The sequence below is a fragment of the Hemiscyllium ocellatum genome, chromosome 3 (genome assembly GCF_020745735.1).
Source record: "Hemiscyllium ocellatum isolate sHemOce1 chromosome 3, sHemOce1.pat.X.cur, whole genome shotgun sequence".
NCBI lineage: Eukaryota > Metazoa > Chordata > Chondrichthyes > Orectolobiformes > Hemiscylliidae > Hemiscyllium > Hemiscyllium ocellatum.
This window is the reverse complement of record NC_083403.1, coordinates 51,044,219-51,188,397: the sequence shown is the minus strand read 5'-3', so window position 1 is coordinate 51,188,397 and position 144,179 is coordinate 51,044,219. Positions and strand designations below refer to the sequence as shown.

At 41.8% G+C, this 144,179-nt stretch overlaps 1 protein-coding gene across 1 annotated transcript; it reads left to right on the top strand.

Moving 5' to 3' along the window:
* Window positions 1-64,084: 64,084 nt before the first annotated feature.
* ifngr1l (interferon gamma receptor 1-like) lies at window positions 64,085-128,037 on the top strand. The gene is made up of 7 exons (XM_060820625.1): window positions 64,085-64,544; window positions 113,318-113,447; window positions 113,548-113,729; window positions 114,919-115,082; window positions 117,107-117,263; window positions 124,504-124,613; window positions 127,577-128,037. The coding sequence occupies exons 1-7, from the start codon at window positions 64,433-64,435 to the stop codon at window positions 127,808-127,810; spliced, it is 1,089 nt and encodes a 362-aa protein (XP_060676608.1). The 5' UTR covers window positions 64,085-64,432; the 3' UTR covers window positions 127,811-128,037.
* Window positions 128,038-144,179: the final 16,142 nt, after the last annotated feature.

Here is a 144,179-nt window from a genome sequence, read left to right as displayed (position 1 = left end):
ATCAGTAGACAAATCAAAGGTTACAGAATAAAAAGTGGATATGAGGAATGTCAGATCAACCACAATCCTATTAAATGGCGGAGCAACCAAATGGCATACTCCCTTTCCTATATTTTGTGGTCTTATGTCCTGGGGATGAGATGACAGACCTCCAACAACCACAGCCATTTTCCTATGTGCCAGCTATGACTCCAATCAGCGGAGAGTTTTCCCCCAATATCTATTGACTCCAGTTTTGCAAGGGTTTCATAATGCCACACTTGGTCAACTGCAGCCTCTATGTCAAGGGCTATCAGTCTCATCTCACCTCTGGAATTCAGCTGTTTTGTCCATGTTTGAACCAAGGTTTTAATGAGGTCAGGAGCTGAGTTGCCCTGGTGGAACCTAAACTGGGCATTACTGAGCAGGTCATTGCTGAACAAGTGATGCTCGAGTGGCACTTGATAGCACTTCTGATGACACCTTCCATCATTTTACCGACGTGCTCCAGAACCTGCCACACCCATAGTTGAGCTACTCCAATATAGCTACAACACTGGCAACTACCCAACAATGTAGAAACTGTCCAGATGCATCTTACACTCAAAGAGCAGGACAAATCCAACCCAGTTAATTACGATTCCCTATAAGTCTACTTTCGATTTTATTTTAAGTAACAGATGAATGAACTGGATAGAGGATACAAAAACATCCCTTTCCATGTGCTGACGCCCTGTGCTGCAGAAATAATTGCATTTCTAGTCAAGCTGTTCCAGTACAGCTACACCGCTAGCATTTACCCATAAGGTTGGAATATTAGGTCTATCTGTCGACAAAAAGCAAGACAAATCCATTCTGGCCAATTACCACCCATCAGTCTACACTTGACCACATGTAAAGTAATGGAAAACGTCATTGACAGTGACATCACGAGATACTAGTTCACCAACAAATTTACTGATACTCAATTTTGATTGTTCCAGGGCTGCTTTGTTCCAGATTGCATTACAACTGTCATCCAAAAATGGAAAAAAAGCACTGAATTTTGGCAATGAAGTGACAATGACTGTTCTGATGACTAATACAATGTTTGACTGACTGTAGAATCAATGAGCCCTTGTAAAATTGAACACAGCTGAGAATGGAGTGAAAACTCACCACTGGTTGGCATAATCCCTAGTGCAAAGGAAGATAGTTGTGTTTGTTGGATGCCAGTTTCTCAGCTCAGAATATCACCGCAGACGTTCTTGAACATTGTCACCTTTGGCTACTTCAACGATAATCCTCCTTCCACCTTAAGGACAGAAGTCATGTTCCATGTAAATGATCACTTTGTAGTGTTCGTTTGTCACTCTTCAGGTATTGATTCAGCCTATGCTCACATGCAGGAATGATTTGGAGATGCAGGTGTTGGACTGGGGTGTACAAAGTTAAAAATCACACAACCTGGTGTTGTGTGATTTTTAACCACGTGCAGAAAGACTTCGATAACATTAGGTTTCTGCTGAAAAGTGGCAAGAAACATTCACATTCCACAAATATCAGGCAACTGTCTCCATTTATAATAAGGGAAAGTCTCATCATATTTCCTTGATCTGCAACATGGCATTATCACTGTTGATTCCCCACCAGCAGCATCCTGTGGGTGACCATTGAGCAGAAACTTAACTTGGCTTGCTACTTGGATAGTATGGCTCCATGTGCAGATTAGAGGTTAGATATTCTGCTGCAAGTGACGCATTTTCTGACTCCCAAAGCCTTTTGCCATTCACAAGGCACACGTGAGGAGTGTGAGAAATTGTCTCTACGACATAGATGAACGCAGAACCAGAAACACCCAAGATGTTCAGAATCATTCAGGATCTGACAGCTGATTAGATATACATCCTATCCAACATTTTAAATATTTATTCGTTCCATGTTTACTATTTGCAAGAAGTACTGCAGCAACTCACCAAGACTTCATTGACAGAATCACTCAAATGTATGTCCTCTATCTTGTTGAATGTCAGTGGGTGCAAGGGAACATTCAACACTTGCAACTTCCTCTCCAAGTAACGCATCAACTGATTTGGAAACATGTTGCAATTCCTTTCACATCCTGAGTCAAAATCCTGGAACTCACTGCCTACCAGCTATATTGAAGCGGGAGCTGGTGGCATAATAGTTACGTCTTGGACTAGTAATCCAGAGACCTGAGCTGCTGCTCTGGGAATGGGTTCAAATGCTACTATAGCAGCTGGTAGAACTTAAACTCACTTAATAAAGTATGGAATTCAAGTCTAGTCTCAGTGATAATGACCATGGCAACTATAATTAATTGTCAAAAAAATTGTTATTTGCTCTGCTGATGTCCTCTAGGGAAGAAAACTAGTCTACACGTGACCTCGTAAGTCACTTAGTTAAGGGCAATTAGAGATGGGTAGTAAATGCCCAAATACAAATCCCAAGGATTGGGAAAGAACCTTCACAGATGGATACCAATAATTCAAGAAGGTGATTTAATTAGGGACCAAGTAAAAGGACTTTCCTTGCAACAGTGACCACATCTCATGAACGAATAAAATGAAAAGTAATGAACTGAGACCCTGAAGTTAAAGTCACATCAATGTATCCATCTGCCTTCTATCACCCACAATGAAAATATCACAATTAAACCCAGGCTGCAGACCTTAGGTTTCTAAACTGTTCCTGATGCGGAAAAATAGTCATAGCATGCAGCTGAAGATTTGTACAAACAATTTTGATATGTGATACGGGAAGCAAACAAATGCTGAATAAAATTGAAGACTAATTTGCACACAAGTGCTTATAAAATTAAATGCAACAAACACAATAAGAACAGAAAATCCTGGAATTACTCAGCAAGTCAGTGAAATCTGTGGTGAGAGAAACAAAATTAATATTTCAGGAGAAGTGAAGTTGACTGACAAAATCTATAGCCTGGACAATTCATTTGTCTATTTTATGTCAACACCCTTAGGAAAAGGAGCTACAATTTGTACTATCTGATTTTGTGGAGGGTTACATCACAAAAATATTTATTAGTTGTGCTTGAGGGTATGAAATCCTGAAATATAGATCTTTTACAAAAGGGGCAATTTGGCAATTATTATATTTTTACCTTCAACTCTGATTAGATTAATAATTTTTGATGTATTTCTACTGACTAATGTTTATTATCTCACTCACATATAAATTGAGGTGGTGAATTATCTTCAGGCATGGAGGACCTGATCTGTGCCTAATACCATCATCATTCATAACCTATGGTATTTATGTACTCAAAATATACAGTAAAAGGTGTGCTTAATTTGGCAGTTCCCCTAGGGGACATTAGCTAGCAACAGAAACCAACATGGTCATTGGTGCACTAGCTCATCTAATCTATTTCTATGTTAAAATATTGGGGACAATATATTTAATCTTGGATATCCTGGGCCATAGCTGTGTATCACATCAGACAATGCAATTCCTGATGAAGGGCTTTTGCACAAAATGTCGATTTTCCTGCTCCTCAGATGCTGCCTGACCTGCTGTTCTTTTTCAGCACCACATTCTCGAGACAATGCAATTGCCCAGAGGGGAAAACTGCCCACATTTTAAAAAGTATTTTAGCAATTCTTCAACCTATACTTTAAACAGAAAATCAAAAAGAGCGGTGAACCTTATTATTTACATCCATAATACGCCATTAACTCTCATGTTAGTCTGCATTGTTCCATCCTATTAAAAAACTAATGCTGCTCATAGGCTTCCTGCTTGGTCCTCACATATTTGTTTTTATTTCAGATTTCCAACATTTGTCCTATTCGGATTGCACACTGTTGTTAACATGTCTGCTGCATGCCACGTACGTTTTGATTTACAGGACAACCTACTAACATTTTTTATAGCATGGGTGTCGATTGTTCATTTAATATGACAAAGCATGACAGTTTGCATTTGATTGCTGACATAGACTGACTTGTACTATTTACAAAGCTCCTCTGGTTGTGGGAGGAGGGGCAGGGAAGGAAACAATATTTATTCATTTATTTAGCTCATTCAAGATAAGGGAGAACAGAGATTCTAAATGTAAGCAGAGATAAATAATTGAGTGTCAGCTAATTACAGAAAAATTATGAGTAAAAGGCATTTGCAGGATGAACCAATATTAATTAAAATGTTCCTGGTTTTACTTCGATTGAAGCATGAGTTTAATTGCACAGGGTCTAAGGTTTGCTATTCATATCAATATTGCACTCAGTATTAAGCATATGGTTTGCTTATGTGCCTTGGAAATGTTTTGTGGCACAAAATATTGTGCCTTGCCTTGGAGTTTGAGAACTAGTGGAGCCAGAATTTGTCTTTAGATTGACAGCAGAAAAGAGAGTTTACATTGTGTCTGTGAATGCTGAACCTTTGCATGAAAAAACTTCTAATGGCCCCAGACAGAAAGCCATGACCTTTTCTACAAGACTGATTTGATATGGGTAAAAGTTAACTTCATCTTCCACCCCGAACAGTTTTAACTAGGAGACAACCCTCACAACTAATCATTTTCACAAAACTAAGATATACAACTTTCTAAGCATTAAAATTTAGTTTTATCTTTCACATCATCATTATGTGAAGAATTAGGGTAAATGATTTTCTTCTTAAAAAGATATTAAACGCATTGATTTCACATTTGCCTGCTAGTCAATATAGCAATAGGTCATTAATTTCCTATTAATTGTACAACACAGATCTGATAGGCAGAATATCTAAAATTCCTGATGAAGGGCTTTTGCCCGAAACGTCGAATTTCCTGTTCTTTGGATGCTGCCTGACCTGCTGCGCTTTAACCAGCAACACATTTTCATATCTAAAAGCTAGTCAACACAATGATGCTTAACATTGTGCAAATTTGTTCATTGATCTGTGAAACGTGGTACAATCAGATAAATATTGTAATTTTTCAAAAAATGTTTATAGGATATGGGTGTCACAAGCTATGCTAACATTTATTATTTGTCTCTAATCTCCCTTGAGGCTGAGTGAGTTGACTTCTTGAAATGATTTTGTGTATCTGGTGTAGGTAGACCCAGAACGCTTCAAGGAGGGAGTTTCAGGACTCTGAGCCAGTTTCAATGAAGGAATGGTGATGGAGTTCCAAGTGAGGATGATGTGGGACTATCACCTACAACTTCCACACCTCCAAGCCACACATCATTCTGACTTGGAACTATCTCACCATTCCTTATACTGTTGTTGGGTCAAAATCCTGAAATTCCCTTCACGACAAAAGTGTGGTTGTCCCCTACAACTCAAGTTGTAATGAAATTGTAAGAGTGAAAAAAAATGAAAGAAGTTTTGGTGTGAAATTTATAAAGTTTGATTTCCTTACTGGAGCATAGAGGTGATAACAGATAAAATGCTCAAGAACAGAAGTGAGATTTCCTGGACAGTGGAAATACAACACAACCCAGATTAACTAAGCACCTGATGTAACAAAGACTTGGCAAGAGGCTTGAAAGAATTACAAATTGAAATAAGGCCATTAAGATAGAGCTGCTATATTTATGTAAATTTTGAAAGGCATATTCGAATGAACTGGGCAGTACGTTAATATTAGTGTGCCAACGTTGTCTCATCTCATTTGGTCATGATGGCATGTGTTTTTTTCATAATTAAAGGGTTACTTTTGATTGTACATTGAAGTTGATTAATTACTAAGGAAAGTAGCATATCAATACAAATATTGAACGTTAGTAAAGTTATGTGATTCTGAATATAACAGTCTTATTCTGTGTAGAAATGAAATCAATGTTTTAAAGTAAACCAATTTGAACTATTTGCCAAAAAATAATAATTTTGCATATTGAAGTATGACAAATAGAAAAGGATAGGGGATAACAAAAAAGATCAGGAGATCCTTTTTGTTATCCCCTACCTTTTTCAATTTGTTGTAACAAACATCTCCCTTTATCAGGGCTTTCTCTTGCTCCACATGAAAATCAAGGTTATTTGGGAATGATACAAGATTTCCAAACTACTTATCATTTATTTGACTTCTCAGGATATATTTAGCTTAGTGTTAAAAAATCTGAAGCTGTATAAAAGGAACCAATACTTCTGTACCTTAAGAACCTCATCTTACTAATATGGCCTCTTCTCTGTATTCTCCTTTGAAAGATGAAGTGGTTTAAAGATGTCAACCTTTATTGTCACACTATGTAGCACATATGTTAAGAGCCAATTCTCCAAATTTAGTTCTCCATCAAAGAGCTTTGCCATGTTTGGTGATCTCAAAACGAAAATAGAACAGAATAGACTGTGGGTGTCCCATTGACATTGTGTCAGCTGGCTTGTCACATGACTACACTGGAAAATCGTAATCACGTCCTCAGTGGCAAATTAGGTATCTGAGCTGAATCATCTGCTCCTGAAGGTAGCTAGCTAAGAGTTGGGAAGGTGCTTAATTGGGTCCTTTAATGGTAGCATGCTCAAAGTACGTACTAGACTGGAAAGCCCATGGTCAAACACTTCCCTCAATCACCAGTTAAGGGCCTATTGTCAATACTGCCGCAAAGAATTAACATGCCAAGGGGCCCATCATCACGTGGCAATCTTAGAAGAAAAAAGAATGTGGGCTGCTTGTCAGGGGCAGAGGAGGTGATGATTGGGACCTCCATCACAGGCCCACTGTGCCTGAACAAGAGTGTGAGCATTGGACAAGTGATCTCCACTGAGTGCCACCACCTGACTCCAGTATCCCTGGCCCCTCAGCCCAAGACACTGCCCTACACCTCCATTCTCATCTCCCCCTCCTCCCTGCCTCCCCAAAAGCCTCCAACCCCATACATCATTAACTTTGCTTCTGTGTCCTTGGATTTTGGCAATCCTTTTCCAATAGAAACCACAACTTCCTCCATCCACCAACGCTGCTGACTGTGGGAGCTGCCAGACTCTGATTGGTTGCAGCCCCTAGAGGGCAGAGGGCCTACTGATGTCCTTGAAACTGATTGGCAGAGGATAAGGCAGGTTTTTTTACAGCAACAATATACTTTATTCATGAAAAATCTTTATGTACATAGATAGTACTAAAGCAGTAAAGTCTTTGTGCGCAAAATAAAAGCCAAACGTTGGATTATGGCATTCCCTGCTGTTGCAAAATCTAAGGCATTTCCTACTCAAGCCAGACACTATTTATAAACATTGAGGCAAAGAGAGTATGATAACTGAACAGGCCCTTGTTGTTCTTTGTAAGAAAATCCTTAGATGGTGGCCTTTCCTCAGTACACCTTGGAAGCAGCTGCCTCAGGCTTTAGTGCGTTCCACAGCACATAGTCCTGGACATTGGAATGTACTGATCTAGAAATCTCAGTGGAGGTCAAATCTTTACACTGGAAGCCTAACAAGGTTCAGGCAGACCAAAGAGTATCTTTCACTGAGTTAACGGTCCTCCAGGCACAGTCGGTGTTTGTCTTGATGTGGATCCCAGGGAACAGACCATAGAGCACAGAGTCCTCAATCACAGAGATGCTCAGGATAAACCTTGACAAAAACTGTTACATCTTTCTCCAGACCTTCTTTGCAAAGGCACATTCCAGAAGGAGATGTATGACAGTCTCTACTCCCTGCCACCCCCACCCAAAAGTAACTATTTCGAGGGCAGCATGCACTATTGCACAAAGGCCAGGCATATATAAAGGATCTAAAAAGGTAGTGCCCTTCTCATCACTAGCCAAGTGTTGTCTTGATCCTTTTTGGAATGGCCTGGTGATAAGGCATTCTGCCAATGGCTTTGGAGGTCAGCTCAGCGAACCACCCAGTAGGATTCACCCTCCCCTTCTCCCACAGGGTCTCAAGGATGCAGTCTTCTGATCACTTCCTGATGGACTTGTGGTCAAAGGTGTTTTTCTTTGACCTCCAGATGAAGATTAAGATGGTTTAGATGACTGCAACAGCACAGGTTCTGGGACCTGGACCACGTACAACAACACCAAGAGTACCTCACACTTGATGGCCAGGTTTTTACCTCTAATAGAGATGGAGTGGCGTTCCCAAAAGACTGGTTTCTGCCTCACCTTGGTCATGTGCTCCTCCCAAAATTTTGTGCATGCCCCATCCCTCCAAACAATATTCCAAGTACCTTCACGTAATCTGTCTTGGCGGTGAAGGGGATAAGGGATCTATTGGCCCAGTTCCCAAAAAACATGGCCTCACTCTTGTTTTGATTTACCTTGACTCCTGAGGCCAGTTCAATCTGGTCATAGATTCTTATGGGTCTGCGCACTGAGAGCAGATCCATGCAGAAGATGGCATTGTTGTCCATGTACAGGGAGGCTCTGATCTGCAGGCCATTGCTACCTGGAATAGTCACCCCTTTCAGGCTTGCATTCTTCCTGACAGACTCAGTAAAAGGCTCTATAAGACAAGACAGAAGAGAGTGGGCAGCCCCAACTGACTCCAGATCTGATTGGAAATCTATTTGATTCCCACCCATTGATTGTGACTGCACTAATGATGTTATTGCAGAGCAGTCGGATTTATTTATGGATTCACTCCTCAAAGCCCATCTTGGACAGCACATCCCACATGTAGGTGTGTTACATCCTGTCAAAGACCTTCTCCTGGTCCAGGCCGATGAGGTCAGTGTCCACCCCACTGTCCTGCACACAAGTGATGGTATTCCTGAGGAGCGCGAGACTCTCAGAGATCGTCCTGCCTGGTTTGGTTGAGTTGATTCATCAGTCCAGAGCAGACCTGATCCGGTTGGCGATGTCCTTAGAAACGATTTTGTAATCTGCATTCAGCAGTGAAATTGGTCTCCAATTTGTAATCCCCTCCCTCTTCCTCCGTCCCCTTGTAGATGATGGTGATGTTTTTTTCTGCATACTGTCTTACACCTCCAGCAAGTTCAGGCCATTTGATTCCCATAGAGTTGAACACAACACAGCTGGTAAGATGTTGCTTCCCAGACTTTAATTATTTTCTAAGGGCTCCGGGGCCTTGATCGGCTCATCCAGAGAAAATGGCTGGCCCAGGCTCTTCCATGTATTGTTGTCTGAGACCTCCATGATAGAGCACAGGAATGACTGGAAAGCCGCGCTTTCTATGGACTTTGTGTCATACAGTCTGGCGTAGAAGGATTTGCTGATCCTCAGGATGTCAGATTGAGATGATATTACCAAGCCCTCTTCTTCCTTCAGGCTGCTGAGCACAGAGCTCTCCCTCTGCATCTTCTGGAAAAAGAATCATGAGCATAACTCAGCCTGCTCCATAGTATGGGCTCTGGACCAGAAGACTATCTTGGGATGCCTCTGGCTCTTCACCTCTTGGGGATCTTCCTTGACATTGAACCCGCATCATCTGCGGCAGGAGTAGGTTCTGCAGTTTTTGTGGACGGTTTTTCCCATCTCTATCTCTCTCTCTCTTTTACCTTCTGAGCATCTTTGAGAATGAGGAACTACTTGACACTCCACTGGCTGTTTCCTACCAGTCCACTGGAGACTCAAAGAGGGGTTTCATGGGTCTCCAAACTGTGTCATCCCTTTTGAGTTCCTCAATATTTTCTGGGGTTCAATCGTTTTGCGTTCAACTTCCAGGTTCCCTTGCCACCCCACTGGTCTCCTTGCAGGTGACTGTTGGCCAACAGCAGGCAGTGGTCAGAGAAGAACACCAAATCAACTTTGGTGGATTTGATCAACATTGCTTGAGACACAACAGGAAATCTATCCTGGAGCTGGTAGACCTGTCTGGCTGCACAGGTGTATCCACGCTGTGCTCTGTCTGCAGGGCTGCTGAAGACGACATGCAGCTTGGTGACTTTAACTGTTTCCGTTAGCAACCTGGGGCAGGGCATTGCACTTCCTGTCAGTCCCTTTGGATGGTCCATTCTCATCGATGATGCAGTTGAAGTCTCCAGCCAGAATGACCAGTCTGGACATTGCCAGCATCAGTGGGAGCTGCTGCAGGATGGCCAGCCACCTACTCGTTACCATCTGGGTGTTCATGCTAATTAGTCTCGGGGAGGGTCTGTGTACATATCATCTGCTATGAGGAGGTTAGCCCCCCATTACCTCCTTAACCTCAGAGACAGTAAAGTTGTCTCCTTGCAGTAGATTACCCAGGCCAGAGGAATGGCAATTAATTGCCGTGAGCCCACAAGCTCAACCATTTCTTGTAGCAACTGAGGTGCGGTATCCCACACACCTGCAGAAACTGGAGATGTGCTTTGATGTTGACCAGGTAGGCCAATGCGGAGACATATTGCGTAGTGGCTTTACTGCTATGCAAATTAAAACTGGCAATTTTCAATTTTTTTAAAGACATTTAATGTTACCAAATTATCCAGTATCAGTTCTCCCTCAGCATCGTCATTGGGTGAGCTCCTGCATCCCTGTGGTGTGGGTAAAATGTTGCACCTTCACAGTGTCAAGAGAGCTGTCCCTCCCTGGGAAGGGCTGAGCCTCATGAGGCTGAGGGAACTGTCTTGTCCCTCCCTGGGGACATTGCCCCAATCTGGTGTCATTAGGGTCTTGGGGAGCGAGGGAGGTGGAATGAAGACAGGAAGGTCAGGTTCTGATGTAGAAAGAACTACTGTTGTATTTGTTCAGAATGCTGCTGCTCCCAGTTGTCTGAGCTGTGGTATGCTGGGTATCTATTAATTTCTGATGGCTGGAAGTGGGCCCCTTATGATTTCTGGACTGAGGCAGGGGTGGGGTTTGCTCCTCTCCTTCTCCCCTGTGGTGGTTTGTCTCTCTTGTTGCATGTGGCCATCCCCCCCCACATCTTCACTGTTAGAGGAGCTGCTGGTGTGGCCTTTGTGCAGCCACCTCTTTCCCTGTTGCTATTGGCCTTTGAGAGGCAGGCAGGCTTTTCTTTTCCAGTTGATCTCCATCTTGTGCCACTACCCCGACTCTTTTGTTTCCTCCTCCTCCTCCATTGACTCCAGCTTCTTGGGTGGAAGTTGAGTCGGTCGTTGTCCCACTGTATTGGCCTCGTTCCTCTCCCCATCGGCCTTTCCCACCTTCTGGGTGGCCCTCATTTCAGTGGTCTTGCTGGAGGGTGGCACCCTTAATGTCCTTTGGGGGCCCATGGCTCACATTGTCAATTCTTGCCATCCGTTCCCCAGCCCCCTCTCACCCCGTCTTGGCTGACCTTATACAGGTGGCCTGTTTCCTTCGATTCCTTGCAGTCCTTCATCAGGTGCCCCTCTTGTTTGCAGTTCCTGCAGAGGGTCACTTTGTAATCCATTGCTCCGTGCCCTGACCTCCCGCAGGTTTTGCACACTCTGGGATGCCTCACGTACATCAAGATCCTCCACTTCCTCCAATCGGAAAGCTGCATGGTGAGTGGAGGATGCATCCACCTTCAGGGTCACCTTGAACTGTCACTTGTTTGTCTTGATCCCAAACTGGTCTATCACATCGGTGCTGCCTCCTTCCAACAGGATGTACCTTCCCAGGAAGGTCAGGACATCAGCTCCTCGGAATATGAGAATTGTATGTATGGATTGTAATAACTGGGTTGGAGGTGTGGTTTGGAGGGGAACTTGCTTACTGTGGCATGTTGTCATGCATCTTCCTCAGGGTGGATGTGACATGGAGTGTTGACCTACTATCATTCAAAGTTACTATCCAGCCCAGGTACCTCCAGGAGTTAATCTAGTCCAGGCTTTTCCATTTGGCTTTCTTTGTCAGTTCCACACTGCTCATAGTAATGCTGGTCACATCATTAGACATTCCTAGTATCATAGAACAATATGCTTGGCCACTGTTTTTTTTGAAAGAAAAGGACTTACTTAAAGTTACCCTTCTCAAAGAAGAAAAATCAGAAAGCTTCTGAGGAACTTTCCGGAAAGGCATATTCAGGGAGTTTTAGAATATCTAAAATATCCAGTTTGCAACTTGATTTTCCCAACCTAATTCTGACTTTGTCAGTTGTGGGGTATTTTTGGTGGAATATTTATTTGATGCAATTGATAGAATATACTTGGCAAGAATTTGACAGGTCTCCAACTAAACAATTATGACACAAAACAATTTTGCAGAAACCAGCTTTGTGACGTCCAGAACATGGATGGGAGATTTAAAAAAAGGAATAGTTGGCTATTGAAATAGAACAAAGATAAAATTTATAAAATGGCCAATGATCAAATTGTAATATGAAGGCAAGTGTGAGGAGGAGGGAGATTTTTTAGCTTTATGATGATTCCAGTCACGGTTTCTAAGTAGGAAATAACATCAATATCTGATTACAACTTTATTATTTCATTTAAAAGGGAAACAATTTATGCAACCAAATAACCTGGCAGAATCTACTCATTTTTTCAAACACAGGCTATCTCTTCACAATATTGAAGATGGCATTCATACATAAAAGTCCACCTACAATTGTTAAACTTTTCAAATGATGAATGCTGTAAGGATGAAATTGAAGAAGTTAGTCTATGATTCGTGGCACATTCACAACAGGGAATTTTTCATTAGGTTCCAATGCCATCAAGCTGGTGGAATTGCCCTGTTGCTCACCCTAAACCAGCATTAGGACTAACTAATCACTTCAGGTTGTGGCCTTATCCAGATTTAACTGAGGAACTGCAATTCTCAAGCAGGAGCTATGGCCCCTCAGTGGTGCATTGTTTGTGCTGGGCTGGCCTGAGTTATGTGGCGAAGAATGCTAATTGGAGAGGTGGAACAGTTGATCCCTAAACCAGGCAGGTAGGGACGGCTGGGGAAGAAGTGGGTGTTGAGGACCAGAGATGTGGGCAGAGAAAGTGATACCGTTGATAGTGTAAAAATTAATTACCAATGAGATACAGAATATTTATGGAGCCAGGAGTAGTCCGAGAAATATATTTTGCTGCAATCAAAGATTGCAGGTTTTATTGTGGTTCCAGGACTCACTGGCTGATTCAAAATGGGAGCAACATGGATTGAAGAACCCTCTTTTCATATTCATACAACCTATTGGTTGAAGTAAGCTGCTGTAGCAGTGTCCCATTTACAGAAAGAACTGAAACATTAGACCGTTTAAGAACTGTTTAATGGGCAGTTGAGAGCCACAGTGCTTTGTAACTACTAGATACTAATTTTCAGGTAAGAATTAGGAAGCCTGCTGTTAGTTCGATAGCAATCTTGGTAAATTTTCAAACAGCTTTTAATATTACCTAATTTTAGCTTCAATCTAAAAATCTTTTTTACTGAAGGTCGAGGGAAACATGCTGCCTGATTTTTCTTTTGTTTATTCAGGACATATAAATGGGTGATAGGGGAAGAATTGAGAGCAAAATAGGACGTCATTATGGCGTGGCAAGTTGCAAATGTATTTTGCAAAGTAGGAAATGGCATCTGTTACACAAAGGTTAAAGAAGTACTTACTATTCCATCCGGGATTCAGCTGACTTTCCTCCTTTTGTAGGCATGGGCATAATGGAATTGAAAGAATCTCAGACAGGTTGTTAATCAGAATTAGAAAAAGGGATTTAATAATGTCACATTTTTATTTCTTCCCAAATCGTGCCAAAGGTTTGTTGATAAAAATGTTGGAGAAATTCTAACATTCTTACAGGACTAGATCCCATGAGCAAAGATGCTCCAGTAATTTTTACCAGTGAATGTAATCGTCATTCTAAAGAGGTGGCTGAACATAGTATACCACATAAACAAGCTGCACTGATGCACCACATGTCTTTATTCTGAGATAAAGATCGACAATTAAACCTCGTGTTTCTTTGCTCAGCTTTTTATTCTTCACAAGCTTTCACGCATGATGTCTTTAAATGTGATGTTAAGAAAGCAAGTTAACATTAAGGGCTGCTGTAACAAGCATGGTGGAGTATTTGTTGTTTTTGCTAAATCAAGGTATTCATACTCAGTGTTCAAGCTATCAGTTTGATTTATTTGTCCACAATGACCCATATTGAGCCTTTAATTATCCTTGTATAATGTTTCAAGAGCATCATGACACACAGATAAAGACAATTGGCAATGTGCAGTCAACCAACTGTTGACCTGATGGCTAAAATGATGACTGTGGGTCAAAGGTCACTTGCCTTTGAAAAGGCCAGTCTATTCTTTAGTGGCCTGGTTGGAGTCGATGATCTTAAATAAAGCTGATGGGCTAGTCAATCTGCCCAATAAGGAATAAGGTGTGATTCCTATATTCTAACAAAATCCTTCAGTGGATGGAGAACTTAAGGAAGATTGAGACAATTTGCTTTTAACAGAGTTTGTCGACCTGTCTATCTTTCTTCTTTCAGTCACTTAACTGCATAATCTTTCAGAATTCTTTTCAGAACTAGCCAGCAGAAATCACATCTAATTGAATTATTGCTTTTTATTAATAAATGCGCTAACACTTGAACAACATGCTTAATATCAAACTAGAACTCCTACTGTTTCCAGTTACCTGGGAGTCTAGATCCTGTGGTTTGAATAATGTTTTACTTACAAAAGGAGTGACAGCAAAAGTGTGGAGAGACGGATGGGGCTTCCTGCAGCCCCAGCCTTTTATGGTTCAGCTGATTCAATTTCTGGTTTTGTTTCTCTTTAACAGTAGCAGTAGTGCCTTCACGTATCTGTTTGAATATGTTTACTTTGATAAATGGATAAAGCAGTTTTTAATCATGTAAGTAATTGGAGAAAACCAAATCAGGCTTGACCCTCTCTGCAATGCTGTAAACAGCTGACAGAGCACATAGTCATCGATGAAATGTAAATTATTGTATCAAGTGCTACCACGTACTTGCTAATTCGTTAGAATTTTTGATGTGGACAATGGTAACCAGTAATCATTCCCCTCTTAATGGTTTAAAGTGCTTCTGGATTTAATTTTACTTCCCATATTCCATGTTTTTCTACCACTGTATTAAGTATGTAGTCGGATTTCAATATGTTTTTGGTGCATTCACATTGCCAACCCGGACATCCATTGGAAGGGACACTTCTGAAAGATTTTCCTTCCTAGCTTTTTGACAGGATTGCAAATGCGCATGTAGGGGAAAAAAATAGCCTTTATTCTCTTTCACATGAGAAAATGTGGGAAGGAAAAGGAACAATTTCAGGATAGGAATGCATCCTGCACACCATCTGCATCTCCATTTTGGGGGTTTAGATCAGTGGTGCTGGAAAAGCACAGCAATTCAGGCAGCATCCGAGGAGCAGAAATATCGACGTTTAGGGCAAAAGCCCTTCCTGATGAAGGGATTTTGCCCGAAATGTCGATTTTCCTGCTCCTCGGATGCTGCCTGACCTACTGTGCTTTTCCAGCACCACTCTGATCTAAACGCTGGTTTCCAGCATCTGCAATCCTCACTTTTGCCTATCTCCATTTTGCGCTCTGCTACATTGATAAAGATGGATTTCCAGAGTTGCTGTACCTGAGACCTGCTGGCAAAATTTGTCAGTGCTAGGGGGATAGGCGCAGGTTTCCAGCTAGTGGTTTGTGGCCTAACCATTGGCTGCTAACAAAAAAAAAGTAACTTTTGACATTGAGCTTAAAATATTATGGAACCAACTGGAGGAGGAGTTCTTTTCCTGCCCCAAACATACTCTTAAGAGCTGATGCTGGCCCGTGATCACAGTCCTCCTGTTCTCCACAACCTGTTGGAGCTAACCAAAGGCTGCCATTGGTGGGGAAGATAGCCTGTGCTAGAGGCCAGAACTCCAGAAGCATCCCTAGCGTGTCTCAATGAGGAGGTCCAAGGTATTTTTTAAATTAAGCCTTAAGCATCCAACTACTGTCCAATGCTCAAAGCACACTGACCATTTGAGACCAAAACAATTTTCTAATCTATATTTCCTGTGTGAATATGTTCAGAAGTAATCACAGGTATTTGTTCATAATGCTTTATTATGAGACGGAAATAGTTGTTGTCTTAATGGTTTAGTGGGCAAATGAAGTGCCCAAAGTAGATCAGATGTCCCAGTTAACACTGAATAAGCTCATCTGTGATGAATAATAATTGGCATCAAAAACTAAACTTTGCCATTCATAAAACATGGCAATTCAGGTAAGATTTTCCCTTATCTATTTAATACCTTCCCTCATAAGATGCTCTGAGATATTGATAAAGCAGGTTATTATTCCAGTTAAAAATATGTGTAAAATAATGAAATTGTTAGTTCATTTAATCACAAGCAAATGTTTCCTAAAATTTGGCAGTCTTCCTTTCCCCTGACAATTACATGTAGCTGATTCTTTATCATACATAATTAGCATAGGAATAGCAAACATTAGTTATAACATTATACTTTTATGACAGAGATGTTTCTTAAGTGTTTGAGGCAACATTGCATTCAGACTTATTGTGCACGTATGAACTTTGTTTTACTTCTTAAGTACTTGCCTAAATATTTTGAGTCAAATATGTGTAAGAAAGATGCTACATTTCTGCTACATAATAGAAATAATTCAGAAATGCAAATCTTTCTCTCATACATGCTGATGGACAAATGATATGTTTCCAGCATTTCCTGCTTTTCTTCCAGAGTTGTCATGTTCTATTTAACACCAGGTCCTTGCAGTGCTACCCCTCTGTGACCTCTGAAGAATGTGAGAGAGGATTGTTTGAAGAATGGAAAAATGTTTAAAGCATTTGCACGAAGGCTCTTTGTTACTTGCACTGTTATAGGCAAAATATAGATGTGAAGTATAATTCTGAAACAATTTCATTATTTTTAAATAGAAATTAGGTTTCATTGTCTTATGATTTAACTATATAGGGTTTAAATGACCAGTAATGTTTCTTTTGTTTAAGTGCAGAACGCCCTCTCTGCCAATTTAATGAAAATGCTAGCCTGTTAATCTTTAATAGATTAATGGCTCTATTAAACAGAGAAGGGAGGATACAGAGACTATTGCCAACATTGTTTCCTAGCAGCATGCCTTTTGATCCTATTTTAACTCTGTTTCTTTCAATAATGTTGCAATGTAAGATTTAAAATACGTATTCTTTAATGACTGACCATTTTTCGTTATATGCCCCAAGAACTATTTGTTCCCAAAGGGTTAATGTCCATAAAGTTGCAAAACATCCATTCAATCGCCACCTTATGTATTCATTGCCATGAAAACTTTAGATGTACTTTAAGCAGCTTCCCTGGTTCAGGTCCAGTGAAATCCATATTCTGTGTTCCTTGTTGCCACAGCAATAAGGTCTGGAAAACAGCATGTGGAATCAGCACTGATGTCTAGCAGAAGAATAGGGAAAGTCTTGAATGTTCATGTTTGATATTGTCTGAAAAGTTGCCCATCATGTTGCTGCTTGGAAACCCTGGCAGTCGGAGATGACACGCTCCGGCTTCCCTATCAGGTCCCCTGCTTTCACATAACAATATGAACTGCAGGCTCCCAGCCAAGCACATACACTTGCAAACTGCCGCCAGTCAGTTCCCAAGGCCAGAGGCTGGCTGCCATTGACAAAGGAGATGTGAATCAGGGCTTAGCCCAGCTCATTCTCCCTGCAGAGCCAGTGGCGCTTCTCATGGAGTTCTATAGGACTGGACCTCCTGTCATCTCTGGGGTGTTGACTGCAAAGAGCAATTTTATATTCAACAAACTAATATTTTAAACAAATTCAGTCTGCTGGATTGAGTGTGGCTTTTGATGTAACTGGGCTGAAGCCTCCTTTCTATGTGCTTTCGTTTCATCATCAAGAAACTGAGACTAAGCCATGGAAACCTCTGACTTATTTCAAGAATAAGTTAAAAAAATCCAATGTTTAAAACTGGTGTGTTCTCCCTTGTAGTCACTTTCAGAAAAATTCCCTATTTGTTGCTGACACTAGTAGTTATTGCACACGCGTGTTACTCCTGCATCCGACAAGTTAAACTCAAAGCAACTTTCACTCCCCTTGTTGTTAGTCTTCAGGTTTCTACCCTACAAAGTCCTCTTAAAACAACTTTGAGAAAAAGAAATTGCCAGATTATTTATTGAAAGGGTTCTGAAATAATCTGCAGGGCTCATTTCAAGAATGAAATTTAATTTGTTTTGTGTTTTATCTGTTTTGAAAAAGAGATTAATTTGCAATGACTTGGTGTTAAGCTTAGGATCTATGCATCATAAAAAATTCACTTTAAGTTGTGTGAAAGGAAGTGGGAGTTAAATCTCTTGTCTACTCTTCTACATGCCTATTATAATCTGTTGCCTCATGTTATCTAATTAAGCAAGTCATCTAGATTAGTTATACTTTGAATAAATGGAATTTCGCAATGCCAAAACATTCTCAAAATCAAGGTCATTGATATAAAATAGTAACTTTTTTTATCTCCAGATATGTTGCTCTCTCCAGAGATGTTTCCTGTTCTGTTGAGTGTTTTGAGCAGTTCTGGGTTTATTTCAGAATTTCAGTATTTGTAGTATTTTACTTTTATTTCAAAGATAGCATTGTCATTGTACAGGGTATTAAACCACTCCTGTTAGGCCATATGATAGAAGTCCTGTCATTTAATGGTAGAAGTCCTGCAATTTAGCAGAAAACTAAATCACAGAACTGCTGTCATCTACCTTTACTGCTTGGAGCTGTGGTTTATCATGATCAAGTCCCAAGCATGTACTTCTGTGATTAATCAGATTGTTCTATCTCATTGGGGAGTCTTATTACATATACACATTGCCGCTTAATAAAGGATGCAATACAAATATCAACAGTTCTGCTTATGACCAAATTATTGGGCAGCACAGTGGCTCAGTAGTTAGCACTGCTGCCTCACAGCACCAGGGTCCTGGGTTTGATTCCAGCCTCAGGTGACTGTCTGTGTGGAGTTTGCACATTCTCCCTGTGTCTGTGTGAGCTTCCTCTGGGTACTCTGGTTTCCTCCCACAGTCCAAAGATGTGCAGGTCAGGTGAATTGGCCATGCTAAATTGCCCATAGTCAAAGGGAAATGGGTTAGTGTGGACTGGTTGGGCTGAAGGGCCTGTTTCCACACTGTAGGGAATCTATTCCAGTCACATGGCAAAACAATTAGGTGATAAAATGATTTCTTGTGCTGAATGTTTTTGCTTTTTAGAACTTGGTTGGATCCTGAGCCTGCTACTCTTCTGTATAACCCTGGTGACCAATTATCCGGCTGCCCACACTTTCACCTTCCATTTAAAGACAATCATGGTGTGGGGGTCTATGCAAAGTAGGAGCCTAATCAAAGGTCTGGAAGCTATGCATGGCCAACAGATCCACTGGGGGAGGTGGGCACGACTGGAGCATGTCAGACAAGGGGAAAGTGAGGACTGCAGATGCTGGAGAATAAGAGTTGAAAAGCGTGGTGCTGGAAAAGCACAGGAGGTCAGGCAGCTTCTGAGGAGCTGGAGAAACGACGTTTCGGGCATAAGCCCTTCATCAGGAATGCGGTGGGGGAGGAAAGGGGCTGAGAGATAAGTAGGAGGGTGGGGGTGGGGCTAGGGGACAGGTAGCTGGGAAGGCAATAGGTAGATGCAGATGGGGGCTTATGGTGATAGCTCAGAGCGAAGGGTGGAGCAGATAGGTGGGAAGGAAGATGGACAGGTAGGACAGTTCAAGAGGGTAACTCCGAGTTGGAGGTTTGGATCTGGGATGAAGTGGGGGAAGGGGAGGTAAGGAAACTGGTGAAGTCAACATTGATGCCGCGTAGTTGGAGGGTCCTAAGGCGAAAGATGAGACGTTCTTTCTCCATCGTCAGGTAGCTTAGGTTTGGCAGTGGAGGAGGCCCAGGACTTGCATGTCCTTGGCGGAGTGGGAAGGGGAGTTGAAGTGGTCAACCACAGAGTGATGGGGTTGTTTGGTGCATGTGTCTCAAAGAGGTTCCCTGAAATGTTCCGCAAGTTGGCGTCCTATCTTCCCTCCCCCCACCTCATCCTAGATCCAACCCTCCAACTCAGCACTGCCCTCTTGAACTGTCCTACATGTCCGGCTTCCTTCCTACCTATCTGCTCCACCCTCCTCTCTAACCTATCACTATCACCACCCAACCTGCATCTACTTATCGCTTTCCCAGCTACCTTCCCCCCCACCCCCACCCTCCCATTTATCTCTCAGCCCCCTTCCCCCTCCAATTCCTGATGAAGGGCTTATGCCAGAAATGTCGATTCTCCTGCTCCTCGGATATTGCCTGACCTGTTGTGCTTTTTCGGCGCCACACGTTTTGACCCTGAAGCATGTCAGAAACCATGGACACAACACAAGGAGGAGCTGACTCTCTAAAGACTTATTAAAATCCAAAAGTGAGACTTTGGAGACATCGGCCAGGTCCTAGTTTGATGCTGCAGCCCGAGGAGATACAAAGGCAGACTGCCAACTGGAAGGCATCTCTGGACAGCAACCAGGCTTTGGCCATAATGAAGGACAGATCGAAAATCATGAAGATCTTGGTGATATCTGCAAATTCCTCCTAATTAATGCTACAAGTGACCTAAGTTGTTCCTCCTGCTGAATAGTTCAGCACTGCCACCTTGGTGTCGAAAAGTGTGGTGCTGGAAAATCACAGCTGGTCAGGCAGCATTTGAGGATCAGGACAGTTGTTCTTTCAGGCATAAGTCTGTTTCAGGGTTATGGTCAAAACGGCGACTCACCTGCTCCTCGGATGCTGCCTGACCTGCTGCGCTTTTCCAGTACCACACTTTTTGACCCTGATCTCCAGCATCTGCAGTCCTCACTTTCTCCTAGTTGGCTGACACCTTGGGCACTGAACCTACCACCAGGACAACAGGAAGATTTGCCCCATGTGCCCATAAAACACAACAAACATTAAAAAGTGCAGACTTACTATAATCTTATAACCTAGTAAACACCTTAAATAACTCAATGTGCAAAGTTATGAATGAAAGTGACCACCTTCTACCGCTCCTTTCCATTGCTCCTTAATTCCTTCTTCTCTTGGATTATTGAAAATCCATTTTTGGCACATTCAAATGTTGGGGATAGTCAGCAGCTGCCCCAACATCAATACTGGCCACAAGGTCCACAAGGTCAACTTCAATCATGAGACCAAAAACTCAGCAGCAACTGGATATTCATTAGATAAGCTTTCCTTAGTAACTGGCTTCAGTTTCATCAACCACTGCACCACATGTGTATGTTTATAAATATCATCCATAGACTCCACTTTGCAAAACAATGTACAGGTTTTAAATTTAATTTTGGTTTTCCATTGCATTTAATTTATAGGAAGCTAATATAATTAGTTGCTTATTTGATTAGGGCTGATATCACACTGACAGATTAACTAAATGAGAATAGTATATGTGGATACATTGTCTATTGTCTTTTGGAAGGTGATTGGATCCAGTAAAATGATAAGCCAACAGATGAAATTTGCTGCCATAGTGAATTTCCTCACATAGTTCTTGACTAGTTCTCAACCTGTGTCACTATTTGGTTCAATAAATGAGTTGCTAAGCTCAGGATGATCAGACATCTTCTTCTCATACAACCTTCTGAGAAGTAAGTGTCTTGCAAATATTCTGAAGAGCCATTTGTCAGTTTTTCTGCAGCATATATACAGTAATTAGGAAGGCAGAACAGACAGCTTCCCATTTTCAACCAAGTGTTTGATTTGCAGAGTGAATAAAGGAAGTTCTATGGCAAGCAGAATTAGGGATGTAAAATATTTACAGTAAATGAGGCTTGAGTTCCTTTGAAAGAATCAGGACTAGAGTTTTGAATAGTCAGTGTGATTCTAGAAGCCTTGTTGCAGGTTGTATCAGGATTCAGAAGTCGTATGGATCCAATGTTTGTCAGTGGGAGACAAGTGGTGCACATCACACAGGCAGGAAACTTGAACTCAGCACCATCATTTGAAATGAACACTGAGTTCAAACAGACTTAAATTGGCTGTCCTAAGGAACTTAATCTGCAGTATAAGAGTAACAGCTCAATGCTGGAATCACAAACTCTTTTTAAGGATGGAGATATTTAAGCTACTTAAAGTTATCTAATTAAATTATTTAAATCCCTGACATTTTAAAGATAAAATTGAAAACCAGCTGCTGCTGTTAATTAAAGTGAGAAAAACAAATGTGCTGTTGGAGTACTTTGGCTGGTTGGCCATCTGTAATATGTAGAAATTGAACCCTTCACAATCTATTCTTTCTATTTCAATATACTTAAGTATTGATATTTCCCAAAGATTGTCATTGCAGCTTTGAATACTTTGCTGAATTTCAAAAGCTCAAAGTCTTCTTTTTGACTTATAACATGAAGAAGCTATTAAAGGATAACCTATATTTGAAATAGTTACCAAATAGACATTTTTATTACTGATTGACCACTTGAGAGGATTTAAAATCATGCATACGTTTCATCAGTATAGGTTTTGTTCTGTCTCAAATGTACACAATTAAGAGCACTCTTAGATTGTTATAAAGTTGGTTTGTAAGTTTTCTCATGGCTCCTGAGGATTCTGTATTAATGGCTATGGTGGAAACATGGGTGGGGGAGAGGGGAACAATGTATGACATAGCATGGGAGTTTGAATTGGCATATGAGTATGAAGTGGTATGGAGTTGGCCTGAGGGTAAGACAGAGATGGGTGGTGGCATTAGTAATTATAGGGAGTTTGAGAGCTGGAGAGTCTAATAACCTTTTATAAAACTTGGTCAATGGCCCAGCATAGTGAGGTGGGCTTTCTAATCAGCCCTCCTTGGCACCCAACCACCTCACTAGCTGCCTCCAAATTTCACCTGGAAAAGGATGGCCTGATTTGATCCTTCCATCTGCACCTTTGCCAACCCTACCCCAGTGAGTGAAAACCATGCTTGTGATGGGTCCTTTCCATGAATATGAGTGTGCCTGACTCAAAGGCTATGTCAAAACTTTAGCCCAATATATGCATCATTCAACAGTCACAGTATAAAGCTACTAGTAAATAATTCAAATATTGAATCCATGGTACAGTAGCTATGGTCTAGAAATAGCTATGGTCTAGAAATCCTTCAGAAATAGTTTTCACAGAGAATTTGAAAGTGGCAACTACCAATGTGGTATCACAAGTTTTGTGAAACTTGCCTGATAAATTGAACTTGTGCAGTTTGGGTTTTTTGAAAGGTTATTTTGAAAGGTTATACCCTGCAAGCAAACAGCCAATTTTTCATGAAGTAAGGACCAAGAAATCAAGGCCACATTGTGTTGATGTCTATCCAAATTCCTTGGGGGACCAGCTCCTCACTAATGGTGTTAGATCCTGGAACTATCTTACCAGAACAGTGCTATTACCTTCATTATAGTACATTTATTGCAAACAACAAGTCAGTTAAGCAAACAAAAGATGGACATAAGCAGTTCACAGTTTAGGTGCAATGAGCTCCTGAAGTTCCAGTTTCCTCAACCACTTTAATAATTTTGCTTTCATTTTCTCTCCATTTATTTCCCCTTCCCCTACATTGTGTATATTTTCTCACTCCTCAGTCAAGCATTGCATAGCCATAGATGCAAATGAGCATATGAAAGGTCAACAACATTTGACTAAAGCATGCTACTTATTTCCTCCTTCCTTCCTCCCATCCTCACAACAAGCCACAACAACACCACTTTCCAATTTACTTGAAATGGCTTTCACCAGGATGTTCAGCTTGGGAAACATCATTAGGTGTTTCATCGCACTATTTCACGTCACACACCATAATGTTGCTGGACCTGCTGCTTTACGCATGGTTTAAAGTACAGAAATAAATCACTTTTCACAACATCTTTGCAGAAAATGTGTCATAAAGTTCAGAAGTTTGAAAAAGTTATTGGCTCTTTTAACAGTTGGAATCATGCACTTCAGAATGTAACCAGAGACATCACCCTCCAAGGTAAAATAAAGTTCAAAGTTAAGTTATGCTAAAACTAATAGAAAAATTATTAAAGTGCAAAGGCAAACATGAATCATTAAGTTGCAGTACCACCAATTTTGATATTATACCTTTTTGCAAAAGATGCTTGTACACAGTGACAATTCCTCTTTAAACATCTAGTGCTAGAGTGATCTTCAGTTTTACTAAAATTCTGTTGCTATTTTGTTCATGTATTTCCTTTATTATACAAATATGCATTCTTAAGGCACACAATATTTATTATTCCTGTGATTAATAAACCAATACTGAAGTGAAGGGTGAAAACGTGTTACATAATTCATTTTTAAAAAGTTTGAAATAATTTATTACATTGAGGTGGCTTGGCTTTCGAATGACTTTTCCTTGTGATCCACCCATGGATAACCCTGAGAAAGTGAATAGTGAAAAGACTGAGCTGGAGACAGACACAGGCAGGAACAGGAGACAGAGAATGAATTTGTGTGCCCCTGCTTTACACTCCCTCTTGTTTCCACAGAAATGTCACAGAGTGACCATGGGATCAGTTCACAGCCCAGCATGGGGACTCAATACAACGTTATGTGTGACATGATATCTAACAATTCCCATCCGTGGCAACAACAGAAGAATGCTGCTCAGCCTACCGTGCAACAAAAATGTATGAAATCGCATTTAAAAAACAAGATTTCTTGGTCTGCAGAAAGAAAGATTCTTTTATTTAAAATTCTGTTAAAGCCTCATTGAATAAATGGCTCAGACAGGATAAATAGATAACTCAAACATATCATTTCGTTAATGTGGAAGAAAACACATTCTGACTTTACATTTATTGGTGGTCTTTGATTCTTCTTATCAGATTTAAAAAATAATACCCTAGCGCAGTGATGTGGAGTCACAGCAGGGTTCAGTTGTGAATAAATGTCTCAGCATTGATTTCTTTGCTAAAGAAGGCACAATGTATTGGTTCATTATATCATTGTTGGCAGTGCAATATCAGTACGGTGAAGATAAAAAAACATGAAATCATAAGTGTAGAATTTCTGAGATAAATGCAGAAATGGTGGAAACACATGGCAGGCCAGGCAAGAGAAAAGATTGGTTAAGGATTTGACTGCAACACTTCATCAGAATAACCATTGCTTTCTGAATCCTATTGGTCGTTCTTGTCACAACTGATTTTCCTGAAAAGTTAGTTCTGGTATCGGGATGTGTAACTTCATTTAATTGCTTCAAATTTCAAAAATAAGTTTTAATTTTTATTTACATTACTGTACAATGGTCAAACAAACAATGCATTCAAAATTAGTTTACTCCAAAATGACATTGCAATTACCATACAGATAAATTATATTTATTAGATTTTAAAATTAAAAAAAAACATAATGGGAAATAACTGCATGTCCTCTCTGCTTTTGGAAATAACTTTGATGTTTAATTTTTTATCTAAAGCTTTGCAGACAGAAATTGTATGTGTAAATATTAATACATTTTGTACGAAATAAACAACTAGCATATTACAATGTTGCCTGCATAATAACTGTTGTAAAGGACAGGGAAACAATATACAATTTGATAATTATAAATGATCTATTCTTTAAATATGTTTATTTTAATTCCCAGGTTTCTCCAGCTATAATTATACTGCTTCTTGTTTCGATATTGCAAGGCGATTTTTACGCCTATCCATATCGACAGTTACAAAAATGGGATAATCCTGGTCTCCAGACTTTGGGCAGAAAAAGGGGATGTGAAAAGTACACATAAATTCTGGACTTGTGTTAGGGCTAATCCTCCAAGAGTGAGAGTTATTTCTATCCATAACCCAGAATAGCCAGATAAAGCACCTTCCTTAAATTTTCTCTATCATTGCTTGCTTTTACTGTTTTGTAATCATACACATCTTCATCAACACAGTGCTGCTCATTGAGCACACAGATCCTAGAATGAACAATTAGCTTAGGAATCACTGAAAAATTGAAGAAATTTGATTCGATTATAATTCTGATTTATATAGCACTGCAGACTCAACAGTGATTTATTAGATTGTGATTTACAGTATAACTGCAGACTTAGGCTTCAAACGTAAATTGGTTCAAAACAATTTTAAAATAAATTACTATGTCCAGCAGCTCCATATATATATTGTCAGTTGTATTTTTTCCAAAATTAGTTAATTCTTAGATATTACTATAGTGCATAATAGACAAATTGTTGCTGATTATATGATCTAATCTTGATTGACTCTATTTCTTAATAAGGTTTCGCATTGCACAAAATTATTTTAATCAGCAATTTGACCAGAGAAGTTGTGAGAGATTTTACTATAGTCCTACTGCTGTGCTCTAATGTAAAGTAGGCTCAGGTTTTGCCCCACTTCAAAGAAAATGTGAAAATATATATCTCTGCCAAACCAAAATGATGTCAAAAGTGACACAGGTACCTACAAGGGAAAATCTGCAACCTAGAATTCAGAAATATTTTAGGCTGAATTTTCTGAGGAGCGGCAGAATTTTTTTAAATTTGGGAACGAGCGCTACGTTTCTGTTAGGAGATTCCTGTCAGAAAGATCACAGCTCCTTCAGAGATGGAGTGCACACTTTAAATCTAACAGGCCCTTGTATTCTAGATTCATTCAGAGAAGTCAAATGTGAACCCTTTCTGATGGTAATAGTTGCTACATTCTGTGACTTAAATGTTCAGCAGCACACACAGACACTTTGTCAGCTCCTGTGAACGGGTAAATATGTAAGATATGTATGATGTTATGATGCCAGGTGGGTAGGGCGCTAGGTGGGTACAATACCACATAAGGAACGGAGTATTTATTGTAAGTCAGGGTGAGTAAAGGATGTTGGGTTTGATGGTGAGAGTTGGAAGTGCTAGGCACAAGGAAATTGTGTATCAGAATCTTAAATTTCCCAGGCAATCCTCTCGGAGACTTTCATGTTGGGATTCAGCATGATCTTATCTACGCTGCAGTTTCTATCTGGACATTGGAAAATTATGCCATTTAACCTTAAGTCTGTAAAATGCATGAAGACAAAGGGAACAGGCAATGCATGGGCAATATCTGCTGTTATGATTCAGAGAGTGAAGACTAGTCATCTTGACTGGTGGGGTGCAGTGCTAGGTCTCAATCCCTCTGCAATTGAATATGGATAGACCACCTTAGTTAAAGGGTCTTTAGTGATCAGGTGAACAAGTGGAAAATTGCTGAGGTCTGATTGAACATGAGCTCCTTATCCCTCTGATATGAATGACAGCCACCTTTCCATTCATCATATTTAGGGTTCTATTATTCCCACTTTGCCTTATAGCTAGAATATCATTATTGCCTTTTCTTCCTGTGATGAATCATTCCAAGTCATTCACACACTTTCTAGTCATATTTGATGTCTCATTAATGTTAATAAAATTTCTAACATGGTTAGTGCACATGCAGTTTTAAAGATTGCAATCCTGTTTCAGTGGGCAACTTATTTGACCAATGGGGCAACTTTGTGTTATTGAATACTTTTTGCACATTTTGTCAACCATTTTCATTCCAGAAATGTGGGTAATGCTGGTGTGACTGATAAAAGTCAGACAGCTTATTTTCATTTGTTATGCTGATTTTTTGTTTTACAGATCTAACTTGTAACTAATTAGATGAGTTAATTTACAGTCACAGTAATAACACACTCACAGACACTAAGTTATGCATACGTACTGATACCAGCATCATCTTATAGGTACAAAAAGCCTTAACATCCATATACCAATCCATCAGCACAGAAGCAAGCAGATGTTTTCCAATTTCATAGTGCTCACAAGGTCTTTCCATAGCTTTGTGCTTCTGCAAATGTTTTCTTTCTATGTGATATTCATTCAGTTTAACTGTGACTGGATTTTTAATCTGTCACATGCATAACCCCATAAACAGAATATTTAATTAATACCAAACCTAAACCATAGGTATAAAAAAAAATTGCTGAGCTGTACACTTTGAAACCCCAGGCATGCTAACAAATGAACTATATTAACATAATATGGGTGTTCCATATGAATGGAAACAATTAATTTTAAAAATTGCATAGTTTAGCAGAGAAAGGCTCTACTATAAGATTCAATGGAACAGCAGGGAATTAAACAAGTGTCTATGCAATTGAAAGAAAATCACCTTTCAACATTCCCCAGAAAGAACACCGCACAGTGCTCTATCAATAAACACTGTATTCCCAATGTCAATCTCATGCCTGCTGGTGGGAGGAGGATGTGGATCTATAGTTCTGGAAGTACATTGGCACAGTCACTGGATATTTAAACATCTCTTCTGTTGTTCATTGCCTTGTTTAACTTAAATACAGTGTGACTGCCACTGCATCAATAATGAGAGATCTTTCTGTGAAACCCTTCCGTGAAATTGGATAATGGGATGTAACGAAAGCCTTGTAACACCGACTTATCTATATGTATTCATCTGAAAATACCCACACACCACTAATTAAAAATGTCATTTATAAGTGAGATTTTTTAAAAAAAAGTAGACACTACCATTCAGTGGCTGGCCTACGAAGCTGCTTTGTTATTTGGCCCTGTTTCCATGGCTAGGCAATGAAACAGGATGGAAGTAACTTTGACACTCAGTGGCCACTGCTGCTCATTGCTATGAATGGAATGGTAGTGAGAGCTGCATGACAAGAATAGGTGAAGAAATCTCAATATCAGACCAAAATCTCAGAGATCCAGTGAAGATGGCTGAGTCAAATAAGGGGCCAGCTGGCACATAGGTTGTAATGTAGAGGCATTGTTACCCTTTAACCCATTATTGCCAGGCAGAGCGTTTGAACTAAGTTCGCAAGACTGAAGAACAAAAATACCATGAACACAAAGCCAAATTATTGTGTTAAAACTATGAAACACTGTATAGCAAAAACATAATTATCCACATGTACACCCTACTAAAGCAATACAGGCTTTTCCCAGGTTGTGAACTGGTTCCATTATTGAGTCTGTTCGCAAGTTGATTTGTATGCAAGTCAGAACACAAAGCAGGACAAAATAAAATCGTAGTTCATAAGTACAAGAAAATGTTCACATGTCAGACCTTTAAAATTAATATTAATATACCTTGCATGGGATTGTGCTCATCAGTGCGACTGTTTGTAAATTGATGTTCATAAATTGGGGACCCTGTACTTGGTTCTCTCATGATGGGATAACAACATTGCCTTTTTAAGTTAGAAAAAAAATCAGTCTTTTTAAATGGTCTTCTTCTTCAATCACTTTTTAAAGTTTTAGGTTTACACTGACTGACTGAGCGAGGATAAAACCGGACTCGAAGGTATTGCTTAGTGGTAAAAGAAATAAACCAACTACTTTTAAAACAGTCTGTTTTGAAACATTAAAAAGTATTTGAAACATTAAAACATGGCAGATTAGAACACAATCTTTTAACTTTTATGTCTTACGTTACAATATAATTAACATGCAACTGAGATATGAAGATAGATGACTCTCAAATGTATCATTTGAGCTTGCTTAGAGCACAGAAGCATTTCTGGAAATTGTTATGAATATTAAAAATAACAAATTTTCATGCTTCAAATTTGTGTTAAGCAAGTGCAAGACTAAAGCTGCAAAGTGAAGTTGTGGTGCTGATTAGGATAGAATTGTAGAGTTAACCCAAGGGCCTGAATCTCCTTCTCCTAATTCCCTGTTCATGATTCAGCAGCTCTGGTACAAATCTGTTGGTTAACCTCAGTATTTGAATTCTATTGGAAAGATAAGGGTACCAACTAACAACAGTATCAAAGTTCAATAACCAGAAAAATCAGTCTGAAGTCTCATTATTGATATTCTATTTTCAACTGATGCAGAACATTAAGGTGTAGTAGCATGATTTTTTTTTCTCATTATAAATAAGTGGCTCGATTTTCAAAGAGGTGCCAGTGATAGTCGGATCACCACATCTTTTATTTATTTATGTCAACGATGAGCTCTGCATTTCTGGTGAGAGAGTCCAATCACAGATCCTGCAGAAATGTGGAGCAATCTTTAAATATAGTTGTGTCCTCATAGTGCAACAATAGTTGGTATATTCTGTGATTTCAACATCCAGCATCACTTCCAGTTTGTCAGTTCTGAAAGGGGTAGGATGTAAGGATGGTGTGAGATTAGAATGCCAGGTTGGCAGGGTGTGATGTGTAAGGTGGCAGAGATGAAGATTGCCAGGTAAGTGGGATACCAAGTGCATGGTGGGTAAGGTGCATGAAGTGGAAAGTGTGCCAGGCTGAGTGCAGAGTTAGGTCAATGTGGGTCTGGGTTTTGGGTCCTGTTGAAGAGGTTGTGAAGAAGGTTTTCAGTTTCCAGGGTTCAAGGGGTCTATCAATGGGTATCAGGTCCTGAAGGGAATGGGTGGGGCGGCATGTTGGATGCCAGAAGTGTGGAGAGGCAACTGCAAAGTCCCAGAGGGAGTTGGTAATGGGTTGTGGGAGGGGGTAATTGGGTCCTGGTGGTGGGACAAAGAAAGCATTGCCGGCCCTTGGGAGTGGGAATGTTGTTCTGTTGAGTGGTGCTTCAAATCTTGGGGGGGGGAATGGAGGAGTCACGTCCCTGGATGTGGGATGTGTTGTGTTAAATGCCAGAAGTTCTTAGTATCTGGGGCTGTGTGTTTGGCAGTTTTAATTTTTCCTGGGTAAGTTTTAACTTCACTGCAGCAGAACCCCACAACAGAATAAAGCATTTGATAAGAAAGCATTTAGAAATGCATAATATGACCAAGCAAAGCCAGCATGAAGGAGAAATCACATGTAATCAATGTACTTGAGTTCTTTGATAAGGTACCATGCAGGATAGATAAAGGGGAAGGATTGAATGTAATACATTTGGATCTCAGAAAGATTTTTGATATGATACCACACATTAAGCTATTAAATGAGGTAACCCAGTGCTGCTGAGAGGACTCCTTTAAAGAATTGATGACCTGAGAGAAAACAGAGAGTTGGGTGAGGGGCTCATTTCATGATAGTAAACTGTAACCAGTAGGGTGCCACAGGGATCCATGCTGGAGTTACAATTATTTAAAATATATATCAATGACTTGGAGGATGGAAGTGAGTATACTATCTCCAAGTTTGCAGATGATACAAAAATAGATGTTGAACACAAGAAGTTAGGATGACACCTGCAGAGGGATAGAGACAGGTTAAATGACTGGACAAAAACTTGGCAGATGGAATATAATGTGAGAAGATGTGAGGTTATGCACTTTGGCAGGAAGGTTAGAGGAACTGAATGTTATTTAAACGGAGAAAGGTTGCAGAAAGCTACATAACATAGAGATTTGGGTCCTCATCCACACATCACAAAAAGGATAGCATCTAGGTTCAGTGGGAAATAGAGAACGTGGATGGAATGTTGGTCTTTATTCCAAAGGGAATGTAGTATAAAGATAGGGAAGTCTGAGTTAGATCTCACCTGAAATACTGTGAAGAGTTTTGATCCTCTTAGTTACAGAAAGATACATTGGCTTTACAGGAAATGTTCACCAAGTTGATACCAGGTATGGAGGAATCATTTTAACTGGAGAGGTTGAGTAGATGGGGCCTGTTCTCACGGGGGTTGAGAAGAATGGGATGCAAAATTGTTGAAACGTATGCAATTCTTAGGGAACTTGACAGGGTAGATGCAGAAGGGCGAAAATGAGGACTACAGCTGCTGGAAGTAACAAAGAAGATTGATGAGGGCAGAGCAGTTGATGTGATCTATATGGACTTCAGTAAGGTGTTCGACAAGGTTCCCCATGGGAGACTGATTAGCAAGGTTAGATCTCACGGAATAAAGGGAGAACTAGCCAGTTGGATACAGAATTGGCTCAAAGGTAGAAGACAGAGGGTGGTGGTGGAGGGTTGCTTTTCAGACTGGAGGCCTGTAACCAGTGGACTGCTACAAGGATTGGTGTTGGCTCCTCTTCTTTTTCCCATTTACATAAATGTTTTGGATGCGAGCATAAGAGATACAGTTAGTCTTTTCCCTGGGGTCAGGGAGTCCAGAACTAGAGGGCATAGGGTGAGAGGGGAAAGATATAAAAGAGACTAAGGGGCAACTTTTTCACACAGAGGGTGGTACGTGTATGGAATGAGCTGCCAGAGGATGTGGTGGAGGCTGGTACAATTGCAACATTTAAGAGGCATTTGGATGGATATATGAATAGGAAGGGTTTGGAGGGATATGGGCTGAGTGCTGGCAGATGGGACTAGATTGGGTTGGGATATCTGGTCGGCATGGGCAGGTTGGACTGAAGGGTCGGTTTTCATGCTGTACATCTCTATGACTCTATGACACCAACAGGCCAAAGCAAAGGGCAGATTTAGGCATATGACCCAGACCATATTTAACAAATTCGCAGAACATAAGGAACAAATTGAATATACTGCAGGCACAATTCATCTTGAAGCGTAAAACTTATTAGTCATTACTCAGACATGGCTGCAAGATGGTCAGGATTGTGAACAAAAAAACAGATTATGTTAACAGGAATGACTTGAAAACTTTAACAGGAGCAGGGTAACCTCAATGATTAAGCATTAAGTGATTTCAATGTTAAGAGGGACTATGATGAAGTAAACAGGCAGCAGAGTCCTTTTGGTAAGAATTAAGAAATAGCAAAGAATGTAAGACTGCAGTGGGAGATATGTAATGGTCCCCTGATAATAGTTATGAAATAATGGGATGCGCAAGTACAGTGATTAGATAAGCATGTAGCAAAGGGAAATGATTTTAATGATGGTTTTAAACTTTCATATGGATTGGAATAAGCAGACTAGCATGTCAATTAGAGAATTTCTTCAATGAGTTCAGGATAATTTTCTGCAACACTGTGTCATAGAATCAATAATGGGGCATGCCACATTAGATTTAGAATCAAGTAATGATCTAGGTTTGGTTAACAGTTTAACGGTACAGGAATATTTATTTAATAAAAAATGTAACACGATTAAATTCAATGTAGTGCTGGAAAAGGAGAAATGAAAAGCAGCTTCCAAGATTTCAGATTTTGGTTCGGCTGATTTCAATACAAAGTGACAGAGATTGCCCAAGGTAAGTTAGGATAGTTATGAAGGGATAAAATGACACAACATCAGTGGGAGGTGTTCATACTGCACCAGCTCATATCTCTAAGGGGCAAAAGCTCTACTTGTCAAAAAATAGCTATGGACTACTGAAGAGGATGAAAAAGCATTAAAAAAGATAAGATTCCAGTGAATGCGAGAGATACAAAGCATAGCAAAGTTTGATAAAGCTGTAAATTGTAACAATAGCAGCTGCTCTGAGTAGAGTGGACCTATTCTTTCCCCTTCGCACCATAGTTCACACCCATTTTACATCTATTTTTTTATTCACCACCATTAACAACCACCTTGTGTTTTACATGACTTCTCCACCATCAATTCCCTTGCTCATCTTCTGTCTTTGTCAAAAGTATTTTAAAGAACAAATTTTCCAGCATCTTTCAGTTTGGAAGAATTCATACCAGATTTGAAAAGTTAACTCTGTTTTCTCTCTCTTTGTCTCTCTACAGATGTTGCCAGACCTGCTGGGCGCTACCAGAAGGTAATACATACTCTGTGCATATCCAAACATTTCACCATTACTCTGTCCTTTATTGTACACTCCAGTGAATTCCTGAAACAGGCTAATGGGTCGGTTTAAATCTGGATGGCTCATCTGAAAAGTTGAAAATGTTGCGCTGGAAAAGCACAGCAGGCCAAGCAGCATTCGAGGAGCAGGAGAATTGACGTTTCGGGCATAAGTCCTTCATCTGAAGGGTTTGACTTGAATTGAATTTATTGTCACATGTACTGAGGCACAGTGAAAAGCTTTGTCTTGCGAGCAATACAGGCAGATCACAGAGTTAAATAGCATAGATAAGTAAATAATAGGTAAACAGCAGCAAAATCAAAAACCCAGGTACAGGTGAATGTTAAGATTTTGTGAGTCCATTCAGTACTCTAACAACAGTAGAGTAGAAACTGTTTCGAAACCACTGGTGCATGTGTTCAGCTTCTGTATCTTCTCCCCGATGGTAGAGGTTGTAGAAAAACTTTGCCAGGGTGGGATGGATCTTTGAGAATGCTGGTGGCCTTTCCTTGACTGTGGGCCTGGTAGATGGATTCTGTAGATGGGAGGTTGGCCTTTGTGATTGTCCAGGCCAAGTTCACCAGTTTGGGCCAAGTAACCGTGTCTGATCTTGAATGGTACAATTGCCATGCCAGGTTGTGATACATCCAGACAGGGCTTATGCCGAAACATTGACTCTCCTGCTCCTCGGGCGCCCTCTGACCTGCTGTGCTTTTGCAGCGCCACACTCTTCAACTCTGATCTCCAGCATTGGCAGTACTCACTTTTTCCTCTGGTTCATCTGAAAACAATGTGATGCCAATGGTGTGGGCTCAATTCCCACACTGGCTGAGGTTACCATGAAAGATTCCCCTTCTCAACAACTCCCCTCATCTGAGGTGTGGTGACCCTCAGGTTAAATCACCACATGTCATCTCTCTCTATAATGATAAAGCAGTCCTATTGTCTGTTAAGACTATGGTGACTTGACTTGAGTATATAAAGAAATTTGCAGGGGATATGCAAATCCGCACCAAAAGGTTTACAATTATATAATGATTGCAAAACCCAAGTGGTGAGGAGCAATACCCATCCTTTGAAAATTAATAGCAGTGATATTGTCATTGAAAATAAGGAAATGGTTGTGTAATCATTTTGCATAAAATATTGTACTTACATTAGAGGAAGAAGAAAACATTGAAAATCCTGAGGAAACAAACATGGTAAGGTTTGTAAAATAATAGTGATAAGGATAGGAAGTGCACCAACATGTAAAAACCTCCAAAAGTTTGTTTTTTTTCCCCCTCTGGACCTTAAAGAAGTGGGTGAGAATACTGCATTGAGAAAAATAATCTTCAAATTTTTTTCTCAGTTTAGGAATCATTCTTTTGGATGAGAAACTGTGTATGTCATACCACAGTTAAAGAAAGGTGAGAGAAAGTAAACAGTGAAATATAGATCCATTAGCCTGTTGTCAGGAAGTCATTGGAGTCTACAATAAAGGACAGAGTGATGGTGAAATGTTTGGATTTGCAAAGGGTAGGTCTATATATGAATATAGGAAGCAAGAGCAAGAGTAGCTTATACAGGGTCCTCTCCTGCCTGGGACTGAGCAGGGGCCTGCTCTCTCTCAGAGTCCTGCGCTGTTTCTCCCTCAGCCAGCTACAGAAATGATGCACTGGGGTCCTCACCAACTCATGCTTCCAAACTTTAAAGTTAAAGGTCCCCGCCGCAGTGTCAGTGTCTGAACTTTACTGAAGCTTCCTCTAAGGAGATGGCTTCTGGAGGAGCTGGCTGTTTCTTCACACTGATGGTAGAAATCCTGCTGTCACCTGCAAGGTACAACAGAGAGAAAGCATTGTGACCAGTGATTATGATCGGAGTGAGGTGGTTGACAGTAATAGTAGGGTTAGGTGAGAGTTGTAGTGGAATGAAGAATGCTTGTCTGTTCAGGGAAGCTAACTGAAGAGTTAACTCTGTTTTTCTCTCTCTCTCTACAGATGTTGCCAGACCTGCTGAGTTTTTCCAGTGTTCCCTGTATTTGTTTCAGTTGATAAGAGCTACCAGAAGGTAATATATAAAGAGGGGGGTTGATTGGACAGGGAGCGGAACTGACCCTCTTTTCTTCTGCAAAGATCAGAATTCTCTCCTTGTAGGGGTTGAAGAGTTTAATGTCGTGCACCCATCTGGACCCTTTCTGTCATTTTGAGGGCTGCCTACTCTTATACTGAGAGAAAGGATGGGATTCAGTAAGCTGAACGTGGGTGGCACTAAGATAACTGTTGGTGCAGCTGGAGGAAAGATGGTGAAGTATTCAGAGGGGAGGTCAGTAGGTAGCACGGAGGGTATATAGGGTTAGTGGTGTGGGGGATTGGAGTGAACTAAAAGTGAGCGAAGGAAGATGTTGCAAAAATAGTGAGAGTAGCAAAGCATAGAGCTTGCTGGGAGGTGGGTGCAGTAGCTGAGATAGAGTGAATGTGAGGTGGCAGAGAGAAGAGAGTGGCACAGCAAAGGTCATTGACTTTCATACAGCACTGCTGGTCACTCTGACAGACTGTGGAGACTGCAATGACCTAGGTGGCAGCCTGGGCGTAGACTGCCAGGGCCTGATGTTGTGGGCTCCTTTACTGATCTTCCAACAAGAGCTTAGCTCTCCTCTGCACCATCCCCTCAACTAGAACCTCCTGGTCCCTGTCAGAAAATCAAAGTGCCATCTTCCCCTTCTCCGACATGTTCAAAGTCTGTCTGCCAGTGAGCAAAGCAATTTTAGAACTCCAGTCCTCATCCAGGGGTACAGTGGCCTCTAAAATATGGCACAGCTGGTCAGAATGCCAGTCTTTTGGCAGATATCCAGTGAGTGATGGATTATTCCTGGAGTGGCGCATAGCAAGCTGGAACAGGAATCAGACATTATAAGGGATGAGTAGGTCATTAATAAGGTGGATTTGGTAAGATACAGAGAGTAATAAGATTAGATTAGATTACTTACAGTGTGGAAACAGGCCCTTCGGCCCAACAAGTCCACACCGACTGGCCGAAGCGCAACCCACCCATACCCCTACATTTACCACTAACCTAACACTACGGGCAATTTAGCATGGCCAATTCACCTGACCCGCACATCTTTGGACTGTGGGAGGAAACCTGAGCACCCGGAGGAAACCCACGCAGACACGGGGAGAATGTGCAAACTCCACACAGTCAGTCGCCTGAGTCAGGAATTGAACCTGGGTCTCAGGCGCTGTGAGACAGCAGTGCTAACCACTGTGCCACCGTGCCGCCCTGTGAGAGTAATCTCACAGAGGAAACCCTAGAAAACTTGATGCAACTCAAAGAAGCACAAGGCTCAGCACGTGTTACATTATTCTTTTTTCTCGTCTTTAGTAACTAATAAACTCAACTAAGCTAACTTAAGAAAGCCTGGTTAAATTGGCTTCTGATAAAACAAAAATTCTTTAGTCTTGAAGAAAGGCATCCACAAAGGTTGGGATCCTTCATAAATTAACTTGTTGCCACCAATCATGGGGCAGGTGAATAAATGCCTCCTCACCCGGGAGCATGTCAATGTGGAGACCCCTGACTGGAGCCAAAAGAAATTGGGGAACCACATTTAGTGATCTGATTGTAAAATCGTCCCCATGAGGAGCCAGTACCTTGTATCTGTTGGTTCAAGCCAGTGTTTGTCTGACAAACATGATTGAAATTTTTGAAGAGGTGACCAAGTAGAGGACAGGGAAGTGTTTATGGAATTTTTTTTAAGCCTTCTAGAAGAAATTTGAGAATGTGCTTCATAAGAGACTTTTTCTAAACTTAAAGCTCATGCATTTGAAGCCAAATTATTGTCCTTGTTTAGAGGAAGCAGAGACAATGAATAATGAGCAGGTACATTAATTGGCGAGATCATGTTAGTGGCGGCCCACAAACAAATGTGTTGAAGCTTCAGCTATTAATCATATTTATTAACAATGTAGATGATAGCATAGAAAGCCTCATATCTGTATTTCCCATTGACATAAACAAAGGTGGCATTGCAAAGCTTTCTAATACAAAGAGATATTAATATATTAAGGCAGTCTTGTGATGTAGTGAATAGTGATGTCATTGAGAAAGCTAGTACTCCACTTTTACTCCACAACTGAAGCTTCTGTCATCACTATTCCTAGTTCTGGATTACAGCATGCATCCAAAAGTACATGTTATTTAGACTCCTTGGGGAATTCAGTTGACTGGGTGGCCAGTGAGATCAGATTGTTGTTAACAGCACAGAGTTTAAATCCCTTCGATTGGAATGACACAGAAAATCCCTCCATGTGATGGAGAGCCTGCTGAGCCTTTCAGCAAAGAACTGGAAAGGATTCATCAATTATGTTAATGAGCAAAACTGTGCAAATAGATTATAATGTAGAGAAATGTGAGGTCATCTGATTTTGATCGAAAAGGAGATAATTTCTGTATGCTGAAAATCTAGAAGTAGTAAGGTCCAAGGAGAATTGGTGATCATTAAAAAGACATGAACAATGACAGAAAAGAATCAATATGGAATGATACCTTTTTTATTTACAAGTCTAGTGTCCAAGGGGATAGATGTAGTAAGAAATAGAAAATGCTGGGAATACTCAGTTGATGAGGCAGTAGCTGTTGAGAGATAAGCAGCGTTAATGTTTTAGGCTATTACCTTTCATCAGAAATCTCCACATTGATTTTTCCATGAGTGTTGTCAGACCTGTTGAATGTGTCCCACGTTTTCAGTTTTCATTTCAAAGTTACAGTAGTCACAGTATTATTTCCTTAATTAGATTATGCTGTCCTTTCCATAATGCACACTTAATTGACCAACTGTTCTTTACCTCTCATAATACCCCCTACTTTGGCTGGGTACTTTTTTCCTTATGCTTCTGCAATGTGCTTTAGGTTGTTTTACTACTCCAAAGGCGCTACATAAATGCAAATTGTCCTTGTCGTTGTTCTTCACGACTTAAGACAATCTGTGATGCTGAATGATGTTCCACATGAGCTGTATATGTCTGAACAGCTGCACCCCTCAGCTAGCACAGCTCTGTCCAAGTTAAATCATATACCAACAATTCAAACAAATTGACTGCTCGTTCCACAGCAGTTTTTGATAAGAGTACAGTTGTGTTGTGGTAATGGTACTTCTAGGAGTGCTCCACATGTGACAATGGGTGAGTAGTTATACATATTTTATTTCAAAAATATACTTTATTCGTGAATTAAGTATATATAGTCACAATTGCGGTTCGAATCTCTACAGTTGCATGTTAAGAAAACAAACGGTAACTATACATCCTGCCAGAACTTCCGTTCAAATTATGACAGCAGGAAGCAAACAGACAAAGTGTGTAAGCAGTGGGTGATCTAATCCTACTTCTTGTGCAGACTTGCTAGACTTGAGTTGAATAATAGCTTTGTAAATTAATGCTGATTCCATCAGAAACAAATGAAAGATTACAGGTTGTTGTAAAAGCCCAACTAGTTTGTGAAGGTGTATCAGGACAGGGAATCTACATTTCTACCAGGTCCAATCTACATATCACTCACACGCTGTCACACACATGTTGACTCATGATTTTTTCTGTTTCGTTTACAAAGCAACAGTCCCTACACTTTACATCCAATGTATGTGAAGTGTTCTGAAACATTTTCACAACCCCATAAGATGTTCTGTAAAACAACTCGGTCAATTTCGTAGGAACTCGCAGTTCTAGATATTTCCAGCAGATGGCACCAATAACACAAAAAAGCTTATTTCATGAATTTATTTTTTTCTAGTTTCGTTTGTGTGTCATTCAATTTCATAGGTTAAAACGTTTGATTGAGTCCATAAATGCATTTCATTCTTAATTACTTCTTAATGGTAGAGCTGTGAACTCCAGTATTTCCCAGTGGGGAAAACCACAATAAAGCACTGTTATCACTGGGAGATTAACAAACTGGTCCGTCTGCAGCTTCATGTTGAAGTACACCAGGAAAGTCAGAGCGGTATGTTGCTTTCACCGAGATTTCCCTCTGGGCTTCAATCCCTGAGATACATAATGTGACGTTGTCAATGACTTTGTAGAGAGACCAATTTAAAAATCACACTATACCAGGTTATAGTCCAACAGGTTTAATTGGAAGCACTAGCTTTCGGAGCGCTGCTCCTTCATCAGGGGGCTGTGGAGTACACAATTGTAAGACACAGAATTTATAGCAAAAGCTTACAGTGTGATGTAACTGAAATTATACTCTGAAACATACCTTGATTGTTTGTTATGTCTCTCATCTGTTAGAATGACCATGGTAGCTTCACTTCTTTCATATGTAAATCACAATACTCTTTTTAAAAGTTACATTCTCAGGTTAACTCAGGTTAACAATTGTCGTCAGGCCAGATAAGATGTTGACGGTATTAGCCCCCTCTGTTCTGTTGTGTGTGCCATAATATTTAGACTGATACTAATCTTAAAATATGAGTTAACAGAGTCTTACATGGATTCATGCAGTTTGTGAGCAAAGTACAATGTAACTCTACAAGTACAAATTCACCCCAAAAACCCATATGTGCATGTGGGTTTTTGTATGTGTGTGTGTCTGGGGTGGGGGGTTGTGAGTATCTGTGTGAGAGAGTGTATATGTATGAGGGTAAAGGGGTCTAAGTCTGTGAGAGGGTGCATGTGTGAGTGTGGGAGTGTGTGTGGCTGTAGGAGTGTGTGTGTGTGTGTGTCTGGGGTGGGGTTTGTGAGTGTCTGTGAGAGAGGGTGTATACGTGTGTGTGAGAGTGTAAAGGGGTCTAAGTCTGTGAGAGGATGCATGTGTGAGTTTGGGAGTGTGTGTGTCTGCAGGAGTGTATGTGAGTGCCTGTGTGTGTCTGTGTATAGGAGTGCCTGTGTGTGTGTGTGTCTGGGGTTGGGTGTTGTGAGCGTCTGTGAGAGAGCGTATATGTGTGTGTGAGTGTAAAGGGGTCTAAGTCTGAGAGGATGCATGTGTGAATTTGGGAGTGTGTGTGTCTGTAGGAGTGTGTGTGTGTGTGTGTGTCTGGGGTGGGGGGGTTGTGAGTGTCTGTGAAAGAGAGTGTATATGTATGTGTGTAAGTGTAAAAGGGTCTAAGTCTGTAAGAGGATGCGTGTGCGAGTTTGGGAGTGTGTGTGTGTGTGTGTGTCTGTGCGTGTATAGGAGTGTCGGTGTGTGTATAGAAGTGCCTGTGTGTGTGTGTAAGAGTGTCTGTATGTGTGTGTATAGGAGTGCCTGTGTGTGTGTGTATGAGAGTGTCTGTGTGTGTAGGAGTGTCTGTGTACAGGAGTGACTGTGTGTGTGTTTAGTGCAATGGTGGTCACCTTAACCCAAGGTCCCGGTTGAGGCCCTCCCAGAGATGGACAGACATCTCTTATTTTATTTATGATCTTCACCAAATAAAAGAGGCAGGTCACAGTACCTGATCGCCATTATGTGCCTCTCATATTCCGCACTTTGTCTCGTGTGACTTATGTCACTTAACAGCTCAGAGATAATAGTCTGCCAAGGAATCTGCATGGTCAGTTTGAAGGCAACTCACTGGATATTGTACTTGACACAAGAAGATGGCAGTGGAAGTGGTAAAAGGGGATTGAGAAGGGAAAGTCACAGTGATCTCAGGTTAGTAAGCTGGTGGAATCTGACTGCCAGCAATCAGCATGTAAAAGGAGAATCAATCCAGAGCATGGACATGAGCTGGATCATTGGCAGAAGTCCCTTCTAGCTTCTAACACCTAGAGGATAAGGTGGAGGTGTTCAGCTCTCAGAGTGTGTGACGTACACTTCCAGAATATATAACCCACTCTGAGAAAGGGCAGCTCAAGTTAAAATTGCAGCACAGTCACCGATGGCATGGGACATTATAACCTCTATTACATTCTGAAAGCCACAGCTAAAGTTACTAAGACTATAGAAATCAGTCTGACCTGCTCTTTCAACAACCTATCAAAGCAGCTTCATTGAATGGTGAGTGCTCTCAGGACTAACCTTGCTTTTGTTCCTACAAATAGCACAAGCACTTGATTCGGAAGTGAAGGAGCTGACTTACGATGGTGAAGTTTAAGTCTCCAGTGATGGAAATACTTTACTTTCTCCACTTCTGTAACTTCATTAGATCTAGTCAGCAGGAAAGTCAAGCTGAAGACGCATCACTGAAAGGGTCACTTGAAGTGTCTGTGATACAAAGGCAGGCCCAGCTGTGTTGCTGACAAGGACTTAAAGCACTTGCTTCTCCTTTACCCAGTTAATCCTGACTGACTGTACCAAGGGATGTGCAAGATTGCAGTCAGTTTTCTCAAGCCTTAAGCAACCAAACTATCAGTGCTTAGAGGGACAAAGAGAGGTGGTCTTCGAACAGTTATCAAATAAAATGTATGTAAAGCGAAGTCGGAGCATGAGTGCTAACTGAAACCATTGGGCATCGATTAGCTTCTCTCCATCTCCTTCAAACACTGACAGCCCCCCATCCCCAAATTCAGACTCATTCAAGTGACTTTCTTCCTCTTTGTGAGTAGGGTACAAAAAGTATTCAAGCACACTTGTTTAGCTCCCTTTGGGGCAAGAGGGACAATTTTATGTGGCCCTCTTATGCACCAGTTTAGATGTCAGTCATTAACAAGATACTAAATTCTAGGTTAATATTGACTCACATGAACACAACATCTGTCATCAACTATGGGCAGCAATGCAACAGATTTTGGTATGAGATGTCACCTGTACCAGCCTGGAAGGACCCCAGTGCAATAGATTTATAAGTATGGTTACATTCCCTGCTGCAGGGAAATTCGGCATAAAGCTCCCAGCTAAGGGGCAACGTTTTCATGCAGAGTTTGCTGCGTGTGTGGGATGACCTTTCCAAGGAAGTGGTAGAGGCTGGGACAGTTACAACATTTAAAATGGGACATGAATAGGAAGGGTTTAGAGGGACGTGGGTGAAATGCTGGCAAATGGGATCAGATTAATTTAGGATATCTGCTTCGCATGGATGAGTTGGACCAAAGATCACTCTTTGACTATGACTTTTTGACTCCAATTCTCTTGTAAAACTATGGAATGGAATTAAACTGGAACAATAAAACTGAAACAGTCATTGAGTCAAGCAGCACAGATCTGGTGGTATCAGTATTCTGCCAGCGTTCGGCGGTGTCCTTATGCAGACTGGCGTCTGGGATTCACCCCTAGGGTTCATATCTGCTTTCTTCAAATTGGGTAACCTCCTGACTCAACCAATATTACACTGTCAGTGCCAGCTCTCACAGGCACCAGCATCTGCCATTCCCGATACAAGGTTAAACTGTGGAGTTTCTTCCACATAGTTGTTTTGAAACCGTGACCACTTAACCACAGCAACCTGGAAAAGACGAAATAAAAGTCTAGGGTATATATTTACATATGTTTGCGAACAGCTTTACTGGAAAATCCACCATCATCAGGCAGCGTAAAAGTCCAGCCCAATACATAAACACTTTTGCATTTTAGAACTTTCCACTTTGAAATCAGACTGCGTGAAAAACGAAAGTGATTCCATTTCATTCAATAGACACGACTGGACTTTCCCTTGTTCCTTCTCCCCATAATAGATCCAACTGTAAACAGAAGGATGAATCTTTCTGAAAGCTCTTCGATTTACAGCTAATAAGCCCAGGAGAGATGGTCAGCCCATAGCCAAAAATAGAAAAACAAACATGTTTACCTTACAGATGGAAAGTCCGTGTGTGCTCTGTTCCCAAAGTTTACACAGATAACTATAAACACATTTGTTTAAAGCAAACTGAACACATCTTTTATACAAAGATCATATTTATAAAAGGATGTGTAAAAATACGTACTGGAGATATATGAGGAATTCAACTTGTTACAATGATTCTGGGTGAAAATCTGTTCTCTGGAATGTTATTATATTACAGATCCCAGGACCAGTCAGAGTTGGCTTGTGCCAGTTAGAGTGCGAAAGTTGGCATCGGCGTTGTGAGATTAGGAAAGGGATGATCAGCCAGTGTTCCTGTTTTATTTTGACTTCCTAAATATGATTTATTTGCAGGAAGGTTTATAATATTTGTTAGGGTAAACAACAGGTTTTTTCAGCATGGGTCTTACTCTCCCAATAAATCTCAAAATTCAAATGTTCCAATGAATATAATCCTCCCTTCCTTAAAGATAGACTGCTCGCATAGCTTGTACTTAACACCCAAATAACTAAGTGTTGTAAACCATAAAATATGGCTAGTATTCTGAAAATAGTGCTTAATGGTCGACTGCCTTTTTGTTACAGCAGCATTCTTTCTCAGGGCCTGTTGTGATATGATGTACATAAATTGCTGCCAATTCTTATCTCCCTCATCAGGCGAGGATGTGTTAGTCTCATGGTTTGTTAGGCAATCAGAATCAGTGGTAATAGAGTCAGGTAGGTTGTCTTCCACCCCCGGTTTCAGGCTCCCTTGTCTCTTCTGCTGTAGAGGTGCGTACTAACATCTCTGAACAGGTTGATTAGAAAAATAGGTTAAGTAGAAAATTAGGTTAAATTTAAATAAACCTGTGTATGGTATAGCTTTCAAATAAATAACCCACATTATTGTTTCATCAAGTATTGTGTGTCATTATTTAAGAGAAGAGTGTCACATGGTGGCAGTTTGTGGTGGCAAATGTGCTTTTGAAGATTAGCTTGCAAAATATACAAGCCCTCACAATGCAGTAGAACAGAAGTGCTGGTATGAAAGTGGAACAACTATTACATCTCAGCATGTATGAGTAATTCTGCAGTTTTGTAGGGATACACACTGTCTTCATTCTGAGATTGTATCTCAGACTGCTGCAGCCTGTGCGTTTGTTCAAGTTTGACAGCACTCATAACGTTAAAGCCTAACTTCTGCAAAGGCTAAACAGGAACAGAGATTAAACAACAGACTGGTTTATTTTAAGTAAAGCCTACAGACTGGAGATAGCTCATTATCAGAGTAGAAATTAAGTCAGTAAAATTCTGCACTCACTTCTTTGATTTAAACCCGTACAGCAATAAGCCTGAAGCTTAAGGGATTGATGGATGCAAGTGCAAAATAAGTTAAATGCAGTTCATGTGAAAGAAGCTTGATGGCACAACAGCTAAAATGGCCTGCTTTATGACCAGACAGTATATTTAAAAGCCAGAGTTTGAATTGCCTGGCATTCAAAATCAGCCATATATAGACAGGAGTGCAATAGAAACTTGTTTGGAATGATCACACTAACAACTTGGCATATTTCTGAATGGAGGCAGTAGAAACGAAAAAAAAATTCAAGCGTGCAGAACGAAGAGGAAGGCAAAGAGCAAGAGGTTAGTTGCCACACTGAAATGAGACATTTTGAGGCGAGCATTGTTATATGTACCATAAAGCTGGGGTGTGAAGTCCTGCCCCTGATGTGCCGTTGTCATCAGTAGATTAGTTTTCTCGATTTTTAAACTCCCCTTGAAGCAGCCTCTGAGCTGTGTTGGCCTGGTTTATAAATGCAAAGGGTCTGACACCTGTCTGAGAACTGTTCTGCACTATTTGACACAAATTAGGTCATGCCTGTGCCATGCAAACTCTAACTAGAAGAGGGCAGAGTGGGGAGGGGAGCATTAGGGCTGCACAACCCACATAATTAAACAAGCTCCTGAATTAGTCAGAAGCTCAGATTAGAATGGTTTTAGTATCATTGCCAATAAAATGTTGAGATTGGCAATCACTGTTTCTGTCAAATGATCTTTCCAATTCTAAAATGGTTAATCAGCAGATGACAGTAAAACAAAAGTTAGCTTTTTATTTTAAAGCTTATACTTGTGCAGATATACTATACAGAGTCCATGTACTGTGCGCATGTAAATAAAGAGCGACAAGATGATGGGAAACCGGCCTCTATGCAATTATTTCAGGTACCGAGTTGGATAAGTAACCATGATCATATTGAATGGCAAAGCAGGCTTGAAGGGTTGAATGACCTACTCTTTCTCCTATACTCCATGTTTTGACAGGATAGATAAACAGCAATTTGCAGTTGGGGAGTTAGATTAATGGGACAGTTGTGATATTTTGTTATAATAGGCCAAATGATCTCCTTCAATATATGATGCGTTTGAGTCTTGACTTAAAGAAACTGTCTCATTGCCTTTGGTTTTTTTGAGTGCTATATGTGTTACAAATACTCACACATACCTGCAGGTCATACAAAACAACACCCAAAATAAAAGAAATAATTTAAAGTTACCTGAGGTGTAAAGAAGTAGTGTGTCATTTACTTCAGGAATTAAATAAGCTAGCATTTTTGTTTGTAATAAACCTGTGATTTTATACTTTTTAACCCAATTTTTGTAATACCAACGTAGTGTTGTATTTTCCATGAAGTTAATCTCTGTATTAATGCAAAGGTAAATTTTTAGCTAACAATATTATAGTGACACCAAGTGGCTTTTTATGGTATAATGAATGACCACTTAGATTCCATGATGGCACATAACTTGGCACTATCAAAAGTTTACCATACTTCTGTGGCAAAAGATAAGAAACAGGTATAGGCCATTCAGTCCATTGAGCCTGTTCCACCATTCAATCATATAATGAAGCAAATTTTATTGATCCATCTTTAATCCAAAACCTAGGTTTCATAGCATGGGGATGGCAGGGGGAAGAGGCAGATAGAACAAAATGGAAGAATTGGGAGAGAGTAGAGGGAGAGAGAGATTAAACTACAAGAATGTCATGAAACAAAAAGCAAAGTGAATGGGAGTATACATTGTGTCAAAACGTTTCATCTTGCAGTCACAAGAATACGAATGTAAAGAGAAAGCAACATTTATACTGTATGAGAGGAAAATGTTGGTTTAATGGCAAGCAGATTTTAATTGGTAGAGGACTTGCCTTGGGGAATGCACTTGCTGGATGATGACGAGCAGTAAACTGTCAAGCTTTGTTTAAATTTTAAACCAAGTACATTGGCTCTGATTGGTCAAGGCATTAACCTGAGAAATCATCCACAGAATGGCTGACCCCTATTTTGCTGAGTTGAAACAGGCGCAATGTAAGTCCATGTTCTTTCTGTCTGTAAAGGGCAGGGCTGTGTACATTAATGTACACAGCAAGTACTCCACACTTTGAGCATGACTGACAATTTAACATTAGTTGTCAGTCTAACATTTTTGTGAATGCAGGATTATTTAGTAAATGCTGTCAAATTGCAGAATGACATCTAATGTTGGTGATGGTTTTGAGCTTTGGAAGTGTGGCCAGGTTGGACATCGTGAGCTTGGCTACGGCTGGTTGTGACAACCAAAGGGATACGCTGTTTAATACAACCTGCTGGCTGCTGGAATGTACGGCCTGTGTACCTAGCATCACACCAGCACCAGCATTAACCCCATGCTTGAAAATCTCCAGAGGATGACGCATGTATAGAATAAGCTGCCAGTATGGGGAACAATCACAACATTTAAAAGACATTTGGATGGGTACATGAATAGGAAGGGTTTAGATGGATATAGCCAAATGCTAGCAAACAGAACTAAATCAGTTGAGGATGTCTGTCTGGCACAGACAAATTGGACTGAAAGGTCTATTTCTGTGCTGTATAATTCTGTTATTCTTTGAATCATCCCCGCTTTCTGAAGGACCCTGTTCAAGTTGCCAGTCACCTGCCAGTGTGTGCCTCATTGAGAGCCTACTTAAGGGAGCAGCATTCAGAAAGGGAGAACCACTGAAAGTAGTTTCCTCCCCTTATAATGGACACCCTACCCTCTTTTGTCAGTGACTCCACCCATCCCCATAAACCTCATCCTGTTCCATTAACCTCTCTCTCCAGAGATCCAGCAACTGGGAAATGGGACTAGATTAATTTAGAATATCTGGTCAGCATGGACAAGTTGGACTGAAAGGTCTGTTTCCATGCTGTACAATTCTATGACTCTCTGAACTATCTCTGTTGCCCCTGTGATACCAGCAAAAGCCATCATTCAGAGTGGCCATGCTGGTACAGTGCTTGTTCAGAGAACCAGTGCAGACATGATCGGTCAAATCTTCTGTCATGTTGGCTAAATTCAGCATTGGGCATGGATGTGTTGTCACTTCCACTGGGAGGACAGATCAGGCTTCACTTGTGTGCGATTTTCAGTCTCAGCTTACTACATGCACAAATAACACAGCAAGTCCTGCAGTGTAAGTGGGCAGGAAGCTGTCACTGCAACATTATGCTATCAGAACACTTGACATTGAGAGGTTAATTAAAGGACTCTGAACAGTCATTCTGTCACTGCAAGACAACAGCATTATGTCGGCCTGTGTTGAAACTGCTCCAGTCTCTGGAGATGCTAAAGGCATGACAGAACATGGCCCCATAGTTCTGCAAAGCCTCATTGCATCAGAGCTAGTAAACTGCAGAGATTATATCCCACCTTCATAAGATACTAAATGCGAACAAGTGACGGGGATTTCTCCATACAGCACTTTCTTTGCAGCTGTTCCTCTGTTCCTGCCTCAGACAACACGAGATGCACTTCATCTCAAACTACTGTGCAGCTCTCGGCCTTGCTGGGCTTTCAATGTTGTGAGTCCACTGAGTCATGGAGCAAAAGGGAACTCAGTGAGGAGCTCAAGATTGTTCTCATGTAGATAACTCATTAACTTAGTCCATGGAACACTGCAGTAATCCTTCCAACCCGCAAAGTCCTTCCTCTCAATTCAACTCTTCACTATTAGTAAGATACTGCATTTGGAGCTGGAGAAAGATGCAAAGGTGTGTATCACTCTTCGAAGCAGATCAACCATATTGTATCCTCAGCCTCTCAGCTACTAATTTCCCTCTCCCTCATTAGCGTTGACTTCTTCATTTTAGGAGCAAACTTCCCTTTCTCATTCTTGATCTTTCGCATTCCTACCTATGCTCCAGGCTGAGACAACTCCCATCACCATCCTCATGTCTACTCTGACTGTTATTGAAGCCACCTCCTCATTCATTGTGAGGGAACTCTCCACCATGAGACTTTTCACTTATCATCTCTGTCCCTGGAGCTCCCATCCTACCACCTCCCATTCCCCTCACCCCATGACTGTCACTACTCCAGTCACTCAACACCCTCCATTTAATCTTCAGGAATCCCCCTTTGATATTTCTCACCCTGCCCTGTGGGTACAATACTCAACCCCCACCCTGCCTGTGAACCTCCTCACATCTAGAGTTGAAGCACTCACATTCACATACAACTCTCCACCTTTCCTCACTGACCCTTCCATCCTGGGCCAGAATCCTTATCCTGTGCCCATTAAACTCCCCTTTCTTTCTCAGTTATCCTCCATACCCCTGCAACTTAGACTATTGAACACGTTTTCAATTACTGAACAACTCTGCAAAGAGTATAAAGCATCTACTCACTCCAAAGTCATCGAACCTTGTCTGTTGCACAAATCTGTTATGAAGTCTTGAATCTGAAGCCACTTATTTAGACCTTAATTACAAGGGTGAACTTTTTAAATAGTGATAACTGCGCACTATCAGCCTTCAACTTCTTTCAGCTGAATTTAATATCTGAGACCTTTCATGGGCTATGGCTGGCATGGTCAGCTGATCAAAGATTGAGGCAAGTCCAGGAAACCAATGGGGAATAAATGAAACCATTTGCATTTAAATGACTATTTTATCTCAAGACATGGAAACCAGGCAATGTAGTTCACATCAACACATTAGCATCTCTGGTTTTAATTCACATATATGTGGTAATTTCATATATTGGGATATATAAGGTTTGTCTGCCAGTTAGCCAGCTTTGAGAGGTAATGCAGCCAAATTCAGGCATACACACGGAGCTATATTTAAACCACTGCTTTGGAGCAGCACAGCAGAGAGAAAGAAAAGTACATTTGTCATGATATGAGCTGGAAATCTCTCTCTTTCCATTTCTCTTAGACTCTCTGAAGATAATGTAAATGTATAAACAGGCTGGGGAAGGAAAGATGCACCAAGAATTTGGTGATCATACAAACTTCATTGGCATTGAGGATACTATTCAACAATTAATTAGCTGTGCTCTCAGATTAAAATGTTGACACCACAAGACTTTTGAACTGCATAACCTTTAGTCTTCTTGTCTTTCCCCCATTTTTAAACCAACTACTTGTCTTTGCTGGTGTATTTGATGACAGGGTTTATTATTTTTTTCCATGGTCGGCAACAAAACTCTAACTGACTTAATAAAAGGATATTATTGTCTACTTCATTTTGATCTCATTAACAGCTCTCTGTTTGAAGTGTAACGCTGCATGAAAATGACTGAGACTGTGTTTTAGAAGAGGGGACCAAAATTATCTACCCCAAGTGGTTTATAATAAGTTTAATTGTAGTGAGTTGGCCTTTAAAAGAGAATGCATATCTATTTGTCACACATGGTCTGTATGATGCACTGTGTGGTGTATTCTACGTTGTTGTAGTCTAGTAGCAAAATTAATTATTAACAAAGACCCAGAAATATCTCAATGGTTTCACACCTGCCTTAACTATAAGCAGCTGGAAAACTACTTCCTAAGTTTAAATAGCAGTTTTGAATGGTTGACCTGAAAGGTTAACTGAGTTTCTCCACTCAGAGATGCTGCCTGTTTAATTTTGGTGTTTGACATTTTCAATTCATGCACATTATGAAGTGACTGAATTTGCTGTTCCCTGAAATAGCTTGAAATGAGCCTGAAATATAGAGCCCAGAACTTTAGACACTTTCGTCACTGTTACAATGTTGTTGTGATATCTCAAGTTATGTGCAGGTTAAGATTTAATGCACCTCCATCACTGCAAATATAGTTTTCCAAGACATTGACAGATAGGTTTGGCAAGAAATGTGCAGATATTGCTATCTCTGGCTAAAAGGATTGTCCAGATCGTCTTGTATGTTTTCTCCAATCCTCTTCTCTTCTCAAAAACAACTGAAGAAGAAATTAATCTGACAGAATTTGCAATGGCTGCATTTTCAGTTGGTGCAATCTAACCACTTGTTGCAAAATCTTAAAAAGTAAAAAAGAAGAAAATAATTGCTACCACAAAAATTCCAAACAGAAAGTCCAAAACTAAACATGCTTCCTCTTATTCCTGATGAAGGGCTTATGCTCGAAACGTCGAATTCTCTATTCCTGAGATGCTGCCTGGCCTGCTGTGCTTTGACCAGCAACACATTTGCAGCTGTTCCCCCCAAAAGAATCAAGAAGTTGTTAATAACTGACATTAACAGCTCACAATATGTTATAAAGTCATACAGCACAGAAGAGGCCCTTTAACCTATCACGTCTGTGCTGACATATCTGCAGTAGTCCCTCTTTCCAGCACTTAGTCCACAGCCTTGAATGTTATGACATTCCAAGGGCTCATCAATGTACTTTTTAAAGTTTGCGAGGTTTTCCACCTCAACTATTGTCCCAGGCAAAGCATTCCAGTTTCCCACCACTCTCCTGGAGAGGAAACTTTTTCTCAATTTCCCTCTAAACCTCCTGCCCTTCACCTTGAAATTACACACCGTCGTTGTTCACCCATGAACTAAGCTGCTTCCTATCAACCCTAACCACACCCCTCATAATCTTATACACTTTCATCAGCTCCCCCTTCTCTCCACCAAAGAAAACAACCTGAGCCAATCCAGCCTATCTTCACAGCAAAAATGCTCCAAACCCAGGCAACATCCTAGTGAATCTCCTCTGTACCGCCTCCAGTGCAATCACATCCTTCCTATAATGTGTCTGACTTCATAGAATCCCTACAGTGTGGGAAAAGGCCCTTCGGCCCAACAAATCAACACTCGCCCTCCGAAGGGTATCCCATTCCCTTACCCTATTACTCTACATTTACCCTTGACTAATGCACCTAACCCACACATCCCTGAACACTATGCGCAATTTAGCATGGCCAATTTGCCTAACCTGCACATCTTTGGATTGTGGGAGGACGCCAGAGCACCTGGAAGTAACCTACACAGACGTGGGGAGAATGTGCAAACTCCTCACGGACAGTTGCCCAAGGCTAGAATCGATCCCGGGTTCCTTTGTTCAATTTATGTGAACAAATTTGAGCAACCAATTCCTTCAAAAAAATGGCAGAATCACACTATTGATGATTAATCCTGCTCATTTTAGTATTTAAATGAAGATTTTAGCAAATGGAAGATTTAATATCGTGTGAACATTGGAAAAATCATGACTCGTCCTTTGCAAACATTTCTCAAGTTGACAAGCTAGAAAATAAACCCTTAAGTCTAATATGCTCCCTGGAGATTCCCAGTTAATACATTTTATTTTAAAGATATTACCAAAGGAATGATGATCCCAGAAACTCTGTAATCAGCTCAGCAAGTTGATGGTTTGGTTTTTATAAACCTCGTGGGTTTATTACACTTGCATGAGATTTTTAATGACAATTCAGTGACTGCAATTGTTCATGGTGTTTAAGTAAAAGTTGTGATGTTTCTGTGGTTTTACCTTGCTAATTTGAGGCTGCCTTGGGGTTTGACAGTGTGAAAATATCTCCCGGATGTGTCTCTTATGTTTTCACACCCACCAAAGCTTAGCAGTAAGCAGCCAGAAAATTACTTCTGAAGTTTAGGTAACAGTCTTGAACAGCTAATTTTCCTTTACACGTGGACCAAACTTTTGTTGGCACTGAGGTTTGTGGGGTGGGGTGGAGGCTGGGAGGAGCTTGGAAGAATAAATGATGGGAAACTGTTAAACTGAATCCTACTCACCTTTTCAAGTTTTCTGGTGCCACTGCTAGTGAATGCCAGAATTGCACAGCCAAATGGGACTTATATTTACATGAAGCAGTGTTGATGATGTGGTGACGTTGTACAACCCACATCCTGTCAATACTGCTGGACATTAATCACACCTGTATAAAATGGGTGTCTGAGGTTATTAGATGCTAAGAAAGAGCCAAGTATGTGGGTGTTGCTTTTAATTGTGTATCCCCTTGTGGAAGTTTATGATCTATGCGCTCTTAAACTTCGCCTCATGTTACTGATGGGTACTACATATGTATTTGGAGCACACTAGCTATTGCTTTTTCTCAGAAGCCTCAAAATACTGAGATGGCCCCTTTTTCAAGCAACTGGATCTGGAAATGAACTCTTTTTCAGGCTATACCTTTTATACTACTACCTGATGCTGCATCCTTCCTGACACATTCATAGATTTTTGAGGAGATGAGTAGGATGATACACATCGGCTGACGTCCTGAGACTAATGTATGGACATTCTGCCATGCCGCAGATACTGGATACTCATCCTGTATGAGCACTGTTTGGTGGGAAATTAGCTATACATTAGAATCAGAGCAGCAAGGCTTCTAGAAACGGTTGTCTGAAACTGATCACTAAGTCTGGAGAAGCATGGGGAATCAATCCCATTGCTCTCTGGCAACCAAAGCCTGTAAAGGCAGCCATCTGGCCATTCATTCCAGATGCTCTGAGTATCCTTGACTGTCTCTAACATTTTTTGCCTCCACTAGAGACTAACCTGAAGTTTTAGAACAAGCAGGCAACACTTAAAGGAGCTGCCATCAAATACAAAGTTAATCTATTATGTTCCTGAATCTACGGCACTCCGCACATGAAGTTAAGATCATTTACTTATTCAATACTTTTATTCATTGAGGAGAGGTGGGCTTTGCTGACTGGACCAGTTTTATTGGCCAGCTCTATTTGCCCATGAGATGGTGGTGGTCAGCTACCTTTTTGAACCGCTGCAGTCTATTTGAGGTAGGTACACCCACACAATGCTGTGAGGGAGGGAATTCTAGGACTTCAACCAGTGACAGTAAACACTGATATATTTCCAAGTCAGGATGGTGTGTAGTTTGGAGGGGGATTTGCAGGTAGTGGTATTGCCATGTATTTGGTGCTCCTGTCCTTCTAGATGGAAATGTGTTCAGCCATGTCTTGACATCATGTGAAGTTAATTGTATTGGCTGATGACTTTTATCTGTGATGCTGTGGTCTTTGGTGGAAGCCAAAGTACATTATTTGCTCTCAGTACTGCTAAAAGTTGTGGAAATGCTTCAGCCTTATCTTTTGTACTGATGTGTCGGGCTTCCCCAATATTGAAGATGGCAAGATTTGTGGAGCGTCTTCCTTCAGTGAACTGTTTGGTTGTCCACCACTAATCACAATTCGATGTGACAGGACTGCAGAGCTTTGATCTAATCCACTGGTTGTGAGGTTAATCACTTATACTTTTCTACAGGCAAGTAACGCTGTGTTGTAGTTTCGCCGGATTGACATCTCATTCTTAGGACTGATGCTTCTTCTTGCATTCCCTCCTGCTCCCTACATTGAATCAACATTTACATCCTGGCTTCATGGTAATGACAGAATGAGGGATATGCCAGGCCATGAATTTCCCATTGCTCCTCATGGACCTTGCATTGTTAGATCAGTTCAGTTCATGGTACTTGGTGATAATGTCAAACATAATGAAGGGTATACTCAATCTGAAGACTGGACTTGGTCTCTACAGGAACTATGCAGTAGTCTGTCCTCCTGATACTGTCATGGACAGATGCATCAGTGGCAGGCTGTTTTAGAAAATGTAGGGAGTGATGGACTCTCAGGTGAATGTAACACGAACAGCCAAGTTTCTGGTACCAAGAATGGCTCTAATATAGTGAGGGGTACATCAGGTTCCAAGCCATTGATTGTGATATCTGACTCTCTAGTCAGGGACACAGACAGATGTTACTGCAGCCAGCAGTGAAAAATCAGAATGGCGTGTTGCCTCCCTTGTGCCTGGATCAAGGATGTCTCAGAGAGGGTGCAGAATGTTCTCAAAGGGAAGAGGGACCAGCAGGAGGTCATCGGACACATTGTAATCAATGACATAGGGAGGGAAAAGGATGAAGGGAGAATATAGAAAGTAAGGCAGGAATTTAAAAAGGAGGTCCTTGAGGGTAGTAATATCCGGATTATTCCCGGTACTATGAGCTAGTGAGGGTAGGAATAGAAGGATAGAGCAGATGAATGTGTGGCTGAGGAGCTAGTGCCGGGGACAAGGGTTCACATTTTTGGATCATTGGAATCTCTTCTGGGGTAAAAGTGACCTGTAAAAGAACGATAGACTGCACTTAAATTGGAAGGTGACTAATATACTGGGAGGGAGATTTGCTAGAGCTGCTTGGGAACTTTTAAACTAGTAAGTTCGGAGGGGTGGGGTGAGGGAGGCGTCCCAGGGAAATATTGGGGAAAGAGATCAATCTGAGACTGGTACATTAAACTGCATTTATTTCAATGCAAAAGATCTAACATGGAAGGCAGACAAACTCAGGGCATGATTCGAAACATGGGACTGGGATATCATAGCAATTACAGAGACGTGGTTCAGTGATGGATAGCACTGGCAGCTTAATTATCCAGGATACAAATGCTATAGGAAGGATAGAAAGGAGGGAGGGGGTGGGGGTTGGGTGGGGGGTGTGGTGCAGCAAGAGAGGAGAGGGAGTGATGTTTTTCATAAGGGATAGCATTACAGCTGTACTTAGGGAGGATATCCCTGGTAATACATCCAGGGAAGTTATTGTAGGTAGAACTGAGAACTAAGAAAGAGATGATCATCTTATTGGGATTATACTATAGACCCCACAATAATCAGCAGGAAATTGAGAAACAAATATGTAAGGAGATCTTAGTTATCTGTAAGAATAATAGGATAATTACGGTAGGGGATTTTAATTTTCCAAATATCGACTGGGATGGCCATAGTTTTAAGGGTTTAGATGGAGAGGAATTTAAGTGTGTAGGAAAATTTTCTGATTCAGTGTGAGGATGTACCTACTAGAAAAGGTGTAAAACTTGGCCTACTCTTGGGAAATAAGGGCGGGCAGGTGATAGAGGGGCCAGTTGGGGAGCACTTTGGGATCAGCGTCCATAATTCTATTAGTTTTAAAATAATGATGAAAAAGGATGGACCTGATCTAAAAGTTGAAGTTATAAATTGGGGAAGGATAATTTTGATGGTATAAGGCAAGAATTTTCAAAAGTAGGTAAAAGGGTGGCTGGAAAATTGGAAGCCTTCAAAAATGAGATAACGAGAGTCCAGAGACATATATTCCTGTTAGGGTGAAAGGAAAGGCTGGTTGCTATAGAAAATACTGGATGACTAGAGAAATTGAGGTTTTGGTTAAGAAAAAGAAGGAAGCATATGTAAGGTATTGACAGCAGAGATCGAGTGAATCCTTAGAAGAGTTTAAAGGCAGTAGGAGTATATGTAAAAGGGAAATCAGGAGGACAAAAAGGGGACACGCGATAGTTTTGGCAAATAGGGTTAAGGAGAATCCAAAGGGATTTTATAAATATATTAAGGAGGGGAAAGATATAAAAGACACCTAAGGGGTAACTTTTTCACACAGAGGGTGGTATGTGTATGGAATGAGCTGACAGAGGAAGTGGTGGAGGCTGGTTCAATTGCAACATTCAAAAGGATGACTAGAAAGGGTTTGGAGGGATATGGGCCAGGTGCTAGCAGATGGGACTAGGTTGGGTTGGGATATTTGCTTGGCATGGACGCATCTGTTTCCATGCTGTTCATCTCTATGACTATGATTCTATGGCAAAAGAGTAACTAGGGAGAGAATAGGGGCCCCTCAAAGACCAGCAAGGCAGCCTATGTGTGGAACCACAGGAGATGAGAAAGACACTAAATGAGTTTTTTGCATCAGTATTTACTCTGGAGAAGGACATGGAAGATATAGAATGTGGGGAAATCGATGGAGACATCTTGAAAAATGTCTATGTTGCAGAGGAGGTGGTGCTGGATGTCTTGAAATGCATATAAGGGGATATATCCCCAGGACCTGATCAGGTGTACCCTAGAACTCCATGGGAAGCTAGAAAGTAATTGCTGGGCCTCTTGCAGAGATACTTGTATCATCGATAGTCACAGGTGAGGTGCCGGAAGACTGGAGGTTGGCTAATGTGGTGCCACTATTTAAGAAAGGTGGTAAGGACAAGCCAGTGAACTACAGACCAGTGAGCCTGACGTCAGTGGTGGGCAAGTTGTTGGAGGGAATCCTGCGGGACAGGATGTACATGAATTTGGAAAGGCAAGGACTGATTAGGGACAGTCAACATGGCTTTGTGCATGGGATATCATTCTCACAAAAGTGGTTGCATTTTTTGAAGAAGTAACAAAGAGGATTGATGAAGGAAGACTGAATGTTGTGATCTACATGGACTTCAGTAAGGCATTCAACAAGGTTTCTCATGGTAGACCGGTTGGCAAGGTTAGATCTCATGGAACATAGGGAGAACTGGCTTGAAGGTAGAAGACAGAGGGTAGTGGTGGAGGTTTACTTTTCATACTGAAGGCCTGTGACCAGTAGTGTGCCATAAGGATCGGTGCTGGGTCCACTGCTTTTTGTCATTTATATAAATAATTTGGATGTGAGCCATAAGAGATATAGTTAGTAAGTTTGCTGATGACATCAAAATTGGAGATGTAGTGGACAGCGAAGAAGGTTACTTCAGATTACAATGGGATCTTGGTCAGATGGGCCAGTGGGCTGAGGAGTGGCAGATAGAGTTTAATTTAGGTAAATGTGAGGTGCTTCATTTTGGAAAGGCAAATCAGGGCAGGACTTGTACACTTAATGATAAGGTCCTAGGGAGTGTGGTGAACAAAGAGACCTTGGAGTTCAGGTCCATAGCTCCTTGAAAGTGGAGTCACAGATAGATAGGATTGTGAAGAAGGCGTTTGGTATGCTTTCCTTTATTGGTCAGAATATTGAGTACAGGAGTTGGGAAGTCATGTTATGGCTGTACAGGACATTGGTTAGGCCACTTTTAGAATATTGTGTGCAATTCTGCCTTACCTCCCATTGGTAAGAGGTTGTCAAACTTGAAAGGGCTCAGAAAAGATTTACCAGCATGTTGTCAGGGTTGGAGGATTTGAGCTGCACAAATAGGCTGGGGCTGTTTTTCCCAGAATGTTGGAGGCTGAGGGGTGCTTTTATAGATGTTTATAAAATCATGAGGGGCATGGATAGAGTAAATTGACAAGATCTTTTCCCTTGAGTGGGACAGTCCAGAACTAAAGCGCCTAGGTTTAGGGTGAGAGGGGAAAGTTTTCAAAGGGACCTAAAAGCTAACTTTTTCACGCAGATGGTGGTGCATGTATGGAATGACCTGTCAGAGGAAGTGGTAGATCCTGTTACAATTACAACATTTAAAAGGCATCTAGATGGGTATATGAATAGGAAGGGTTTCAATAGATATGGGCCAAGTGCTGGCAAATAGGATGAGATTAGGTTAGGATATCTGATCGTCATGGACGAGTTGGACCGAGGGGTCTGTTTCCATGCTGTACATCTCTATGACTCTATGAATGGTGAAGATGAGGTTAAGTATATTTTTCTTTAATTTATTTTCCTCATCACATGCTATAAACTCAGTTAAGCATCAGTTTCCTTTAGGACTTGACAAACTCAGTCGGTAATGATGCAGCTGAGCCACTCTTGGTCTTGGACATTGAAATCCCCCACCCAGAGTAGATTCTGTGTTCTTGTCATTCTCAGTGTTTCCTCCAAGTGGTGTTCAACATAGAGGCTTACTAATTCACCAGCCGAGGAGGTGATAATTACCAGGAGGTTTCCTTGTCCATGCCTGACCTGATGCCATAGGACCTCATGGGGTCTGGAGACAATGTTTAGGATTCCCAGGGTAATTCATTCCTGAATGAAAATCACTTTGCCACCACCTCCTCCTGCATATCCTCCTGATGAGACAGGCCATACCAAGGGCTGGCAATGTGGTGTCTGGGTGATTGTGTGTGAGATATGATTCTGTATGACTATGTCAGTCTGTTGCTTGACTAGTGTCGCCCCACATTAGTAACGAGGAAATTACAGAATCAATAGGGCTGGTTTTAGCATTGTCATTTCAGTGTCTTAGTTGATGTCAGGTTTCATTTGTTTTTTTTCCTTTGTAGTGTTGAATAAAACTAAATGGCTTGCTAGGTTATTTTAGAGTGTAAGTAAGAGTTACCCACATTGCTGTTTGCCTGGAGTTACCAATAATCCAGACCAGGTAAGGATGTCAGATTTTCTCCCGTGAAGAGCATTGGTGATGAAATGGATTTTTACAATTTCATGATCATCATCAGACTTTGAGTTCCGGTTTATATTTTTTGAATTCAAATTCTGTTGTGTCATTGAACATGGGTTTCCACATCATTACCTGATTCTCTGGATTAGTAGTCCAGTAACAATACCACTACACTATCACCTCCAAGCCTTTATCACATTTCTGAAGAACCTTAATTCACTTGTAATGGAGTGCAGTAGAGTACATGTCACTGATATCTCAATCATCACCCTAAACTACCATCTTAAGCATTTACAATAGAGTGGCATTAGTGTGTACCATCTACAACAATTCAAAGGTTTCTTCAAAATGACCTTTCTTTAAATCCATAACTTCCACTACCTAAAAGTTAAAGGTAGCAAACACATGGGCACGCCACAATCAACAAGTTCCCCTGCAAGACATACATCATTCTGATTTGAAACGATATACGTTGCAGCTTGTACATAGTCATTACCAAACTCTCAGAATCCTGAGTTAACAGCACTTACACTGCACACTGTTCAACAATGATGTGGAGGTGCCAGTAATGGACTGGGGAGGACAAAGTTAAAAATCACACAACACCAAATTAAGGTTGAACAGGTTTATTTGGAAGTACTAGCTTTCAGAGCACTGCTTGATGAAGAACTTGTTGGACTATAACCTGGTGTTGTGTGATTTTTAACGCTGTTCAACTAGGCATTGAAACATAACACCGTCAGGGTCAATGACAGGTGAACAAGAAATATTGACCTTATCCAGCAGCAACACCGTGATCCTGCAAATGTATAAACAGAGAAACTGGTAAACGAGATTTTCTTCTATTTTAAGAAAACTGAGTTGCATTGGTTATGACAACATACTTTATATCAAAAAATGACTTTGGAATTGGGGAGTTGGGAACACAATTTTTTTAAAATGTAAGATCAAAGCCCTATTGTAATGGGTTGAGTCACAGTGAAAGATGACTGCACGTTTGTATCACTTTTTTCTGCATTGCAAAAATCCTTGAAATGGATACAATCTCTCTGACTGCTGCTCTGAACAATGGCCTTGATAGGGATTGAATGGAGGAGGCATCATCAATCCCATAACCACAGTATCCAGGCAATCACTTGGGAACTCAAATGGTGGAAACAAACCAGAATGCACTTGGACAATGGGGCACTGACTGTGTCAAGAAGAGACATAATTTCAACATGTAAATTAGACAATTAGAATGCACTAGCCGTGACCTTATTTGAGTCATTGGGAGAAAGATCTGGAGACCTTTGATAAGGTCATATGATAAGCCAACTATCACTGTGTATAAACACTAGTTTTCTCGGCAGAACTGGACATGAGCAGCTGACACAGAAGGAACAAGTCCCTGAGTACATTTCTTATCTCCATCTCTCCACCCAACTTCCAAATTTTCAAACTCCGTAAACTAGTGTCTACAACTCAGGAGTCACTGAAATGCACTTTAAAAAATAAACTCAGCTTCAGATGTCTCTGAAAAAATAGATAAGTTGTCTGCATCTTTAAATCACCTCAACATGAAAAACAGAAGGCTCACCAATTCAACACAGCAGAATCATTTAATTCAGCCCGAGGACAGTCAAACAGTCAAATCTTTAAGTATCATATACTCCCTCAATTTTACTGAACTCAATTTAATCTGTCCTCTCCTATCTGTAGTCTATGTGTGCCTATGTGTGCATGTGAAAGTCAGAGCATTTATAAAGTTAGTTTATTTAGTCCATGTTAAATCCAATAAAATTACTAGCTTCTGTTTATAAAAACACTCAAGAAACCTGTCTAATTGTGTACTTTATGATCACTTCATATGCACAGTTAAACACGCATTGAATTGGCAAGCGTGTCCTTTCAAAAATCTTGATGTGCTCAAATAAGAAGGGAAGCCTGTGATGTCACAGCAAAGTTTAAAAAAAAAATCACACGACACCAGGTTATAGTCCAAGAGGTTTATTTGGAAGCACTAGCTTTCGGAGTGCTGCTCCTCCTTCAGGTGATTGTGGAATAGAACCATAAGACACAGAATTTATAGCAAAAGATTACAATGTCATACAAGTAAGATGCTATATTTAACAAACCTTGATTGTTGTTAAGTCTTTCATCTTTTAGAATGGGTTACAGACTTTGGTTCATTAATACTGAAAAATGTGTTGCTGGAAAAGCGCAGCAGATCAGGCAGCATCCAAGGAGCAGGAGAATCGATGTTTCAAGCATAAGCCCTTCTTCAGGAATGAGGAAGGTGTGCCAAGCAGGCTAAGATAAAAGGTAGGGAGGAGGGACTTGGGGGAGGGGCGTTGGGAATGCGATAGGTGGAAGGAGGTTAAAGTGAGGGTGATTGGCCGGAGAGGGGGTGGGGGCGGAGAGGTCGGGAAGAAGATTGCAGGTCAAGAAGGCGGTGCTGAGTCCAAGGGTTGGGACTGAGAAAAGGTGGGGGGAGGGGAAATGAGCAAGCTGGAGAAATCTGCATTCATCCCTTGTGGTTGGAGGGTTCCTAGGCGGAAGATGAGGCGCTCTTCCTCCAGGTGTCGTGTTGCCATGGTCTGGCGATGAAGGAGGCCAAGGATTTGCATGTCCTTGGCAGAGTGGGAGGGGGAGTTAAAGTGTTCAGCCACAGGGTGGTTGGGTTGGTTGGTGCAGGTGTCCCAGAGGTGTTCTCTGAAACGTTCCACAAGTAGGCGGCCTGTCTCCCCAATGTAGAGGAGGCCACATCGAGTGCAGCGGATGCAGTAAATGATGTGTGTGGAGGGGCAGGTGAATTTGTGACAGATATGGAAGGATCCCTTGGGGCCTTGGAGGGACGTGAGGGGGGAGGTGTGGGCGCAAGTTTTGCATTTCTTGCGATTGCAGGGGAAGGTGCCGGGAGTGGAGATTGGGTTGGTGGGAGGTGTGGACCTGATGAGGGAGTCGCAGATGGAATGATCTTTCCAGAACACTGATAGGGGAGGGGAGGGAAATATATCCTTGGTGGTGGGGTCTGTTTGGAGGTGGCGGAAATGACGAAGGATGATACGAAGTATCTGGAGGTTGGGGGGTGGTGGGTGAGGATCAGAGGGGTTCTGTCCTGGTGACGACTGTAGGGGCGGGATTCAAGGGCGAGGAGCGGGAAGTGGAGGAGATGGGGTGAAGAGCATTGTCAACCACGTCTGAGAGGAAATTGTAGTCTTTGAAGAAGGAGGCCATCTGGGTTGTTCGGTATTGGAATTGGTCCTCCTGGGAGCAGATGCGGTGGAGACAAAAGAATTGGGACTATGGGATGGCATTTTTACAGGGGGCAGGGTGGGAGGAGGTGTAATCTAGGTAGCTGTGAGAGTCAGTCGGTTTATAGTAAATGTCCGTGTTGAGTCGATCCCCCAGAGATAGAAATGGAGAGGTCTAGGAAGGGGAGGGAGGAGTTTGAGACCATCCAGGTAAATTTGAGGTCAGGGCGGAAGATGTTAGTAAAGTGGATGAACTGTTCAACCTCATCATGGGAGCACGAGGTAGTGCCGATACAGTCATCGATGTAGCGGAGGAAAAGGTGGGGGGGCGGTGCCAATGTAGCTGCGGAAGGTGGACTGTTCCACGTATCCGACGAAGAGGCAGGCATAGCTGGGGCCCATGCGGGTGCCCATGGCTACTCCTTTGGTTTGGAGGAAGTGGGAGGATTGAAAAGAGAAGTTGTTCAGAGTGAGGACCAGTTCAGTCAATCGAAGGAGGGTGTCACTGGAAGGGTACTGGTTGGGTTGGCGGGAAAGGAAGAAGCAGAGGACTTTGAGTCCTTCGTGATGGGGGATGGAGGTGTATAGGGACTGGATGTCCATGGTGAAGATAAGGCATTGGGGGCCGGGGAAGCGAAAATCATGGAGGAGGTGGAGGGCATGGGTGGTGTCTTGAACGTAGGTGGGGAGTTCTTGGACTAAGGGGGACAGGACAGTATCAAGGTATGCAGAGATGAGTTCGGTGGGGCAGGAGCAGGCTGAGACAATGGGTCGGCCGGGGCAGTCAGGTTTGTGGATTTTGGGCAGGAGGTAAAAACGGGTGGTGCGGGGTTGTGGGACTATGAGGTTGGAGGCGGTGGATGAGAGATCCCCTGAGGTGATGAGGTTATGGATAAATTCCAGAACTGGGATAATTAATAATTACATATTAATGAACCGAAACCTGTGAAGCATTCTAAAAGATGAAAGACTTAACAACAATCGAGGTTTGTTAAACATATAATTTTACTTACATGACACTGAAATCTTTTGCTATAAAGTCTGTGTATTTTGGTCCTACTCCAAAACTACCTGATAAACGAGCAGCACTCTGAAAGCTAGTGCTGCCAAATAAACTTGTTGGACTATAACGTGGTGTTGTGTGATTTTTAACTTTATCCAACATATGCTCCTCCACATCATGTCACAGCAAAGGCAGTCATCCAGAGGCCCATGAATTTAAATCCCATGTGGCCACTAATAGAAATTAAAATCATTAATTAGTTCTGTTAATTAATAACAATAAATAGAATTGAAAGCTGGTTTCAGTAATGGTCTTATGAAAGTGTTGTCACAAAATCTCATCTATTTCACAAATACCTACAGGGAGAGAATTCTGTACTTGGTCTGACTAACATTTAACTCCAGACATAGAGTCATAGAGGTATACTGCACAGAATCAGACCCTTCGGTCCAACCGTCCATGCCGACCAGATATCCCAACCCAATCTAGTTCCACCTGCCAGCATCCGGCCCATAGTGGTTAGCACTGCTGCCTCACAGCGCCAGAGACCCAGGTTCAGTTCCCGCCTCAGGTGACTGACTGACTGTGTGGAGTTTGGACATTCTCCCCGTGTCTGTGTGGGTTTCCTCCGGGTGCTCCGGTTTCCTCCCACAGTCCAAAAATGTGCAGGTTAGGTGAATTGGCCAACTTAAATTGTGTTAGGTGAAGGGGTTAATGTAGGTGAGTGGGTTGCACTTTGGCGGGTCGGTGTGGACTTGTTGGGCCGAAGGGCCTGTTTCCACATTGTATCTAATCTAATCTAATCTAATCTAATATCCCTCCAAATCCTTCCTCTTCATATACCCATGCAAATGCCTTTTAAATGTTGCAATTGTACCAGCCTCCACCACATCCTCTGGCAGCACATTCCATACACACACCACCCTCTGTGTGAAAAAGTTGCCCTTAGGTCTCTTTTATATCTTTCCCCTCTCATCCTAAACTTATGCCCTCTAGTTCTGGACTCCTCCAGGGAAAACAGCCCCAGCCTATTCAGTCTCTCCCTTCAGCTGAAATCCTCCAACCCTGGCAACATCCTTATCTTTCTCTAACAAGGGCCTAAGAAATGCTGTCCTTGTGAATGGTACCCACATTCTATGTTTTTTTGTTCAAAGGCTCAACTGTACCATTTTCAAATATAAACTTCTGACAAATAGGAGTTGTGAAAGAGAGAAACCATTCCACCTCATTCCCATCTGATTGTAACACTGTAAGATTGTAAATTCTGAGAAAGAGTCACTCCACAGTCAACTCTGATTTCTCTCCACAGATGCTGCCAAATCTGCTGAGCTTTTTCAGCAATTTCAGTTTTTGTTTCTGATTTTAAGATGCTCTGAATGTGTCCTTGGGTTTGCCGGTTCATGACCTTTGCCTGACTCAGACAGCGTCTGTCGTCCCTCACCACACACCCACCCACACACCATCCCGCCCACAGACATCACACACACACAGACACACAAACCGCTCTGTCTGACTGCAGATTGGACACACTGGGTAGGGGTATGCCCAGTTTTAGTTGCTGGTAAAGTTTTTTTTTAAAAAAACACTGAATTACCAACAAAACCGCGGCCCTGGGTTAGTGACTGAAACCCTACTTCTCCTTATTATGCTGAGCTGGTCAGAGAAAACCCCGGATAAACCGAGGGTGAGCAGTTGCTGGGAAATAACAGTGGAAACGAAAACAGAAAGTGAAATCCCCTTCATGTTGACGCCTATATTGCAGCGAGAAAGATCGGGATATGTCTCTTTGAAGTCGGCTGGACGGGATGTTTCGGACTGGATTCCTACCCTTGGCCTTATCTCTATGCCTGTGCGGTGTGTCCTGGAACAGACTGCAGGTCTCCGCCACGGAATCGAGTGAGAACATTCTGAATGCAAGTTAGTGAACTGCATTGATGACTTGTTTCGCTTTGGGGTCGTGTTCTGATCACCGTATGAAGCGTTGCGCGGTCCTGCCATGTACACTGACAGATTTTTTTGTGATAATATAATTAACACTCCACAGGGTTCAGTGTTGGGACCGAGACTGTTCCCAGAATAACTAAGGAGGCGAGTGTACTGTGGCCACATTTGCAGAGGACACAAAGTTAGGTGGAAAGGCACTTTGCGAGCCTTGGGTACTCCTTGCCACAGAGAGATGTGGGGGCTGTCTTTGTTATAATTAAGGCTGAGATAAAAAAGATTCTTGATCATTTAGGGAAAGGGCAGGAAACTGGATTTGAGGATTAGTCATGATCTTATTGAGTGATGAGGCACAGAGATGAATGGCGTCATGTTCTCTTTCTCATGTTCTTATAGTCTAACCAGTTACAAATAAAGCAGTCACTGTGATGCTGGGTCAGAGCAAATATCCCCTTCATTTTTAAAGACAGTTTCATTTGTTACACAATAGCCAGTGACTCCCAACATGCAGAGCCTCAGTACACTGCACTTAGGGAGTTTGTGAGAATGGGAATTTTCTGGTATGTCTTGGTGAATGTAACTCGAACTGCTTTTTTTGTTGTTGAATTTAAAGAAGAACTTTGAAAACCATAAAACAATGAACATAAACACAGTCAGAAGCTAGGATTACAGGGAAGGCAATGGTCTAGTGGTATTGTTGCTATGCTGTTAATCCACTCTCCTCAATCCTGATGAAGGGCTTATGCCCGAAACGTCGAATTTCCTATTCCTTGGATGCTGCCTAACCTGCTGTGCTTTAACCAGCAACACATTTTCAGCTGTTAATCCAGAGAACCAGGTAATGCTCTGCAGACCTAAATTTGACTACCATCGTGGTATAAAAGTCTAATGATCGCTGTAAAAGCCCTTTCTGGTTCACTGATGCCATCCTTACCTGTTCTGGCTGATGTAAATTCAGACTCACACCAATGTGATTGACTATTAACTGCTCTCTGGGGCAATTAGGAATGGGCTATAAATACTGACCTAGCCAGCATTGTGAATGAAGAAAAACTACTGCAGGGAATAACTCACTTCTTGACTTGCAAAGCCTGGCCATCATCTGCAAGGCACAAGTCAGGAGTATGATGGGTTAGTTCTCTCCTGCCTGGATCAGTGCAGCTCCAACAACATTTAAGAAGCTTGACACCATCAAGGACAACACCACATCCACTCCCTCCACCACTGATGCTCAGTCGCAGCAGTGTGTGCTAACTCCAAAATACATTGCAGAAATTCAAGAAAGATCCTTAGGTAACACCTTTCAGGCTCACAGCCACTACCATTGAGAAGGACAAGAGCAGCAGATACATGGAAACACAATCACCTGCAAGTTCCTCTCCAAACCACTCAACATCCTGACTTGGAGAAATACTGTCATTGGGTCAAAATCCTCCATAAGGGCAAGCAGGCAGCTCACCACTAACTTCTGAAAGGCAGCTAAGGATAGGCAATAAATGCTGGTGCAGCCAGCGATGCCTATGCCCAATGAGTGAATTAAAAAATCATCAATAAAAAACAAAAAAATGCTGGAGAAACTTGCCAGAACTGTCATTATCTGTGAAGTGAGGGTTAACATCTCGAGTTCAATATGACTCTGCTTCAAATGATCTGCAAAACCTGTTCTCAGGCGCTGTTCTGTCAACGATATCTAACTGTCTATCAGTTGTATGTGATTGCCTAACTGCTGCTACTTCCTGTTAGTTGGAATCTGAGTCAGCATTTTAAGTTGATTTTAAAAAGATGTAAAGGTAAAATTGCCATAATACTTACAGATATAGGACTGCTGTCTCATTTAGAGAGAGACTGGTAGTAGTTTAGCCTTAGGATCACCACACCTCAGGCATTGGGAGAAGGAGAGTCTGTCATGGTACCTCAGCAAGTGCAGGAACTGAACCTACATTGTTGTCATCACTCTAATCGCAAACCCAACTGGTGCTGTCACAATGGGCTGAATGGTCTCCTTTTGCACTCTTATAATTCTATGATTGTGTGAATATGTTCAGTAGAAATTAATGTTTAGAATGAAAGTAAGCCTGAACTTTGAAAGATAGGTGTAAATGATCTAAATGAAGATATGACAGAAAAAGCCAGCAGATCTAGCAGTATCTGTGGAGAGATGTCCAGTGGCCCTTCTTCAGAACCCAAAACATTAAGTCTACTTCTGCTCCACAGATGCTGTTGGATCTGCTGAGTTTTTCCAGCAATTTCTGTTTTTGTTTCTGACATACAGCACCTGCAGTTCTTTTGGTTTTTAGGTAATATGTGGGAGTTTTGTGATCACACTGTCCTAAGCAAGCATATCTGTAACCTTTGCATTATGAAAATGAACCATGATGTCAAACCATTTCACTGTGCGCTCATAAGGACAAATCCAAGAACACCAATGCATGATTTGGCATATTTGAAAAGCTGACCTGATGAGTTCAAAATGAAAAACTTTGAAAGTATGTCTCCCTTTATTGAGTTCTGCACTGCCAAGCAACATCTGCAGTTGTGAACTCTGTCCCTTGAATCTCTCTATCTCAAAGTCATTGAGCTGGAATTCAACTTGGATGCAATCCAATAGGAAGAGATTCAGAATGTGATGCAATGGATCATACACAGATTAAGGGAAACTGCTGTGAGATAGAAAACAAAGTTTTGCAGAAACTGCAATGAGACAGAGACTATCCACAGCAAACTGGGAAAATTTGCTCACGGGTAAAATTTCTGAAGAACAGTGGAGGCTTTAGAAAGAAAAATTTAATGTGATATGAAACTGGTTTATATCCCTGTGACGTAAAAAACAGGCATGGACACAAAAGAAATAAGGAACTGCATAAAAGCAAAAGAAAGGGCTGACAACAAGGCATAAAACAGCACAGAAACTGCTAATTGGGAAGATACAAGGACGAGCAAAAGGCCACAAAACAGCTCATCAGAGCTCCCAAAGGGGTTATGAAAGGAAACTTGTCAGGGACGTCAAAATTAATAAGAAGAAATTTCATAGTTACATAATGGGAAGTCGGTGGTCGGGAGTGATGTTGGTCACTAAAGATTGAAAGTGGGGATATTGTCAATGACTATCGGAAAATGGCAGATATGTTGAATAATTACTTTGCCTCAGTATTTGCAGTAGACAAGGAGGAGAGCTTGCTGGAAGTCCTGAGGAAGTAATAGTGGGCTGGGAACAGGAAATGAAGAAAATAACATTGGTAATAAGGAGATTGATGGAATCCCAAATCTCTGGGACCTGACAGTTTCTAAGCAAAGGTGTTAAAGGAAGTAGGGGAGCACTTTGTAGACAGCCTAACTATAATCTTTCAGAGTTTCCCAAATTCATGGGTCATCCTCTGGATTGGAAAATTGCATATTGTCACTTTGCTTTTCACTGAGGGTGAAAGAGGAAAGCCAAAGAATTACAGACCAGTCACCCGAACGTTTGTGGTGAGGAAATTGTTGGAGTCGATTATCAAAGATTGAGTACCTTTAAATTTTTTAGTTTATCAGGGAGAGACAGCATGGATTCCTATCAGGTAAGTCAAGCTGACAAACCTCATTGAATGTTTTGAAGAGAGTCCCCAGGACCTGATGGAACCTATCCCAGAATGCTGAGGGAGGAAGGTAAGGATGGATATATTTAAATGTATATCCAACTTTGCTAATGACACAATGTTAGGCGGCATTGTAATCAGTATAGATGATAGCATAAAATGACAAAGAGACATTGATAGATTAGGCAAATGGCCAAAACTGTGGCAGATAGAGTTCAGTGAAGTTTTCCATTTTGGACTGACAAAGGATAGATCAGGGTACTTTCTAGATTGTATGAAGTTAAATACAGTGACTGTTCAAAGAGACTTGGGGGTTCAGGGGAAATGGATCTTTAAAATGTCATGAACAAGTGTAGAAAATAATCACGGAAGCTAATGGAATGCTGGCTTTTACTTCTAGAGAAGTGGAGTACTAGAATATAGAAGTAATGTTGCAGTTATACAAAACTCTGATTAGACCTCACTTTTGGAAGAATATATTGGTAGGTTTACAAGAATGATACCTGGATTTCAGTGGTTATGAGGAGGGACTACATAAATTAGGCTTTTTGTTTTCTAGAATTTAGAAGGATAAGGGGTAATCTGATCTTCAAGATATTAACAGGAAAAGACGGGTAGACAAAAATAAGCTGTTTCATAGGTTTTGTATTCTAGAACTAGGGGGCATAGTCTGAGAGTTAGGGCCACACTGTACAGGAGAGATTTTAAGAAGCACTTTGACACACAAAGGGAAGTAGAAGTTTGGAACATTCATTTGCAAATGGCACTGGATGCAGGATCACTTATTAAATTTGGATTTGAGATAAATACATTTTTGTGAAGAAAAGATCTGAAGGGATATAGGCCAAAACAGGCAGATGGAATAAGGCCACAGATCAGCCGCAATCTCAGTAAACAGTGGAACAGGCTCAAGGGGCTGAATGGCCTTCCCCTATTCCTGTGCTGATGTTATCCAACTCTTACAATGTAGTTGTTAACTGTGAGGATTAGACAGTTAGGTAAAAACAAGGACTGCAGATGCTGGAAACCAGATTCTAGATTAGAGTGGTGCTGGAAAAGCACAGCAGTTCAGGCAGCATCCGAGGAGCAGGAAAATCGACATTTCGGGCAAAAGCCCTTCATCAGGAATATAGGCAGAGTGCCTGAAGGATGGAGAGATAAATGAAAGGAGGGTGGGGGTGGGGAGAAAGTACCATAGAGTACAATAGATGAGTGGGGGAGGGTACGAAGGTGCTAGGTTAGGGCGGGGAGGGTGGAGTGGATAGGTGGAAAAGAAGATAGGTAGGTAGGACAAGTCATGGGGACAGTGCTGAGCTGGAAGTTTGGAACTAGGGTGAGGTGAGGGAAGGGGAAATGAAGAAACTGGTGAAGTCCACATTGATGCCCTGGAGTTGAAGTGTTCCGGGGCGGAAGGTGAGGCGTTCTTTCTCCAGGCATCTGGTGGTGAGCGGCGGTGAAGGAGGCCCAGGACCTCCATGTCTTCGGCTGAGTGGGAGGGGGAGTAGAAATGTTGGGCCACAGGGGGGTGTGGTTGATTGGTGCGGGTGTCCCGGAGATGTTCCCTAAAGCGCTCTGCTAGGAGGCGTCCAGTCTCCCCAATATAGAGGAGACCGCATTGGGAGCAACGGATACAATAAATGATATTGGTGGATGTGCAGGTAAAACTTTGATGGATGTGGAAGGCTCCTTTAGGGCCTTGGATGGAGGTGAGGGAGAAGGTGTGAGCGCAGGTTTTGCAATTCCTGTGGTGGCAGGGGAAGGTGCCAGGACTGGAGGGTGGGTTGTAGGGGGCGCGTGGACCTGACCAGGTAGTCACGGTGGTCTTTGCGGAAGGCGGAAAGGGGTGGGAAGGGAAATATATTCCTGGTGGTGGGGTCTGTTTGGAGGTGGCGGAAATGTTGGCGGATGATTTGGTTTATGCGAAGGTTGGTAGGGTGGAAGTGAGCACCAGGGGCATTCTGTCCTTGTTACGGTTGGAGGGGTGGGATCTGAGGGTGGAGGTCCGGGATATGGACGAGATGCGTTGGAGGGCATCTTTAACCACATGGGAAGGGAAATTGCAGTCTCTAAAGAAGGAGGCCATCTGGTGTGTTCTATGGTGGAACTGGTCCCCCTGGGAGTAGATACGGTGGAGGCGGGGGAACTGGCAATACGGAATGGCATTTTTGCAAGAGATAGGATGAGAAGAGGTGTAATCCAGGTAGCTGTGGGAGTCAGTGGGTTTGTAAAAAATGTCAGTGTCAAGTCGGTCGTCATTAATGGAGATGGAGAGGTCCAGGAAGGGGAGGGAGGTGTCAGAGATGGTCCAGGTAAATTTAAGGTCAGGGTGGAATGTGTTGGTGAAGTTGATGAATTGCTCGACCTCCTCGCGGGAGCACGAGGTGGCGCCAATGCAGTCATCAAAGTAGCGGAGGAAGAGGTGGGGAGTGGTGCCGGTGTAATTACGGAAGATGGACTGTTCTATGTAGCCAACAAAGAGACCGGCATAGCTGGGGCCCATACGTGTGCCCATGGCTACCCCTTTGGTCTGGAGGAAGTGGGAGGATTCGAAGGAGAAATTGTTAAGGGTGAGGACCAATTCGGCCAAACGAATGAGAGTGTCGGTGGAAGGGTACTGTTGGGGATGTCGGGAGAGGAAGAAACAGAGAGCTTGGAGGTTGTGCTCATGGTTGATGGAGGTGTAGAGGGATTGGATATCCATGGTGAAGATGAGGTGTTGCGGGCCGGGGAAACAGAAGTCGTGGAGGAGGTGGAGGGCATGAGTGGTGACTCAAATGTATGTGGGGAGTTCCCGGACTAGGGGGGATAGGACAGTGTCGAGGTAGGTAGAAATGCGTTCAGTGGGGCAGGAGCATGCTGAGACAATGAGTCGGCCAGGGTGGTCAGGCTTGTGGATCTTGGGAAGGAGGTAGAACCGGGCAGTGCGGGGTTCCCAGACTATGAGGTTGGAAGCTGCGGTTGGGAGATCTCCTGAGGTGATGAGGTTCTGTATGGTCTGGGAGATGATGGTTTGGTGATGGGGGGTGGAGTCATGGTCAAGAGGGCAGTAGCAAGAGGTGTCCTCGAGTTGCTGTTTGGCTTCAGCGGTGTAGAGGTCAGTGCGTCAGACTATCACTGCACCCCCTTTATCTGCTGGCTTGATGGTGAGGTCGGGATTGAACCAGAGGGATTGGAGGGCTGCGCGTTGTGAGGGTCAGAGGTTGGAGTGGGGGAGGGGGGTAGACAGGTTGAGGCAGTTAATGTCCTGGCGGCATTTGGAAATGAAGAGGTCGAGGGCGGGTAATAGGCCAACACGAGGTGTCCAGGTGAATACAGTGTGATGGAGGCGGGCAAAGGGGTCCTCGGAAGGTGAGGGGAATCCAGATTGTGAAAGTAAGCTCGGAGGTGGAGGCGGCAGAAGAAGTGTTCGATGTCACGGCGTGTATTAAATTCATTGATGTGTGGACGGAGGGGGATGAAGGTGAGTCCTTTGCTGAGGACTGATCATTCATCCTCAGTGAAGGGGAAGTCTGGAGGGATGGTGAAAACCTGGCAGGGCTGGGAGCTGGGATCTGGTATGGGGGCGAGGCCGGTAACTGAGTGGGTGTGGTGGTGGGGGGAATGGGGGTGGAGTCATGAGCAGGGATGGTATTCCCCTCAGGGTTCTGGGGGGCGGGGATGGTGACAGTGGGATCTGTGGGGGGGGGCGTGTCAGCAGAATGCAGGTGAGTGGCGATCGTGGGGGTTGAAGTGGTGGCAAACACGGCAGTAGGGGAGGTGGATATCACTGAGTGTGTGACATCAGCGATGATGTGAGGGGCGGAAGTGATGTCACATGTGGTGCATGAGGAATTGTGAGGGGTGGAAGTGGCTGCGGAAGCGGCTATGATGGGGGCGGAAGTGACATCACCAATCAGCGTGGGGATGGTGGCTGCACCAGCCGCTTGGCTAATGACATCTGAGCAGTTCCAGAGGCTGGGGGAAGGCAACCAGAACTGAACCATGTCACTTTGAAACATAAGGCTATCCAAAGGAAGGAGAGTGAGAAGATGCTTTATGAGATGGTTGGGGATTCAATAATTTGGAAGATAGATAGCAGTCTTTTTATGCATACCTGTCTGATGTCATGGTTTGGAATATTTTGAATTGTTTTGATGAGATACCGGACAATGAGGTGAAGAATCCAGCTTTTATAATCCATGTTAGAATCAACAACACAATAAATTGTAGGCAAGAGGCTCCTGTTAGGTGTACCAGGAATTAAGAACTAAATTAAAGAACAGGCTCTTACAGTACAGCACAGAAAGAGGCCCTTTGGCCCACCAATTTTGGGATTATAATCTTTGATTATTGACCAAAACACATGCAAATTGGTGTAGGATAAACAGATTAGACAGGAGATCATGTGATCATTGTGGGAAAGAGGTATGACATGTCTTAGGATGGTGACAACTGTACTGGCAAAAATAGGAATTTTGCTGGTGAGATTGACTCCACCAGAACCAGCTGGAACCTGCAGGAAAGGATAGCTATGGCAAACACAAGAGCTTTAAACTAGTGAACGAATGTGAGAGATTTGTGTGGGATATCTGGAATGGAAACAATAGCATTAAATAGTTTAAAAACAAGTGAAAGTGAAGAGAATTTAATGACCATCAGAAATTGTGATTTACATAATACAGGTTTTTTTTAGATTAGATTACTTACAGTGTAGAAACAAGCCCTTCGGCCCAACAAGTCCACACCGACCCACCGAAGCACACCAATCCAGACCCATACCCCTACATTTACCCCTGCACCTAACACTACGGGCAATTTAGTATGGCCAATTCACCTAACCTGCGCGTCTTTGGACTGTGGGAGGAAACTGGAGCACCCGGAGGAAACCCACGCAGACACGGGGAGAATGTGCAAACTCCACACAGTCAGTTGCCTGAGGCAGGAAATGAACCCTGGTCTCTAAAGCAAGAACTAAAAGCTAAAATGTTATTAAGCCAGAAAATACAAGTAAAAAATAAATATGGTATAAACATGAGCATTACATTAGAGCAGAAGCAATGTTTATGCTGTGTGCTTCCAAATACATGTTTTCTGTACAATGCACAAAGTATATGGAACAAATTGAATGAATTTCAAATGCAGATTCACCTTGGAAGATATTTCATGACAGCAAGACCGAAAACAGTCAGGACTAAATTAAATATATGAGGAAAAATAAGGAAAATCATGGAAATGAAGGAATAATCTTAATGATTAAAGATAAAATAGTGTGGTATGATTTATTATTGTCACGTGCCAGGATACAGTGAAAAGAGTTGTTTTGTGTGCTCATACCAGGCAGATTGTACCATACAAAATGCATCAGTCAGCAGAAGAGAGTGCAGAGTACGGTGTTACAGCTGCAGAAAATGTGCAGACAGGGATCAACATTAACCTTTCAGAGGTCAGTCCAAAAATCTGATGACAGCAGGGAAAAAGTTGTGCTTGAATCTGTTTGAATATGTAATCAATTTTTTATATCATCTGTCTGATGGAAGAGGGTGGAAGAGAGTATAACTGGAGTGGGAGAGGCCTTTGGTTATGTTGGTTACATTTTCCTGTGGCAGTGGGAACTACAGATGGAGTCAGTGGATGGAAGGCAGTTTTGCATGATTGACAGGGCTATGTTCATGACTGTCTGTAGTTTCTTGCTAACTTGGAAAGACCAGTTGCCATACCACACTGTGTTGCACCCAGATGGGATACTTTCTGTGGTGCACCTATCAAAATTAGTAAGAGTCTTTGGCATGTGAACATGCCAAATTTCCTTAGCCTCCTGAGGAGGTAGAGCTGATGTTGTGTTTTCTTGACTGCTGCATTGATGTGGGTAGGTCAGGGCAGATAATTGATGGTCATCACTGTCAGGAACTTGACACTCTCAACCATCTTCATCTCAGCACCATCGATGCAGGCAGGGACGTGACCTTCCCTCCACTTCCTGAAGTAAATGACCAGCTCCTTTATTTTGCTAATGTCGATGGAGAGATGATTGTTTTTACACCATGCCACTAAGTACTCAATCTCTGTCCTGTACTCTGTCTCATCATTGTGTGAGATTCGATCTAGAATGGTGATATTGTTAGCAAGCTTGTAAATGGGATTGGACAGAATTTGGCCACATAGTCATGAGAGTATAAGGAGTACTGTAAGGGGCTGAGTACACAGCCATGCGGGGCACTAGTGTTGAGGATTGTTGTGGAGGAGATGTTGTGCCTATTCTCACTGATTGCGGTCTCTGCGTCAGGAAGTCAAGGATGTGGTTGTAAAGGGGGAAGCCAAGACCTAGGTCTCGGAGTTTGGAGATGAGTTTATAGTGTTGAAGGTGGAGCTGTAGTCAATAATTAGGAGCCTGACATAGGTATCCTTGTTATCCAGATATTCCATGCATTAGTGTTGGATCAGGGAGATGGCATCTGTGATGGACCTGTAGCACTGATAAGTGAATTGCAAGGGATTAGTTGTATAGAAGGCAGCCTGTGTCATGACAGGGCCTAGTGTGTGGGAATGGGTAAAGGACACTGAAGAAGGTGTTCAGGCTATATAATTATTGAATTCAATCTTGAGCCCTGAAGGCTGCAAGCTTCCCAAGTGGAACATGAGAAGCTGTTCATTCAGCTTTCACCGAGCCTTGCTGTAGCACGGCAACAGGCCTGAGACAAAGATGTTGGCCAGTGAACATGGTGGTGAGTTGAAGTGGCAAACAACAGGAAGCTCAGGGTTGCTTGTGGACAGAGCGTGGGTGTTCTGCAAAGTGATTGCATAATCTTTCAGTCAAGTCTCTGCCATAGCTATGATATAAGGCCGTAAGAAATAGGAACAGGAGTAGACCATTCGGCCCTTTGAGTCTGCTTTGCTATTCAGTGGGACTATGGCTGATCCAACACTATTGTCCTTTTTCCACAACTCTTGATTCCTGTACTGCTCAAGAATCTATCTCAGTGAGAAATCATCAGATTGAGGGCCTATCTGTGCCCTCAGCTCATCTTATTCCTCAAACTGCTTGTATTGAAATATATTCCATTTAGCCTTGCTAAATTCATTTTTTTTTATCTTTCCCATGTTTCCTCTGTCTTCCAGACTCACTTACCTAACTAGTAATTCTATCTCTCCTTCTCACCTTCCTTATTCTGGAGGAGTGTCAGTGGACTTGAAATGCTTTCACTGCACAGCTGCTGCCAGCCCTGCTGAGTTTTTCCAGCAATTTATGTTTATGTTTCTGATTTCCAGCATCCACAGTTGCTTGGGATCTTTTTTTCACCTCCTCTCCCCTCTCAACTCCTTGTTAGGATTCCATTCTCTGCCAATAAAGATTAAGTCCACTCTAACAGCAGTAGTAAAGCTAGCCTTGAGGATGTTCATCCTGTTCCTGTTCAGATGTAACTCATCCAACTTCTACAGGTCCCACTTCACCTGGAGAAATGATCCAAATCCTCAGGAGTCTAAAATTCACCCTCCTACACCATTTCTCCAGCCATGTATTCAGCTGACATATCCCTCTATTCTTACAATCACAAATCTAGAGATTAATACCTTTGAAGTTCTACTTTTCGAGTTCTTATGTAAGTCTCTAAAGTCTGTTTGCAGGACCTCATTTCTCTTTCATTCTATGTTACTGGTCCCAATATGGGTGATAGGATAACCATAATTCAGTAAGATTTAAGGTAGTGATGAAAAAGGACAATAATGGGATAGAAATATAAGTTCAGAATCGGGGCAGGCATATTTATATCAAGCCAAACTGGACTGGGAACAGTTCCTTGCTGGAAAGTCCACACCAGAGTACTGGAAATCTTTCAAAGAGAAAAAAATGAGAGTTCAGGGCAACACATTGCTGTAAAGATGAAGGGCGTGACACACAAGTGCAGAGGACCCTAGAAGCCAAGGGATGTACAGGATTGGGTAAGGAAGCAAAGGGAAGCTTATGCTTAGGGTTGTTTTCCTAATAACAGAGATGGCCAAAAGGGGATCTCAGTGAGGCATACAGAATTATGAGGTGATTAGATGAAATAAATAGGAAGAAATAGATTTAGGTTTAGGAATTTAAGGAAGGTTTTTATTTTCACCCAGAGGATGGCGGTATTTCAAACTCACAACCTGAAAGGGTGGTAAAGGCAGGAATCATTACAACATTTAAGAAGTATTTCAATTATACTTGAAACGCCTCAGCATAAAAGATTCCAAGCCAAGTGCTGGAAAATGAAACTAGAGTAGATAGGTTCTTGATGACCAATGCGGATGTGATGGGCCAAAAGGTATCTTTCTGTGCAAAAATGTTATGGCTCTACTAAGAAATATTGATAGAGTGAATGAACAGGAGAACCTATGGTGAACAAAACCCAATGTGGGCAAATATGAGGTTGCTCATTTTAGACTTAAAAAGTATAGAACAGAATACTTTCTAAATGGCAAAAAGTTATAAAAAGGTGGAGGTCCAAAGAGGCTTGGTGATCAAGGTACATCAATCATTAAAGTGACATGCACAGGTACAGAAAATAATTAAAAGGGCTGATGAAATGTTGGCCTTTATATCTAGAAGATGAGAATATAAGTTGTAGGAGCTCTGCTTCAACTTTACGAAGTCCTGATTAAATAATGCCGGGAGGACAGTGAGGAATTCTATTTGTTCAGGGGATGTTGACTTTTATTGGATAGGCCAGCATTTATTGTCCATCTCTAGTCACCTTGAAGAAGGTATTGGTGAACTGTCTTCATGGATTGGTGTAGTTAGGGTGTAGGGAACTTCACAGTATTGTTAAAGAAGGAGTTCCAGGACTTAGATCCAGTGATACAGTTTGAAGATGGGATAGCAGATTTCTTTTCCATTAATGAAACAGATTGTTTTTATGACAATCACAAGTGGTTATATAGTCAGCATTCAAATAACTTATAAATTCCAGGTTCTTATTGAATTTGAATTTGAATTTCACCACCTACCGTTCTGGGATTTGAGCCCCTGTCCCCAGCACATTCATCTGGGGCTGTGTCTTACTAGCCTAGGAATCCTGCAGGAAACTCCTCTCCTGACTCCCCAAAGTCTGACCACCGTGTACAAGGTAACAAGTCAGGAGTGTGATGGAATAAAGCCTACTTGTGTGAGTGAGTGCAGCTCCAATAACACCCAAGAAGCTTGACTGTAACCAGGATGCACAGCCCACTTGATTGGTACTACCACTTATACAAGCACTACTTCCTCCACCACTGATGCTAAGTAATGTGTACTCTCTACAAGATGCATTGCTGAAATTCGCCAAGCATCTTCCAAATTCACAATCTCTACCATATAGAAGGACAATGGCCACAGTTACATTGGAATACCAACAGTGCAAGTTCCACTCAACATGTAGACTTGGAAATATATTGTTCTTCTTTCACTGTTGCTGGATCAAATCATGGAGCTATCTCTTTAATTACATTTTGCAAGTGCCTAAACAAAATGTACTGCGGAGGTTCAAGGAGGCAGCTCACCCCTCTGTCTCAAGGGCAACTACTCATGGACAATAAATGCTGGCTTAGTCAGCGACACCGAGATCTCATGATTAAATTATAAAAATTGTATCAGTGCATCAGAGTCCCCACTCTTAGGTTTCACACCAATGGCATGATGTTGGCATTTTAAGGAATGTAACATTAACTTACCAAAATAATATCTTAATTTCAAGAGTTAAGGAGCATTAATACAAAATAAGCTTGTAACTCCTGGAATTTACAAAGCCATGGAGTCATTTGACTAAATTTCTCGAGATATCAACCGGAATACACAGGGTAAGACAAGAAAATCAGGTGATTGGAGAGGTTAGGACTATGAGCATAGTATAAACATTTGAGCTAGATGATTTGGGTTTGAAATTAAATCACATAAAGAGGAAATAGAAGTTTATAACTCTGTTGTTCCTAAACAAAAAGTTACGGTTCTGACAAATTACTGGGAGAGAACACTATTGATATTGTTCCAATTTAAGTAAATGTGCTAATTTGCTACCAATGAAAGTAACTTTCCTTCAGTTCTTAATCAGAGTATGACTGATCTGCAACCTTAACTTCATCTGCCCACTTTTTGCAACACACTGTTACCAAGTTCACTGTTGTACAAAGATTCTTAAAATAGAATTTTGTACCAGCCACAGGATTATTCAGGGGCTTGCTGCATGTTCCAAAGATCCAATGCATTTGCCACAAATTATTCAACGTAATGTTATAGAGAAGCATGTGTGTGAAAAGTTTAAGATGATTTGGAGTTTGCTATCATGCTGTTGAACAATCAAACAGAATGATGAAGCAAATTGGAATCAACCCTGATAAGCAATCGAGACATCCTGAGGAAGTCGCAAGAGTCCATAAAAATACAAGTTATTTCTTAATAACCCTGAGTACTTTCCACTTTTTAATGTAATTGTTGTTCAGTAAATGTTGGCTTTCCTAACAGTGCAAACGCAAAAACGTATAGTACACCCATTCAATCTCCTCCAGCGTGGGAGTACAAAGCACTTTCAGGTGGATGAATCAGAGTATTTTGCAATCAGCAACTAATTTCCCAATAGCTGGATGGTATAAATGATAAAGTGCATAACTTGAAATATGAACAGCACATAATATTTTGAAAAATGTTCAACATCGTTTCTCTAAAACAAATGTTGTTAACAAAATCAACTTTTCTTCCTTGCTCATGTGTACTTAGAAAGAAATTCAGTTATCTCATCTATTAAGCTTGGGTCTGCAAAGAATGGTGTAATGACATCAACACACACACACACACAGACACACACACACACACAACTCAAAATTGGATGTGACTAAATGATATTACCAGAAGAAGATGTAATACTCCCTATTAAATTTGTCTTTACTATTTTAATGTTGTTGCAATCAATCAGTTTTAATAAGCAGTGCTTCTGTTAAGATAACAATGTGGAACTGATTATGATTATCAAGCTTTTATACAACATTGCCAAATAACATATTTAGACAGGCAAGAGGCTGGAAGAACACAGCAAGCAAGGCAGCATCAGGAGGTGGAGAAGTCGACATTTCGGGTGTGATCCTTCTTCAGGACTGGGGTTGGGTGTCAGGGAAGTTGCAGATAAAGGGGATAGGGGCCAGGGTGGTGAGGTAGGGATAGGCTAAGATAGGTTGGTTTATGGGAGGAACGGGTTGTGCCCTCCACCTGTGCTCACTTATCCCAACCTCACTACCCCACCCTCCCCCACCCCTACCTCTCTTTATCTACAGCTCCCCTTTCACCCACCCTCCCCCACCTCTGTCCTGAAGAAGGGTTACGCCTGAAACGTCGACTTTGCCACCTTCTGTCTCCTTCCAGCCTCCTGCTCGTCTGCCTTGGATTCCAGCATTGGTAGTTTTTTTTTGTCTCTACATAATATTTCTATTCAATGATAGAATCCTATCCTGTTATATCAATTAACAAATTAGCGATTTTTGAGAAGATCTGTAGGTCAAATTGATGATAAGTATGTAAGTTAGTTCGCTGAGCTTGAAGGTTTGTTTTCAAATGTTTTGTCATCATACTAGGTAACATCATCAGTGAGAGTTTCTGGTGAAGCGCTGGTGGTATGTCTCGCTTCTCTATTTATAGGTCTTGGTTTCTTAAGGTGGGGGATGTCATTTTCAGTTCTTTTATTTTCAAAGGAAGGTAGATAGGGTCTAAATTGATGTGTTTATTCATGAAGTCCTAGTCAGAGTGCCATGCCTCTAAGAATTCTCGTGCATGTCTTTGTTTCACTTGTCCTAGGATGTGTGTGTTGTCCCAGTCAAAGTGGTGTCCCTTCTTTGTCTGTATGCATAGAAACTAGTGATAGTGGGTCGTGTCTTTTGGTGGTCAGTTGGTGTTCATGTATCCTGGTGGCAAGTTTCCTGCTAGTTTGTCCGATGTAGTGTTTTTTACAGTTCTGGCATGGTATCTTGTAAATGACGTTAGTTTTGCTGGTGGTATCTATTGGGTCCTTTAGGTTCATTAGTCACTGTTTAAGTGTGTTGGTAGGTTTGTGGGCTACCTTGATGCCAAGCAGTCTGAGTGGTCTCGAATTCATTTCTGATATGTCTTTGATGTAAGGTAATTAACAAATGTTACAATTAAACTAATCTCAAAATATTAAAGTATAACCAAAAAACTGGGGCCTGAAGAATGGCAATTCATGAAAATAATATTTCAGATCTTATTGAAAAATGGAGGGAAGCATGAAACGAGAAACAATAGAACAGTTATTTTAACCATATGTTGTTGGGAAATTGTTAGAATCCATTACGAAGAAAGTTAAAAATCACACAACACCAGGTTATATTTCAACAGGTTTATTTGGAAGCACTAGCGTTCGGAGCACTGCTCCTTCATCAGGTGGTTGTCAGGTGGATGAGGGAGCAGCTCTCTGAAAGCTAGTGCTTCCAAGTAAACCTGTTGGACTATAACCTGGTGCTGTGAGATTTTTAACTTTGAATATCCCAGTCCAACACCGGCACCTCCAAATCATGAGTATTGAGAAAGTAATAACAGGGTATTCAGAAGGTTAAAATTCAACTCATCAGAATCAGCCTGGCTTTATGAAGGGTAAATCATAGAGACATAGAAAATAGGTGCAGGGGTTGGCCATTCAACCTTTTGTGCCTGTGCCACCATTCAATATGATCATGGCTGAACATTCAGTTACAGTATCCGACTCCCACTGTCTCTCCATATCCTTTGATCTCTTTAGCTGCGAGGGCCACATCCAGCTCACTCTTGAATATATCTAGTGAACTAGCTCCAACAGTTTTCTGTGGTAGAGAATTCCACAGGTTCACAACTGGCTGATTGAATAAATTCTTCCTCGTCTCAGTCCTGAATCATGTTTGACTAATTTACAATTGTTCTTCAGAGATGTCACTAGCAAAGTGGACAATGGGGATCCTGTAGATCTAACTCTCTGGATTTTCAAAAGGCACTTGATAAAGCAGTACACAAAAGATTAATACACAAAGTATAATCACAAGGGATTAGGACTGATTTATTGGTTTAGATAAAGATTGACTAACTAACAGAAAATCAGGATAAATGTTTTTTTTTCTAGTTGGCAAAATGTAATTAGTGGGTGCCACAAGGTTTGGTTCTCAGGCCCCAACTATTTACAATCTATATTAATAACTTGGATGCATGCATAAAATGTACTCCAGCCCAATTTGTAGATGACACTAAAATAGGTGGGAATGTACGTTGCAAGAAATAAGAAATTTATAAATGGACAAATAAAACAAAGAACAGTGGATACCAGAGATCTGAATCTGAATTAGTGGTGCTGGAAGAGCACAGCAGTTCAGGCAGCATCCGAGGAGCAGTAAAATCAACGTTTCAGGCAAAAGCCCTTCATCAGGAATGCAGGCAGATAAATCTCTCCACCCTTCAGGCTCTCTGCCTGTATTCCTGATGAAGGGCTTTTGCCCGAAACATCGATTTTTCTGCTCCTCAGATGCTGCCTGAACTGCTGTGCTCTTCCAGAACCACTAATCCTGAATCTGGTTTCCAGCATCTGCAGTCATTGTTTTAACCCACTAGAGAGCTGAAATAAAAACAGAAATTTCCAGAGAAACTCAGCAGGTCTGGCAGCACCTGTGAGAAGCAAACAGAGGTAATGTATCGAGTTTGATGACTCTTCCTCAGAACTGCAGCTGAGAAATAATGGTATTTATGCTGAAGCCAAAATTGTGAGGGGAGGGGAGAGGAAGAGAGGGAGCCCAGAGAGAGAGAGATGAACAAGACAGGTAATAATTTATAAATCAATGTGGATTGGGAAAAGTTTGGTAGATGAAATTTTAATGCCAATAAGTGTGAGGCTCTCAGTTTTGGTCACAGAAATGAAAATGTAACATATATAAATTGAGATACACTTCAGAATGTCAGGTGCAGAGGCATATCATCATGTACGAACCACAGAAATTTGGTACACAGGTGCAACAGATAATAAGGAGACAAGTGGAATTTTGGCATTTGTTGCTAAAGAATGAAGTATAAAAGTAGGGAAGTATTGCTGCAACTGTACAAGGCATTAATGAGATTGAGTATATTTAAAGCAGAAATATATTTGTTCTTGATTGCCAAGGGGATCAATAGGTACGGGGAGAAAGCAGGAAAATGAGGTTGAAAAACGTATAAGCTATGATTGAATGGCAGATGGGCCAAATGGCCTAATTTCTGCTCCTTTGTCTTATGGTTTTATGGAGATTGTATCTGGAGTATTGCATACAAATTTGGTCCCCTTACTTGAGGAGACAGAATTGGATTGGAGGCACTTCAGAGGACATTCACTAGATTGATTCTCAAGATGAGGAATCTGTTTTATGAAGAGAGATTGAGCAGTTTAGGCCTATACTCTCTGGGGTTTAGAAGAATGAGAGGCAATTTAACTGATGTATCCAAATGGTAAAGGAGACTAACAAAATTAATGTAGAAAGGTTAGTGGGACAGTCTAGGACAAAATGTCACAGTTGTAGGGTACAAAGTAGCAGAATTAAAACAGAGATGAGGGGAAATTACTTCACTCACAGGATGGTGAATCTGTGGAATTCAGTGTCTCAGAGTGCAATGGACCTATACACCTTGTGGCATACCTAGTCTAAGTTATATTATTTGACCATGTTAAGCTATACCTGCTATCCTTCAATCTATCTCTTTCTAGACTGATACTGTTTGATGTTCCCCCTTCTATTAATTCCTTTCAATGGACCTTGACCTCTTTCAGAAACATGTTTGCTCTCAGTGCCACTGTCCAAGTTGACACTGTGTCTTCTTGACTTGCCCAATTTTGTGCTTCATGCTTCTGATTCATGGGCCTATCTTCTTGCTCATCATCCTGTAAATTCAACCATTTGTTACTTCCCAGTGACCTTCCCTGCTGTACTTATAGTTGTCACATTAATTGACTAGATTAGATTAGATTAGATTAGATTAGATTAGATTAGATTAGATTACTTACAGTGTGGAAACAGGCCCTTCGGCCCAACAAGTCCACACCGACCCGCCGAAGCGCAACCCACCCATACCCCTACATTTACCCCTTACCTAACACTACGGGCAATTTAGCATGGCCAATTCACCTGACCCGCACATCTTTTGGAATGTGGGAGGAAACCGGAGCACCCGGAGGAAACCCACGCAGACACGGGGAGAACGTGCAAACTCCACACAGTCAGTCGCCTGAGTCGGGAATTGAACCCGGGTCTCAGGCGCTGTGAGGCTGAGACTAGGCCCTTCTGGTAAATATTTGACTTTAGTATCCACGTTTGCTGGTTTTCTTTACAGCTGATAGCCTCGGTTTGACCATCTGAACTATTTTGTCCTTGATCAGACAAACTGTGGACTGTGACAAACTGATGCTCATAGCTGTGTGTTTGATACTAATGAGAAATACCTGGTTCCATGTTATTTTCCATTCTTTGTAAAATGTAATTTTGTAGTCCATACCAAGCAAACTTGAAAAGTGTACCGGAACAGTCTGAATTGCATACCGTACAGTATTTATTTACCTATCTATATGCCTGTTACTACTATAATAAATCATGTATTTCTACTGAAACTGTTTCCGATGGTCTTACATTGTATTTTATGGGTCACCAAATTTTTTATGGGACTTCAGCTCCATTGGAAGCCTTTCTGCCTGTGTGCAATGCATTTAAATGTTGATGTAAAATAGAGCTAATTGTAATCCTCTCCCCAGCTGGGAGTTGATAATTTATTATTGACAAATCTTCAGTATTTTTTCCAAAACTGAATTGATATGTTCTATATCCTCTGGCTATCTGCAGTGAATTCTTAACATGGACTGCCTCTGTTGGTACATGTGGTAATTTACAGTTCATCTGATCTGCCAAACTGGCATATGAACCATTTTGTATATTACTGTGTGATTCCTTTTGCACAGCCCTTTGCTGAAAAGGCCTTCTGCTGCTATATTCATTCCTATTAAGTTCATTTTGCATTCACATTTCTCAGTTCATAGTTCCACAAGTTCACTCCCATTAACAGTGAGAAATGTTATCAGTGGTCCAAATCCCATCTCGATCATCTTTTCCTTTACCTTGTCCTCAAAAGTGTTCTGATCCTTATCTCAAACTTCTTTTCGAGAATCTTCTACTTTGTGATTAGTTCTAAGTATTCTATTATTGCTAAACACAGTTTGTGGCATGCTAATTCAAAATAAACCTGAAAGATCAATTGACTACACCCTGGGAACTTTCAGAGTTCATTCATTTATTGAAGGTGCTGAATTCCCTTTGCTTCTCAAAATGATCATCCGTCCTCATTCTCTTAGTTAAAATTTTCTTTAGTATTGCACTGTTTTAACCCTTACTTAGATGTTTTCAACAGTCTATTAACATTAAGGGTTCCAGTTTCTGTTGGATGTCAATTTTCCCATTAGCAGCACAAAAGTTGCTGTAAAGGAATGTTTTTCAAAAAATTTTTCAGTACTTCCAACATTTTTCTAGCAGTGTGCATTTATCTGCAAACTTAACCCCCATAAAAACTACAATTCTGTTTTGCACTTTATCTTTTGGCACAGTCTAATTACTTAAACGCCAACACAGTTAGGAGAATTTTGAAATAGAATTTCTACATATTTGCATACAACCTACTGAGTAACGCTATGTATTCTTCTGTGGAACTTCATGCTTTCTGAGTTTAAATCCAATCAAGTCAAAACATGACTACACTTCATAATCAGTTGATAAATCTTTGATATATTTCATCTCTGAAAGTTGATACTTTATTCATCTATTTCCATATCGTTTTGAATCTTACAATGCTTTGCATGGTAGCAAAAAAGCCAAAAAAAACCCCTTATTTTCTATTCAGTAAGAAGTAACACAGATTCATGTAGTTCCTTAATTCTTCCATTGATCATCATTTACATACAGAACGGCACGGTTGCTCAGTGGTTAGCACTGCTGCCTCACAATGCCAGGGATCCGGGTTCGATTAGGGGTATGGGTGGGTTTCGCTTTGGCAGGTCGGTGTGAACTTGGTGGGCCGAAGGCCTGTTTCCACACTGTAAGTAATCTAATCTAATCTAATCGATTCCTGCCTCAGGCAAATGTCTGTGTGGAATTTGTGCATTCTCTCTATGTCTGCGTGGATTTCCTCCGGGTGCTCAGGTTTCTTCCCACAGTCCAAAGGTGTGCAGGTTAAGTGAATTGGCCATGCTAAATTGCCCGTAGTGTTAGGTGCATTATTCCGGGGTAAATGTAGGGGAATGGGTCTGGGTGGGTTGCTCTTTGGAGGGTCGGTATGGACTTGTTGGGCTGAAGAGCCTATTCCCACACTGTAGGGAATCTAATCTAATCAGGATGGTTAGACAAGTCCTGACATATTATTTTGTAGTCAGAATCTTGGTTCAACTCATATGACAAAACTCCAACAACACTGAATACTTGTTCAATACTTGTACAAACAGACAAGTACTCACCCAATTTTCCAAGAATTAACACATAATCATCAAGTGTTGCCAAATTCAATGTGGTGTCAGGAATCCCTGGAATAATCTATTAGATAATAGTAGCTATCTGTTTCACAATTCAGTGACTTCAACTGTACACAACATGTGGTTTTGGTGAAGTATCCACCACATATTTTATTGAGTCAAAGAGTCATACAGCGTGGACACAGACCCTTCGATCCGACCCATCCATGCTGACCAAGTATCCTAAACTGAACTAGACCCATTTGCCTGCATTTGACCCCTATGCCTCCAAACCTCTCCTATTCATGTGCTTGTCTGAATATCTTTTAAATGTTGTAATTTTATCCACCTCTACCACTTCCTCAGACATCTCATTCTATACACACATCACCCTCTGTGTGAAAAACTTGTCCGTTTTAAAACTTTCCACTCTCACCTTAAACCTTTGCCCAGAAGAGGAGGGTCACCTGACCCAAAACGTTAACTCTGATTTCTCTTTGCAGATGCTGCCAGGCCTGCTGAGTTTTTCCAGTAATTTCTGTTTTTGTTTAACCTATGCTCTCTAGTTTTGGACTCTCCTACCTTTGGAAAAAAAACTTGGATATTCACCTTATCTATGCCCCTCATGATTTTGTAAACTTCTGTAAAGTCATCCCTCAGCCTCTGATGCTCCAGGGAAAATGTCCTAGCCTCTCCTTATAATTCAAACCTTCCAGGCCTGGCAACACCTTGTAATTTTTTTCTGCAGCCTTCCTACTTTAACAGCATCATTCCTATAGCAGGGCGACCAGAACTGAAAATAGTATTCTAAAATGGCCTAACCAATGTCTTGTACAGCCACAACATAGCAACCCAATTCCAATACTCAGCGCTCTGACCAATAAAGGGAACTGTGCCAAATACCTTCTTCACCATCCTGTCTACTTGTGACTCCACTTACAAGGAATTGTGCACCTGCATCCCTTGGTTCCTCTGTTCAACAACACTCACCAGAGCCCTAACATTAACTGTGTAAGTTGTGTCCTGGGTTGACTTATCAAAAATGCAACTACTTACATTTAGCTAAAGTAAACTCCCTCTGTAACTTCCTGGCCTACTAGCCCAGGTGATCAATGTCTCGATATACTCTTAGATAACCTTCTTCACAATCCATTATACCACCAATTTTGGTGTATTCCACAAACTTATTAACCATACCTCATATATTCTCATCCAAATCAGTGTTATAAATGATGAACAACAGTGGACCAGCCCTGAATCTTGTGGCACACCACCAGTCACAGGCCTCCAATCTCAATAATAATCCTCTACCACCCTTCTACTATCAAGCCAATTTTGTGTCTAATTGGCTATCCCTCCCTGGATCTCATGTGATCTAACTTTACTGACCAGTCTACAATGCAAAACCTTGTTGAAGATCTTGCTAAAGTCCATGTGGACACCGGTGACTACTCTGCCTTCAGGTATTCTTGGTAACCTCTTCAAAAGTCTCAAGTTTGTGAGACACGATTTTCCATACTTAAAGCCAAGTTGACTATCCATAATCAATTGTTGACTTTCCAAACAAATGTAAATTGTATCTCTCAGAATCCCCTCCAATACTGATGTCAGACTTAGCCATCTATAATTCCTTAGATTTTCCTTGCAGTCTTTCTTGAATAATGACACCACATTAGCCAGCCTCCAGTCTTCCGGCACCTCACCTGTGGCTGTCAATGATATAAATATCGCTGCAAGGCCTGTGTGATCTCTTCCCTGGCTTCCCACAATGTCTTGGGATATATTTAATCAGGTGCTGGGGATTTATCTACATTTATATTTTGTAAGACTTCCATCGCCTCCTCTTCTGTCATGTGGACTCTTTTCAAGATATCGCTATTTATTTCCCCAATTTCCCTAGCTTCAATGTCTTTCTTCAAAGCAAATACTGAGGCAAAATATTCATTTGAATCACACATTCATCCCTCTAATCTGACTTGTCCAAAGCCAATTTGCAAATGGTTCAGGTAGTTATGCAGAGATTATGACTTTTGAGGTTTTGCTGCTGAATTTGGTACTTAGCTCCTTAGTTGACTACGTAGAAGTTAATTCTTTATCCTGCCTATGTCATTAGTATTTCCATGGACCATGCTGACTGATTCTTTCCCCCCCACTCCAGGTTCCTCTCTAGCCCTGAGTTGGATGTTAGGCTTCAAGAAGATCTGATTCTTGCCTGGAGTGAGAAAGGAGGTCTCCCAAACATGGTTTATGTGTCTTTGTAGTGCAAAATGTGACAATGTTTTCATTTGTTTGTATTTTTTAAAGGTTGCAAATTCAATTTCCTTTTAATAGGATCAAAATGTGAGATTGGTTAGATTCCTTGAGGTTCCACTGTGATAACAACAGCTTTACTGTTGTGAACAATGTATTTTAGTTAAACTAAAATGTTCCAACTTATGAGATGTCAGTTGATGATTTAAATCTAACTGCTGTTGTTGGATTTCAATGTCCTTTGAGGCCAGCAGGAAGCCATTTTTTTTACGTCCTATTTTGAGAAGTTCCAGTGAAATTTCTTAATTCATGCTTTCCTTTGTGGTGACAGTGGCATTTACGCGAATCGCTAGTTCTGATTAATGAAATTGATGCCACTTAAGATACAAGCCTGTTTCCGTCAGTGAGGAGCACTAACAATTCAATAACAGGAAGGCTGCACCTCATGCAGTGAGCCGTCTGTTGTAATGTTGCTTCACAGAATGTTTCATCATAACTGTGGTTAAATGAAACCAGCTGTGCATCTGTAATGCAAAGATGACAATGGTGAATAGCAGGTAATGAATTCACTTAATACCAATGGGAAAAATTAGACCTTTCAGTTTATCATACATATTAGTTACGGAGCTGTTTTTCTACAGCTTTGTGGGATTTTGAACTTTCGACTTTCACCTTTCACTACTCAAAACCATGGCCACACCATAGCTGGGGTAGTGTTCAGTTCTAACCATTGTACCTTAGAAACCATCTTCTGGTCTTGGGTGAAGACCCATGCAAACTCTTTAGAATACCAGGAGTTCAGTGGTTATATTTTGAAGTGAGGTCACATCAACCTAAATTGAGAAGGGTAAGACGTAACATAATTGGGGTTTTCAGAATTTTTAGGGTAGTTTGGAGAGTAACATTTTCTGCTGATAAATATTATATTAGGCATAGATTCTAGTCCAGACAGACCTGCACCTTTAAGACAGTTACATGCTATCACAATGTGATGTTCCAACATAAAAGTATCCCCTCACCATCAGCCACCCTCTCAGTGTCATGTGTCAGTGTAGTCAGTCAGGTACATAGAGTCATAGAGATGTACAGCATGAAAACAGATCCTTCAGTCCAATTCATCCTTACTGACCAGATAGCCCAACTCAATCTAGTCCCACCTGCCAGCACCCGGCCCATATCCCTCCAAACCCTTCCTATTCATATACCCATCCAGACGCCCTTTAAATGTTGCAATTATACTGGCCACCACTTCCTCTGGCAGTTCATTCCATACATGTACCAGCTCTGTGTGAAAATGTTGCCCTTAGGCCTCTTTTATATCTTTCCCCTCTCACCCTAAACATATGCCCTCTATTTCTGGATGTAGATCAGTAAACATAGAATCCAGACTATGTTTGTACACCCATAATATGAGAGCAATGTAAATATATAGTGTGGTAAATTACTCCAAAATACGTGCTTCTTCAAGGACCTAATCCTCATAATGAATGGTACACAAACTAGCCCAAATAGAAAAGCATCAAATATATTAGTAGGGGTATTGAAGACAAGAAACTGAAACCTTAAAATCTTTAAATTCCTCATTTAAAGTTAGAGTCATGTCATTTAAGAGAGAAATTACAAAACAGTGTTCACACAAAGAGTTGTAGAATTATAATAGAGATTCAGAACTTTCTCCCATGAAAAACAATACAGACTAGTTTAATTGATAATTTTAATTCTGTGATCAATTGACATTTCCTCATCACTAGTGCCTTTTGTAGACTGAGCTGAAGATTTGTAGTATGGGAGGTACCAGTGACCACGCCAAGTAGTCCACTTAGTTTTAACAGCTTTAACGTGTACCCAGGTTATTGAGCATTTACCATCATGGCATCAGTACTGTCAACAGGTTAATGCACCTCCTCCCACCCTACCTCCTGTAAAAATGCCATTCCTTATTCCCAATTCCTCCGCTTCCATTGCATCTGTTCCCAGGATTACCAGTGCCACATCAGAAAAACCCAGATATCCTCCTTCTTCCATGATCGCAACTTCTTTTCCCACGTGGTTGATGATGCCCTCCATCACATCTCCTCCACTTGACCCACCACCGCCCTTGAACCCCACCCCTCCCAAAGCAAAAAGGACAGATCCCCCTGGTCCTCACCTTCCACCCAACCAACCTTGTCACATATCGTATCATGCTCCGCCACTTGCACCACCTCCAAATGGACCCCACCACCAAAGATATATTTCCCTCCCTACCCCATCAACATTCCAGAGAGACCATTCCCTCTGTGACTCCCTCGTCAGGTCCACAACACCCCCCTCCCTCCCCCAACCAGCCCTCACCCCATTCCTGGCACCTTTCCCTGCCACCACAGGAAGTGCAAAACCTGCACCCAGTGGCTGAACATTTCAACTCCCCCCCTCCCCACTCCATCAAGGACATGTAGGTCTTGGGCCTCCTCTATCGCCAAACTGTTACCACCCGTCGCCTAGAGGAGGAATGCCTCATATTCCCCCCCGAAACTCTGCAACCACATGCGGTAAATGTGGATTTCAACAACTTCCTCATTTCCCCTCCCCCCACATTATCCCAGTCCCAAGCCTCCAACTTGGCACCACTTTCTGGACCTGTCCATCACTCTCCCCTCTGACCTATCATCTTCTCCCTCACCTTCATCCACCTATCACTTTCTCAGCTACCTTCCTCCCACCTCCACCCCCCCTCCCATTTATCTCTCAGCCTCAGCCCACAAGCCTCATTCCTGATGAAGGGCTTCTGCCCGAAACGTTGATTCCCCTGCTCCTCTGATGCAACACACTCTTGACTCTGATCTCCATCATCTGCAATCCTCACTTTTTCCATAAGTTACAGCTGAAGTACTTTCAACTTATTTGCACACAGGAAGATTTGGCGGAAGATCTGGACGAATGTAAAGATTTTTGCTAAACGGAAAAGCTGAGAGAATTGCATAACCGTAACTTGTTTGTGACTATGTGAGGAAGGGTTATCGGGTGCTGCCTTTTTAACCTGCTCTCAAGCAGTCATTGCAAATATTTCTAATTCTTCTTTAGCACATGGCTATCCCACTTCAATTAAATCTCATTAACTAGATCAAATTGAAAAAGCCAATTTTAGCATTTACTTGAGTGAAGGGAAGAGAAGGTTTATTAGTTACTCAGGTACACAATTTTATCTGAAATTCTTGGGGCAAATTGTTTTTCAGAATTCAGAACTTTTCAAATAAATGATATTTTCACAGTGAAATTTTAAAAAAATTACTTAACAGCAGACGCACGCATGAATAGTACGAGCACTGAGACACAATTGAAGCCTGCCAGTGCTAGGCCACGCAATCACACCACACCTGAGTGACGTGTTTCGAGTGGGTGTGGCATTAGATCACCTGCTCGCACACCAAAATGACGCTCCACACTCCACGGAAAAAAGTTTCGGATTTGGAGTTTTTCGGATTTCAAAACTTCGGATAAAGAATTGTGTACCTGTACCTCCAATAATAATCAAAATGTGATATCAAACACAGACATAAATATAAGTAATAAGATTGATGTATCTACAAAGGCAGGAAGTTTAAGATAGTTCTTCTCTGTTTGACTTTGCCGCTGGGACGGCATGGTAGCTCAGTACTTAGCACTGCAGCCTCACAGCACCAGGGACCTGGGTTCGATTCCCATCTCGCGCAACTGTCTATGTGGAGTTTGCACATTCTCCCCGTGTCTGTGTGGGTTTCCTCCGGGTGCTCCGGTTTCCTCTCACAATCCAAGGATGTACAGGTTAGGTGAATTGGCCATGCTAAATTGCCCGTAGTGTTAGTCAGGGGCAAATGGGTCTGGGTGGGTTGCTCTTCGGAGGGTCAATGTGGACTTGTTGGACTGAAGGGCCTGTTTCCACACTGTAGGGAATCTAATCTAATCATAGTTGCTGTATAACATATGTAGAGCCCTTGAAGTGTTGTATTTTCAACTTGAGTCCTGATCTTTTAACTATTATCTTGCTTCTTCAAAAGCCATGAAATTTACGTATCTTGAGTTCTCTGTGAGCAGTTGTTATTCCAAGTTGCTTCTTCACCACGCACTGGTATTTGAGGTTGAAAGTGAGAATTGAAATGTTCATATCCTTGCTGTTTTTGTTCTCTCTTGATGCTACTCAAAAGCAAGTCACCGAAGTATGATTCATTGATATATTCCAGTTCTAAAGACATTGATCTTTTGTCTGACAATATGTGAATTTTATCATCCAAATGTGAAAAAAAAAGGTTGTGAAGAACTTGATGCCTCTTGGTTAAAATAGTAATTTCAATGCAGCTAATTTTGTATATACCATCTGAGATTCCTGGGCTTTGTCAGCTGATCACAGCACTGACTTTCAGTCAGGAGGGTCCTTAGTCCATGAAAGCTTCAGGTTTTCAAGTCAAAGTTTGAAAGTTGATTATTGATAGTCTACTTTCACTATAATCATAACATAATTATGGAGGCAATAGGTACAGTGTCATTTAAGATTGGAGTGGAAAAGCACAACAGGTCAGGCAGCACCCGGGGAGCAGGAAAATCAATATTTCAGGCAAAAGCCCTTCATCAAGAATGGAGCTTTCCCTCGATGGGCTTTTGCCCGAAACATCGATTTTCCCACTCCTCAGATGCTGCCTGATCTGCTGTGCTTTTCCACTCTGTGTGTCATTTAAGTATGGGGAGGACATGTTGAGGATTAAACTGCAAGGAGGGATGAGACGTTCTCTCCTTAAAAGGGCTTACAATGAGAGAGTCGTCAGGAAACATCATCCCCATATTGGAATGAGCCTGAAGCAGTTCACCAGAAGGTGTCCATCACAACAAGGAAATGGTGACAAAATCCTCTGTTACAATGATCTGGAATCACAAACCAGAGCAATGATTACCTCAGATTTTGAAAATATATCAGTTCACAGCATGTCTGGGTGTTTGATTGGGCCAGCATTATTTTGTCAATCTCTAAGGAAACTTTGAGAAGGTGGTGGTGAGCTGAGTTGTTGAACTGCCACAGTCCATTCAGTGCAAGTAAACCCACAACATCATTCGGAAGGGAGTTTCAGGATTTTGACCCAGTGACAGGGATTAAATAGAGATATATGGTGAGCAGCTTGGAGGGAACTTGTGGGTTGTGGTGTTCCCTTGTATTTGCTACCCTTGTCCTATGTGGAAGTGGTTGAGAGTTTAGAAGAAGTCTTGGTGAATTTCTTCAGTGCACATTGTAGACAGTACGCACTGCTGCTACTGTGCATGGAGACTGCTTATTTGTGAATGTAGTGATAATCAAACAGGCTGTTTTGTTCTTGAGTGTTGTTAAGCAGGTGGGGAATATTCCATCACATTCCTGATTCAAACCTTGTAGATGATGGATAGGTTTTGGGGAGTTAGGAGATGAGTTACCTGCTAAAAGATTCCTATCCTCTGACTTGTTCTTGTATCACTGAATGTATATGGCTAGTCCAGGACAATTTCTGGTTAATGGTAATCCCAGGATTCTTTGATAGTAGAGGATATGATAATGGTAATACCATTGATTGTCAAGGGCAATGGTTAGATTTTTTTCTTATTGAAAATGGTTATTGCCTGGCAATTATATGACACAAATGTTACTTGCTACAGGTCAGCCCAGATCTTGTTGCATTTGAAACTGAACGACTTCAGTGTTTGAGGAATCACAAATGGCGCTGACCATTGTTTAATCATCAGCAAACACATTTCATTGATGAAGCAGCTGAAGGTAGTTGGGCCAGGGACATTACTCTGAGAAATTCCTGCAGAAATGTTTTGGAGCTGAGATGACTGACCTCCAACAGTCACAACCATCCTTGTATGTGCCAGGTCTCACTCCAACCAACAGAGAATATGTCCCTATTTCTGATTGATTCCAGTTTAGCTAGGATTCCTTGATGCCACACTTGGTTGAATGCTGAAAAACACACAACACCAGGTTATAGTCCAACTGTTGGACTATAACCTGGTGTTGTGTGATTTTTAACTTTGTACACCCCAATCCAACTCTGGCTCTTCCAAATCTTGGTTGAATGCAGCACTGATGTCTAAGGCTGTCACTCTCACCTCACCTCTGGAATTCAGCCTTTTTGTCCATGTTTAAACCAAGATTATAATGAGGTCAGGAGCTGAGTAGCCCTGGCGGAACCCAAACTGATGCCACTGAGCAGGTTATTGCTGAGAAGGTGCTGCTTGAGAGCACCGTTGATGACACCTTCCATCACCTTACTGATGATGGAGAGTAGATTGATGGTGGTAATTGCCAGAGTTGGATTTGTCTTGCCTTTTTTCTACAGGACCAACCCAAGTTGTTGGGTAGATACCAGTTCTTCTGGAACAGCTGGGGAGCGGCAAGTTCTGAAGCACAAGTCTTCAATACCACTGCTGGAATGTTGTCAAAACCTACTGCTTTTGCTCTGACACTGGAAGGGTCCTGTGTCAATGTTGAAGTCTCCTAGGGCAGCTCCCTCTCAACTGTTTATCACTGGTCCACCACCTCAGCTATCACTGATAGGACAAGACATATCCAGGAATGGTGATGCTGGTGTGAGACAAAGTCATACTCTATGGAATCATACCGTGCTGACAATGTCAGGCTATTGTTTGACTAGTCTGTGAGACAGCGCTCCCAGATTTGACACTAGCCCTCCAGATGTTAGAAAGGAGGACTTTGCAGGGTCAACAGGACTGTGTTTGCAGTTATGTTTCTGGTGCCTTAGTCACTGCCAGACAGTGATTCGAATTCATGCTTTATTTGAGACTTTCTAGTAATTGATACAACTAAGTAGCTTGCCAAACCATTTTAGGGGCAGTTAAGAGTCAACCACATTGCTATGGACCTGGAGTCACATGTTGGCCAGACCAGGTACGGACAAAGATTTCCCTCTCTGAAGGACATCAGTGAACCTGATGGGCTTTTCCAACAAATGACAATAGTTTCATGGTCATCATTTGACTTTTTAATTGTAGATTTTTATTCAGTTAAAATTCTACCACTGTGGGATTGTACCTAGTTTCCCAGACCCTTACCTAGATCCTTGAATTATTAATCCAATAATACGAGGTCATCACCTTTCTTTGGGGAAGGAATTTTGATCCAGTGACAGTGAAGGAACGGTGATATAATTCCAATTCAGAATGTTGCTTGGAGCGAAAATTTTATAAGTGGTTGGGATTTTTTCTCTGCATGTATTGTCCTTGTCATTTGAGGTGGCATAGTCCATGAATTTGGAAGATGCTACTGAAGAAGCCTCCGTGCCGTTGTACATTAATGATGAAGGGAATGAATGTTGAATGTGGTGGATGGTACCCAATAAGCTGGATTGCTTTATCTTGGATGATGTTGAGCTTCTTAAGTGTTGCTAGATTGTTTATAGTCACTGAACCAGGGAAGTAAAAATAATTATTTCTCATGCATGACATGTGCCTTCTGGAGTGTGGACAGATGAATCAGGAAGTGAGTTATGCACGACAGAATTCCTAAACTCTGATTTACTCTTGCAGCGACAGTATTTGTGTGGCTAATCCCATTAGGAGTTTGGACAGTGGGAACATCCTGAATGTTGATAGAGGAAGTATCAGTGATGATGCTGCCATTGAATGTCAAAGGGCAATGGTTAGATTCTCTCTCCTTGGAGATGATTGTTGCTCAGCTCTTGTGTGGCTGAAGATGGTTGCAAAAGCTTCAGACTTATCATTTGCACTCGTGCACTGAAGGTTGCCAAAGTCAATGAGGAGAAATACCATAAGCACAACCACAATGGTTACCTCTCTCTTCATGTGTGGTTGATGTGTGACCACATTAAGAAAGTGATGTTAGTGAATGCCTGTTACCCTAGCAGTGCTCACAATGCTTTTATCCTGTGACAGTCAGTACTCTTTAACTCCTTAAGGATGTCAAAGTAGATAGCAGGAATACAAGGAGCACTTTCTATACAGGCCTCCTGACCATCCTCCACTGGCTTGAAGCCACAATGCCAGGTCAAAGGCTATTCGATAAGAACCTTGGAGACACTCATTGGTCTACGGAGGTGGAGATTTGGTGACTGTTGTCACTCAGAGGGAATCCAAAACATGGAGAGTAAGAGACGGATGCAGAAAAGAGACCACATGCAACTGTACAGAGTAAGTGAGATTGCATTGTGAAACATTGCTTTGGTTAAAAAGAATTTTTCACCATCAACATGAACTTATTGTCCTCTAATGGCAGAGCCATTTCAGACTTCCCATTACCAAGTCCCTTTAGTCAAAACCAGTAAAGGCCAAAAGCAAATACCTTCACACAATAATTTTATCCTGCTATACATCATCAGTAATGCAAAAAGTTAAAAAACTAATCATACTTGTACATCCTCATAGACCCTGTTTTTCGGATGCCCCTGCATAATCACGAGCTCATATACAATGCTATCCCAGAGCTGCAGCATGGCCATTGGAATGAAATTCACTGCAGGACAATACAAATGGTCTTGGAGGGGGACCTCTGGAATTTGAGGAGAGGCATTAGGCTGCAACTCTTGATGCCAGCTTGGCTGATTGAAAAGACAGCAAGGCAGTTGGAGGAGGAGCATTGGTGAGAACACAAATGCTGTCATCCTAAAAGAGGGCAGCACTGTGCCACTGCCACTCTCACAAGACAAGACCTCAATATTGCTAACCTGCTGGAGCCTAGATGGTCCACATGCTCCATCAAGCACAAAGATCCACAGTGGCCAAGGTCATGTGTCTGGATGGCAGCAGGGACTGCGTCAACAAGCAGAATGGAACGGCATCAAGTGGAAATTGTTGGCAAAGTTATTTGAGCTAGAGCTTTCAGAAGTGCATGTAGTGGAACCTCATAGAGTCATAGAAAATTCAGCATGGAAACAGACCCTTCAGTCCAACCTGTCTATGCCAACCAAATATCCCAACCCAATCTACTCCCACCTGCCAGCACCTGGCTCATATCCCTCCAAACACTTCCTATTCATTTACCCATCCAAATGCCTCTTAAATGTTACAATTGTACCAGCCTCCACCACTTCCTCTGGCAGCTCATTCTATACACGTACCACCCTCTGCATGAAAAAGTTGCCCCTTAGGTCTCTTTTATATCTTTCCCCTCTCACCCTAAACCTATGTCCTCTAGTTCTAGACTTTGCCTATTTACCCTATCCATGCCCCTCATAATTTTGTAAACCTCTATTACGCTACCCCTCAGCCTCCGACGCTCCAGCCTGTTCAGCCTCTCCCTGTAGCTCAAATCCTCCAACCCTGGCAACATCCTTGTAAATCTTTTCTGAACCCTTTCAAGTTTCACAACATCTTTCCAATAGGAAGGAGACCAGAATTGCATGCAATATTCCAACAGTGACCTAACCAATGTCCTGTACAGCCGTAACATGACCTCCCGACTCCTGTACTTAATACTCTGACCAATAAAGGAAAGCATACAAAACGCCTTCCTCACTGTCCTATCTATCTGTGACTCCACTTTCAAGGCGCTATGAACTTGCACTTCAAGGTCTCTTTGTTCAGCAACACTCCCCAGGACCTTACAATTAAGTCTATAAGTCCTGCTAACATTTGCTTTCCCAAAATGCAGCACCTCACATTTATCTGAATTAATTTCCATCTGCCACTTCTGTGCCCATTTGCCCATCTGGTCAAGATCCTGTTGTGATCTGAGGTAACCGTCTTTGCTGTCCACTACACCTCCAATTTTGGCGTCATCTGCAAACTTACTAACTGTACCTCTTATGCTCGCATCCAAATCATTTATGTAAATGGCAAAAAGTAGAGGGCCCAGCACCGATCCTTGTGGCACTCCACTGGTCACAGGCCTCACACAGGCCTCCAGTCTGAAAAACAACCTTCCACCACCACCCTCTGTCTTCAACCTTTGAGCCAGTTCTGTATCCAAATGGCTCGTTCTCCCTGTATTCCATGAGATCTAACTTTGCTAATCAGTCTCCCATGGGGAACCTTTTCAATCACCTTACTGTAGTCCATATAGATTGCATCTACTGCTCTGCCCTCATGAATCCTCTTTGTTACTTCTTCAAAAAACTCAATCAAGTTTGTGAGACATGATTTCCCACACATAAAGCCATGTTGACTATTCCTAATCAGTCCTTGCCTTTCTAAATACATGAAGGAAGGCATAGTTTAAAATGATATTTTGAGGTTAAGTGCTCATAATGTCTTGGGGGGTCTATTTTTCTAATCTTCATGGTTGGCATTATGTCATAAATCCTCATTAGAATCATGTTCATAGGCACAGCCATGTTTGGTGAAAAATGCAAAACACGTATTTCATGTGGAGTGAGGGGGAAATCAGAAAGTGTTGTCAATGGTTCACAGTTAGAAAAACTAGAGTCAGTGGATATTTGGGGACAAACTCTTCCTTTGACACCAGCCAAAACAAAGTAGCCTGCTTGATTAGCACTACATCCACAGTCATCCCTCCTACCACCGCTGAGGCTCAGTAGCAGCAGTGTGTACTATCTACAAAATGCACTGCAGAAATTCACAAAGATCCTTAGGCAGCACCCTGAAAAATCATGACCACTACAATCTAAAGAACAAAAGCAGCAGATACATGGATACACCACTATCCAAAAGTTCCCACCATCTTGACATAGAAATTCAGTGTCACTTCTTCAAAATCCTGGAATTCTCCCCCTAATGACATTGTGAGTCAACCTACAGCACGAAGATTGCAGCAGTTCAAGAAGGCAGCTCACCACCACCTTCTCAGGGGCAACTAGGGACAGGCAATAAATGCTGATCAGCTAGCAGCAATGCCAATATCCCACGAGTGTGTAAAAAACACAGCAGCTAGGGAATGAAGTTGATGGCCATAGATTTCTCACTGTTTAATTGGAGCACACCCTCAAAATGGGATTTCTTGTACATCATAAAGTTTTAAATGCTTGGTATTGTTCATATCTGACTGCAAGCCTGAATAACAGGCTGCTTTGTCTTGGATGGTGTCAAATGAAGAGTTTGTTCCCAAATACTCACTGACTCTAGTTTTCCTAACAGGCTTGCTAACTATCAGTTTGCAATGCACCTTTGGGATGGTACCACACTGGTCAGCAGCCCAGGAACAGGAAACTTTGTGGATTTTGGAGGTAGAGATCAGTGATTGAGCAGATCATTAATTAACAGGGAACTAGGGTTACATGAAGTTTTTGGGAGCATCAATATACATTTGAACTTAACTAGGTGTTTATTGTATTTCAGATAGTAGGTATTAATTGGGGAGTCAGCTGTGCTCTTGTATACATCTTAATATATATGAGAGAAGGTTGAAAAAATATTGTCATTTTGGAAGTGCAAAGGACTGGGTATAAGTCCCACCACTCCAGTGTATAATAACATTGCTGACCACGTTGATCATAAAATATCTAGAAAGATGGTGCTCCAGTGTTCTATCCTGAACTGTCTCGTTATCAGACAGTTAGGAAGAGATCAGAGCGTAGTCAGAGATCCTGAAGAGAAATGGAGGGGGTGCAGAGATAATAGAGTGGGTTGGAAAACTGAGAAAAATGGGAGAGGTCAGTGAGTTTAAGAGAGTTGGTGTTGAAGAATGTGTGTGAGGAGGTTATTGAAATGAGGTTGTGTTTACCAATGAACCAGTGGGTCCTGCTGCCTTCAATGCAGTGCTATAAAGTCACATGCCTCATGGATCCATCCCTTTGTGCATCCTTTATCTGTCATACTTCTGGAAGAACATGAGAAAGATGAAGGAATGCAGTCTTTGTATATAACTTCAACAAATGATTGGTTGCCCAGTTTTTATCCCACCTCTAGTTTGGTTAGAATTTGGAGGTTAGTGCAATGTCAAGTTTGTTATTTCAGATTTATAACATTTGAACTTGTCACCTAAAAATGAAACCACTATTTTCTTTAAAAATCTCAGTGTCTTCTGAGAATGAAAACGTTTCAGATGTTCTGAATGTTAATTCCAAATAGACAACTTTTAAAATACCATTGCTAAAACACTGAATAGTATGCGCAGCATATAGATATATTGGCTTCTTATTTAGAGAAATGGCTTCATGATGGCTCTGGGTAGCACTTCTACCTCACAGAACCAGGGACCTGGGTTTGGTTTCAGCCTTCGGTAACTGGATGGAGTTTGCACATTCTCCCTGTATCTGCGTGGGTTTCCACTGGGTGCTGTGGTTTCCTCCACATCAGTCCAAAGATTAAGTTAGGTGGATTGGCCATGCTGAATTGCCCCTTGATGTCCAGGGATGTAAAGCTTAGATGGATTGGCCATGGATTGGTAAAAGCAGAGTTACAGGAAAAAGTAGAAGTCTGGATCTGGATGAGATGCTATTCAGAGGGTTGGCTCAGACTCAATGGACTGAATGGCCTCTTTTTATACTGTAGGGACTCTATAATTCTAAGTCTTTCATTTATCCTTAAGTGAATTATTGATCATGAAGCTGAACTATATATCCCCCGAATAAAAAACACAATTTTCAAAAATCAACTGTGCAACTGGGGATTCCTTAAATCTGACAATGCTGTGATCTCATCTCAATTCAAAGTTTACCCTAAGCTTATGTTTCTTCGTTGATCGAGATAAAGTCTGTTCCTTTTGGATGGATCTTGTAGTCACCATGTGACCTAATTAATATACTGCAGTGAACCAGTAAAACTCCTCATATCTTCATCATCCAATTTTGCGGGAAACTGAAGTAATGCCCGGTTCAAATGGTGCAGAAAATAAGACACAGCTTTCCCCTTTTACACTACCTTTAACTTATTATATTTTTCTTTGTTTCCAGCACCTTGTCAGTTCGTCTGTTTCATTCCACTTGCGACTCCTTTAACATTGTTGGAATTTTGAAGATTGTAATGTTGTGTACTTGGATTGTATCTTTTGGCTTATAAATTCACTGTACTTTGATTTTCTTTTTCTAATCAATCTGTTCAGACATGGTATTACACACCTCGGGAACAGATGGGACTTGAACCTCGGCCTCCTGGCTCAGAAGTAGACTGTTGCTTTCAAAGTAGGGAGGATGAAAGGAGTCATGTCACCGTGCTGGAAGCTGTCAGACAGTATGCTGAACAGTTTGATCCTTAGAGATCAAAAGAGACTCAGGTTGTTTTATTAAAATAACAGGGCAGATCATAATACTTGGAGACAGTGCCAGCAGGTACTGAGTATACCATGAATGAGCTTTGTCTCCCAAAGTCCTAGAAATACGATCCTGTAAACTCTTGATAAAGTTGACATGGAAACAATGCTGCCATTTTTGCATGAGTCCAGATCGAAGTGGGAAATGTTTTAAAATTAAGAGTTCACCCTTTCAGAGAGGTATGAGCAAAATCTTTTCCCATGAGGGTTATTTAACTTGGAACTCTGCCTCAGAAAGCAGTAGAAGCTGAGTGATTGAATTTTTTAAAGGCAGACAGTGGTTGTATTTCGAGACAACATTTTGTTAAACACAAAGACTTTATTAGCGACTGTATTTGAACTCAAACATCCCTCTTCTCCAACTAAAAGAAAAAAAAATTCTTAAATGTTCATGTACAATTTTAGTTAGCCATTAGCACCTATATATAATTACTCTTCTCATGCCTTAGCTATTTAATTATATCAGTCTTTGTGAATGCATTGCACATATATTCTTTAAATCATGTTGGTTTCTTAAGTAATGATGAAGGGCTTATTCTCCTGCTCCTCGGATGCTGCCTGACCGGCTGTGCTTTTCCAGCACCACACTGATCCTCAGCATCTGCAGACCTCACTTTCTCCTGGTTTCTTAAGGGTTCAAGTTTGTGTTGTTGTGACTGGCATGTGGTTTCAAGTCATTTGTTACTGTTGTGGTAGCTGCTGTTACTCTATTTCTGTTGTTTGATTGTTCTGGATCTTTGTGTCCAATGGTTAATGTGTGTTCTCTGTAGGTGGTACGATAAGCCACCTATAGATGAAGAACAGCTTCTCCAGTTGGGTATGTGTGGCTGTGGTTGTGCTGGTTTATCTGGTCATTCACTTTCACTGCATTGCATTGAGTTGACAGCTGCAGGTCCCACGTTGCTACTTGGTCTGGCTTTGTGGAGATTGTTGAATGCACACTGACTGGCTTTCCAACTCTGGCAGTGGTTAGCAGTCTTGTTGAAATGAAAATTAACTTTCTGCCATTTCAGGCTTGACTTTTTCACTGCCTTGTTACTACTTTTGGCTTTAATAACTTTTTTGCCATTGGGAGAGCAGCTTGTGTGTAGAACAATGTCAGTCTTTATACTGGCCTACTGTCCATGCTTTCAGTCGATCTAGTATCATAGAGTCATAGAGACATACAGCATGGAAACAGACCCTTCGGTCCAACCCAGCCATGCCGACCAGATATCCCAACCCAATCTAGTCCCACCTGTCAGCACCCATCCCATATCCCTTCAAACCCTTCCTATTCATATACCCATCCAAATGCCTCTTAAATGTTGCAACTGTACCAGCCTCCACCACATCCCCTGGCAACTCATTCCATACACATACCACCCTCTGCGTGAAAAAGTTGCCTGTATGGTCTCTTTTATATCTTTCCCCTCTCACCCTAAACCTATGCCCTCTAGTTCTGAACTCCCGACCCCAGGGAAAAGACTTTACGTTTCTCCTCTCGAGGATTACTTCAAAATCTTTATGCTTCCTTTGATGATCTTCCTGGCCACCGCAGCATTTCCATTTAGAGTTCGTGTGGAGATAATGTGTTGCATTGAAATTCTCAGATGTTAATGGAGCAACTCAATTCTTCACTTGTTAACAGCAGACCCACTGTCATTCATGGCAATGTCGGGAATGCCAGTGACTGAAATGTACTTTAAGACATTCACAAATCTCAGTACTAGTCGTTGAAGTCAACTGAACCACCTCTCAGTATCAGAGTAGTCTCCAGGGACATAAAAATCAGTTCCTGCAAGTATGAAGAGATGTCCGTCCAGTTTCACCTGGACTATTTGGGATGTTATATGCCATCAGTGCTCTCAAACTTGCTTATCTTGGTACTCATGACAAAAACTCCACTCCTTGATTTCATTGCTCATGTTCCATCAGTAGAACACATCTCTTGCCTTCCTCAGACTTGATTCAGTTCCCTGGTCATTTGCATGGATGTACTTTATCATTTCTCCTCACAATTTCTTTGAGATATTTATTTCCTTTAAACAAAATGCCATCATAGGTTGTCAACTCATGTTTCTATATCCAATAAGGTCTTATAGTAGCAGATGCATCCTCATGCTGTCTGGCCTTCTTTTTGTTACTATTTCTTGCAATGGTTGAAGATTTGCATCTGGTTGGATAGTTTGCTTGATTTGAGAAAGGTGCTTGTCTGTTATAATCAGTGCCTTTGCTGAGTTGATGGCTTCATGATAACGTTTGATGTTGATGTGACATGCTCCTTCTGCAATCCTTATTCCAAAGTCAGAAAACCCCTGCTCCCCTATCGGCTTGACTGAACCAACTTGTTGTATGATATACAGTGATTCATCAGAATCTTCAGGCAGTAACTCTCTTGGTGGCATCTATGCTGCTTGTTTTGGCTCTTTTTGGTCTTAGACTTGTGGGCAAAATTACTCAACTTTCTTGCAGTAAACACTGGTTTTCCTGTGCACTGGTTGTGCTTTTCATCTGTACATGCCACCTTCTTTTGCATGATGTTTCTGCAGTACTTGCATCCTGCCCTGTGATTGTCCCAGCCTCCAGCATGTGTCAGTGTGCTGCAAGACCTGTTCTCTTCTGCCATGGATCTGCTCTGGCTGTAGATTCACAACCTTGGCACTTTCTTCTTTTAAAGTGGCAGTTCACAGATTTGCAGTTGTGCATTTTAGTTCAGCTCTGGGCATGCACCACAGTGCCTCTTCTGACACCACCTTTTGAGTGTACAATAATGCAGCTTGTTGAACACAAGGACTTTATTGAAGTGAAGCTTAAGATGCCAATCTACAGGGTGTGAGCCTCATGCGAGAGTGTGTCAACTCAGATAGTTTCTGCATGACTATATTTCAATCCAAATACTATCTTATTAAACAAGGAAATGAAAGGTTATTGCAGATAGAGATCAATGTGGAATTTGAAACACAAACAGATCTGGCATGACCTTACGAATTGTGGAGCAGGTTTGAAGGTTCGAATGCCTTCCTACTGTATCTATTTCATACAGTCACGTTGGGGTATGCAATGGGATCCGTTTGTTCTGTTTCAAGAAGTAATACCAGTAATTGTTCTTGCTAATTAAGAGTCTTTCTAAGATAGGATTGTTATTCGATTTCAAAACTTACAGAAGGAATTCACTCTCCTGCAGAAAGCCCTACTTTATTTTTAGGTGGCAATTGATGACAATATCAGTAGCCCTAAACAAACAGTTCTATATGAATGGGTATTTCCATTAAATAAAAACAGACAATAGTCAGTCTGTGAGAATGTGAAAGCAAAAACATATGTTATTGTTTTGCATAGGGCCTGTTATCAGGACTTAATGAGCATTGACATTTTAGCATGCCTTTCTCTTTCAGATTCCCTTGCTTGTCCAATATTTCTGATTTTAATTCATTACTTCAAATATTGCAGTTTTTTAAAAATTGGTTCTTTCAGAGATGAACTATCTGTTTTGACACACTGCAGGGAAAGCTTTCTAGATTTGTAAGTAAAATTGGTTTAAAAGACATATCATTCTCTTGCCTTGCAATGCTGCACTTATGCTACTGTTGTAACATCCAAAAACTTGTGTTATATCAAGTTGAATGAGAATGTAGTAGGTTGACACCCCTACCGAAAGTCCTTTGTGTGTGTGTGTGTGTGTGTGTGTGGTTTCAACCCTTAAATTTGGTTGCAATTTAATAAGAAATGGATCTGAAATACATCCCAGCTTGTAACTCTCCAATATGAGATAGTTAATTTCTGTTCCTGAATATTAGCTATGAAACCCATTTGCAATTATCATAACTCAATTATTGATGAAATGTCACTAGCATTTGGTTAGTAATGTAAGAGACCGTCCTTGTTGAATATTTTGAAGGAGAGGTACTAGAACATTTAAGCATTTCCTTAAATTTGATGCTACTTAAAGCCTGCAGAAGCAAAAATCAAAGGTTAGTGACAATTAAATTTTGATTATTTAGTCTAGCTATATGAACAATTGAGCTCTTAACTATTTTCTTTCACATCAGGGTTCTATCGTTTACTTTTAATGAAGGAAACACAATCATCCTCCTTTCATTTTAACTCATTTTTACCAATGGAAAGAATTCTGATCATTTTTCAGCTAACTGTAAGCACAACACAGTATGAGTGACTGGTAAGTAATTATTTGAGCAAATGGTGTATGAATATCTTCCATATTACCCTCTCATTGACTCCCATATCTGGAATGAATGCCCCAAAGTTTGATAAAAGGTACATTTTCCAGCCAATTTTCAGCTTAACGATACCACAGCACTTGAGAAAGTATCTTGTAATATGGAAGGAGTGGGTGACAGAGGCAAAATGTAGATTAGATTCCCTACAGTGTGGAACCAGGCCCTTCAGCCCAACCAGTCCACACTCCAAAGAGTTACTCACTCAGATCCATTTCCCGCTGACTAATGCACCTAACACTATGGGCAATTTAGCATGGCCAATTCACCTGGCCCACACATCTTCAGACTGTGGGAGGAAACCAGAGCAAGCCCACGCAGACACAGGGAGAATGTGCAAACTCCACACAGACAGTTGCCTGAGGCTGGAATCAAACCTGGGACCCTGGTACAGTGAGACAGCAGTGCTAACCACTGAGCTACCATGTGTACATCAGAAGCATCCTGTAATATGTTCTTCCCATGTGAATCAACAGTAAGTATATAGGCTTTATTCATATGAACAAAGATCCTCTGCTTTTCCTCCTCCTCTCTATTCCCAAATGCATTTGGCCTTATTTGAATCTAAACTGATTCATCACAAAGTAGTGTTTCTATGTTCCACTTTATTTCTTGAATCAAATACAATTGTATGCTTTTAACTCTATATTTTGATGGTTATTCACAGGTTTTATATAATGCAGTATTAAGCTATGATAAGAATTGCTTGAATATATTTAGATAGATATTGCCATCTAATAATTAAAGCCTTCATTCACAAATTGGCATCAAAGGAATGATTTATGTGACTGTTATGGAGGGTCAGCTAGGTTGGGCAGTGTTATTGCTCAGGACTTCGTATTTCATATGGAATGAAGTACAACAGTAATGACTATGCACACTTTTCTAAAGTTGTTTAAAGCGTTATCATTTAAAGAACTGAAAGTTGTTTAGGTTTAGCACTTTTCTCATAAACTTGAATGTTTTGCATTGACAACAGAAGTGTCCTCAGTATAACAGGATTTTGCAGTCCTGAGTTAATCTCACTTCTGTAACCCATGGTCTGGAGTTCTCTGTTTCAGTTCTATGGGAGCACTGATCGTTTTTGTAATACATATTCATCATATTCCACAGGAGGAGGTGGAACCACTGGTTCAATTTTTTTCCTAGTGATGTGGCCAATGCTGTCAAACAAAAATTAATTGACAATTCCCACAAAGCCTGAGGAAATGGAGCGTCTTTGCTTCAAGCACACCATGGTGTTAGGCAGTAAATTCAGGTATTGACTCCATAACGGTGACAGTGCAGTTATGTCTGTCCAAAGCAGAATGGTGTGATATTTGGAGACCCTGGTGTTTGATGATCTTATTGCTCCTTGCCTTTCTCATTGGTACCGAACACAGAAATCATTGTGGGCTGAATTTTCCTGGCCCTGCAATGGCAGGGGGGCATCCCAGAGGGCGATGAAAATAGGTCATGACAGATTGTGTCCTTGATATACTCCCACCAGTGGGTCACATTTGCAGCTGTGAATGGGATTAGTTCAGTTAGCAGGTCTTTGAAACCATTGCGCAGCAGCCATCTTCCAAACACTACCAGCGCCTTCCAAAACGTCCACACGAAGAGGCCACCAGTCAATGGAGCTAGCCACTCTGTAACACTCAAGGGGAGGTCATAAGAGCCTGAGATATTGGAAAAAGCACTGCAGTACAAAATGGTCATAACACTGGCATTGCCCCTTATTTTAGGGAGCTTTCTCCCTGCTGTTCCTCAAACTTTTGATACCACTTATGTCACTCAATTGTGGCCAGTAGCTGAGAATGGAGGACACTTGTTAGATGCTTCCAGCTCAAAGAGCTGCTGCAGTATGCTCCGTGAATGGTGTTAAAGGAAGTGAATTTTGGGCCAGTGAATGACAAACAGCGTTGAAGTGACTGGCCCAGTTAAACTCTGACCAGTAATGCTAGAAGTGGGAGATTTGGTGACGATGATGCTGTGGCAGATCAGGAAAGTTGCTTGTGACTTTTTTTTTCTTTTTAATCAGAACAAGAATGAGAGGGCACTGATTTAAAGTGATGTGCAAAAGATTCAAGGGTGATGTAAGAAAAATCTTTTTCACACAGCGAGTAGTTCGGGTATGGAATGCACTGCCTGGAAATGTGGTGGAAGCAGGTTCAAAGGAGACAATCAAAAAGACATTGGATGATTATTTGGATATTAATAAAGTGAAGGGATATGGTGCAAAAGCTGGAGATTGCCACAAGATAATCATGCTCATTTGAAGAATCGGTGCAGGCAAGATGGGCCAAATGGCCTCCTTTTGCACCATACTGATTCTGAGATTCAGTGACTGACTGTGGAAGTGTCCCTGACTAACTGTCATCACCCTTTACCCTACTAACAACTGCACCAGTTTGACTTGCACATTGCACTTGCTTGAAGCAGAGATAAACTGCTGACATAGCTGTGCCACACGATGATGAGTTCACTCCTGAAGTGACTGGTAGACTGTTCAGTGCTCCCCAGTGCAGCAAGCACCCTCTGTTCTCAAAGGCAAAACAAGCCACAAAGGATGGCAGCTGGTAACTGAACACTAAAGATCTCGTGCTTTAAGAAAGCATTGAGACTCATATGGGATTTGGCAGCCTGTAAATCAGTGCTGAAGCCGATGAGTCCTTACTAAGAAAGCAATGATAGACAGAGCCTGACAGCCTAGAACTAAGCAAAAGTGATGGAGTCCTAAGAAAGCAAACTGAGAGCCATAAGATGTATCCTATAGTGATGTATGTGTATATGTCCTTGGATGCAAACAACATGACAGAAACTTGCATGTCCTAGGTGCTGCTGAGCTTCAACAGTAAATTAGAGAAGAGTCTGAATTGGTCTGAGACCAGGCATGGTGATGCGACAAAGCTGGTGATTCGCTAAAATAGAGTTGCGTATTGAAGGGTGGCAGAGGGTGGTGGCTAGACAGGGATGTCATTCTGCAGAAGTAGGAGTATGATGCTGGGACAAGAATTCAGGGAGGTGCAGCCTGCAGTTATACTCACTGATTTACATGGTAGGAAGTTGTCCCATTGAGATTCTCAGTGGAGGAAAGAAGAGTTTGAAATGATGCGTAATAAGGCCAGTTGGTGCATTAATGAGATGCAAATGCCTGGAAATAAGATATGTGGTATAAAAGAGCAAGAATCTGAAGTCATCATTCAAGCCATCCATTTGAAGAAAAAAATTGTCTCAATTTTGGAAATCTATTTTTTTCTCATTCTTACAATATCACCTCACTTTTCTGGCCTGTAATCAGGGAGAGAGAAATTCCTCTCATATGAAACATACTGCATTGTCCAACCTCCTGGAAGAAATGAGTGATCTCAGCACAGTCCTTGTGGAGACCAATTCCCATCTTCACATCGAGAATACCTTCCATCATGTTGTGTGGCACTATCACTGTGCTAAATGGGACCAACAGATCTAATAACTCAAGGCTAGACATCCATGAGATTCTGTGGATCATCAACAGCAGCAGCATTGTACTCCAGCATAATATGCAATCGCATAACCCAGCATATCCCCCACTCAGCCATTACCATCAAGCCAGGGGATCAACACTAGTTCAATGGAGGGTATGGGTGGGCATGCTAGGAGCAGCACCAGGCATAGCTAAAGATATGCCAGTTGTCAACCTGGTGAAGCTACTGAACAGGACTACTTGCATGCAAAAAGACTCAGCAACTTTTTTTAGCCACCTTTTCATCAGTCTGGCTTTGAGAAAAAAGCCCATCAATTCCCACTTGCCTGCATATTCCAAGAATATTGTAGCATGGCAGTGAACCATTTGGTCTGTTTGGTTTGTTATGCAGCTTAATTTCTTATTAACTTTCTTTCCAAAAATGATGGGTTCTTTCCATACCATCAAGAGTGTGTCAGCATTGGGTGGGGAAGCACTGGGCTAGTCACTAGTTATATTTAACATATTTCTGACTGAAAACATGCTTGACCATGTGCCATAAAATCCAGTCCCATGTTCCAAACTACTAATAGACCATCAATGATTTTGCTCATGTTGACCTACCTTGTTTTAAAATGAGTGAGTATTATGTGATGTCATCAACAGTCACTGAGAACTTTATTCGGGACTTTGTGTGACCTGCCATCATTGCATCATTAGACGATTGGCAGAAACTCCAAACAAATGGGCTAACAGGTTTTCAGCCCATGTTCTTCTGGAGTCAAGGTGTGTGATCAGATTAATGCCTGAGAAAGTTTTAATTAGAAGTTAATTGTAGCTTTGTTAATGTATCAAAAACATTGAGAGTGTAAGCTTGCTCTGTGTTTACGTTGCATTTATAGTGCCTAAAAGAGGTGTGATTTTGCTTCTTTGCAAGATAGTCCAGTAGGAGTAATTTCCAACATGATGTCTTTAAGGTACCTTCTCTTAGTTTCCTCACTGTTTCAGAATCTTTACATGGCTAATGGCTTACATGTGTTACAGTGAGAGCCAATGCTGTAGCAGTGAGTTCATTGCATTTAACATGCTGAAGTGTAACTTTAGCTGAGATTTACAAGGCACAACAGCTGCCAGGCTCTGCTGATGATTTCCTGACATAATCAATCTAGAGTTTACAATACAAACTTATAAAGCAGAGAAACACTTTTACAAAAAAAAGAAATTGGCATTCTGCCTACACGTGCATGAATTTGTTTTCCTCAGGGTCAGAGTTCCTGAAGTCATTTGGACCTTTTGCTCTCAGTCACAATTTCTCAAAAACTGATCTAGCATTGCCTCTGGGCAAACTCTTGTTACACCATTAATGTTATTATTATACCGAATGCGCACGATGGATGTAGCAGAGGAAACCAAAGTGGCATTTACTTCACGAAGAACAAAGTATGTCATCACATCTGAGCAGGTAAAATGTGGTTTAGCTAGTGCTTCCCACTACAAGTGTTGATGAAATATAGATATTAATATGCGATGCCAGCACAACTAATGCAGAAACATTAAAGTGTGTGAAGAATGTCAACTTTTAACACTACTACTCTGAATCTCCCACTTTCAAATGAAGGCCCATACCCTTGAACCAGTATCAATTCTATCATGCATTTATCCTGCAGCCCCCTTATCCCTTCCAAGCATTATTGCTGTGTTTTCTTTCCTTTGTTCTTTCATGGGTAAGTGTGCATTATTGACATGGCCAGCATTTATTGCATAGTCCTAACTGCCTTTGAGCAAAGAAGCTTGTTAAGCCAATTAAGAGTTAACTATATTGCCATGCTTTCAGAGCCAAATGTAGACCATCGCAAGGTAAAGAAGGTAGATATCCTTTCTAAAAGACATTAATGACTTTTTTTTCCATTTACTGATGATAGCAATGATAGTCACCATTACCTAACTTGACTGCCTTTTATATTCCAGATAATTGCACTTATATTCAATACAGTTGTAGTGAGATTTCAACCCACATTCCCCAGAGTTTCATGCTGTGGTTCTGGATTTCTGATCCAGTGACATTTTCACTGCACCACTAATGAAAATGTTAGCAATGTATAACTATAGAGTATAACATTATTTTTTATTGTTGTGGTTCTGTTTGCCGAGCTGGGAGTTTTTGTGGCAAACGTTTCGTCCCCTTTCTAGGTGACATCTTCAGTGCTTGGGAGCCTCCTGTGAAGCCCTTCTGTGCTGATTCCTCCGGCATTTATACTGGTTTGAATCTGCCACTTCTGGTTGTCAGTTGCTGTCCGTTGCAGTGGCCGGTATATAGGGTCTAGGTCGATGTGTCTGTTGATGGAATTTGTGGATGAGTGCCATGCCTCTAGGAATTCCCTGGCTGTTCTCTGTTTGGCCTGCCCTCTAATAGTGGTGTTGTCCCAATCGAATTCATGTTGTTTGTCATCTCAGTGTATGGCTACTAGGGATAGCTGGTCGTGTCGTTTCGTGGCTAGTTGGTGTTCATGGATGCGGGTTGTTAGCTGTCTTCCTGTTTGTCCTATGTAGTGTTTTGTGCAGTCCTTGCATGGGATTTTGTACACTACATTGGTTTTGCTCTTGCTGGGTATCGGGTCCTTTGTCCTGGTGAGTTGTTGTCTGAGAGTGGCTGTTGGTTTGTGTGCTGTTATGAATCCTAGGGGTCACAGCAGTCTGGCTGTCAGTTCAGAAATGCTCCTGATGTATGGGAGTGTGACCAGTCCTTTGTGTTGTGGCATGTCCTCATTTCGTTGTCTTTCCCTTAGGCATCTGTTGATGAAATTGCGCGGGTATCCGTTTTTGGTGAATACCTTGTATAGGTGTTCTTCTTCCTCTTTTTGTAGTTCTGGTGTGCTGCAGTGTGTTGTGGCCCTTTTGAATAATGTCCTGATGCAACTTCGTTTGTGTGTGTTGGGGTGGTTGCTTTCATAGTTCAGGACTTGGTCTGTGCGTGTGGCTTTTCTGTATACCTTCTATATACCGGCCACTGCAGCGGACAGCAACTGACAACCGGAAGTGGCAGATTCAAACCACTATAAATGCCGGAGGAATCAGCACAGAAGCACTTCACAGGAGGCTCCCAAGCACTGAAGATGTCACCTAAAAAGGGGACGAAACGTTTGCAACAAAAACTCCCAGCTCGGCGAACAGAACCACAACAACAAGCACCCGAGCTACAAATCTTATCACAAACTTTGAATTAATTATCATTATTAACAAAATGATGTATATTAAACTTCATCACAAACCAACGTAATCAAAAGCCCTTCCCACCTTGGTTATACTTTCTTCCACACTCTTCCATTGGACAGAAGATATAAAAGTTTCAATGCACATACAAACAGATTCAAGAACAGTTTCTCCCCCTCTGTAAAAATACTTTTGAACACACCTCTCAAATGATAACATTGATCTCTCTCTCTCTCTCTCCTTCTCTGAGCTGTAAGGAGACGTTGAATAGGCTGTGATGTTTTTCCCTGAAACAGGAAGCTGAGGGGTGACCTTAAAGAGACTTATAAAATCGTGAGGGGCATAGGTAAGGTGAATAGCCAAGACATTTTCCCAAAGTGGGAGAATCCAAAACTGGAGGGCATAGGTTTAAGGTGAGAGGGGAAAGATTTAAAAGGGACCTGAAGGGCAACTTTATTGCACAAATGGTGATGAGTATATGGAAATAGCTGGTAGAGCTGGGTACAGTTACAATATTTAACAGACGTTTGTACATGTAGATGGATAGGTAACATTTAGAGGAACATGGATCTAATGCAGGCAAATGAGACTGCTTCTGTTTTGAAAACCTGGTCAGCCCTGGAAGAGTTGAGCTGAAGGGTTTGATTCTGTGCTGCATGACAGTATAAATCAGCTAACACTTTGGATTGATGACATTACAGAACTGAAGAAAACATTTCCTTAGTTTTGTTATTTTGTATTTTATCACAATGCATTCCAAACTGCAAACAATCAACCTGTTCTAAATTAACACAGTTTTTCACGAGGTGCTACATAGCTTTTTTTTTAAATTTTGATGTTTTTTCCTGGTGTCTGACGATTAAGGTTTCCTTTTGTCCATATGAGAAATTCAGGTCACCAACCAAGCCTCATTATGAGAATCCCAACAAGCAGCAGACAGGGGTAGAAGTCCCTTCGGGCACATTGATGTGTGACATTAGCCATGCAGGATGTTGCCATCAATCATAGGATTTCACTAGAATTATGAGAGGAAGTTCAGGAGGAGTCTGCTTCCCCTGCCAAGTTTCAGATGTCTCAGCTTTTTTGACCGTAATGCTCTGGATCTTCCACCTCAGGCATCAAGCTCCCACACAGGAATGGACGTCTGTGACTTCTAATTCAGTGGTTCCCATAATCATTGACATCTGCCATGACTTCCTGATTGTAGGGAAGAGCAAAACCAGTCAGCTCGTAATGAGTTTTTCCATCTGAGAAGCACTGTGACTAGGAAACTGTAACAGGAAGTCCCAAATTTCTAAATGCTGTTTCAGATCTTTCTCCTTTAAACAAAACCACAGAATATGGACACTTTGGCAGTGGATTTATAGAACTTCAGTAATTCTGATGATGTTTCTATGAATTTGTGTATCTGGATTCTGCTCATATTCTTATATTTAAATATTGTTTATTTTGCAGGTTATCATAAACCTTCTCCTCCAGTGAACTTGTCTTTGAAGTCACACAATTTTAAGACCGTACTAACATGGACTTATGTAAATAAGACATCTGAAGCAACAAACTTTACTGTCCAGTTCAGGGATTACCAGTGCGTATTTATTTTAATATTTAACCTGTTATAATTATTTCAAATAGTTTGAAATTTCTCAATCTGAACAGGACTTTCTTTGCTTCTCCTTTACATGTAGGACTGCTCAATGGCAGCTGTTCCCACCCTGTTCGAACATTGCTTTATATCACTGCGACGTCACTGAAGCCTTTAGTGTGAACCTTAGTACATCAAATTCCTATTACGCCAAAGTCAAAGCAATCACAAAATTTGAGGAGTCACAATTTGTCCTCACGGAAAGATTCAGTTTTCAACAGAATGGTAAGTGCATCTTATATTTCAACAGAACTTCAGAAGGCTGAGCTATATAAATCAATGAAATGAACATAGATTGCATTTCTAGGAAATGTAATTAGAAAACAGAACTTTGGAATAAATGGACAAATATACAGAAAGGTAGGGGCATGGAATTAGTGGTGTTGCTCTTGCAGGGAACCTGCACAGACACAATGGACTGAATCATCTCTTTCTGTGCTGTAACCATTTATTTCATTTACTTCTGCAATAGCATACACCAAAAGACCCTCCAGTCTACACTGCTTATGCCATAGGATTGTAATATCTTGTCCATCAAAATATATTCTGTCCTGACTCACCCCCAAACCTAACTACCTGCTCCAACCCTCTGTAATATCAATTTTATGACAAATTATGATGAGGTTTCCATAAAAAAATCAGTGGAGGTCTAGTTAATGCAAAGAAGTAATTGCACAATTACATCATTGGTGCCACATTAGCTTCCACTGGGGCAGTCTTCATTATGTGAAATCCAACCACAGAAGTGCAGTGGCAGCAGCTGACTGGCTACGGTGCGAGATCCTATGATGCAGTGGTGGTGTCCCTACCTCTGGGTTCAAGTTTCACAGTAGGACTTAGCCATGGCACAATTATTAGACTGTAAATCTTTCCAATACACCGTGTTAGCTGATAAGAGTGGGAATATTTCCTGGTCAGCAAGAATTGTGAGGTAGCTTCAACTCAATAGCTTCCCCATGTTAAAAGACTCTGTGTACATGTTCTTGCCATGAGCAAGTGTCATCTTTTTATCTGAGGGGCTTCACAACTAGCTCAACTAAAATAGATAAATATAAGAGATTTTCTTTTGGCTGAACTTCTTGAGAATCTGGTAAGTGAAAGAAAATGCTGCAATAATTCCTTAGGCCTTCCTAGCCTGGATTAGCCCTGATCACATCTTTATGTGACTTTTTAAAAAAAAATTGTTTCATGGAATGTGAACATCACTGGTGTAAGCAGAGAAAGTGCTCATCGTAATATTCTGTCTGTGTGACATGTTTGCATCCACTGATTTAACTGAAACGATAATCCCACTTTTGTAAAAATGTCAATGCCACTCAATTATTGTGAATAATAGCTATCCTTTATGAATAATGTCTTTAGCAGAATTCTAAATGCTAGTTAATTACTTATAATGTTTCTATGTTTTAAACAGCCACAATAGGTGCACCCACAGTAGACATTTCAGTTCATGGGCACAAAGTAGTTTTGAGGTGTATATACCCTTTTGTTACGAAACTCACTACAGCAACTGGCCGGAAAGTAGACCATGACTTACGGTGCGATATTTGTGTTTGGCAAGAAGGACACAATGAATTGGTATGTACAACTGAAAAAGGAAATGTCATTAACAGAATGTTGATGTGCACAGTTTACGTGAGCATAACCTCAATGACCATGACCATTGGCCTTTGGTCAGTTATGTTCCTTATTTTGTTCCTTAAATGCATCCTACGTTCTTTTGGTCATGAACTTAAATTTGCCTCCTGTTGCTAACAGAAAAATATAATCATGGGAATATTTTCCCTATTTCTAAAAATCTTTCAGAATTTGGACTAACCACTTTGTGTTTTCTTTATGAATTATGTCACAGGAAGTGTGCAGAAAATATTCATTAAAGCCACAGCTTGGGTGAAACTATGAGAATATATGCATGAGTGAGGCAGAAGATTTGATGAAAATCTTTTTCACCCAGCGAGTGGTGGGAATTGGAATTCCTTGCCTAACATTTATTACATTTAAGGAGTATTTAGATTTGCACTTATAATGTCAAGGCATACGTGGCTATGGGCAAAGAGCTGGAAAATGGGATTAGAATAGTCAGATGCTTGTTTTTGATTGGCACAAATGCGGTGGGCTGAAGGACCCTTTCCTGTGCTATAAATCTCTATGATTCTCTGTTTTTTTTCCAGTCTCTCCAGATAAAATGATGCCATTCATCCATATTGCCATCTTACTGAATCTCTTCTGTGTCATTTTCCTGATTTGAGTATAAGTTATAAAGTAACTCGCCTGAAACTCAGCCCAGGATTCTAACTGTAACTTAACAACCCATTTGTTTAGCTCATGTTCCATTAGGGTCTATCGTTTCTCCAAACCCCACCCTGGTGTCTCATACATGCTGCCCCTCGGTAACATCAATCACATGCACACTGATGATAATAACTTTCACTGCCTTTAATTTATTATGCTATTTGCTCACCATTACATATTGTGTGATCAGAAAGATCCTCCAAGTATATATGAGAAGAGCAAATTTATTGTTTTTGAACAATATCTGTTCCCAAACCATTCCTCTTCCTGGCCACTGTCTGGAGCTGAATTATATTATCTACAACCTTACTGAATGACCTTGTGCTAACCTTTGGAATCATCATGAAGAACCCGAACCTCCATTTAATTGACTGTCTCTGACCCTGCTTCAACCTTTGCTGCTGAAATCTCATCTATGTTTTTCCTACTTCTACACTTGACCAATGCAATACTTTTCTGATCAACCTGCTATTTTGGATACGGCCCTGCCATCATCTAAGTCCTGTTCCTGTTCAACGTATCATATAATTTCAGCAACAGAACTTACCCCACACATTTTCTCCAGCTCTGTTTATTTGACAATCTTACCCATTGTAATCCATTCACCCTCTAATCTGCTTTTTGTAATTTCCTGATTTTCTTTGCTGTCTTTCCTATTCTTTGTCCCTTTTTCTGTTCTTTCTTTCCTCTCACCCACATCAAGTTATTATCCTTGCATTGACATAACTGGTTGGAAATTTTTTCACTAAAGCTCATTTAGCACATGGAGGTGCATCGCTGAAATCTCTCTCTACCAAAAATTTAACTCCCTGATTGCACATTTTATCCATGAGACTAATTATATGGCACTAGGTGTACTGATGAGTTTACTTCGTTAATTTGTCTAATAATTGCAAAAAAAAACACCTCTTTTGCCAGGTTTCTGTTTTATTTCTTCAAATGCCCATGGTTCCAGCATGAAATAAATAAAGACATTATGTGTCTACACCATCCATTAAATCTTAAGGATATCTCAGGTCCCTTCACTTAATGACGTGTATTGAAATTCAATCAATCCATAACAAATAATAGAGTTGGACTTGATCCCACAACCTCGAATTGAGGCAAGAATGCTTACCATGAGTCAAGTTAAAAAATATTTGTTGTTGTCCTCCCATGTCCAAGATATTGGGCAGCTTCTATTTTACACTGAAACTGGAAAAAAACACGTTTCTTTGGTGACAGCTATGAAAAGACAAATTAATTTCAGGCATATCATAAATTATACAGATATTAAAGTAAATTGTCATAATCTTCCTCTTTTATTGTAGAAAAATTGTGCAACTCGAAAATCAAAATTTAAGCTTAATATAACACAACCAAAATTCACTCCGTGTGTGTCTGCTCGAGTGAATTCAATGCAATGGGAAATGAAAACAGAATGGTCAACACAAAAGTGTTTCCAAGTCCAATTCTTAAGTTTGCATGGTAAGTGTGTTAAAATGTAGAACATAGCGAGAATTATATCTCGGGTAGCATTGTAAATTACTGCCATTCAAATGTCAGTGGAAATGGCCAAATACATCAAATAAAGCCCATGGCTAAATATTTCCTCCTCTGTGAAAGTGGGTTTGAAGACAGAGAAGGATCCTTCCAGGAAAATAGGGGAGAGCAATGTCAGGCTGGCTTCTGCCACTGAAGAACTTTCCCATGGACAGACAGTGGATGGGCTGTCGGCATCGTGGAGACATGTGACCAATAAAGTTGATCATGAATCCAGGTTTCAAGAGTGCACTGACATTTAGTTTTCAGTAGAGCAACACAACTCTATGGAGAGAACCTCAATGTTAGAGGAGTGGGATGTCATCCAAACCAGCAGTTCTGTCTCCGAGAGATAGGAAGGCTTGCTCCTGTTGTCCAAACATTGCACCAGGTGGTTGTCTATGCCTCAGCTTTGAGGAGCCTAAAGACTATGCACCTGATGATTGTAGCTCTAAGTATATGTATGTACAGGCACTTCCAGGTTGAAAGTCTCTTGTGAAAATTTACCTGCCTCAGCACCTTGTACATGTTTTAATAGTAAAATGAGCATGGAAGTGATCAGTTAAGAGACTGCCTCTGAGAAAGGTGTGCCTTTGACATGCAGTTGTTAAATACAGGTTCAGGTTTTTCATTTAATCCTGAGGTCAGGATCCAAGGCCCATGCGTTAATCCTCCGCTACATCGATGACTGTATCAGCGCTGCCTCGTGCTCCCACGAGGAGGTTGAACAGTTCATCCACTTTACCAACACCTTCCACCCCGACCTCAAATTCACCAGGACTGTCTCAGACTCCTCCCTCCCCTTCCTAGACCTTTCCATTTCTATCTCGGGCGACCGAATCAACACAGACATCTACTATAAACTGACTGACTCCCACAGCTACCTAGACTACACCTCCTCCCACCCTACCCCCTGTAAAAACGCCATCCCATATTCCCAATTCCTTTGTCTCCGCCGCATCTGCTCCCAGGAGGACCAGTTCCAATACCTACAGCCCAGATGGCCTCCTTCTTCAAAGACCGCAGATTCCCCCCAGACATGATCGACGATGCCCCCTCCACCGCATCTCCTCCACTTCTCGCTCCTCCGCCCTTGAGCCCCGCCCCTCTAACCGCCACCAGGACAGAACCCCACTGGCTCTCACCTACCACCCCACCAACCTCCGTATACAGCGTATCATCCGCCGTCATTTCCGCCACCTCCAAACGGACCCCACCACCAGGGATATATTTCCCTCCCCTACCCTATCAGCATTCCGAAAAGACCACTCCCTCCGTGACTCCCTCGTCAGGTCCACACCCCCCACCAACCCAACCTCCACTCCCGGCACGTCTGCAACCGCAGGAAATGCAAAACTTGCGCCCACACCTCCTCCCTTACTTCTCTCCAAGGCCCCAAGGGATCCTTCCATATCCGCCTCAAATTCACCTGCACCTCCACACACATCATCTATTGCATCCGCTGCACACGATGTGGCCTCCTCTATATTGGGGACACGGGCCGCCTACTTGCGGAACGCTTCAGGGAACACCTCTGGGACGCCCGGACCAACCAACCCAACCACCCCGTGGCTCAACACTTTAACTCTCCCTCCCACTCCACCAAGGACATGCAGGTCCTTGGACTCCTCCATTTCCAGAACATAACAACACGACGGTTGGAGGAAGAGCTCCTCATCTTCCGCCTGGGAACCCTCCAACCACAAGGGATGAACTCAGATATCTCCAGTTTCCTCATTTCCCCTCCCCCCACCTTGTCTCAGTCAATTCCCTCGAACTCAGCACCGCCCTCCTAACCTGCAATCTTCTTCCTGACCTCTCCGCCCCCACCCCACTCCGGCCTATCACCCTCACCATGACCTCCTTCCACCTATCACATCTCCATTGCCCCTCCCCCAAGTCCCTCCTCCCTACCTTTTATCTTAGCCTGCTGGACACATTTTCCTCATTCCTGATGAAGGGCTTTTGCCCGAAACGTCGAATTTCCTGTTCCTTGGATGCTGCCTGACCTGCTGCACTTTAACCAGCAGCACATTTTCAGCCATGTGTTAATCAGTCCTATATCTGTGTTAACCTGCAGATCCCATGATAACTAATATTTGTCACACCCCTAACTATTATCTAAAATCTCATTATAAAGGACCACATTAGTTTCTCTTAATAAGGCTCTAAGTGAGCTTGTTGAGTCTTTGCATCTCAGATGCACTCCCTTTACTTGGATTATAATCTGAACATACAACTGGGGACATACTGTATTCACAGTTTACAAGTCAATGGACATCCATTTTGTTGGCACCAAAAAGCATGAAGGATAATACCGCCTGATCCACCTTTTCAGCCGTGAAGTGCCATCCTTGATTTAGCAGTTAGCCTCTGGGCAGTGCTGGCATAGTGGTAATTACTGGACTAGTAATCCAGAACACCCCCGTTAACCTTCTGAGAGTATGAGTTCAGTCCCACCAACTCCCAACTGTGAAAATTTGAATGTAATATAAATCCCTTGTTAAAGTGTTAGTGGTGTCAATGTAACCACTGCTGCTTGTCATAAAATCTCATCTGGTTCATTAATGTTCTTCAGGAAGCAAACCTGCCATCCTTGCCTGGCCTAGTCTGCATGTGGCTGACTTTTAACTTCTGGGCAATGAGGACAGTAAGTGCTGGTCCAGCTGAGTGAATAAAATAATAAATTGTTTGCTCAGAGCATTGGTTCAAGTGGCATGATACAGGTTGGGTTAAAAGGAAGTTGCTTTTTTTTTGTTTTATGGTGGTGTTTTGGGGGTTTTGAATTAATTCATGGGACGTGGACACCACTAGCTGGATCAGCATTCATTGTCAATCCCTGATTGCCTTGAGAAGGTAATGGCCTTCTTGAACTGCTGCAGTCCATTTGGTTTAGGTGTCCCCACACTGCTATCATAGTGGGGTTCCAGGATTTTGATCCATTGACATTGAAGGAACAGTGATATATTTCTGGTCAGGATGGTGAGTAACTTGGAGAGTTGCAGGTTGTGGTATTCCAAACCATTTGCTGTCCTTATCCTTCTAGAAGGTAATGGTCATTGGTGTGGAAGGTGTTCCCTGAAGAGAATTTCCACGGTGCATCTTGTAGATAGTACTCAATGTCAGTGGTGGAGGGATTGGATGCTTGTAAATGTAGTGCCAATCAAGTGGGTTGCTTTGACCTGCATGGTGTCAAGCTTCTTGAGTTTTTAGATTACATTAGATTAGATTAGACTTACAGTGTGGAAACAGGCCCTTCGGCCCAACAAGTCCACACCGACCCGCCGAAGCACAACCCACCCATACCCCTACATTTACCCGTTACCTAACACTACGGGCAATTTAGCATAGCCAATTCACCTGACCCGCACATCTTTGGACTGTGGGAGGAAACCGGAGCACCCGGAGGAAACCCACGCAGACACGGGGAGAACGTGCAAACTCCACACAGTCAGTCGCCTGAGTCGGGAATTGAACCCGGGTCTCAGGCGCTGTGAGGCAGCAGTGCTAACCACCGTGCCACCGTGCCGCGTACTTATCCAGCAGATGGGGAGTATTCTATTACACTAGTGACTGCCTTGTAGATGGTGGACAGACTTTGGGGAGTCAGGAATTGAGTTGCTTGCCACAGTATTCCTAGCCTCTGATCTGCTTTTGTAACCACATTACTTATAGTCCAGTTCAGCTTCTAATCAATGGTCACCCTCTGTCGTCGATAGTGTGGGATTCATATTGGGAATGCCATTGAACATCAAGAGACAATGGTTAGATTCTCTCATGTTGGAAATGACAATTGCCTGGGACTTGTGTGATACAAATGTTACTTGTCATTTGTCAGCCCTGGACTGGATATTGTCCAGATCTTGCTGCATTTGGACATAGACTGATTCAGTATTTGAAGAATCCTTATTGGTGCTGAGCATTGTGAAGTCATCAGTGAACATCCCCACTTCTGACCTCAAGAGGAGGAAAGGTCATTGATGAATCAGTGAAGGTGGTTTGATTAAGGACATTAGCCTAAGGAAATCCTGTAGATAAACAAAATCAGAAATGGCTGTAGAATATCAGCAGATCTGGTAGCATCTATGGAGAGAAAGCAGTGTTCATACTTTGAGTCCAGTGGCCTTCCTCAAAAACCTTTCTGTGAGTTGTTGTGGGTTCCCTCACCATTTGCTGCAGATTCAGTCTAAGATTTATTTCCTTTAGGACCTGACCAGCTCAATCTGTAGTTCTGCTGCCGAGCCATTCTTGGTGGTGAACATTGAAATCCCCCACCCAGAGTACATTCTGTGCCCTTGCATCCACAGCACTTCCTTGAAGTGTTGTTCAAGGTGGAATTCTGATTCATCAGCCGAGGGAGGAGGGAATGTTATAATCAGCAGGAGGTTCCTTTGTCTACTTGATGCTATAAGACTGGGCTCAATGTTGAAATCTCCCAGAGTGTCTCCTTCTCAATCATATTCCACTGATCTACACCTCTGCTGGTTTTCCTGCTGATAGGATAGGACATACCCAGGGTTGGTGATAGTGATGTCTGGGACATATTCTGTAAGGTATGTTTCTGTGAGCATTGACTGAGACCGACAGGCTGTTACTTGACTAGTCTGTAAGACAACTCATGCAATTTTAGCATAAGCCCCCAAATACTAGCCAAAAGGACATCTTAGGATTGACAAAGCTATGTTTGCTGTTTCAGTTTCTGGTGCCTTAGTTAATACCTGGTGATCTTGCTGATTTCATTCCTTCTTCCTTTTCTACTAACTAATATGACTGAGTTAGGCCATTTCAGAGGGAAGTTAAGAGTCAACCATGTTGCAAGACCAGGTAAAGACAGCAGTTTCCTTCACTAAAGGACATTTAAGTGATATTTAAAACACCACCCACAAGCTCACGCTCCACTAACCACATAGAGCAGACTACACATAATATGGTGTTGACGAACTGAGATTTGAAATTGGTCCTCCTGGAAAATAAATGAAGGATAAAGCTGGATTTAAATTACAACTCATAGCATTTACTAACTCACCAAATAACTGGCGGTGTGAGGTAGCAGTGCTAACCACTATGCCACCGTGCCACCCACTCCTATTAGACAGACTGCTGAGTGGAAATGTTTGAAACAATTCTAATGAGAAAAAAGTACATGAAAAAACAGTTTCATATGCATAACCTGTGTAACCAAAAGAATAAAAATGAAGCTTTTGGTAATTTTCAAATGTGAGCATTCCAAGTTCCTTGTGAGATTTGTTGTGCTGTTAGATGGATAAGGATGAAGCGAAGTTCTAGATCAGTAAGGTGTGGAATAAACATCCCATATATATAAATGCTGTATATTATTGTGGGACACATTCAGATCACCTGTAACTGATGAGACCAAGATGCACCTGTGAAGAAATAACATCCACAGTGTAGTTATTTCAGGAGATTTAACATGCATAGTTCAACCTTTGGATATGTGCCTGAACAAACCACTTTGAGAATCATGTTCACAGCAATTGGAATGGGTGGTTGGTTGAATGAGGAACAAACTTTAGCAAAGAGTAGAAGTTTGAGTGCAGCTGTGTTTGATGAGGCTTCGTTTTCAAATTTCAAGATCAAAAATCATCAGATCATTCAAGAATGTTAAATACTCCAATTCAGTAAATGGAGAGAGATATGGTTTGTCCTGGAAGGGTGATTCTGAAACCAAAAATGCCGCAGTTGATCTAGAACAGGACCCTTGCAATGCCACTATTCCCAAAGCGATTCAGAATGAATTTGCTGCAAAGGCAACAAATTTGATCATTTTGAAATAGTTTTGTTGTGGTTTCAAATATTTTGTACAGCTACTTCATTCAATAAGCCATGCCATGGTCATTTAATATGATTGACTAATATTATTTTTCTCACATTTCAAAATAGAAGCCATGTACACTGGTAGTTCATATTTTATATTTGGTGGATGAGTCATACCCTGTTTTTGGGAGTAGTACTGGAGCCTTCAAAGGTTGCCTTTCATAATATGATCTACAAGTAAACAGTGAGGTCTGCAGATGCTGGAGATCAGAGCTGAAAATGTGTTGCTGGTTAAAGAGCAGCAGGTCAGGCATCATCCAAGGAACAGGAAATTCGACGTTTCGGGCAAAAGCCCTTCACCATTTCCTGATGAAGGGCTTTTGCCCGAAACGTCGAATTTCCTGTTCCATAATATGACCTACAGTACATTATATGGAGTATCAAGTATATTTTGTTAGACAAATGAATAAGAGAAAATGCATTGAAAATCCTTGAGAAATTAGTGGAACAAATTGTGATGTTAATCAAATTGATATCCCTCTATTCCTCTCGCCTCCAATCCTTGGACTCCATGGATACAACGTCTCAATGTCACAGAATGCATATTATTTGATTATCCTGCTAATTTTAATTCAGCTTCCATTGACATTGAGACATTTTCCACTTAGTGATGGCAGTTAGCATTATTTCATTACAATTCGTATTCAATGACAATATAGTATCAGAGAAACAAAAGGAATAATAGAGTATTATGTTAATTGACATTAAAATATAGAACCAAAAACCCTCAGTGCTGGGCAGCAGGATAAACGATTTTCAGACAGAAGAAGAAGTACACTGTGGGGTATGTGAGAATTGCATGTATTCTTTGTGTCTAATGATGTTAAGGGCCTCAGAAGCGACAGGGTTGGATTTGAAATTGAGTAAAAAATGTTCCTCAAAGAGACTGTAAGGATTGCTGCACTGTCATTCAGTTTGTTGATTTTCTGGAGCCATTTCTCCCATCTGAAATGATTATCTTAATGATATGTAAAGGTACATTATCTACTAATGCCAAAGTACAAATTGGCTTTCTAGTGCACTTCATTTATGTATAATAATTAGGTGTGTTTTAATTATACCCCTTTATTGTGTTTTCATATTTTATTTTAACTTAGTGATTCATATAGAGAAATTCCTTTGACTTTGGGACTAGGAATAGGGTCAGGGCTTCATTTAAGAATTTTTTGGTCGTCATTTTAAGAGAAGTTGTTATGTTCTGCTCTGTGGTATAGGTTTAAATAATATCATCACTCCAAGGAAAGTTACAGTATTTTGCATCACATTTTATACAGCATAATTGTATAATTCTATTCTTACCTTCAGGACAAAGTTGTAATGCTTTATTTTGGTTTCTTCTTTTGCCTTCCAGAAAAAATTCTATTTGGACATGTAGCTGCGATTGCATTTTTCATAGGGCTTATAACTGTCAGCATCATCTGGATATTTGTAAAGAAGGAATTAGTCTTACCAAAATCTTTGGTAAGTTATCCCTACTAAAAAAGTAAGGAATGCCCTCATCCAGGTTGTTTATAAAAATGACAAACAGTGGACACAAAACAGATTAGATTAGATTTAGATTAGACTTACAGTGTGGAAACAGGCCCTTCGGCCCAACAAGTCCACACCGACCCGCCGAAGCGAAACCCACCCATACCCCTACACTTACCCCTTACCTAACACTACGGGCAATTTAGCATGGCCAATTCACCTGACCCGCACATCTTTGGACTGTGGGAGGAAACCGGAGCACCCGGAGGAAACCCACGCAGACACAGGGAGAACGTGCAAACTCCACACAGTCAGTCACCTGAGTCGGGAATTGAACCCGGGTCTCAGGTGCTGTGAGGCAGCAGTGCTAACCACTGTGCCACCGTGCCTTGTAAATCCTTGCAGTACCCCACTATAACTGAACTCCAGGATGAATATTTCCATCAACCACCACCCTCTGTCTTCTTTCAGCTACCAATATCTGATCCAAACTGTTAAATCACCTTCAATCCCATGCCACCGTGATTTGTGCAATAGCCTACCATGGAGAACCTTATTAAACACCTAACGGAAATCCATATATACCACATCAAACACTTTTCCCTTATCCACCTGTTTGGTCACTTTCTCAAAGAACTCAATAAAGTTTATGAGGCACACTTCACAAAGCTGTGTTGAGTATACCCTAACCAACTTATTCCCCTCTAGATGATTATAATTCCTGTCTCTAATAACCCTTTCCAACACTTTACCCACAACCGAAGTAAGGCTCACAGATCTACAATTTCCAGGGTTGTCCCCACTCACCTTCTTGAACAAGGGAACAACATTTGCTATCCTTCAGTCTTTTGGCACTATTCCTATAGACAATGACGACATAAAGATCAAACCCAAAGGCTTGGCAATCTCCTCCCTGGCTTCGCAGAGAATCCTAGGATAAATCCCATCCAGCCCAGGGGACTTATCTATCTTTACACTTTCCAGAATTGCTAACATCTCCTCCTTATGCACCTCAATCCCATCTGGTCTAGTAGTCTGTATCTTAACGTTCTCTCAACCACATTGTCCTTTTCTAGTGTGAATACTGATGAAAAGTATTCATTTAGCAATTCCCCATCTCCTCTGACTCCACGCACAAATTCCCATGCTATGCTTGATGGGCCCCAATCTTACTCTAGTCAATCTTTTATTCCTGATATACCTATGGAAAGCTTTAGGGTTTTCCTTGATCCTATCTGCGAATGGCTTCTCATGTCCCATGGCTCTTCTCAGCTTTCTCTTCAGGTCTTTCCTGGCCAACTCGTAACTCTCCAGTGCCCTTACTGAGGCATCACATCTCATCATAACATGCCTTCTTCTTCTTTTTGACAAGCGATTCAACTTCTTTAGTGAAGCACAGCTCCCGTGCTCGACATCATCCTTCCTGCCTGATCGGTACATACTTATCAAGGACCTGCAATAGCTGGTCCTTGAATAAGCTGCACATTTCAATTGTGCCCATCCCCTGCAGTTTCCTTCCTCATTCTATGCATCCTAAGTCTTGCCTAAGCACATCGTAATTGCCTTTCCCCCAGCTCTGATTCTTGCTCTGCGCTATATACCTATCTCTTTCCAACACTCAAGTAAACATAACTGAATTATGGTCATTATCACCAAAGCAAATTTCCCCCCCCCCCAAGGATATTGATTCAGGTGAAGATCATCCTGTTTGTAGAGGCCTCACCAACCCCAGACAGAGACCCAATTATCCAGGAATCCAAAGCCCATCCTGCTGCACCAATGCTGTAGCCACGTGTTCAACTTGTCTGTCTCTCTATTCCTTGCCTCACTAGCATATGACTCGGGCAACAACCCAGAGATAACAACTCTGTTTGTTCTACCACTAAGCACCCTAGCTCCCTGAATTTCTGCCTTAAATCCCCATCCCCTTTCCTACCAATGCCGTTGGTGCCTGTGTGGACTATGACTTGGGGCTGTTCCACATCCCGAAAACACAATCAGAGACATCACGAACCCTGGCATGCAGGAGGCAACATACCAACTGTGAGTCTCTCTCATTCTCACGGATCCTCCTGTCTGTTACCCAAACTCTGAAGTCCCCAATGACGAATGCTCGGCTCCTCTTCCCCCTTCCCTTCTGAGCAACAGGAACAGACTCTGTGCCAAAGACCTGTATCCCATGGATTATTCCTGGTAAGTCATCCCACCAACAGTCTCCAAAATGGCATACTTATTGTTGAAGGAAATGGCCACAGGGGATCCCTGCACTGCCTGCTGGTTCCCTTTCTGTTCCCAGTCAGTAACCCATCTACCTTCTTCTTTTACCTGACATGTGACTACCTCCCTGTAACTCCTCTCAATAACCCCCTCCACCTCCTGAATGATCCAAAGTTCATCCAGCGCCAGCTACAGTTCCTAACTTGGTTTTTGAGGAGCTGGAGTTGAGTGACATTCCACAGATGCAGTCGGCAGGGACACTAGAGGTGACCCTTACCTCCCACATTTTGCAAGAGGAACATTCAACTGCCCTAACCTCCATTCCCACTATCCTAAATTCCCAACGGGACTACTGAAAAATGAAACAAAATTATACTGATGAGAAAGAGAGGAGGGGTGCAAGTGGGACAGCTGGAAAGGATGCTCAGAGCAAAAGGCAAAGGAAGCGCTGATGGCATCCATTCGACTGAGCTGAGAACACAATGTTTGACATTTCAAATAATCCCAGGCTGAAACCCCACATCGGGGGATTCCTGCCCTGGGTGATTTACTACTGGCCCTCAAAATTCCCTGTGTAATGTAATTGAAGCATATGCAAGCAGTCATTAAGCAACTTGATTCTGTATATTGTTGGTGTTAACAATTATTTGATTAATAGATTTTAATAGATTAGCACATAGGCATTGAGTTTATCTGTGCTCTAATTTTGAACTAAAATTTCAATTTCTATTTTCTAGATGCTTATTGTTAAGGCCATCAAGCCATATGCTGATATGAAAATCGAGGAGGATGCAGTATCTGTTGTGATTAAATGTGAGGATGTGTGTCCAGTCGAAAGTAATGATTTTTATGAGGAAGTGGCAAAGCCCATTTCAAATCCAGATGTCACAGAACCACTTACTGTTGATCTGAAATATGCTGGGAAGGGCTGGCCATATGATCAACCTCAAACTCTGTTGAATATTACTTAATTCTTCAATTTCTAAGAGCGCACATGTTGTAATATAGCTCCATGTCCCCCAAACATCTGGTAGATGTTATGCATCATTATTGTGTAATTAATGACTTAGGGAATTTCATAAAAGATTTTGTATTTCAGGATTGTACAACACGAAGTTTAATATTGGTTTAACTTACATTGTGGTAGCAAAACTTCTCCCAGTATTTGGGATTTATATATTCACTGTTTGGTATGTTTACTGTATATATGGATTTTGGCTTCGAATAAAATTGCAAAAGAAATAAAAATCAAACATTTATATAATGGCTTTCATATCCTCAAATTTTAAGAGAAACAGGGATTAAATTTCAAGTGTGTTCACAATAAACAAATGCCAATTTGCATACGTTACGTCATAAGTAGTATATCTGTCCTGGTGATATTGAATGAAAGATGAGTACAGAACAGGAAATGGAGAGATCTCCCAGATAAATCTCCCAGACACTCTTCAAAAACAATCATGGGCGATGATTTCCATTTTTGTTGTTCAATAATAACAGAGCTCACTGAATGCCTGATGCAATTTTTGTCGTTGGGCTTCACTGGAATAACACTATTGGGATCTGCTATGATTTGATTTGCATTAAACAGTAAAAGGAAGGTGGCATTCCTGAGCTCTTTTCCATGGAAACAAGGTGGAACCACATCATTAAAGAGCTGAGCATATAGTTCCATTGGGAGGAAGATGCAGTTTACTATTAACAGTTTGTAAGGCCATTTCTTTGACTACTTATAACAATCATTTCAACTGGGCACAGCACTTGCACCATTCAGCAGATCCTCAAATTACATTGGCATTCTAAGTGAAAGACCTCAACTTTAATGTTTTGATGAGACTGTTTTGGGGGGGGAATACTGACTGACTATCCCACATACTGAATCAGGTAGTCCCACACACAAGTGAACAACAGATCATTTGAAATACATTCCTCACTCTGATAACAATTAGTAACAGAGTGGACAAAAGTCATACCCGATAACATGCTTGTTTAACGAGTCTTCTGGGATCAAAACTGCTCTCATAATGCAGCAATGTCTCAAAGTACTGTGGATGCTGGAAATCTGAAATTAAATCAGAAAATGCTGAAGAAATTCAACAGATTTGCCATGTGGAAAAGAGAAACAGAGTTTGTGTTTTGAGTCCAAAGACTATCATCAACCCCAATTTGGAAGAAGAATCATGAATTGTTAACTGTATCTCTCTCCATAGATGTTGCCAGACCAGCTAAGTTTCTCCAGCATTTCCTGTTTTTATTATTAAGGTGCCAGGGTAGTCTTGAAATGTCAGCCCACACTGTAAACTGAGTTCCTGAAGGAGGGCATAATCTGATTTCCTTTTGAATCAAAGGCAAGATTGCAACAATTGAACTAAGGGAATGTGAGTCCTGGAGGCTTTCCCATATCTAGCTTATACCTGATTCCATTGCTATTGTTTTCCCTGGCACAAGTCACTTCCAGTGAAGTGTTACCAGTCACTGTAATTTGAGAGGATTTCAGTACCCATCAAACATGGCTGATGAGAAACCTGCCCAATTCTTGCCACCTGCCAGAGGCAGACTGAGCGAATTTATCTCAACCAGGCTCTGTGGTCAACACATCTTGAGGTGAGACTTAAACCTGAGCTTCTGCCTTCAAGAAAAACATGCTATCGACTGCAATAGAAGACCTTCCTCAGAGTGAAATCAAATGTGAAGAAAATCTTCAGCACCAATAGCTCCACCTATGCAAAATGTTTAATGGCACCATATGAAGAGGAAAGTCTGTGCGGTAATTTCACTTCTGATGAATTAGTAGATACAGTAAATTTAAAATAAAATGGGACTAACAGATTTTTAATTAAGTAGTCTACAAATTGGGTTACATTCTGCTCTTTTCTTTTTATTGAGTGTTCACAAGGGATTGAGAGCTCATTGAATGACTGACTGCTTGCAGTTGGCCTTGCTGCTTGTCACAACCACAAGCCTAAGGTGGCACTGGCATAACGATAATGTCACTGTTTTCTAATAATCCCAGGCTAATGGCCTGGTAACATGGGTTCAGAACCCACCAGAGCACCTGGCAGAGTTTGATTCAATGATAATTAAAATCTAGTGTCTGTACCATAGGAATTCATCAGGGTATTATCCTAAGCTCAACCATTTGCAGCTGCTCCACAAACGTCCTTCTTTCCATGATTAAGTTCAGAAATGGGTATGTTTGTTAATGATTGTACAATGTTCAATAGCATTCACAACACATGAAGTACTGGAACAGGCTGCATCATATGTAGAAAGAGCTGGACAACGTTCAGGGTTGAGCTGATAAGTGGCATCACTTCCAACAATGGAGCAGGAGAATTGACGTTTCGGGCATAAGCCCTTCTTCAGGCTTATGCCCAAAATGTCGATTCTCCTGCTCCTTTGATGCAGCCTGACCTGCTGCATTTTTCCAGCAACACATTTTCAGCTCTGATCTCCAGCATCTGCAGACCTCACTTTCTCCTCATCTCCAACAATGACAACAGAATCTAACTATTACCCATTCAGCAATTCACCAAGGTTCCTGCAGCAACACAGTCCAAAGCCACAACCTCTACCATCTCAAAGACCAAGGAAATGGATGGATAGGAACACCACCGCCTGCAAGGTACCCTCCAAACCACACACAGTTCTGATTTGAATGCTATTACTGTCAAGGAATTCTTTCTGACAGCATTGTGAATGTATCTACATGCCAAGGACTGCAATAGCTCAAGAAGTGGAGATGTCAGTGTTGGACTGGGGTGGATAAAGTTAAAAATCACACAGTGCCAGGTTAGAGTCCAAATGGTCTATTTGGAAGCACTAGCTTTTGAAGCACTGCTCCATTGTCAGATAGCTACTTGATTTTTTTTAACTGTGGCTCAAGAAGTCAGTTCTCCATTACCTTCTCCAGAGTAATTAGATATGGGAATTAAATGCAGGCTCCATCAGCTAATTCGAAAAAACTCTATAATTTTCTTTATTATTCTGTTCACTGGGAGTCAGAACAGTGAATTACCACATAGAGTCATAGAGGTGTGCAGCATAGAAACAGACCCTTTGGTCCAACCCGTCCATGCCGACCAGATATCCCAACCTAATCTAGTCCCACCTGCCAGCACTCAGTCTATATCCCTTCAAACCCTTCCTATTCATATACCCATCCAAATGCCTCTTAAATGTTGCAATTGTACCAGCCTCCAGCACTTTCTTTGGCAGCTGATTCCATACACGTACCACCCTCTGCGTGAAAAAGTTGCCCCTTAGATCTCTTTTATATGAGGTTTACTGTTGTTAGGTGAGTTTTAGACTTCATATCTTTTCCTACAGAATTGTTGGAAGATGTAGTCAGTGATATCATCTGGCAAAATTCCAAAACAGATACGAATTCATAGCTTATGAGTGCAATGACAATGACTATGTCTTGAATTTGACTGTTTCCCCAGCAAGCTGCCAATATATTTACATTATGAAAATCTACCAAACCAGTCCTGCATGTAATCTGATTGCTTGTTGATTGTAGAACTCCCGACAAACATTTTTATTTCATTAATACAGAGGGAACAGCAGACAAAACTTGTAAAATGGCTGACTGTTGGTTTATTCAGACCTGTTTTAGGTGACTAGATCCATCTAGTGAAGACTTGGAAAGTCCTGGAAGCCTTTGTTGTTTGTTATATATTATGCTTCTTTGCAATGAAGAAAACATTGCTGATTTTGAAAGTCATCAGAGATGCTGATGAAAGTGAGAATATGAGAAGGCTGCACAGGAACAGGAAGTTGTGGAACAGGATAATAAACAAATAAAGGAGGGTGTAACATAAATCCAGTGCAAGATGGTGGCAGAGTAGGACTCTTCAGCCGGATCTTGTCCGCTCCACCCGTTCTTTTTTTCCTTCTCTTTTCTTTCCTCTCCACGTTCTTTATTCCTCCTTCTCTCCTGGCTGCCAGTCAACTTGCAGCCTCAGCACTGATACGGTGAGGGGTCCTCCAACTCTGGCATAGCATTCCCCAGCCTGGTGTGGCAGCTTCCCAGCTTGGCATGGTGGCCTCCTGGTGTGGTATGGTGGCTCCCTGGCATGGCATGGCACCTCTCAGCTCAGAGTGCTGGTCAACCCGCAGTATGCATCTGTCGCTCAGCCTGGCATGGCCTCAGCGTAGTCTCCCGGTCATTGAGTCATAGAGATGTACAGCATGGAAACAGACCCTTCAGTCCAACCTATCCATGCCCACCAGATATTCCAACCCAATATAGTCCCACCTGCCAGCACCCTGCCCATATACCTCCAAACCCTTCCTATTAATATACCCATCCAAATGCCTCTTAAATATTGCAATTGTACCAGCCTCTACCACTTCCTCTGGCAGCTCATTCCATACACGTACCACTCTCTATGTGAAAAAGTTGCCCCTTAGGTCTCTTTTATATCTTTCCCCTCTCACCCTAAACCCATGCCCTCTATTTCTAGACTCCCCGACCCCAAGGAAAAGACTTTGCCTATTTACCCTATCCATGCCCCTCATAATTTTGTAAACCTCTATTACATTACCCCTCAGCCTCCAACGCTCCAGAGAAAGCAGCTCCAGCCTGTTCAGCCTCTCCCTGTAGCTCAAATCCTCCAACCCTGGCAACATTCTTGCAAATCATTTCTGAACCCTTTCAAGTTTCACAACATCTTTCCGATAGGAAGAAGACCAGAATTGCACGCAATATTCCAACAGTGGCCTAACCAATGTCCTGTACAGCCGCAACATGACCTCCCAACTCCTATACTCAATACTCTGACCAATAAAGGAAAGCATACCAAAAGCCCTCTTCACTATCCTATCTACCTGCGACTCCACTTTCAAGGAGCTATGAACCTGCCCTCCAAGGTCTCTTTGTTCAGCAACACTTCCTAGGATCTTACCATTAAGTGTATGAGTCCTGCGAACATTTGCTTTCCCAAAATGCAGCACCTCGCATTTATCTGAATTAAACTCCATCTGCTCTTCTCAGCCCATTGACCCATCTGGTCAAGATCTTGTTGTAATCTGAGGTAACTCTATTAGCTGGTAAAAAATGAGGTCTGCAGATGCTGGAGATCACAGTTGAAAATGTGTTGCTGGTTAAAGCACAGCAGGTCAGGCAGCATCCAAGGAATAGGAAATTCGACGTTTCGGGCAAAAGCCCTTCATCAGGAATGAGGAGAGTGTGTCCAGCAGGCTAAGATAAAAGGTAGGGAGGAGGGACTTGGGGGAGGGGCGATGGAGATGCGATAGGTGGAAGGAGGTCAAGGTGAGGGTGATAGGTCGGAGTGGGGTGGGGGCGGAGAGGTCAGGAAGAAGATTGCAGGTTAGGAGGGCGGTGCTGAGTTGAGGGAACCGACTGAGACAAGGTGGGGGGAGGGGAAATGAGGAAACTGGAGAAATCTGAGTTCATCCCTTGTGGTTGGAGGGTTCCCAGACGGAAGATGAGGCACTCCTCCTCCAGCCATCGTGTTGTTATGTTCTGCCGGTGGAGGAGTCCAAGGACCTGCATGTCCTTGGTGGAGTGGGAGGGAGAGTTAAAGTGTTGAGCCACGGGGTGGTTGGGTTGGTTGGTCCGGGCGTCCCTGAGGTGTTCTCTGAAGCGTTCCGCAATTAAGCGGCCGGTCTCCCCAATATAGAGGAGGCCACATCGGGTGCAGCGGATGCAATAGATTCCCCCCAAAAGTGATCGACGATGTCCTCCACTGCATCTCCTCCATTTCCCGCTCCTCCGCCCTTGAGCCCCGCTCCTCCAACCACCACCAAGACAGAACCTCACTGGTTCTCACCTACCACCCCACCAACCTCCGTATACAACGTATCATCCGCCGTCATTTCCGCCACCTCCAAACGGACCCCACCACCAGGGATATATTTCCCTCCCCTCCCCTATCAGCGTTCCGCAAAGACCACTCCCTTCATGACTCCCTCGTCAGGTCCACACCCCCCACCAACCCAACCTCCACTCCCGGCACCTTCCCCTGCAACCGCAGGAAATGTAAAACTTGCGCCCACACCTCCTCCCTCACTTCCCTCCAAGGCCCCAGGGGATCCTTCCATATCCGCCACAAGTTCACCTGTACCTCCACACACATCATCTATTGCATCCGCTGCACCTGATGTGGCCTCCTCTATATTGGGGAGACCGGCCGCTTAATTGCGGAACGCTTCAGAGAACACCTCAGGGACGCCCGGACCAACCAACCCAACCACCCCGTGGCTCAACACTTTAACTCTCCCTCCCACTCCACCAAGGACATGCAGGTCCTTGGACTCCTCCACCGGCAGAACATAACAACACGACAGCTGGAGGAGGAGTGCCTCATCTTCCGCCTGGGAACCCTCCAACCACAAGGGATGAACTCAGATTTCTCCAGTTTCCTCATTTCCCCTCCCCCCCACCTTGTCTCAGTCGATTCCCTCAACTCAGCACCGCCCTCCTAACCTGCAATCTTCTTCCTGACCTCTCCGCCCCCACCCCACTCCGGCCTATCACCCTCACCTTGACCTCCTTCCACCTATCGCATCTCCATCGCCCCTCCCCCAAGTCCCTCCTCCCTACCTTTTATCTTAGCCTGCTTGGCACACTCTCCTCATTCCTGATGAAGGGCTTATGCCCGAAACGTCGAATTTCCTATTCCTTGGATGCTGCCTAACCTGCTGTGCTTTAACCAGCAACATATTTTCAACTAACTCTATTAGCTGTCCACTACGCCTCCAACTTTGATGTCATCTGCAAACTTACTAACTGTACATCTTATGCTCGCATCCAAATCATTTATGTAAATGACAAAAAGTAGAGGACCCAGCACCGATCCTTGTGGCACTCCACTGGTCACAGGCCTCCAGCCTGAAAAAAACCCTCCATCACCACCCTCTGTTTTCTACCTTTGAGCCAGTTCTGTCTCCAAATGACTCGTTCTCCCTGTATTCAGTGAGATCTAACCTTGCTAATCAGTCTCCCATGGGGAACCTTGTCAAATGCCTTACTGAAGTCCATATAGATCACATCGACCACTCTCTACCGCTCTGCATTATCAATCCTCTTTGTTACTTCCTCAAAAAACTCAATCAAGTTTGTGAGACATGATTTCCCCACACGCAAAGCCATGTTAACTATCCATCATCAGTCCTTGCCTTTCCAAATACATGTACATCCTGTCCCTCAGGATTCCCTCCAGCAACTTGCCCACCACCAACGTCAGGCTCACTGGTCCATAGTTCTCTGGCTTGTCCTTCCCACCCTTCTTAAACAATGGCACCACGCTAGCCAATGTCCAGTCTTCCGGCACCTCACCTGTGACTATCGATGATACAAATATCTCAGCAAGATGCCCAGCAATCACTTCTCTATCTTCCCACAGAGTTCTCGGCTACATCTGATCAGGTCCTGGGGATTTATCAACCTTTACCTGTTTCAAGACATCCAGCATTTCCTCCTCTGTAATCTGGACATTTTGCAAGATGTCACCATTTATTTCCCTACAGTCTATATCCTCCATATCCTTTTCCACAGTAAATACTGATGCAAAATATTCATTTCGCATCTCCCCCATTTTCTGCAGCTCCACACAAAGGCCGCCTTGCTAATCTTTGAGGGGCCCTATTCTCTCCCTAGTTACCCTTTTGTCCTTTATGTATTTGGAAAAACTCTTTGGATTCTCCTTAATTTTATGTGCCAAAGCTATCTCATGTCTCCTTATTGCCCTCCTGATTTCCCTCTTAAGTATACTTCTACTTCCTTTGTACTTTTCTAAGGATTCACTCAATCTATCCTGTCTATACCTGACATATGCTTCCGTCTTTTTCTTAACCAAACACTCAAGTTCTTTAGTCATCCAGCATTCCCTATACCTACCAGCCTTTCATTTCACCCTAACAGGAATATACTTTCTCTGGATTCTTGTTATCTCATTTCTGAAGGCTTCCCATTTTCCAACCGTCCCTTTGCCCGTGAACATCTGCCCCCAATCAGCTTTGGAAAGTTCTTCCCTAATACCGTCAAAATTGGCCTTTCTCCAATTTAGAACTTCAACTTTTAGATCTGGTTTATCCTTTTCCATCATTATTTTAAATCTAATAGAATTATGGTCGCTGGTCTGAAAGTGCTCCCCCACTGACACCTCAGTCACCTGCCCTGCCTTATTTCCCAAGAGTAGGTCAAATTTTGCACCTTTTCTCGTGAGTACATCCACATACTGAATCAGAAAATTGTTTTGTACACACTTAACAAATTCCTCTCCATCTAAACCCTTCACAATATGGCAGTCCCAGTCTATATTTGGGAAGTTAAAATCCCCTACCATAACCGCCCTATTATTCTTACAGATAGCTGAGATCTCCTTACAAATTTGGTTCTCAATTTCCCTCTGACTATTAGGGGGTCTATAATACAATCCCAGTAAGATGATCACCCCTTTCTTATTTCTCAGTTCCACTCAAGTAACTTCCCTGGATGTATTTCTGGGAATAACCCCAGCATCCCTTATCAAAAATGCCACTGCCCCATCTCTTTTGCCTCCCTTTCTATCCTTCCTGTACCATTTGTATCCTGGAACATTAAGCTGCCAGTCCTATCCATCCCTGAGCCATGTTTCTGTAATTGCTATGATATCCCAGTCCCATATTTCTAACCATGTCCTGAGTTCATCTGCCTTCCCTGTTAGGTCCCTTGCATTGAAATAAATGCAGTTTAATTTATTAGTCCTACCTTGTCCCTGCCTGCCCTGACTGTTTGACTCACTTCTGTTCTCAGCTGTACCAGTCTCAGACTGATCTCTTTCCTCACTATCTCCCTGCCCACCCCCCCCCCCACCTTACTAGTATAAATCCTCCCAAGCAGCTTGAGCAAATCTCCCTGCCAGTATGGTTGCCTCCTTCCAATTTAGTTGCAATCCATCCTTCTTGTACAGGTCACTTCTACCCCAAAATAAATTCCAATGATCCAAAAATGTGAATCCTTCTCCCATACACCAGCTCCTCAGCCATGCATTCATCTGCTCTATCCTCCTATTCCTGCCCTCACTAGCTCGTGGCACTGGGAGTAATCCAGATATTACTACTCTCAAGGACCTCCTTTTTAAATTTCTGCCTAACTCTCTGTAATCTCCCTTCAGAATCTCAACCTTTTCCCTTCCTATGTCATTGGTTCCAATGTGTACAGTGACCTCCTGCTGGCCCCTCTCCCCCGTGAGAACATTCTGCACCCTCTCTGAGACATCCTTGATCCTGGCACCAGGGAAGCATCACACTATTCTGCTTTTTCACTGCTGGCCACAGAAATGTCTGTCTATACCTCAGACTAGAGAGTCCCCTAACACAATTGATCTCTTGGTACCTGACGTATCCCTCGTTGCTTTAGAGCCAGTCTCAATACCAGAAACTTGGCTGTTCATGCTACATTTCCCTGAGAATCCATTACCCCCTACATTTTCCAAACAGCATACCTGTTTGAAATGGGTATAGCCATAGAAGATTCCTGCAATAGCTGCTTACCCCTCTTACCTTTCCTGGAATTAACCCATCTATCTGACTGTATCTGAGACTTACCCCCCTTCATATAACTGCCATCCATCACATACTGTTGCTGTTGAAAATTTCTCATTGCTTCTAACTGTCTCTCCAACAATCCATTCGATCTGATAAGATTTTCAGCCTACAGCATTTATGACAGATATAATCTGCAGTAACCCTTAAACTCTCTTTAAACTCCCACATCTGACAAGAAGTACATATCACTCTATTAAAGGCCATTTTTGCTCCTTCACAATCTACAGACCCAGAAAAAAGCACTGTCTTATTCCTCTACAAACACTGCCCCACGTTAAAATATAAGCCATAACTATTAATTTAAGTTTAATCAAGAGACATTTGTGTCAAACCACAGTAGCAACATTGAAACCTAAATGTCTTTAAATTTGAACTTCAGTTAATATGACATGAAATACTGAGAGGTGCAACCATTAATTGGACAAGTGAAATTTGAGAACTTTATTTTGGGTAAATATTGAAAAGTTGCTTCCTCTGGTGGGTGAATGTCATATCGGGGTTTCAGAGTTCTCATTGTACAAAGTTGAAGGGAGAAGGAAGGATGTTACATTACAAATGGTTAAACAGGAAGTGCTGGTATAATTATTTGAAAATGAAGAATAAAAGGCAATCTGTTGCAAATGAAGTTACAGCAGAGCAGACCAGCACAGTGCCTGAACCTCCTCCTGTAATTGTCAAAGAAATAATCTCTTATTTTTGGATCCTGCATTTACTGACCTCAGTATTTTGCAACCACTGAAATGTCATTAAATTGTCATCATTGCTTTAAACATCAGAGAAGCAAATTCAATTTGAAAACAGCAAGGTCCCAAAACAGCAATGAGATAATAACCAGCGAATGATGAGTCAATAGGTCTCATTCCATGCTTTAAAAACTCTGTGGATCTATCGAGGTGATTCCAGAGCAATCTCCCAGCCACATGAATGTTGAGATGAGGCTTGTTGCTGTCTGGAGTCAAGGCCCAATGCAGGTTGGAGGCTAGGTGCTAGGGTGGTATGGGTTGGAAGACTGTTGTTCTGAACTTTTATTTCTGTAATAGTGGACTTCTTATTTCTTTATTTTTTAATATCTTGTAACTGAAGAATCTGGACTGATATATCTTTGCACCTAAGAAGATGCTGTAAGTGGTAATATATAAACTTTTCACTGTACTCATTGAGGAGATGCGACAATAAAGCTAATTGAATTCAAATAAGTTCTGATGAAATGATATTAATACCTACAATTTATTTAGCTTCTTTATATGGATATTGCCTGACCTGATGTGTTCTTAAAGCTTTCTTTTGGTTTTCACAACATAAATAAATGTTGATACACCAAACAGCTTTATTTTATATCTCCCTATTTTCTTGTATCACCACAATGTTCCGCATTATCAAAATAAATCTGCTTATTTCTTTTGCAGGTCAGAAGGTCACAGGCCTCCTGTCATCTTATAATTCCCACAATTTGTGTTTGTATAAACAAATTCTGAACCCAACATGGTAAAACAGTGTCACAGAGTCAGGATCATAGAGTCCTGCAGCACCCAGACAGGCCCTCTGGCCCAAACTGGTCCATGCCGACCAAAATGTCCACCTATGCTAACACCACTTCCCTGCACTTGTCCAATATCCTTCTAAACCTTTCCTTTCCATGTATTTGTCCAAATGCCTTTTGAATGCTGTTAATGTATTCACCTCAACCACTTCTGTCAGCATCTCATTTCATATGCGTAACACCCTCTGTGTAAAAACATTGCCCTTCAGGTTCCCATTTATTGTTTCCCCTCTAACCTTACATTGATGCACTCTAATCCATGATTCCCCATCCCTGGCAAAAAGACTGAGTGCGTTCACCCTATCCATGCTTCTCATGATCTTATACACTTCTATAGGATACCCCCCTCAGTCCCCTATGCTCTAAAGATAAAAGTCCTAGCTTGTCCAACCTTTTCCCTATTACACAGACCATTGAGTCCTGGCAGCATCCCTGTAAATTTCCTCTGTACTCTTTCAAGTTTAATAATATCCTTCCTATAGCAAGGTGACCAAAACTGAATCCAGGACCCTGCAGGCTGGTGGGTAAAACATGGGATTGGAAGGGGAGGGTGTCCTGCTTACTGTGCCTCCATTATTTATCAGAGGCCCACCTCTCACAGTGCTCCTTCCCACATCTACCCACCTCCCTTAATCTTCCCATGTCCAACATGCAACCCAAACCTCCAGAAATCTCTCACAGAAGTCTGCCAGCCTGCCAGTCTGGAAGTACGGCAACAAGATTTGGGGTACTCTTGGTGCTTTTGCTGGTGTGCGTGAAAAGCCCACCCTTGTGTTAAATCTAGGTCTTCGCTATTGACATGCTTATCATAAGAAACATATGCACTATAGGTCCTTGCACGTACTGTATATATTCTTTTTTTCTGAACAGACCCTAAAATCTGTGATGTCAGATACCTTGATGAAATGAGCAGCAAGATCATCACTATAGTTCCTGCTGACTCATGAAGTCAGGTGGAGATTTCTTCACATAGAGTCGCAGCACAGAAACAGACCCTTCAGTCCAATACGTCCTTGCAAATGAGATATCCCGAACTATTCTAATCCCATTTGCCAGCACTTGGTCCACAGCCATCGAAACCTTCCTATTCATACACCCATCCAGATACCTTTTAAATGTTGTAATTGTACCAGCCTTCACCACTTCCTCTGGCAGCTCATTCTATACGCGCATCACCCTCTGTGTGAAAAAGCTGCCCCTTCAGTCTCTTTTAAATTTTTCCCCTCTCACCCCAAGCCTATGCCCTCTAGTTCTGGACTTCCCCACCCCCAGGGAAAATACCTTGTTGATTTACCCTATATATGCTCCTCTTGATTTTATAGACCTCCATCAGGTCACCTCTCAGCCCCCGACACTCCAGGGAAAACAGCCCCAGCCTCTTCAGCTTCTCCCTATCACCCAAACCAGCTGACCCTGGCAACATCCTTGGAAATCTTTTCTGAACCCTTTGTCCTGTTCAGAGGCACATCAAGGGCATCTGTCACAGTTGAGTTGTCAGAAATATCCTTCCAAGGCTCTAGGCAATGACCAAGGCCTGGATACCTGGGAGGGCCCCAACTCCATCAGCTGACCAAGCTAATAGGACATTTCAGCACAAAACTAGAACAATCTGACTAACAAAACCATGCAAAAAGAAAAGTTTGTTCTGGGAAAGTGTCAGGAACCAGAAGATGAGGTGGGGGGGGAGCTAGTGGAGGTGCAGGAGCGGTTGGTAAATACATTCAGGAAATGGGTCCCATGAGGGAGACATCTCCCTCCCCCTTCTCACACTAATCTGTTTTGTGTCCCTCTCATCCCTGACCTGTTCCTGCTCGCCTAAACATTGTGGCTGGGGCAGAAGTTGCCTTTAAGTGGCTGGAGTAAGGGCATAGGCCTCGTTTGCCTGAATAAAATCACTTGCCAGGTCAGACATGGCTGGGTAGGTAGTGAAGAATTTTATAGACAACCTCCACCTACATATTCTGCCAGTGGGGAAACTATAAAATGTTACTCTCGAATAGGACTTAAACTCACTAGTGTTCTGACTCAAAAGCAGAAGTACTACTAAGCAAGCCACCACTGACATACATAATGGAATAAATCTGATACAGAAACTTTCATAGTGAACAGTATTTTATTCCGAGAAGGGTCATGTGCCATACAAGTTTTGATAATGATAATTAGTCTATTTTAAAGTCTGGATGTATTCATTAGTAGATTGTATTGCGTGAAGGGTGTGGAGGAATTAGAAACCTGGCAGGTTACCCAGTACTTCCTGAAACTTACTTTACTATGTCAGAACACACTCGACTGCACTGGATGACATATGTAAAAAGATAGAAAGTTAGCTTTATAAGCTTGTAGATTTATTCTTCCAAAGCTCGGGAATTTACTTTAATATATTAGCCAGTGCATACCAGACCATTGGTATCTGCATGGTTTCCTTTTAGCTGATACACCAATCCCTCATACAGCAGACTTTAGAATGAATTTTCTTCCCATCTGTCTTGCTCCAGACAGCAAAAATGATCAGTATAAATAAATTAAATTCTTGATTTTACTATCACGAAACAGAAAATAGAGAACAGATTTTTACTTTGACCCATGACCAGTTCAATTCTGCACAGACCTACTATCAATTTGATCAATTTAGAATGTGAATGATGTGTTGCTAATTCACACATAATATCAAGCATCACCCTGTCCCTAACCGCATCTCTTATCAGTAATTATACTGCTTTTTCTCTTCAACATTTCCAGAATCTTCTCTGTGATCAGCATGCATCCTTTCACTGCTCCCCTCTTTCGGTAACATGCCTTCCAAATTCTCTACTTCAATCCTTCAGCACTCCTTGACCTTCCTGCCCTTTTGTTGCCATTCCAGGTTTGGCTATGACCTTGGTAAAGATGCCATAGTCTTACAAAATCATAGGGCTATCTTTTCATTAGAGAGAGATGGCTGGTAGTTGTTCAACAGAGGGTCACAGTACCTCACATAAAAGGAGCGTTTGAGAAGGAGAAACCTTCAATATTACTTCAGCTAATACAAGATTTGAATCCAAGCTGTTGGCATCACCCTGCAACACAAACCAGCCAACTGAGCTAACTGACCCCCAAAGTCACTACTGTCCAACCAGATGACAGTTAAATGTTAGCTCACTTGGTTGCACAGCTAGTTAGTAATGCCAACAGCGCAGTTTCTTTTCCCACACTGACTGAGGTTACCATGAACGTGAGATGACCTCCAGATTAAATCACCGCCAGTCATCTCTCTCTAATGAGAGAGCAGCCCTGTGGTCTTTTAAGACTATGACGACTGACAGAGAGTGGGAATAAAGGGGTCTTTTTTTGGGATGGCAGCTGGTGACTAGTGGAGTTCTGCACAGGTCCATGTTGGGACCACAACTATTCTCATTACACATTAATGAGATGGATGGAGGAACATTGTTGCTAAGTTGGCAGATGGTACAAAGATAGGTGGAGGGACATCTAGTCTTGAGGAAGTGGGGAGGCTACAGGAGGACCTGAACAGGCTAGGAGAGTGGGCAAAGAAGTAGAATGTAACGTGCGGAAATGTGAGGTTATGCACTTTTGGTAGTAAGAGTACAGTTGTAGACTATTTTCTAAATGGGGAAAGGTTTCAGAAGTCTAAGCACAAAGGGGCTTAGGACTCCTAGTTCAGGATTCTCTTATGGTTAATGTGTGGGTTTGGTTGGAAGTTAAGAAGGCAAATGCCATGTTAGCATTCATTTCAAGAGGGCTAGAATACAAGAGCAGAGATGTACTGCTGAGGCTGTATAAGGGTCTGGTCAGACTGCATTTGGAATATTGTGAGCAGCCTGGACTCTATATTTAAGGAAGAATGTGCTGGTGTTGGAGAAGGTCCAGAGGAAGCTTTGATCTTGGGAAAGAAGGGCTTGACATATGTGGAACAGTAGAGGACTCTAGGTTTGAACTTGATGGAGTTTAAAAGGATGAGGGGATCTGACTGAAACTTACAGAATACTAATAAGTCTGTAAAGAGTGGACGTAGAGAAGATGTTTCCACTAGGTGGAGAGACTAGGATCCAAGGGCACAGTCTCAGAGTGAAGGGACAACCCTTTAGAACTGGGATGAGGAGGAATTTCTTCAGTCAGAGGGTTGCTAATCTGGGGAATTCATTGCCACAGAGGGATGTGATGACCAATTCATTAAGTGTATTTAAAACAGAGGAAGATAGATTCTTAAATGGTAAGGAGATAAAGGATTGTAGGGAGAAGGCAGAAGAATAGCATTTAGAAACATATCATCGAATCTGCTCCACCATGATTGAATGGCAGACCAGATTCGATGGACCAAATGACCCAATTCTGCTCCTTTACGTAGTGAGTTGTGAATGCATGGAGTGCGTTGCCAGCTGTGGTGGTGGAAGCAGAGTCATTAGGGACATTTAAGCGACTGCTGGACAGGCACATGGAGAGCAGTGAATTGAGGGATGCATAGGTAAAGTTACTATATTTTACATTAGGATTAAACCTTGACACAACATCGTGGGCCAAAGGGCCCGTTCTTTGCGGTACTTTTCTATGTTCTATGTTCTATAACTTATGGTCTTATAGATAAACTTTCAGCTTCCCTCTGTGCCTGCTTTTGCATCTACTGAAGGGATCATTGAAGCACTTGACATTCATTCATTCTGAGCAGACACTTCAATACTCCAACTCACAATCTTGTCAACCTAACCTAACCTGTCTGTTGTGTTACTGTTGCCAACCTCCTTCTCATGTAACTCCTCCGACTGCTGAGTCTGTGGACTTGGCCAGTGATCAATTATCACCATTGGTCTCCACATTTTGCACGTAATTTAAGTTTGAAGGATTTGTTAACATCTGAATTGGGTTTTGTCAATGTGGCACATTATGTTTCAATTAGCTTTGTTCCAGCAGTCACTTTGAAAGAGACAGTACACTAGCAACATACTGATAAGCATCTGTCATAATGGAAGCTCTACAGGATGCCTATACATAAATCAGGTATTTCGACTTGACATTAAGTAATCCCAAATATCAAATGCAAAAAATAGCTTGAGGTGTTTCATTACCTCAGAAGTTAAGTTAATAAAGGTAATTGGAAGATGTGATTATGTTCAGCAAAAGTTTGCATTTGGACCATTGTGCATTGTTTCTTAGTATTTCATATCTTATAAACAAAATAAAGTACAAAAAAATCACATAAACTTGCATTTTCACCACTTGCTATGCCAAATTTGGCATATGGGCAGTGT

Bases quoted from the DNA above. Each gene is read 5' to 3' on its own strand.
- ifngr1l (XM_060820625.1), top strand. From the start codon at position 64,433: ATGTTTCGGACTGGATTCCTACCCTTGGCCTTATCTCTATGCCTGTGC. The intron at 115,083-117,106 runs GTATGTACAACT...CTTTTATTGTAG, and splicing joins AAGAAGGACACAATGAATTG to AAAAATTGTGCAACTCGAAA. The intron at 124,614-127,576 runs GTAAGTTATCCC...TCTATTTTCTAG, and splicing joins TAGTCTTACCAAAATCTTTG to ATGCTTATTGTTAAGGCCAT.